The 127,974-nt window shown below is 45.9% G+C and overlaps 3 protein-coding genes and 1 long non-coding RNA gene across 4 annotated transcripts; 2 read left to right on the forward strand and 2 right to left on the reverse strand.

Annotated features, from left to right (window-relative positions):
* The first annotated feature begins 1,017 nt into the window (after positions 1–1,017).
* LOC116226828 (DEP domain-containing mTOR-interacting protein-like) lies at positions 1,018–15,252 on the forward strand. The gene is made up of 9 exons (XM_031589814.2): positions 1,018–1,246; positions 6,894–7,072; positions 9,426–9,549; positions 10,704–10,882; positions 11,451–11,636; positions 11,998–12,138; positions 12,267–12,337; positions 14,024–14,128; positions 14,988–15,252. The coding sequence occupies exons 1-9, from the start codon at positions 1,116–1,118 to the stop codon at positions 15,111–15,113; spliced, it is 1,242 nt and encodes a 413-aa protein (XP_031445674.1). The 5' UTR covers positions 1,018–1,115; the 3' UTR covers positions 15,114–15,252.
* A 1,946-nt stretch (positions 15,253–17,198) lies between these two features.
* Positions 17,199–62,081, forward strand: COL20A1 (collagen type XX alpha 1 chain). The gene is made up of 40 exons (XM_090152133.1): positions 17,199–17,571; positions 20,761–20,845; positions 23,622–23,732; positions 24,956–25,099; positions 25,552–25,710; positions 26,325–26,519; positions 27,663–27,818; positions 28,540–28,659; positions 28,814–28,978; positions 29,936–30,100; positions 31,418–31,590; positions 32,230–32,359; positions 32,815–32,960; positions 34,081–34,204; positions 34,547–34,686; positions 34,858–34,987; positions 35,459–35,601; positions 36,807–36,939; positions 40,788–40,930; positions 41,541–41,670; positions 41,954–42,010; positions 44,555–44,593; positions 46,340–46,478; positions 48,098–48,240; positions 48,617–48,726; positions 50,222–50,380; positions 52,217–52,294; positions 52,681–52,767; positions 54,737–54,790; positions 55,186–55,281; positions 55,774–55,827; positions 56,009–56,062; positions 56,402–56,455; positions 57,953–58,024; positions 58,413–58,448; positions 59,771–59,837; positions 60,058–60,246; positions 60,348–60,425; positions 61,077–61,232; positions 61,726–62,081. The coding sequence occupies exons 2-40, from the start codon at positions 20,773–20,775 to the stop codon at positions 61,737–61,739; spliced, it is 4,416 nt and encodes a 1,471-aa protein (XP_090008259.1). The 5' UTR covers positions 17,199–17,571; positions 20,761–20,772; the 3' UTR covers positions 61,740–62,081.
* Positions 62,082–67,444: 5,363 nt separating this feature from the next.
* Positions 67,445–87,605, reverse strand: CHRNA4 (cholinergic receptor nicotinic alpha 4 subunit). Its single transcript, XM_031589792.2, has 6 exons — positions 86,937–87,605; positions 85,618–85,769; positions 81,779–81,823; positions 81,579–81,688; positions 73,289–74,669; positions 67,445–68,006 (listed from the first exon to the last, which is right to left on the reverse strand). Exons 1-6 carry the CDS (start codon positions 86,995–86,997, stop codon positions 67,881–67,883), a joined length of 1,875 nt encoding a protein of 624 aa, XP_031445652.2. The 5' UTR covers positions 86,998–87,605; the 3' UTR covers positions 67,445–67,880.
* A 25,597-nt stretch (positions 87,606–113,202) lies between these two features.
* Positions 113,203–118,747, reverse strand: LOC116226805 (uncharacterized). Its single transcript, XR_004166409.2, has 2 exons — positions 118,661–118,747; positions 113,203–118,307 (listed from the first exon to the last, which is right to left on the reverse strand). It is a non-coding gene; the product is annotated as an uncharacterized LOC116226805 (long non-coding RNA).
* Positions 118,748–127,974: the final 9,227 nt, after the last annotated feature.

Consider the following 127,974-nt stretch of genomic DNA (forward strand, 5'->3'; position numbering starts at 1 on the left):
TGGACAGTGTTTGCTGCTGCTTTATTAAGCTTTGAGTTGGAATGCCCTTTGCTGATATCATTTCCTTCCCTCTTCCCCTCTCCTTTGCATTTCTGAGTTCTGCCCTCTTCCCCAGACAGCAGCTTGCACTCTGGATCTCACTAATGGAAATAGAGTTGCACATGCAACTAATGGCAGTGATAGCTGTAATTAACCACTTCCGCATCCCAGTTCCTCTGCTTATTTACTTGTTGCTATCACTGCAAGATAAGCAGAGGAAAAATCTCAGGTAATGGAAATGGCTGTGGAAGCCGAGGCAGGAATGAGTGCCTGGGACAGATGTAATGGCCAAAGCCAGGAGCATCACACAGACAAACAGCTTGGCCTTGGTACAGTCCCAGATTGCTCAGTGCCAGCTCTTCTATTCATAGAATCACAGAATGGTTGGATTGGAAGCGACCTTAAAGACTTCTCAGCCATTCCACCTTGCATTATCACTATCTGCCCGTGTAAAAAGTTGCTCTCCTCCTGCTTATAAGCTCCTTTTGAATATTGAAAGGTCACAGGCTCTTCCTGGAGCCTTCTCCCAGCTGAACACCCCTGGCTCTCAGCCTGCCTTCATAGCAGAGCTGCTGCAGCCCTCTGAGCATCCCCGTGCCCTCCTCTGGCCCTGCTCCAGCAGAAATGCATCCTTCTCGTGCTCAGGGCCCCAGGCCTGGGTTCAGGTCTCCCACCAAACCCCTATGTTGGTTGCTACAAAGAAGAAGGAGCCCAACTGCTCAGAGCCCATTTTCCATCAGGTGAGAAGAAAAAACCTAGAGAAGGGGCTGGGAGCCAGATCCCGGTGTGTGGTGTGAGTTATGCTGGGGAATGCTCCATCTGGAACCAAATAAAGGAAAGGTGCAGCTCAAAGAAAGGACTGGTGCTGATGCTCGGCTTTGTCCGTCCTGCCGCAAACCGAAGCGCGCAGCCGGCAGAGCTCCGTGCCAGCCGCACCGCGGGGCAGCAGCAAACCGGATTGCTGCAACGCTCCTCCTCCGGCTTCGGAGGGGCGGGGAGCGGGACCCGGCATCCTCCCCATATCCATCCCGGCTGCCGCACCGCGGGCACAACCCCCCCCTCCTAACCCGCACCCCATGGGCTGCGCGGTGCTCCCGGCCCGCAGCCGCCCGCAGCCCGGCATGGAGCCGCTGAGCGGAGCGCTGAAGAAGAGAGCGACGGAGCAGCACCACCGAGCGGAGGTGATGATCGCCGGAGAACAGCTGAGGTAGGGTTGAGCCCGGGCTCTGCACTAACACGGCTTCAAAGCTTGGTCCTTGAGCAAGAACTTCCTCAAGGTGCCCCAAACCCAGAGCCTGGAGCAGGGATGGGGACCGCCCTGCAGAGTTGTTCCTTGGATGCCACGTGCCTGAAGCAAGGCAACACAAAGGGTTTTTGTTTTGAAAGCTACCTTTGGGCACTTCTGCTGTTTTATGGTCCTGGTTCTCAAACTACTTCTAAGCTTTCTTCTTATGAAGGCAGAAATGCACCCTGCTGCGCAACAAAACTGGTGTGTCTGAGAACGTGTTCCTTGTGTGGATGGGGTCACAATACCAGAACTGCTTTCAAGTGCTTGCCTGAAGGCTTTTCCAGCTCTTGAGCAGTTTGCTTGTTTGTATCTCGAGCCATTCTGTTGTATTATGAAATGTGGGTGGGAACTAGAAAATACATCCTTGAGTAACATAAAGAGCCCAGAGCCCATGTTTGCTAGCACCAGATTCCCAAAGTTAGCTCTGTTCATTATGTTGTCCAGCCTCAGTGAGTCACATCAACCTCAGCTTCATTTATCTGCACCATATCAAGGACTGATAATTTCCAGCTAAACATTAAAGCTGCATATTGAATACACAGCCCATGGCCAAGGTGGCTGGAATTTAATAGTGCTGTTGTGGTCAGCCCCATCTCTGCTGTCTTTCCAAATTGTTGCTCTCCTGGCTCCAGAAATTAAATGGGTAGTGAGTGGGAGAGAGCTGCTGCCAGGGATGGGCTGCATCAGACCTTCACACCATTCACAATTCATGTTGCAAATGAGGCTTAAACATTGAGCTTAACTTTCTTACAGGGAAGAGCAGCATCAAATCTAAGGGTGGGTTGCTTTGTTTCAATAACTCAGTGCAAGAGACACAAAGTTATGGCCTTTTCCATGCCATGGGCAGGGCAGGTGTATTCACATTCATATTTTCAATGCTGTACTCATCCAGGGTGACTGAGGGTTAAAATGGGTTCTATAGCCAAAAAAGGGGGCTACATATGCAGAGAGAAAGTAAAATAACTGAGCTGTGTGTTAAAATTGCAAAGAATGAGTGTGCAATGGCAATGATGTGGCCTTCAGTGAAGAGCTGGAGCTGCACCCAGGAGCACAGTGCTGGCAAACTCGTGCTGTTTTGCAAACACAGTGCTGTGAGGAGCAGAGCTGGGCTGCCTCAGCTGCTTCATGCCCCAGAGCTGCTCTCTCCAAGCACTCCTGCTCCATGTTAAAGAGAAGCAGGTTGTCTTTATCCAGCACAGCTGCATTGCTCTTCACTTGTGCTTTGCAGGTGATAGGTGAAATGTCAGCAAAAAGTGCTGGAGTGCTCAGAGATGGAGGCATGCAATAGTTTGCTCATGGTATGGCACGAAGCAGCTGCATCCTTCTGCTTTGGGTTGGGGTGGGAGCTTATTCTCTGCACAGAGAGGCTGCAAATTGCTGCTGGGGAGGAAAGTGGAGAGCTGGATTCCGCCAAGCTTGGCTAACTGAAAGGAGAATGAGGGATGGCTGAGCACTGTGCTGAGTGCTTCAGTCCTTTGCCTGTGCTTGGGGGACTCTTCAGCCTGGCAGTTAGAGTGGAGGCAGTGATGTGAATCTTCCCAAGGTCGGTTGGGTCAGTAGTGATGGGGAAACTGAGGCAGGGAGCTGGATGACCTTGTCTGAGGGAAGGACTGAGCAGAACTAAATGCACTGTGCTTCTCTGCTTGCCCAAGGAGAAGGAATCAAGGTGCTGTGTAAGACAGCCTTGTAACCTCCCACACACACTCAGGAGGCCTTGATCAGCTCTTGCATCTACAGAAAATCTCAACCATTTGTTTTCCCTGTTCTCTGCTTCCTGCCCTGCCTCCTCCTTGCTATTGTATCCAGCCAAACAAACCTTTGCTCTGTCTTTATGGTTCTTTGGCTTGCCAGCAAGTTTGCAAATCCCTCTCGGTTTGTTTTGGCTGCAGAATGAAGTCTGTTCAGTGTCAGGACTCATTTCCCAGCCAGAAATAGCTGCGCAAGTGAGGGGTGAGGAAATGCTTCTTGCGGATGGCAAGGAAAAAACACATCCCAAAGAAATGAGTGGGAGAGGAGTTTAGGTCTCAAACCTCTCCCCAGAAAGATGGAATATTAATTTCCACGGCAGTCACTGCTGTGTTTGCAGGGCTGCTGTGTCAGGCATTCCTTGCATCTTCTGCTGTCAGTCTTTATGTTTCAGTTGTAAAATCTGGTGTGAAAGTCGCCCCAGTTTTACTGAGTTGTTGAGTGTTCCTGGGTGGCATTCTGTAAGAGGCGCCCAGGTACTCACTTCTAATTGCAACAATGTGATCTGCACAGAAGTGTTTCGGAGCAGCTACTTCTCTTTGAGAAGCTCCTCTGTAACCTGGCTTTTTCAAGTACAGACAGGTCCTTGGGTGCAGTTTGGGGATTCATTACTGTCAGGTGAACCAGATGTTCGCCACTAACTCTGCTAAGCTGCATTAATCACTCTGAGAAAGGAAATATTCTCAGTAAACTCATGTCCTGGGCAAAAAGAAGGGAGAGAAGGAAGGTTTTCTCCAACAAAGAACAGAACTGTGCTTTCAGGTGCTGTCCAGGTGAGTGCTTTTATTTGGATGCTCAGATTGTAAGGCTGTTAAGCAGGGTGTGAAGATTTTGATGCATTGGGCTTGCTTTGAGGTGCAGGGCTGAATGTGTCCTGGTTTGTACCTCTGGAATTGTGTGGTGGTCCCTGGGGAACTTCTCTGGGCTGATGTTCAGATCACACTACGTGATCAGAATGATCTTAGGAAGCCTACTGCTCCGTTGTTTAGCACTGGTGAAAGAGAAGGCTGGAATGTACAGCTGTTCTTGCTGGAACTGCTTTTTGAGATTTAAGTCCTGTTTTCCTATTTGTGCTTTTAAATAGAAAAGGAAAAATAAGACTGCATCTCACATTGCTTTGGGTGGGCTGCCTTGTGAATCCAGGGCTTTCCCCTTCCTAAGGCCTTTGTGCTCTTGTAGACATGGGAGAGCAGCGAGCTGAGTTTTGCAGCACTTGTTTTGTATCAGTGTTCATCCCCAGCAGCTATTCAGCACGGGTGCTTTTGTGACTGTTGCTTCCATTTACTGAGCACTCAGCTTTATGATTTTTCATCTTCCTCTAAAGATAGGAAAAGATCATTTGGGTGATGTACCTTCAGGGTCATTCATTTGTATTTAATCACTGTGGGAATGCAGCCTTGTGTTCACATCCTTGAGAGCTCCACCATTACGGGAAGCTCCAAGGTCCAGCTGTCCAGCTGCCATGCAGGAAACCCAGCTCCTTTTCCAAGAAGGGGAAGCTGTTGCCTTTCAGCAAGGTTAAGCAGGATGAATGAGATGAATGAAGGTGTCTTCTTAGTGACCTTGACACAGAAACAAGTTGGTTCCCCAATGCAGCCCATCCAAAGCAAGAGCATGTGCTAGCAGAGAGCCGGTGTGCCAGATGAGGAGTGTTTCACAACAGCTGATTGTTGTGTTCCAGCAAGCATTTCATCTTATTTTTTTGTCCTTTTGAATTAGCAATATGTACACGGGAAAGGTTTTGGCATGTAGGAGAGTCGTAATATTGCATTACACACTCTTCCCTACCTTTTTTCTTTATTATTTTGAAGTGTGGTTATGAAACAGTAATCATTTCTCTGGCTTTGTTGTCCCAACATGGTGATAGATTGCTTTAGACTGCCTTGTGTGATTATGGTCTGTGTCATTAAGTGTCAAGATGTGTGTGTGTGTATAAATATATACACATGTGGTCCTTGTAGACTTCTGCAAACTCTTAACAGCAATGGATGGCTCTTGCTTAAACAGCTCCTATCTCCAACAAACATTTCTCTAGAGTGGCATCCCACTTGTTGGTTCCTAAGGAAATAAAGCATATCAGAAAAGCCTGCTCATCACTTCTGGCACTGGGGGATGCTGTCTGGGTGGGGAGAAGGAGCCTCTCTGCTTGTGGTGGCTGCTGTCCACGTGTGATTGCATTGGAGGGTGCACGGTAAAATAATGGAAGGAAAAAGAGCTCAACGTTGTAAAAATAGCAGGCAACTGTCTGTGGTAGGATAAGCTGCTCTCTTCAGGTAAAATCAATATACAGAGAATCTGTTGGTTACTTGTGGAATGAATCTTCCTGGTAAGGAGAGTACAATGCTGATGCAGAGCTCAGTGTTTGAAGGAGGCCAGTCAAGGTGGAATCAGGACTGGCTCTGCATGGCACGTTGGCTTTCATCATTTGCATTGCTTTCTTTGTATCTCTGCTTTGTCACATCCTGCTGTGTTTCTTTGGGGGTTATCAGAAAGGTCTGGACCTATACCTGTTAAGAACCGTGTTGGCCTGAAGTAACCCAAGCACTAATTGCAGCCATCACTTACTACGTTTTCATTCCACAGAGGTTTTATCTTATCACTTTTGAGACCCTAATTAATCCTATATTGGAAGATAATCCATTATTATCCAATAGATGTCAGTAGGTTTATTGTTTCTTGTACGGTACCTAAAGCTATTGTCCAACAGGCAACACCACATTTGCTGTGCTGTACACAGAACTTCTTCAAAAAGAACAAAAGGAGTTGAGGAATTAAAGAAACGCTGCTGTGATTAATGCCTTTGTAAAACAAACCAGCCTGGGGCAAAACTGTGAGCTGAAATGAATAACTGAAAAGCAGAAATGTCCTGGAGTTACAGAGAAGATATTAATTTAACATCTCTCTGAGTCTGCTGTATGCACTGTGCGCTTTCCAAGGTTGGTGTTCTGGGAACAGCAAAGACTACAGGGCAGGAGTTTGTTTCCTGGTCAGGTGTCCTGCCAGGCTGCGTCGGCTTTGGCCAGGACACAGAAGTTCTCTGTGCTCTGTGGCTTCATTGGCTGTAAAAAGTCCTTTGAAAAGCCAAAGCCGTACCCACCTGAGCAGCCTTCCTTCCTATGTATCTTTCCATCAGAGCTGCAGACGAAGTCATAACATCAGGGTGCTCAGGACAGGACACTTGTAGTTCTGCCCAACTCTGCCCCAGTCTGTCCCAGTTTGAACCAGAAAATGCCAGGACTGCTGATGGATTGAAGGCAGTGCTGTGTCTGGGTGAGCTAGAACTAATGTGTGTGATTTGGATCGGTGTGCTCACGTGTGCTGTGGGTGAGTGTGTACAGGAACACAGGAGAGCTCAGATTTGCCTGGCATTTGTCCTTGTTGGAAGTGCTCTCATCCAGCCCTTGTCCTGGAGGCAGTGATGTTCCTGCTTCCACAGCCATGGGGAAGGAAAACTAGGCACAGAGCCATGCAAGATGACAGAAACATGTACAGTTATTATTTCCTGTAGTTTTGGTTAGTTGCTGTATACCTTTTAGAGGCTTATTTAGAGCACAAAGTCATGCATGGCTCAAAGTGAGTCTGGTTCAGACGATTACAAAGTGCACAAAATAGGAGTGGGAGAAGAGGAGATGCTGAAAAGAGGCTCCTGGGGATGGATTGATGCAGTTTGTAAAAGTGAAGAGGTTACACACAATTTTTAAGTCACTGGGTGCTTTCCAGGAGTCCCAACCCATCGATAGATTCTCCAGGCTGGGCTGGGCTATTGAATTGAGATGTTCACGCCATGCCAGCTGTGCTCTGTGCCCATTTCTCTCTCTAGGCTTCGCCTGCATGATGGGAAGCTCATTAAGGACAGGCGTTACCACCTCCGAACTTACCCCAACTGCTTCGTGGCGAAGGAGCTCACGGACTGGTTGATTGACCACAAGGAAGCCCCAGATCGAGAGACGGGCATCCGCCTGATGCAGAAGCTGATGGACCACTACATCATCCACCATGGTGTGTGACGTTCTCTGTGCATCCCCAGGGGATGACCGCTGGTCTAGTCACTGCTTGTGCCTAGCAGAGGCACATCCTTGCAGCTGGGCTCCATATTCAGCCTTCAGCCAAGCACTCGGGAAGATGTTCAGCCACAGCTGGGGCTGCTTCCCTCTGTCCTGTCCCTGCCTTTGGCAGTGCATCTTCTGCTTGGACAAGCAAGGGCAGAGGTGATTTAATGAAAATGCTTTCAGTTGCAGTGAAGATTTCTTCAGATACATCTTAAATAAGGTTTTCCAAAGAGATCTTAGGGCTTCGGGCCAAAATGTTTTTGGTTTTGATTTTTAGGTTTTTCTTTTGGCACCAAAAGAATAAAATAGCGTTTTTACATTGCCCTTGGTGGGCAGTTCTGGGGGCTGAGCTGCCACCCTTGGCTGCTATCTCTTGCAAACCTGAACACAGGTCTTTGGGATATGGTGACCATCTGGTTGGAGCCAAGGAGACAGAAGCAGGTGACAGTCACAGAATTCTGTCCTCTCTTCTTCTGCAGCGATCAGCACAAGCTGCCTCCAACCATTGCAGTGCGCTCTGTTGCCGTCTGCTCCTTGCTGGGTTTTATGCCCTTTGCATTAAGCTGCTCTGAATCAAAATCAGCTCTGCTGCTGTGATTTATCACAAAAGCATAGCACTGAAGTAGCGAGTTCTCTGTTAACCATTAACACTTCAGACTGATTATTTTTCCATCTCTCCAGCCAACAATTTCCAACAAGCCCATTAGTTGGTTAAGCCTGTGCGGACGTGGCTGCCAAAGCTGGTTTGATTGCTTATCATGGGCACGTCCCTCCTGCTCCTACAGAACACACAAGCAGGTTTTCCAGCTTGCTGTGGGACCATTAGTTGTTGTTGGTCCTATGGAAACGGGACTGTCTGCTAAATGCCTTGCAGTTGGCTGCCTGTACTGTTTGCCTTCCTCTCCACTGGGATCCAGAAAGACCATAATTATTCCATGCAGATGCTCTGTGCTGCCTTTAAGAGGCTGATGTGCTTTGAGCTGCTGCTCAACTACATGCTGGAAATGCATTGAAATTGGTCTCCATGTAGTAAAATGTTTTCACTCAGAGGGTGGTGAGGCACTGGAACAGGTTGCCCAAGGAGGCTGTGGGTGTCCCATGTCAAGGCCAGGCTGGATGTGGCTCTGGGCAGCCTGGTCTGGTGTTTGGTGACCCTGCACATAGCAGGGGGTTGAAATGAGATGATCATTGTCGTCTTTTTTAACCCAGGCCTTTTTAACTATGATTCTATGATTCTGTGTGATTCTTATGGGTGCTGTCTGTCAAGGCTGTGTGCTTATTTCCTAACTATCACCACATGCAGTGCTATCTGAATCACTGCTCCTTTCAGTTAAGAGGATCCAAGCTTTCTCTTCTAAAACAACCACCTCACCCTGCCTTCTGACTGGTGAGTCTCAGGCTTTGGTGCCCTGGTTTCCCACCAACACAACTGCTCAGGAGGAGTTCTGAACTCAAGATGCTCTGACAAGTTTTAGCCTTGAGCTTGTTACCAAAAGGAGAATGAAACATTGCTCAGAAGAACAAATGGTAAAGTTCTAAAAAAGAAATATCTTATGTCTTTTGAATTTTATTCAAATCATATTTGCAAGGCAAATCATATTTGAAAACTGCGCCATAATATTTTGTTTTATTTTTATTTGATTTCAGTCAGGTTGTTGTACAGTCATCTCTTCCAGCCAAGTTTATCTCAAAACAGCATCCCCAGTATTTTCCTGCTGAATGTTGCAGGTATTAATAACCATGCCTTTATAGACCACTCTCATCCCCAAGGTAAATAGCAAGCTGGGGTTCTTTATCCCAGTTGTATGCACCTAGCTGCAGGAAAAAAACTCTCTTGAGGTCTGCTTGCCATACAAGTGAATTGGCACAAAATGGTAGGGAAAAGTTTCTCTTTATGTCATTACACGTTGTAATTCACAAGTATTTTTGGCAGGGATGGAGATGATTTGGTGGAGTTTTGGAGGCAGTGATGTCGGGTTGTTTTACCTCTCCTCCAAGTTTGCTTACACATGACAAAATTCCCATTCTAATGAAGCAATTTAGCAACCGGGTCAGAGTGTAAACTTGAAGTCAAGCTGTCCCAAGGGCTTTCCCATAGGGCTGACCTCTCCCAGAAGCTGCGCAGGTCTGATATGGGAACAGAAGGCTCAGATGCTGGCTCAGCAGCATCGTCCAAGAGGCACAGAAAGGGACACAGCATGTTTCCCATAGCAGAACCTAAGGATAACGCACTGCTGAGCCTGTGTGCAGTGCTGCTGTCTGTCTGTCCCACATACACTGACCTCCTGCTCTCCTCCTTCCAGTTTGTGATGAGCACTCGGACTACAAGGACGCCAAGCTGCTGTACCGCTTCCGCAAGGACGACGGGACCTTCCCCCTCAGCAAGGATGTGAAGGTGTTCATGCGAGGACAGAGCCTTTACGAGAAGTGCGTGAGTCCCTTCCCAAGGCCTCGGGTCTGCCAGCTGTGCTCGCTGTGCTGCTTCATGGCTGGAACCACGGCAACCTCGTCTCTTTCTATTCTGTATGCTGCAGCCCTGGGAAACGCTCATTCCTGGAGAGGAGCTGGGCTCTGAACTGATGCGTGCTTTGATGCACTTTCTCCATACCTGCTCCCCTTCCAGGCCCATCTGTGGAGCACTCCCACAGACCCCCAGCAAGCTTACTAACTCAAAGTTACTCCACAAGCACAGTGTCACCTAACACTGTGCTTCAGATCAAGTGCTGATGGTTGTGGCATGTGGTGTCCTGCCTCTCCACTCTACAGCAGTGAGAAGTTGATTGGCCCGAAAACTTTGGGAACCAATTTAACATCCTTAGAGCTTTTTCTTTCCTCATAGAGTAGCAGTGGTGAGTGGGGTCATCAGCCACACGCATCAGCTCTGCTAGGACTTGTGTCCCAGCAAAACCAGCAGGTACAGGGCCAGCATGGCCTTTCTGCTCTGTGATCCCGAGCCATAGATGGCTGGGCTGAAAGGGACCCCAAAGATCATTCAGTTCCAACCCCCTGCTGTGGGCCAGCCACCAAATCGGACAGCAGCTCAGGCTGCCCAGTGCCCCATCCATCGTGGCCTTGAACACCTCCAGGGATACACAGGGATGTCCTTCGGACAGGTGTGATTTCTGTCCTTCATACAGGCATGATTTCTACTTCCCCGTGCCCTCTGCATTGCTTTCACTTTGCTTTTGCTCAGCAGTGGATGGGAGAGCATCGAGATTCTTACAGCTGAGGCTGCTGCACCCTCTCGTGGAGGCACTGCGTTCAGCTCCGCCACGCCACAGAATGAACATGGGCTTACCACAGCACACCTTCCCCATCCATCTGGACCAGCTGTTATTTGGGCACGCGTTCGGTTGCTTGCTTAGCTTTCCACTGTAGCCTTTAGCTGAGGTTGCAGCCGAACTGATTCCTCTGCATCTGCTCCCACTGCTGGGATGAAGATTTACAAACCTGTAAATGCAGCTGTGCCTTTCGCCCTCCCTTCCCACCGCTCGCAGGCAGCGATGATTTGGCTTTGCCCACTCTTCTCATCCTTGCTTCGGGCTGCGTGGCATCACGGGCGCTTGTCCCACCTCTGCCAGGCTGGTGAGCGTGGAGGGCTCCATCCTGAAGGTGAGGGAGGAGAACTCGGTGAAGTACCAGCGGGCGTTCCTGGGCAGCGAGATGGTGGAGTGGCTGGTGCAGGAGGGAGAAGCAGAGAGCCGGAGGGAAGCGGTGGAGCTGGGCCAGGCGCTGCTGGAGCACGGGATCATTCAGCACGGTGAGAGGAAGGGAAGTGAGCGATGAGCATAGCTGTCATGCCAAGAACAAATCCCCATTCACGGCATGCAACAAGTGCTGGTCAAGTGCCCACTTAGAGATAGCAACGGGGCCTTTTAGTGCTATGTTTGGAGCCGGTGACCTTTGAAGCCACAGCAATCCGCTGCCCACAGAGGCTTTGAGCTGCAATTTGAGCTGCTGCTCTGCGGTCCTTCAAAGACCTGGGCTGCAGGGCTGAGCCCCACCCTGAGTTTCCAGGGCTGGTTGTGAGCGTGCAGAGCTCAGCAGGGCTGCAGGTCACACCCACCTACTTTCCCAGCTTTCCATCTGTGATGCAGGGAGCCCTCTGAGCTCCTGGGGCTCGGTGGTGTACTGATGGGAGATGGCATCTCCTGGGGAGGTGGCCCTGCTGTTCTTCCTTCTTTGCACAAAGCATTCTCCAACAGAAAAAAAAAAGCCCTAAAATACAATGCAGAAGCATTAAAAGCAATTAATGCAGATAGCTTGGTATGTTTGCTACACATCTTTCACACTCCCTCAGCCTCTCCTTCCTTCCTTGTCCTCTCCAGTCTCCAACAGGCACCACTTCCTGGACTCTGACATTCTCTACCAGTTCTGGATCAACTTCCGACGGCGGCGGCGTCTCACCGAGCTGCTCAGTGAGAATTCCTCCCGTGCTCTGTCTGAGAGCCCCGACAGCCCCTTCTGCCTCCGCAAGCTCAACCCAGAGCCAGGCAACACCAGCTTTCTCTCTGGTAACCGTCTCTGTGTATTTGAAGGGTGCGAAACCGAGCCTTATGATGCCAGAGCATCTCAGGGCTGAGGTGTAGCTCCAGCATACCCCATAGGGTGCTCCTCCAGACATCTTATGAAGCAGCCACATGTCCTGTCTGCTGGTGGACATCATGGTGCAGTGGCAGTCTCTGTCACAGTTCCCCATTCTAGGAAACAACTCATTAGCTCTGCTCTTGGTCCTTCTGTAAGGCTAGTTTTATTCTGCCTAAACTCAAATGCTGTATTTGGTACATGCACATCCTTTACATGTGGGTCAGGCTGCTGTGGGAAGTTTATTAAACTGTTCCTTCCCTGGATAACTGTTACTTCTGGTTTTTGCAGTCCAGCCCAACAAGGAGATCAAAGTTGTCTCAGCAGTTCGGAGGAGCAGCATCACTTCCCTCGCTGGAAACTCCAACCCCTACTTCAGCATTACTCCCACTCTGGTTTTCCCTCCTGTGGCTGAGTGCAACCCCAAATCAGGTCTGGGCTCCTGCACTGTCCTTTTTCTACACAGGAAACATCTGTTCCCTTGGGCGTGAGCTGTCTTATTATGTGCTTTAGTATATGAAACCCTCAATTCTGATTTGATCTGTCACCTTCTGCCCTAGTGTTAAAGAGACCCGTCACCAATGAAGAGCTCCTGTCCCCTGGGGCCCCCTACGTCAAGAAGATGCTAACTGTAAGTGACCATCATGAGCGGTGTCACTGCTCTGATGGCACTGAGCTCTCTTTGATCACTTTCTGCTTTGATCACATTTTGCTGCTCTGACCTCTCAGCATTGAAACTTTGATTGCATGTCACCTCATCCCAGCTCCTTCATGGTGTGTCTCAGCAGGTCGATGTCTTCACGTGTCCTTGTTGCTGAAAGCAGCGGTGACCGCTGTGGCCTCTGCTTTAATTTAATATATATCAGAGGGATATCCAGGAAAGAAAATGTTTCCTGGACAGGAGAAATCCAATTTTTGTATCACCAGCTCCACACAAACTTTAGATTCAATCAGGTCTTGTGGCAGCTGGGACTTTGACACTCATCCTGTGTGTCACAGAGATGTCACCTTTGCACTGCTTTATTCAGCTTCTGATTTCCTGTTGCAGAGAAGATATATTAATATGCTCTGTCGGCTTCTGATGGAGTAGAATTGAAGAGGGAACATCCAAGGGCTGCTCTTCTTTTATTATGATGGGCTTTCTGTCATGAATAAAATAAGCCCCTTGTTTGGGGCTTTTGCTTTTCACATTATTTCTAGAGCTGTAGGACCACATTAAGGCAGCCCTGCTTGGGCTGGGGGCTGTGAATGTCACAGGACAGTTCTTGCCCTGAGGATCCTGTTGTGCTTGGCTATTTCTGACTCTCTCTTTATGCTGGTTTGACTCAGGTGGGTTTGGATCTGATCCCCAAGTTAACTGTGCTGCAGAAATTGGAGGGAAAGAATGAGGAAAAGAAAGCAGCTGGTTGGTGTGGCTGGCATGAAGATGTGCCACTCGTTCTCCTGAACGCTCTTGCCCTGCCCTTCAACTCTGCCAGCTGGGGCCTTTCATGGCTCATTGCATTCTGCTTCGCTGTGCACTTGCTGTTATTTATTTATATGGCTAATGTGCAAAGTCCTTTGAGAATTCCTTTTCTCCTTTAGTCACGTCATATGGCTGCAGTGTTAGGGCAAACTGCTTTGACAAGCTGAGATCAGAATGGGAAAGGTCAGGAGTGGCTGCTCCCATCCTGCAAATTTTGCATTAAGGCACAGTGTCCCTGTGTTTTGGAAATGCTTGGTGTGCTCTTGGTGCACACCCTGCACTGAACTTCATGTTGGCGTAAGAGAAATGAACAGCCCAGGAGGGCCAAGACCTCCATGTGCTGAGTTTTCAGGTGATACGTGTTCAAAAACCTTCCACAAACACGGAGTGTAAAAATGAAGTCAATCTTTACCCATGGCTGAGCATGAGGAGGAAATGGGGAAAACAGAAGGGATGTGTCATTGCCAAGGATACTGTGAGAGACGCTGGCACAGGTGAATGAAAAAAAACTCCAAGATTAGAGAGAGAAAGAAAGACTGCCCTTGAAACCAATATTTGCAAGAGCAATTAGTCCCCAACTGTCATGCATGGAGGTGGCAGAAGTGTTTAACTGATATGGAAAGTTTCCTGGTGCCCAAGGATGCTCTCATTTTATCCGACAGACTGAGAAAACCACAAAGCAATGACAACTATTGCTAATGCAACTGGAAACAAAGAGTGAAGGTCTCTTTGTCTTCTCTCCCACCCTAGGTGGAAATTAGGACTTCAAGCAGATCGTGCATTAGTAGGAATTGCAGCATCCCCTCTATCCAGCCCATTCCTTTGTTCTAAGTCCTCTTGTTCTGCTTGCAGATCGTGGGGGATGCTGTGGGCTGGGGCTTTGTGGTCCGAGGAGGCAGACCATGCCACATCCAGGCTGTGGACCCAGGAGGACCTGCTGCTGCTGCGGGCATGAAGGTACTCTGCTCACAGTGACACGGGGCAGGATTTGTGCCCTGTTGGAGCCTTTCAGGGTGAACACATCCCCCATGGTAATCCCACCTCCTGCAGCAGAGGTGGAATCATACAGAGCTCTGGTTGTGTTTGTCTGCTGTTAACAACATGTTCTGCACAGAGCTCTTTCCCATGTGCCTGAGATCAGAATAACTTCAGACTGATGCCTTGATTTGGCTCCCCAGGTAGTGTCCAATATTCCTGGCTCAGGTATGAGGAAGGAAGGTCTTGAACATCACTTTAGACCCACCATCTAAGCGTGAATGGGTTTTGTGTGTAGAGCTGCAAGCCTGGATTTAGGAGTGAATGAAAGAAATGGAGTTTCGGTTACACTGTAAGAAGAAGAGCAGTGAGTGAGCAATTTCCACAAGCTGACACAACCCTGCAGCCACGTGGATATTTGAAATAATGGGGTTCTTCAGAGGCGGAGTGTGACTCTTTTGCTTCAGGCAGGGTTGGAAGGAGATGTGTGAGTTCATTTCATTTGCTCCAGAGCCTAGTTTGTTTCTCCTCACCTAATCTAATTTGCTACCAAATTGCTAAATGTTATTATTGTGCCTCATTTCCATCTGTGAAATGAACCACTGCTCATAAATGAGTATCTTCTCTCTCTATTAGCTCAGTCTAAATCCCTTTGGTCTCTTTTTTATGATACAGTGATTATAGCACAGTGATTATTAGTAGAGCTTATAGAGTGGTGATGCTTTGGGCTTTGCAGGGTTTTGCAGTTATTGGCAGTGCAGCCTCTGGCTGCAGTCAGCCCTGAGCAGAAATTGCTGTGAAGGCATCAGCTGAATGTAACCAGTCCTTCCTCTCCCTGCAGGTGTGCCAATTTGTTTTCTCAGTGAATGGCATGTATGTTTTACATCTGGACTATCAGACCATCAGCAGCCTCATCATGACCGGACCACGGACTCTTGTCATGGAAATCATGGAAGCCATTGAATGAATGGAGGAGCCTTATCTCACCACTGAATGGAGGAGCAGGGCACTGCAAAGTAGGGATGGACTGTGGGCAGGGACCAAGCTCAACCTTTCACTCTGAAATGTTAGGCATTTAAACATATTTTCAAATAAACATGTTCTAATGGGCGAGTCTTGGATTTTGATGATGTTGAAATCTTTGCCTCTAGCTGACCTTGAGTTCTCACCACCTCCTTTCTAATGCTGGTGGGAGAGTTCAGTACTTGATGAAACCAAGTCTTGGATCAAGTCAGCCACCCCGCCAGGCTGCAGGACAGGTGGTGCAAGCTGCTGAGCAGCAAGAAGTTTGATACCAAGCAAGTGAGCATGTCTGAGCTCCCCTGAGCTGTCTGTGCAGTCTACCACGAGCTCAATGAGCTTCCCAGATGGCTCCATAAGCTGTGTGTGATGTATATGCTTCCTTGTAAAGAAAGCCATAGGGCCCTGATACTCTTTGGGCTGTTACTCTTCCCAGCTGGGTTTCTTGAAAGGTAAGACTTCTATGGTAGCTCTTCTTGTGCCTCCAGTTTCAAATAATGCTTAAATTAATTAACCAGTGTCATCTCTAATGTTTTCATCAATGTCTTGGATACAAGACTTGAAGGTATACTAAATAAGTTTGCAGGCAACAGGGAGGAGCTGTTGATGCCCTTGAGTGCAGAGAGGCCTTGCAGAGAGATCTTGACAAATTAGAGGGCTGGCAGCCACCAACCACATTAAGTTAAGCAACAGCAAGTGAGAGTTCTGTTGCTGGGATGGGGTAACCATGATTCCATGCACAGACTGGGGCACGAGAGTCTGGATAGCACTGGGACAGGCTCTGAGGGTCACAGTCACAGCCCTGGCTTCACTTGCAGGTAGTGTGGGACACTCATATGTAGCCTACTTTGAAAATAAGCTTGAATATAGAGAATAACAAGAATGTGGGGAGGTTTATTGCTCTCCATTTCGCAGCACACCCTGCTCATCACTTTGACCCTCTGGTCACTTTGATTTGCCTCAAAACGTTTGCTGACTTCCCTGGAAGACGTGGTGCCAAGCTGGTGTGAGGCACTGCAGTGCAGCTGGCTGCCTTATTTCTTCATGGTATGGAGAGAGATGTGCTTCTCTCATGCTGGTGCAGAGGGGTAGCACTGCTGGAGCATAGACTTCCTAGAGCACGGTCCAAGCAAGATGTTTGCACTGATAACCCACTGGGGTCTTTCCAGGCTCTAAGTGAAAGCAGACAGCCTTCTGATCTACACAAGCATAAGCACTGGAACAGGCTTTCATTATTTTTCTGTCATAAATAGAGCACGAGCTGTGGCTCTGGCTTTGAACTTCCTAGAAAGTGAATGAAGCATAGGAGATTCGTGCTCTTTCCTTTCTCACCTTGTTTTGCAGTAAACTGCTGCAAATCTGAGCAGCTGTTGAACTCCAGTGGGCACTACAGGAGAAGCAGTTTGTGGTATTGAAATGCAGGGCAGTGCCAATTCTGTCTCCCCCGGTGCACAATGCTTCATTTTAACAAGATTTAAGTGTTTTATTTTCATCTTGCTCTTTGTGTATTCCGATGCTTTAAAGCTTTTACTAGATTATAAAGAAAATCTTCAGTGAAGTACTAAATGCTTGTTTATTTTGCAAAATATTTAGAAACTTTGATTTTCTTCCTTCCAACACTTCCAAAGATGCCCATTTCCTGGAGAGTGAGCAGTGCACATTTCCTGAAGCTCACTGTTGCCATGCAAGGCCAATGCCAGCAATCACCAGAGATCTACCTGCAAATCCAGTCTGCAGCAGGGAGGAGAAACACCACCATTTGTGGCAGTGAAGACAAAAGTTTTTGGATGAAGGCTTGGCTCTTCAGGGTTGTGCAGCCAAAGGTCAGGGCTGCAGGCACTGCTTGCTCTCCAGCTCATGAATCAGCTCCTGGCCTCGCAGAGCCTCCAGATGTGCTTAATTCCCCTATCCAAACGCAGCACAATTGGCCTTCAGCACGACCGCTGGGCTCTCAGAAATACTTAATGGGATGTGAATGTGGCTGGACTGAGTTCATTCCTGGGAGCATGACAGAGGGTGGGAGGCACAGCTTCTTGCTGCGCTCTAGGAAATCAGCAGGCAGCTTCCTAGATGGAGGTTTAGCAGTGAGATAACACGAGCACTCCACGCCATTCATTGAGATTTACAGACACGGGCTCGTGCTTTCCTTGCATGCTTTATTGAGCCACGTGTCCGGGCCACCGCTCTGCTGCACGGTGCAGAAGGGAGGTGGGGGAATCTCTGTCCCTCTCCCCCCTTCCTTCCTCCCTCCCTCCCCTCCCTTAACTGCACTGACTCTGGGACTGAGCTCTCTCTGTTGAGATCTCTCCAAACACGCCGACGCGCAGCGAGGCACTGGGGCTCCTTCCCCAACGTCTGAGAATGTAGCAGGATCCAAACTGCCTCCCGGAGAGCCGCTCCAACAGGTCTGTGCTTTGCTCCTTGCTGGTGCTTGATGTGCAGGGGAGGTCGGAGGGGCTGCATTGTTCTGGGGGCATGTGTGGGTAGCAGGGAGCTCTGAGAGAGTTCCCAACCATGGGATGCTTGAGCGCTGCAGAGGGGTGGCCTCAGGTCTTGTGTTTGCTGCAGTCCAGTTGTGAATGTCACCAGGACTGCCTTATAGAGAGCAATCTTTTTTTTTTTTTTTTTTTTCAGTGATGGCTGTTGGAGATGTGGTTTGATTTTTCCTTTTCTTTTGTGGCTCACAGATTAAAACTTGCAGGGAATTTATGCCAAAGGGGGGGATGGTGCTGGCAGTGGCAGCTCAGAGTGCATTTCTTCCACCTGTAGGCATGGTGAGGGTCTGCACCCTAAGCAAGCCAAAGTTCCTAAACCTGCCTGGTCCATGCCTCACAGCAGACCTTATCCCTTACTTTTTTGAGACTGATGTGGAGAGGAACTGATGATTTTTGCTCAGTAGTGAAATAAACACAAGATTTGCAGGCAAGAACAGACAGGTTTTGATGAATACAGGTTTTCTTCATCTGTTGTCAGTTCTTTAACTAGGAAAGTGCTCAGGGAATATGGGCTCCTGCAGCAGGCAGGTGGCACCTCGGGGAGATCCCTGCCACTGCCCGTGTGCAGGGCCACGAGGTGACATCACTGCCAACAATTCTGTGCAGGGCTGGTGATGTCCTCTGGGATAACAATGGGAACATCCCCAAACTATCAGCTGGTCTGTGGGGCTGCGGAGGGCAGAAAGAATTCACACTGCTCCTACATCCTCACCAACTTAAAAATGCAGCAGGGATATTTCTACATAAAATCATAGTGGTTTTTTTTGTTTTTTTTTTTTTCTTTAATTGAAGTGGCTGTTCTTATAATTTCCTGCACAAATAAGGGGATCTCAGACAGCCTTAATCTCCAAATCCCCTCTGAGCACACAGCTGGGACAAACGGGAAGTGGTGCGTGTCCCCCTCCCATTTTCCAGACCCTGGAAATACTCACCACTTGCTCCATATGTTGTTGTCTCCAAATTCTTTCCCCAAACGAGTAATGGGAGAGAGGCACCGGCGTGCAGGCAGCTCCCTGTGCTCTGCTGGGCTGATGTCATTGTGGTCCCTTGGTCTGGAGTCTGCAGCTCAGTCTGGCCATGGTGCCACCAAAGGGGCAAAAGTGGATGCAAAGGGTGGGAAATGGATGGGAAAGGCAGAAATGGGTGGGATTTGGGGTCCAGCAAGTAACCCTATGGCACAAGGAAGTAATAGGTCCTCCAGCTTTCATCTTCCACCATTTAAAACCACTGCTTTTGTTCTTCTTGATTTATGGATGGGAAAATGAAATTTGGAAAAGAAGTGCTGATGGTTTTGCCTCTGACATAGGAAGCAGAGATGAAGTCCTTGCTTCAGCCACAGTGTTGTGACAGTGAGGATCTACACTGCTGGGACTTATGAGTGTAACCCGTGTTAATATCAAATTCTTCCTTATTGTCACATCCAGGTGAAAGCTCCTTGCTGGCTCTGATTTTGCAGCTCAGTGCAGGTTGCAGATGCCCATGTGCTTATTTCACTGGACTTTGGATCCCACATAACCCTGGTTAACGTAAATATCCTACCCAACACAGTGCTGTGCTGGTGTCCTGTTTGCCAGCAAAGCCGTAGGGAAGTGGCACAGCAATGCAGTGCCATTGCAGAATGGGACAAATAAGACCTCGAGTCAGGGAATTTTTTAATGCAAGCTCCTCTCTTCCCATTGCCACATTTACCCTTGCAGGAAGAGTAGGCTTTGCTCTTTTTGAGAACGCAGATCGCAGAGCCCACCTGTAATATGCTTCTGTTTATGAGCAATGACTTCATCTTGTTAGCTGGAAAAAGGCAAGTGTTTCTCATGGCCAGGGGCTTCAGTTACACCGCAGTTGTTCCGTATAACTTGATCTTCAATCAAAAAAAATAATCACAGACTGAGTATCATACATGAGTGTGTGTGCAGGGGGAGAATGGTTAACATCTATCTGTTATAACTTGCAGTATATTTTTCGTTCTTACAGCAATTTTGAACTGATTTTAAACCCAGGAGATCATGGCTAGGTCACTCCTGCATATCTATTTTTCCTTGAAATCACTTTAAAGCTGACATATCAGAGGAGATACAGGCATTTGCCAGGAGCCTGTAAATACCTGTCCATCAGAATGAAGGGAAGTGAAATGTCACTGCAGAGGAGGAAACTTGTGTATGGTCTGGTTCTGCCAAAAGCAATTGCGTAGCACAAAAATGACAGATGCCAATGATGCAAAAAAACATCAGCACGTTTTAAACCTGGTATACAGAGGCTGAGGCCAGGAGGAGGCTCTGCATCTATCTGTTAGGGTGGTTTTATGATGACCTGACTTTTCCGTCCCAAATGACACCTAAGTCCAGGCCAGCAAAGACAACAGAAGGTCCTCGAGGTCTGTGAGCCATAGGGTGAGTTCTGAGGGGTGGCTGTCCTTAGCTACCAGCTCTGGGGATGTTACAGTGGGTATTTCTAAATCAAATTGATCCTCTGCCTTTATAAAGCTGCATTTCAGTCTTGTTCAGGTGAGCAAGTCAAAACAAGACCATCCCAATGCACCCTGGATGTGACTGTTCAGGAACTCCACCATATATAATAAATGAAACTCTCATTCCTAAGCTGATGACGTATAAATTGAGTGGTACCTCTTCTGCTGCTTAATTGCTTTATTGTGATCATTGGAAACCCAGCCAGCTGAGAAGAGCACTGGATTGAAGCCTCCTCCCTATCAGATGTACAAATTCAGTTCTGGTCCGAGGAGCTGAGCAGCTGTATTGAAGAGACAAATAATACAAAATAATATCTAGGAATTGCAGAAAAGTTGAATGTGAGCTTCACCACCTGCCCACTTAGTGCTGTCAGTGATGGAAAGAGCTGTGTATCTCAGCTCGTGGCTCCTTTGCTGGGGGGCTGGAAAAGAAAATTAAACAGAAACAAAACAAAAAATAAAAACAATAACAAAAAACAATAATAAAGTCCATTACAGCAACAAGCTTCAGTTCCCAGCACCATCCCTGCAGAGAGCAGCAGGGCTTGCAGGGTGGCAGAACCAGCTGGTTCAGGTGGGTTTTGGTATGGCGAAAAGTAACTGGAGCTCCTTCTTCCTGGTGCTTGCTCTCACAGGTCCTGCTCACCATGCTGATTCGTACCTGCTTCTTTTTTGCCTGCCTGCCTGTGGCGAGCCACGTCTGGGGACGAGGGGGGCAAGGTAAGGAGCTCACCTGCACTGCTTTGGGGGGCTCTGGGCTGAAACCTGGGCTGAACTGCCAGCCCTTCTGGTGGGGAAGCTCCAAGCAGCGTATTCCCATATTTAAAGAGCAATAGGAGATCAGGGAGCCAGTGCTGGGAGAGCGTCTTCATCCCACCCCATTCTGCAATGCCTGTTCTCATCTCTGGCAGCAGCTCAGAGTGCCTCTCCCTTGCACTGGGGATGCATTTCAGTCTGTGTAAGCAGGAAAGGATGCTCGTGGGGTCTGCTAACAGAGCTTGAGAAACAGAAAGAAAAACTTGTTGCTTCTGTTCATTGTCATGTCTGTCCTGCACTGTGACACTGTGGAGCTGCATGGTGATGTGTGACATCTGGGTAAGACGTGCATCCTCCTGTAGCATGTAGAGCTCCTGCAGTGCCATAAATGAGCAGAAAATACCTATAGCACCTCACCATTTCCTTTCCACCTTTCTATTCCATATGAACCATCCATATGAGGGATCACCACAAGGTTTTCCTGAGAGGTGATGGCAAGTCACATTCAGGACAGACTTATCTCTGTGCTGTGCATCTTCCACACAGTGTGTCTGGGCTTTGCTCCCCATCAGCTGGAGAGCAAGGTTACAGCATCAGAGAGCACACATCCAACACAGGGCAGAGAAACAGTGGGGCTTTCATGGCACCGGGCTTCATTTGCATCCAGCACATAATGGAGCTTCAGAGGATGCTGTCCTTTCTGATCTCTCTGGGGACATTCTTGCCTTTTTAACTTCTGGGCTCCTAGAGCGATGGCCAAGGAGCTGGACCACACTTGTCCAGAAGAAGACAGCTTCATGTTTCCTCTATGAATTCCCCTCATTGTTGCATGATCTTTTATCACTTCTTTTCGGCACGATTCTGAGATTTGATTTTGCCCCTCACCCCTCTTCCCCATGTTTTCTTTCTTCTTCTTCACATTTGCATGGGGTGAGATGTGAATTTGAGCTTTGTTTCCCCAAAATAGTTGTCTGCTTGTTGGGCAGCCCACAGGAAGTCTCTGCAAGGAGAGGCTGAGGCACAGATTCTGCGTTGAGCCAAGCAAGTCCTCGCTGCCAGCTCCCACTGCTTTCCTGGGTGTGACTTCATGCAAAGATGTCGGGAGATGTCTGACACCATGCAAGACCAAAATAGGAACATGTGGAGCCCTACAGAACACAAAGTGTGCCAGTGCTGAGCATGATTTTTGACACAGAGGGTGGTGAGGCACTGTTCACAGGTTGCCCAAAGAGGCTGTGGATGCCCCATCCCTGCAGGCACTCAAGGCCAGGCTGGATGTGGCTCTGGGCAGCCTGGTCTGCTGGTTGGCGGCCCTGCACATAGCAGGGGGTTGAAACTGGATGATCACTGTGGTCCTTTTTAACCCAGGCCATTCTATGATGCTCCAGGTCACCTTAAGCTTTATTTATATATTTTTAATGAGTAGTGAGAAAAGGAAAGAATCATAGAATCTTGAAGGTTGGAAAAGAGCTCCAAGATCCCAAAGTCCAATCCCAGCCCACCCCACTGTGCCCACTGCCCACAGCTCTGGGACACCTCCAGGGACAGTGACCCCATCACACCCTGTGCAGCTGTGCCACTGCATCACTGCTCTTTCTAGGAATAAATGTTTCCTAATATCCAGCCTGACTTTCCCCTGGCACAATGTGAGGCCATTAGCAAGAGATTGGTAACAGCTGCCAACGAGGTGGGCATTTGAGGCCATATATTATTACTATGCAGACAAAGCAGGCACTTGCTCATTGCACATGAAAGAGCCTGCTGGAAAGGCAGCTGTAGGTGCAGGAGCAGGGAGGAGGGGAGACAAATCTGCTGAGTTGCCATCCTACAGCTAGTCAAGTGGGAATGTTTCATACAGTGAAATTTGTATGATAGTGTGACTGTATTTCTCTGAGGGATCTCTGATTCAAAGGCTGACACATGGCTTGAGACATTTAGCAGGGCTTTAAAAGATCTCTGAGAAATCTGGAGCTGATAAGGAAATGTGCTCTTTCTTCTTTTTACCTCCTTGTCTAATACTATTTTTTTCATCAGGATTTGTCATTTCAGTTCACTGATCCCTGCAGCAAACCAATGCAAGCTGGTGCCCGTGAGTTACAGCCCTGCCAGGAGGTGTTAGTTACACTTTATCAGGTTTTCTCTCCTTTTCTTTCTTTCTTCTTTTCTTTTTTTTTTTCCTTTCCTCTCTAAACCCAGCTGATCCCTGGAGCTTCCTCCTAAACAATCTTTCTGCATAAGGATGGCATTCATCTCCTGGGGAATTTCTGTATTTTTCAGCAGCCTGAGTTCATTGCAGAGCCTCATTGACTCCCTGTATCTATTCCCTTCCCTTCTATTTCAGCCATCTGCACCAAAACCTTTGCTGAAACCACACACATGCCACGAAGGCTCCCAGTAAAGACTTGCAGCGTGAGAGGAGCACAGAGGAACTCTGACTGCTTTGCTGTTTTCCTCATTTGCAGCAGCACACAGTGAGGGCTCACCCAGAGAAGCTGCCCCTCAGCATAGGATGGAGGGTGGATTTGCAACGATGGGTTTCCTGGTCCAGGGGCAGCAGAAGTGGCTGTGCAATGTCAGGAGATGCTGAGTATTTGTATGGGATGATGAAGGTTCCCTTTGCACTGCAGCTGTCCCCGCGTCTTTAGTAGAAGTAGCACGTGGGGGGTTTCATGCATGTGTGAGTGTGTGCAGAGGGAGGAATTGCACCCACAGCAGGATGGGCACCTCTCCTCCTCCTCAGGGTCAGGCCGGCTGAAACTCACAGTCCTTTCAGAAGACAGGCTCCAAATGAAATGGAAAGAAACCGAAGGAAACATCAGTGGCTACAAAGTGCGGGTGAAGCCCATGGCAGGTATGTGCTACCCAGCAGATTGCTCTGAGTGAGGGATGGGCTCCCAGCTTCTGTCTGGCACTGGCTATTTGCTGGATGCTCTTTCTCCTTGTCTGCACCATTGAATATTTGCCCAAAGTGGAGAGAAAGACAGAAAACAAATTCACAGAGCAGTGGTTATAACTCTGTCACTGCAGGGGTCCTGTTTGTCTCATCCTCAGGGACGGGATGTCCTTGGCCCCATACATGGGGATGTTCAGCCCGTGGCTCCCTGGCCTGGATGAGCTCCAGCTCTCCCCGACTTCTGACTCCAGACAGGCACTGCAGGAAGGGCACCACGTCCTCGTGGGGGAGCAGCATCCGGGTGCAACCTTAGCTTGTGCCCGTCTGCCTGCTTTTAGCTCAGCCCCCAGCTGTTTGCCCAGCCGGCGCTGGAAGTTTCTCATTCCTCCCCTGCCAGGGAGTGATGGGCATCCCAGGAACGTGGGGAATCCTCACGCTGAGCACGCCTAAGGCTTTCCCCATGTGTGGGCTGGGGAGCTCCATTTCCAGCCCTAAGGGTGACGAGATCAGAAATGCATCCATTCCCACATTTAAAGGCTCACACACCTTTCTTACGCAGATGATTTTAGGGAGCTGCTTTGCCTCCCTCCCTTTGCTTTGTTCTTTTGGTCCAAAGTTTCTCCATACCACCTCTTGTAACAGAGACACGGTGCAGTATTTGGCTGTGGTTTTGCAGAGCTGCCTTGCTTTATCTGCTCCTTGCTGTGCAGAGGACAGCTTCTCTTAGGGACAGATGAGGTTTGCAGAGGAAACACAGCAAGAACAACTGCATTAAGTACAATGAGTCCCAAGGGCCAGGACAGAACTCTGAAGATATCAGAGCACTTCCTCACTTTGTCACAAATGACCTCAAGGACATCACTTGGTTAGATGTTTCCATAAGTGGTGTTTGCCCAACCTTCACCCTCTGGGAACTGGCCTTTCTGTCAGCTGCTCTTTGAGAAGTCAGTGGGAGTCACACTAGTGCTAGGTGGAAACTGGTTTTCCATTTGGAGCATGTATCAGGGCTTTTTAAAAGACTTTCTCAGCTCTGAAAGCAGAGATCCACAGAATTAAAAATTAAATTAGAATTGATTGAGGTCCCCAGACAGACATTCTCTGCATTTCGGTGGTATTTCTGCTATTGTCAGCTTAAATATAAGCTCTAACAATTTCTGAACTGTGGCTTCATCCCACCTCAGGGGACTCGGAGCAAGAAGTCATGCTGAAAACAAAGACTCCCAAAGCCACAGTGGGGGGGCTGAGCCCTACCAAGGAATACACACTGCAGGTCTATGTGCTCAATGGCTCCCAGGAAGCCTTATTCGCCAAGAGGAAATTTGTGAGTAAGTAGAAAGATCTACATTTTACCATTCTGAGAGCTCTTGGAGATGTGACTCCTCAGAGCTCGTTCTCTGGCAGATAAATAGTAGAATCAAGAATTTGTTTGAATCGGGAAAGACCTTTAAAAACCATTTGGACCAACTCCCCTGCAGTGAACAGGAACACCCACAGCTCCATCAGTGCTTAAAACCCTGTCCAGCCTGACTGTGAGTGCCTCCAGAGATGGGGCATGCACCGCCTCTCTGGGCAACCTGAGCCAGTGCCTCACTACCCTTATTGTAAAAGGATATGTTTTCTTACATTCAGTGTCCCCATAGACTGTACTGAAGCCCATTACTATTTTGTTGCAAGCTTGGAGAGGGGAGATGGTGAATACCGATGGGATAAGGGGTGGACCATGACTCACAGACCCATCTGGATTGACTCCTCCTGCCTGTATTTGTGATTTCTATAGTAGAGGACCTTAAAAATGCATCCCAGACTAGAAATAACCGAAGGAACTCAGGAGCTGCACCAGGAAAGAATCTCACCTCTGCGGGCAGCTCAACAGCAGTGCAGAGCCTGGGGATGGAGACTGCTCCACCACCCCTGAGCACCGTCGTGACACATCCAGGTGGGTGCACAGAGTGTCCTGGGGCCACTGCCTTGCTGTGTGCACAGATGAGCTATGGAAATGCAATCTTCAAGGGATTTACTCTGTTTGGGACGTTCATTCAGTAGTACATGGGGCTCAGTCTTGTACCTTGCTTGTTCGTAGAATCTTAGAACGGCGTAGGCTGGAAGAAGCCTTACAGATCATCAAACTCCAATCCCTTGCCGTGGGCAGGACTGCCAACCACTAGACATACCTCTTAAATACACAGTAACCAGCCTAAAAATATTTGCCCCTCATGCCAGCCCAATGAAGCACATCCTGGGATGCCTGGGACTGGCAAATATTCAAGTTTAGCACCTACAGCCACATCTTTCAGCTGAGCACTGCTCCCTGGGGAATGAGCTGCTCCCTGAGCACCGGGGCTAAAGGTGCCATAATCTCAAAGGCTCTGTCCCCCACGGCTGTAGCTGAAGAACAGAATCTCCTCTATTTAACTACCTATTTTCATAAACCCTGTAGGATTTTTATGATCAAAACCCTCAAATATGGCTGAAATCAGCCAATGGTTGGAGGAGGTGGCAAGGCAATAACATAGGAAGAAAAAATGTATTCTTTTTCTGTTTGGAGCACAGCAAAGGACAGAGCTGAAAAGAAAAGGCACAAAGGGACTCAGCCCAAGGGCTCAGGAGAAACCATGAGGAACCAGCCCAGTGTTGGTGTGACACAAACACCATCACCAACCACAAAGTCATCCCAGCGTATCACTGCAAACGCGGAGCGAGAGTCTCTAGGAAAAGAAAAACCCACAAGGGATTCACTGAGGAGAGGTGAGAGCTGCTTCAAGCATGTCCTGCTCTCTGTCCCCCACTGTTTTCTCTAATGATTGCTAAACACAATCCTTCCAGCTGTCTCTCTGTCACCAAGGGAGCATGAGTGCTGCTGCTGCTCTTATTTGCTAGATCATGCTTTGGAGAGCTGCCAAGGATCACTGAAACAGTTTGGAGTTCTGCAAAGCATTACAGATATAAAGGAAAACTGGAGCTAAGACAAAAATTCCTTCACAAGGGGAAAGAGTTTTTTAATGAATGATTTCCCACTGTTCTCTCTCTATGCATGTTTCCACCTCTTCCTGCTTCAGACTTACCCATACAGGTTATCATTCTCCAGCACACGCTGGCATCCTGGTCTTGTCCTTCACATTTCCCAGCTAACTGATCCTTGCTGAAACTTTAGATCCTCCAACTGAACGGCTCACAGCACTTTTGAAGTCGTGGGAGGGGGATTGGCTAGAACATCCCTCTTTGGTCCCTTGATAACAGTAGAAATTCATGGCCATGAGAAGAGATAGGAGACTGACCCTTTGGCATCTCAGTCAATTTGGATGGTACCATCTGTTTCCCTCTACCAAAGATGGAAAATTCTGCATCTGAAAAATATTCAGGAAAGATGCATTCAATCATCAACATGCCCCATCTTATCCTCTGTTAAGCTGCATGTCTGGGGTAGAAAGAAAGACAATCCTTGAATATCTGTGATGAAGATTTTTGCAGAGAGACTGGATTCAATATAACACCAGGAAATAATTATAGCCCACGGGGGATCTCACAATGGAATGTTATTAAGCGATCACCTGCAATTCTTTTGGAGACTTAGGCTAGATAAAAGGGAAGCAAGGGCTGGGGCTGAGATGTAATGGAGCTGACAGCTTGCAGAGAGCAATGCTTGGCCTAGGCACGCACTTCCCAATGGGTTTAACACTTTCTTTACAGAAAGGTTGCTGCTCACTGTTCAGCTTCTTGATACTGAGATAAGTTGCCCTTCGCCATGTGCTTTTCCCAAGACGCTGGGATGTGTTGGGCTGGCAGATGGTCCAAAGCTTTACACTGCAGACTTGCTTCTCATCTTAAAACTGAAATATTTTTCCTCCTTTACAATTGCTTCTTTACATATCAAACATTGTTTCTCCACAGGTTACCAGTTCCAGTGTGACACGTCTGCCATGACCGATATCGTCCTGCTTGTGGATGGATCATGGAGCATTGGGCGCAACAATTTCAAGCTCATTAAAGAGTTCCTGAGCGCTTTAATTTCCCCATTCAATATTGCCCAAGACAAGATAAGAGTAGGTAGGACACTTTCCTGTTTCCTGACCTTGGGAAATGCCTCCAGAAGAGACCTTGGTCTCTGTTTCTGTGTTAGCGTGCTGCCCTAGGGAGTTTTACTCCTTTTGGCTGGATTCTGTGCATCGATCTTGACAACTTTCCCATCTGGTAGCAAGCTCTGGCCTCTAGCGGCTGCAGGGAAGAGCTGCACGGTGAACAAAAGCAATGTGTGGGCAGCAGCAGGCCAGGTGTTGGGGGAGCACCCGATTGATGCTGAGATATGCTTGGAGTTTGCTGTCTCCCTCTGATGGTATACTCAGCCTACAGAGTATGACACAAAGGTGGGGTGGGAATGCCACGCTGGGGTTCCTTAGGTCTCAGCTGAGAACAGAGCCACTTCCAGCTCTGAGAGATGCTGAACCCAGTTCTGAGGGATGCCGAACCCAGTGGATGGCACTGGCCAGGCTGTGTGTGAATCAGGGCAACATAAATCCTTCCTGTTCCTTGCAGCTAACAAGTTTGTTCTTGAATGACTCTGAGACCTTAAAACGCTTCAGAGCACCACTCAGAAGTTACTACCACCACAGGGAAAAATGGAGCTAGGAGCCAGGTCTGCTCGCTCCCTTTCCAATTCATTACTTTGTGTCATCCACCCATGACAAGCCCAACACCTCCTCCTCAAAACAGGTCTCCTCTTGCAGCCTGCCTTGGCTCGCACGATGTCGATAGCTCTTGCCTTCCCCAGGGCTGTCCCAGTACAGCAGCGATCCCCGCACAGAGTGGGATCTGAGCGCTTATGCTACGAGGGACCAGGTGCTGGAGGCAGTGAGGAACCTGCGCTACAAGGGTGGCAACACCTTCACAGGTAACTGCATCTCTCCGATCACAGCAAGGCTGCGCTGGGGGAAGTTGTTCCCATGGGGTAGCATCTCCCTGGGGGGACAAAGTGAATGAGGGAAGGATAAGAGTGGAGGCAGTCTGTTGGCTGTAGCCCACCATCCATCTGTTCTCCTCCCCAGGCCTGGCGCTCACCCATGTCCTGGAACAAAATCTGAAACCAGATGCTGGTGCCCGGCTGGAAGCTGAGAAATTGGTAATCCTCCTGACTGATGGAAAATCCCAGGATGATGCCAACCTGGCTGCTCAGACCTTGAAAAACATGGGCATAGAGATATTTGCTATTGGTAAGATCACAGACATCAAGCCGACCTACCTTCCCTCTTCATGCTGAACCTTATTTTCCCCACGACAAGAACATCCTGAAGCTGTAAAGCTAAGGTAGTGAGTAGGACTGCGTTGCACTGGGGCTGAGAAGAAAATTAACTCATTTATTCAGCACAGGTAGTATCTTCAAATGAGATTTTATTCGTTTAGAAAAAAAACCCACTCATTCTCAAGAGATTTTACACCTTCTGTGTATAAAGACCTTTGCCAGTCTCAGCTAACTGTGCCATGAGAGCAGTATTCTGAGCTGTGGAAATAGGCAAGAGAATTTTGTAATTGCTTTGTAATTACTTTGTAATTACTGCCTCTCAGAACTTCCAGTTTCTCTGAATAATAGCATTATCTGCTTTTTACTGTCTGGTAGCAATAATGAGACAAAAAAAAAAGGATTTCAGGCAGCTTCGTCCTTGATGACTGAACAAGTCTGCTAAAGAGTAAGGCATGGACAATAAAGTTACACAGAATGCTCTCCTAGAACTGCAACCTCCAGCACTTCAAGTGCTTATTTAAGTCGAGAACACACAAGCGAGGCTTTATTACATTCAAGTATGTACATAGTTGGCTGTCACTTGGATTTCTTTCATGGACTGAGTGTAGCTGCTGAGCCTCAGCTGTGTGCTGGACTGTGCAGCTGAAATGACTTGCAGGTCGGGTCCCACCTGAGGTTCATGCTTCCCCTTTCTTACTAAAGGAAGGTTGTTTGGTCCTAAGACTGAATTAATCCCCAAGACACCTTAGTTTCTCACCACAAGAGCAAAGGGGAAAGGACTCCTGCCTCACTTGAGCAGTGCTAGGATGGCCTAAAGGCTAGCACTGGAAAACAAAATCAGCTGTTGATCCCAAAACCAACATCCAAGCAGGAGGCAGAAGTTGTCCTCTAAAGGAGCTTCCTCAGCCCTATGCTCTGCTGTCTGTAGGGGTGAAGAACGCGGATGAGGCTGAGCTGAAGCAGGTGGCTTCAGAGCCGCTGGAGCTCACAGTGTACAACGTGCTGGACTTCCCCCTGCTCAGCTCCTTGGTTGGCAGGCTCACCCGGGTCCTCTGCAGCAGGATCAAAGAGAGGAGCAGCAAGGAGAGTGCAGGTGAGGTGAAACCTTGGTGATGACGAGCTTCCTCCTGCTTACCATCAGCTTTCCTTACCATCAAAAAATCTCCTTTCTCAACATCCTTTCTCGTACCTTTCCCTCCATGAGCTCCACCACCTCCTCAGCACCATCTGACCCTTCCTTCCTGTGCTGATCTCCTTGCTCAGTGCTATAGCTGCCTGAAAACAGTCCTTGCCACCATTTTGGCAAGCTGTGATCTTGGTGTTTACAAGACTCTCTGGATGCAGCTCTTCCACCCTCACTCCCTGCTGCTGTGAACAAGCCATGGAGGGACTTGCAGGTGTTTCCATTCTCTTGCTCTTGGTTTAGGTATCTGCTCTTATCCTTGCCAATACAGGCAACAGCCATCCTCACCAGGGCCTTGGATACCTTTTGGTGGCTGTAAAACACTTAATGGCAATAACTAGCATTGTAGGGAACAGGAAGCTTCTGTTCTACATTTTTTGTTATTCTACTGTGTGAAAAATGCATTGCAATCATTTTTTTCTCTGCATTTCTTTCAACCAACAGGAGGAATTCAACGCAAAAGAGCTAATTTGAGAATATAGTTGTAGTATGGAAGAAATCTGGAAGTAGGAAGAGGAGACAGCAAAGCATCTAAACACATTTTTTTTTCCCTCACACTTTAAGTAATCTCCGAGGCATCTTCAAATCAAAACCAAACACTCTATTTCTTTTCATTTTTTTTGCTGGAGGGCAGTTTGCATGATGTACAAGAGAGTGAAGAACGACTCCAGATGTTAGCTTAGATCCTCAGGAGAAATATCACGTACACATTTCCATCTCTCTCTTCTCTCAGACTTGCCTAGGGAGAATGGGAAAGACAAACTTTCAAGCATACATTTATTTTAATGCTCTGTGGATAGACATAGACATAATTTGATTCACTCATTAATTTGTACTTGTTTGATGTAATTGGGCATCTTTTTACAGGTACAGGTTAGCCTAAAGAAAGATGGTTGCATAGAAAAAGAAGCCAAAAGAACTTCTGGTTCATTTTGACAGATCTTCATAATTGAAAAAAAGCTGGGCTGTGTTTTGGATTCAGGCAAAAATGCATATTTCTGTTGAAAAGAATATTCTCAGCAACCAGAAGAATGCACAAATTATTCTCTATGGAGTATTTATGTTCTCTGCTTGCTCAGTTCTTAAATATTTATTTTACAGCAGTTTGGAACAGTTTCTCAGCTTTGCAATTTGATTTAAAAAAAGGCAGTTGCATTTATGAGCTAGAAAGTATATTTGGTATGAGAAGTCTGAATACAAGAAAGTGACTGCGTTTTTAATTCCCAGGTAGAGCTGTGAAAGACATCCCTACAAATACGGGTCCACAGCTGAGCCCAACAGACCTTAAAATATCAGCTGTGACTTCTAAAAGCATGCACTTGGCCTGGAGTCCTCCTCTGAGTCCACCAAAGAAATACCGGGTTGTGTACAACCCATCGAAGGGCGGCACTCCCAAGGAGGTAAGAGGTACCTGTGGGACACTGCAGTGCCTCCCAGTCAGTGGCTGGGAATTCAGAGTGATGAGGGTAGGAGTGCGATGACCACGGGATATCAGCTAAAGCCAGAAAGGAAATTGAACACTGAGCCCAAATGTGACAAGGTGATGGGATGGCGAGGCAGAAGAGGAAATTGGATAAATATTATGTTGCTAGAATTACTGCAAGCCATACCCATGCAGTTCTCTCTTGCACAGTGTTATCCCCTCCCTAAGGCACCTCAAAGAACACACACAGCTACACAAAGGTGTTCAAGGATGCTCATCTCTGACAGAATCAGAAAAGCAAATCCAAACACTTGGATTGTCCTTAATTATACACTTCAACTGTTGGTTAGCCCTGAAGTGGTAAGACAGCTGGGCTTGAGTATCACATCAGGTCCCTTCCAACTGAAACTGTCAATCATGGAATCACATTCTGTCCCATTCACTTCAGTGAGAGCATGATTGGGGTCTTGTGCTATGTGCTTGTACAGATCCAATCCTTCAAGGGCAGGAATGCTTACAACCTCCTATCTCCATGCTTGCCAGGGAAGACAGCTTCAGCTTTTCCTTTGCCGTGGCTGGCACTTCCTGGACTTGACCATCTTCCTTTGTGTTTCAGGTGCTTCTGGATGGAGCTGTCTCCTCTCTGTGGCTTTCCAACCTGACCTCGCACACAGAGTACCTGGTGTCAGTGTTTCCCATTTATGACGCAGCCGTTGGGGATGGGCTGAGAGGCGTCACCTCCACATGTATGTCGTGAGTAGAGAACATTCCTCTGATGTGTGTCTGTGGGAGGTGAACATAGCCCTGCCTTTGCAACCACCTCAGTCTGGAGCCTGGCACTGTATATTCCCCCTCCCTCTTGTTCAGATGGTTTGTCTGCAACTCTCTCCATCCCTGGAGATGTTCAGAACTTGACTGAACAAGGCCCTGAGCAACCTCCTCTAATCTGGCTCAGCAGGGTTGGACCAGAGACCCTCAAGTGTCCCATTCCACCTATGTCATTCTGCAAGTGACACCACTGTGCTGAGCTCAACCTGCCATGGGAGTAACACACCCCAAACAGAAATTTTCTACAACCCTTGTCCCTTTTCCACCCTTGGGCTGCAAATGAACTAATCCTACTCCTTGACAAGTGGCTGTGTTGGATGCAGGTTGGGTGTCCCCCAGCTGAAAGTGTCTTTCTGCCACATTTCTCTCCCAGTGCCTCTGTCTGCCCCCCGCTCCCTGCGTGTCTCTGAGCTGAGCCACAACAGCATCAGGCTGAGCTGGAAGGCAGCTCAGGGAGCCACACAGTACCTGGTGCTCTGCTCTGCAGCCCCCGATGGAGAAGAGGACTATTCGACAGAGGTACGCTCCATGAGAATGGTGGCAATACTGCTTTTCCTTTGTCTCTCCTCAGTTAAAGAGTCCAAAATGAGTGCCTGTCTCTCTGTGGGGGGTTGAGTTCTGACAGTACAATACAGAGCCGACCTGAAGCACAGAAACCTTTGGCAGCCCAGTGACTGAGTTCACACCTCTGCAGCCCCAAGAGTAACTTCTGCATCCTTGAGGCTGCACAGAAATATTTTTGCTTTGCTTGTCTTCAAATATTGATTGAAAATTTGTAAGGGCAGCTTTCACTGACCTCTAAAAAGAGAACTGTGGCACTGTATAAAAATAAAGCAATGCCAGATGAGTGGAAAATCGCTGTGCTGGGTCCCTGCAGCAAGCAGGCTGTGCAGGGAGGGCTGTGCCGTGCACTGTTAGCGGCAGGTGGCAGCAGCCCAGCTGCTATAGCCCTGCTTGCAGCAGGCAGCTGTCATGCAAGCTTCCCAGGCCATAGAGGAAAAGAGGCTCACTATCTCTCACTTAAAACCTTGCTTTCTTGAAGCCCCTTCCATCCCCTCTCGCTGTGTGACACAGGGATGCTGCACGCTGTGCACATTCTGCTCTCCCCACTGAGTGCTGCAGGAAATGGGAGAGAACTATGCAGGCTTCCTGCTCTGTTGCCTTTCTTTTGGGGGAATTTTCACCAAGAATACATATTTTTTGCATCCTACTATCAGAAATCAACCCCCAGCTTTGTATTTGCAGTAGTGGAAGCCACTCTGCTTTTTACATCCATACTCATCTTTCCATTATAATGTCTTTCCCAGGAAAATCTCCATATTTTCCTTACAAAAAATGACTTGTTTGAACTTACTTCAGGTAGCCTGATCCAACCCAGAATAATAGCATCACCTTTATGTAAGAGATACACCTCTGCAGGCCTTGGGGGAAGAAAGGGATGTGACCCCTCAATGTACTTGGTGTCCTCTGGGGAGGGAGGGAGGCAGAGAAGCTCTGGCAGTGCAAAGCCCATGTCCAAGTGGTCAGAGGGCATTAGAGGGCAGCCCAGAATGGAAGGGTGTCCTGGAACTGAAGTGTTCCCCTGGGACTGAGGGGTACCCAGAACTGAAATGTCTCCCTGAACTTCTCCCTGTGACAGATGAAGGTGGCTGAGCCCGAGGTCCTGCTGGACGGGCTGTCACCCAGCACTGAGTACTCCATTGCAGTGTATGCGTTGTATGGGGAAGATGCCAGTGATCCAGCCAGCATCCAGGAAACCACCTGTAAGTGCTGCTGCTGGTTGTTTTTAAACACTTAAGGTGGGAGAGATTAGGTAAGTTAAAGGTTTCTTGTATTGCGCCTGTGGCTTGTAAATCCTGCTTTTTCTTAATACTGGTCCCTAAGATGGTCTCTAATCACCCGGTGAGCTGTGAAGCAGTGATTCCCCCCTGGTAAAAGAGGACTCCTAAAGGGACTGTTCCTTAAGATCTTTTTGTCTGGGGAGAAAGGAGGAATTTCTTGGGCATTTCTTCACCTAAAGCACAGATAGCATTCCATGACATCCCAGAGAATGGGAATTATTTTGAGGCTTCAAACCCTGAGTGCTGTCACTCACTGTGTTGCAGTGGCCTTGAGCCCTCCCAGGTACCTGAGCTTCTCAGAGCTCAGCCACTCATCCGTGCGGGTCAGCTGGGAGCCAGCATCACTGGCAGTGAAAGGTCATCGTGTCACCTACGTGTCTAGCAGAGGGAGCAACACTGGGGAGGTGAGTCCTCAGGGGCTGCTGGAGGGAGAGCTGGGAGGTCACACACTGCCCTGTTCTCTCTGGTGCATGAAGGGAGTGTTATCTCTGAAATGGGCACTTCTGAGGGATGTGCGAAGCCCTCTGCAGCTGTCTCCATGATCTTCTCTCCCAACTCATCCCTCTCCATTGCAGATTGAGGTTCTTGGCACTGCAGTGTCCACTGTCCTGAGACCACTGTCCTCCCTCACCCAGTACTTCATCAGTGTCCGATCTATGTATGATGAGGGTGACTCCTTTCCAATCACTGGCAACGTCACCACTTGTAAGTGGAAATGCTTTCTTTCCTATTGACCAAAGTGTCCTGCATGTGCCTAAAATGAGATGTTTTCAATGCTGATCCCAGCAGCTTATGGCCAAGATCCTTGTACAAAACTGGTGGCTGTTGGAATATGCCCCATTCTGTTATGTTAATAATAGAGGTGAAGGAATAAATGAAGAAAGCAAACTACATACTGCTAACCTCTGTGTCCTTGGGAGCCTTCTCCCCTTTGCAGTATCAGAGTGATACGCACCCTCTCCACAAATGAAATAATCCTCCTTAATTAGGGTTTTGAAAACAGTGTTCTCCTCTCTGTCCTGATGGCTGTTGCCATTTGGATCGGAAGAAGTGAAAGACAGGCTGATCTCAGACAGCTGCCTGGCTGATGCTCTGCTTCCCAACCATCTGCTCCCCACCTCAGCTCTGACAAGGCGCTGTCAGGGCTTCAGCTCGTTGTCCTCCTGCATCCCTCAGTGAAGGTCCCCCCGCCGCGGGCGCTGAAGGTTTCTGAGCTCTCTGAGAACAGCCTCCGTCTGCACTGGGAAGCTGTCGCTGCCTCCGATGTGGTTGTCTATCAGATCAAGTGGAGCACAGCTGGTGGAGAGAAGCCTCAGGAGGTACGGACCCACGTACAGCCGGGTTGGGTTTGTGCCTGCTCGATGGATACTGGTTGGGTATTAGGAAAAATTTATTCTCAGAAAGAATGATCAGGACTTGGAATGGGCTGCCCAGAGTAGGTGGTGCAGTCACTGTCCCTGGAGGTATTCAAGAAAAGGGAAGATGTGGCACTGAGGGACGTGGTTTAGTTGGCTTGTTGGCAATGGGCTGTTGGTCCTACTTAATGATCTTAGTGGTCTTTCCAACTTTAATGATTCTATGGCGGCCCTGTGCTGACCTGCAAGAGTGGCAGAGTTGCAGTTCAGTTTGGGTTCATGCACTCAGGACCTTCAGCATTAAGACAGGATCTATCCCACACTGGCTCTGCTGTGTGCTGTAGTCACCTTGAATGCTGGAAGCAGGAGGGACAGCGGGGTGGCAGGTTTGGAGTCCTGCAGGCTCTGGGAAGATTGCAGAAGTGCTCTGGAAAAACTCAAGGATGAAATTCAATAGGGACAAACAAAGTATTAAGCTTAGGCAGGAATAATTAAAGACAGGTATACAGGATGTAGAACAAACAGCTAAGAAGCGATTCAGTAGAAAAGGATCTGGGGTTGCAGAGAATCACCAGCCCACAATGTCAAGTCTTTGTGGAAAAGACAAGTACAATAGTCAGGTATTTGTAGTGGTGGTAAATCCTGGCTGCTGTGGGGATAATGCTCCTCAGGAAGGATGAGGTCTTACTGATGAGAACACAGAGAAGATGGATCAGAATCAGAACTGATGCAAGTAGGAGTAGGGATGGACCAGGTGACCTCTTCTATCCCAAGCCCCTGTTTTCACAGTGAGTGCTTGAGTTCCCCCTACTGTGCTTCACATTTAGGCTGGAATAGGGGTATACTGGGGCTTCTATGCACAATGTATCTAAAAGATGGGAAGTGAGCAGAGAGATTTCATGCTCGTAGCAGGCTGACTGCCTTGTACCAGGGAAGTAGCTGTTAAGAACAACTGGCTAGCAATGCATGGGCATCTACTCTGCATTCATTAGGGCTGCAAATTTGCCTTTGCTTGGATTTGTGCAACCCACAAGAGTCGACTTTGTCCTCAAAGCCCTATGCTAACTCATTTGTGCCTGCAGGCAGTCTGTGAGCCAGACACTTGGATGGCATGAACTAGCCTAGGGAAGCCTGGGAATTCGACTGACTCATTTCTTGTCCTGCTGCAGCTCTCCATTGCTGGAAATGTGGCAACTGCCATCCTGCCTGGCTTGCAGAAGAACACAGACTACAAAATATCCATCTGGGCCTACTACAAAGATGGTGCTCAAAGTGACACAGTTTCCATTCAGCACAGAACCAGTAAGTGATCAGTGCTCGGTCTCAGCAGCCTAGTGACAACAAAGAGGGCACAGGATGCCTCAGACCCAGGCACAAGTCAGGAGCTCAGATCTGGTTGTCTGCAGCTATGAAAACCCAGACCCGGATATCTAAACGTAGCTGAAGATATTTAGGCTCCCATATTAATATTCTGAATTTCTCCTGATGAAAATATACTGGGCAAGCATGAGCTGGCTGGTACATTTCTTTCTCCTTTTGTAGCATCAATGTGCATTGGCTTTTTGTTGGGTGTTGAGCTGAAAATGTCAGTGTGCTGCCTAATGAATGTTTCCTGTTAGTAAAATATTGTCTGCTGAGGAGGGTGTGGGTTTCTCCAGCTACATCATCTCTGAGCTGTGCTTCATCTGAGGGCACTTGCAAAAATGAGAGAGAATCCTTCAGGCAGACTCTGCGTGGAGGCATTATCTAAATCTTGCTTTGTACAGGCAGGATATGAGGTTAAAAAGCGGTACTCCCAGAGGTCCTCTTAATTAATATGTAGCCTGTATAAAGCCTGTATAATGGCTTTGTTGGCAGCAAATGGAATACAATTCATTCAGCAGCAGCAATCCTCTCTTCCTTCTCACAGCTCTCAACCTCCTTTGCAGAATGAAGTCTTTCAGGCTGGTGCTGAGCTGATGAAGCTTAGAGTAAATGGCAATCCTGGAACGAGAAGCTCAGGTTTTATTAATAATGAATAATAACAACTTTTGCTTATAGAGAGCTACCTCAGGCAAGTACCTAGGAGATGCATGCCAACAAGAACAAATAAAAAATGAAAGCATCCTGCAGCTCTGTGAGAAAAATGAGAGCTGTTTAGAGGTTTCAAAAAAATGAATAGCTGTTTTAAAGCATGAAGTACAAAATGTCAAAGCCGCTCCTTCAACCCACTGCCAATGGCATGTGATGGTGTTCTTCTCAGCTTATTCAAGCAAACCAATCCTTGCTGGCATTGGCTTCTGCTTGTCAGGAACAGGGATGCATTAGGGACATCAGCCTTCACATCACTGGGATGCATGGGCATCCCTCCTCAGGGCTGTGTAACACAGGAGGGCTGACAGTGCTCTTCCATGAGTCCAGTTCCTCACTACCATTGCAATGCATGGAGCACTTCTTTTCAAGTCTTAGTCTTGACTAGAAAAAATAAGATGCTCAGGGATACTTTTTGAGCAGAACAGTTAAGCAAATCCTTCTCTGTAGACTTACCAGAAGGCACAGTAGGAGCAACAGCATGTTGGTGTATTTCCCACAGATAACTAATTTGTTACCACGTACTTACCTGCAGTTCTGATATACCTCCTCGTCTCTGATATATTTAGACTCAAGGCTTATTTGTGTCAAGAGCTCTCCTCTCATTATGTTCCTATAAACGATCTAGCGTAACGAAGTCTTTGTCTTTGACTAAAGGCTCTACGCAGTGCTCATCTGTCATATTAATAAACAAGACTTGTTGTACTTCTGATGGACACAAACCTTGCGCCCAACTAGTGGGAGTGTGGAGGATGCTCTCTGGGAGAGGGAGCTGCTGGGAAGTAGGGTGGTGCCCTTGGGAGACACTGGAAGTGGTTGCTTTTGTTCTTGCTGAGAAGCTGGTAGGGATCTCTCTGTTATAGAGAAGAAAAAGAGCTTGAACAAAATAGGTCACCTGGAGGACAAAGGGTGTGGGGGTCTCTGTGGTATCTGCTATGTAGCATTATTTAGCTGAATCTTTCTGCCCCTGGGTGAGTGCACCTCATCCTCTGCAGCACAAAGAGCAAGAGGGCAGTCAGGTGGGAGTGCTGCTAAGGCTGGGCTGAGCCTCCTGGGCTGATTCTGTGTTGAAGTTCATTACAGAGTGTTTATGTGTCCCATTCCTCCAGCAGAGCTGTGCCAGAAGTGTCTGCACATTCTTCCTCCTGCTCCTCAGAGAGCTCACACTGCAAATAAAAGGGATTGAAATATAGGGAAGAAACTTCAACCCGTGGTACCAAGGGAACAACTATAACCTGTACAATCACTGCAGACAGGTATTGTGATGGAGCAGACTCCAGAGCTGTACTTTTGCTCGGAATTTTTGTCTGTGATTCTGGCTAGACCTGAAAACAAGTAGCCCAGGATTCCCCCTGCGGAGGAACAGGAGGTAACAGAAGCACAGATGGTGCCCTGGGTGTCAGAGATGCTTCCACCCCCCATGGGCAGCTCTGGGAGGTGACCTTTCCCCTGGCTGTCACATCCATGCTGTCAGACTGTGCCCAGCCCGGGGGCTTTCCAGAACAAACTCAACTTGGAAGACTTCACTTAACTTTCCTTTTGTTCATTTAAACAGTCACCACTTACATCAGCTGAATGAAATAGCCAATGCAGACAGCAAAGATGCAGAGGTATGGCACAGCACTAAGAATAGCAATGTTGAAATGACTTTTCCTCCCACACTTGTTTTCTTCTCTTCTTTACCTTGCGGTGATGCACAGCAACAGCCTCCAGCCTGATTCAGCTCTGGGAAAACTTGGTTCAGCTTCAGTAAAAGTAGGCTTGTTTTTGTCCAGAAAATGGAAGGAGGATCAATGAAGATGCAAATAATCTTCATTCAACATGTGCTCTAAGGTCACCTCAGTCTTTGCTGGGTGGGCAGAAGAGCTTGTTTGCATTGCAGGTAAAACTGCAGAATAGAAACTTCATAGCCTGGGTGTGTGTCCTTGGCTGTCTTCGGGACTCGCCCATCATTTTTAGTGTCTTCTGAAGAAGGAAAAAAAAAAAAGCCTACTTTTCACTCTCAAGACCTCTTTGTCTTCACACCAGTGAGGATTCAAGGCCAGATATTTATACAGAGCAAGAAGCTATTTAGAAATAAGCTCTTGGAGTAGGTGACTCCATATTCCCATATGTGAATCCCGTAACGCTCCATCACAATACCCATCTGCAGTGATTAAAGAAGTCATATTTTTTTCTATCATTGCCATGGGCTGAACTTTCTTCCCTAGTTTTCAACCTCTTTTGTTTGAAAGTGGATGGATTCAGCTCCCTCTGCCTTTCTCTTAACCCCCAGCCCCTGCTCGGAGAAATCACACTGTAACTCTCTCTGTTGCCAGGTCCAGCTTGCTATACAGTGGCACCCCAGGGAAGAAATACATCTATATAATTAAGATATGCTCTGTTTTGGTCTCTGGCAAACCCTCTTCTTGCTGACTGCAGCTCAGGCCATCACCCATTTGGGATCCATCCATCCACTGTGGTGCAGGGCCAGGAACAGGAGAGCAGCTCAGGCTTTGTGCTCCATCCTTCCCTGGGGCTGTGGGTGCTGAGTGAGAAGTGTTAGACAAACTGCTGTGTGCTGGCTGCTCTGTGTGATTTTTTTCTTTAAAGGATAATTTTAAAGCAAAGTCCAAGCTGAGAAATAGTAGAAATGATGATGCATTAGCTTTGATCCGGGCTTAACCAGCAATCAAGCTTTTTCTCCAGTGTGTCTCCAGGTCTTTGATGAAATACAAGAACAATTTGGTCTTTCTGAAGGGTATCTTGTGTTTGTCCATGATGCATCCAAAGGATCTTTTTTTCCTTGTGCCTCCAGGACTCTTCTCTCCACCAAATATTCTTTTTTTCCCCCACGACCTAGGCTTTGAATTACTGAATACTTGAGTTGTACCATGTTGTCTCAGGCAGTACTCATCCTCATCCCTCCAGACTCTGTTTTCTCCTCTGCCTGGTCCCTAAGGTGGCTGCTTCTGCTCCAGGCCCTGGTTACAGCACACTAGCAAAGCATCGGGGAAGGGACATGGAAGCAAGCATTGCTGGCCCTGATTTCAGACCTCACTATCTGACTTTACTGCTATTCCCCTTTAATCCCTGCACAGCTTCTCGGAGCCCACCCACCAACCTCTTCATAGACTCTGAGAGCCCCACCAGCCTCCAGATCCATTGGAAGCCACCCGAGGGTCGCATACAACACTACAGAATCACCTACAGTCCTGTTTCTGACCCCAGCACCCAGCAAACAGTAAGTTCAGCTCCTTGGCAGGTGGGACAGAGGGACTGTTTCATGGCTAACAGAGTGCTGTTCACTCCAATAGGGTTTTCTCTATCAAGAAGTAGTTTGTGTGAGAACGAAACCAAATTTCTTCCTTTGACTTGCTGTCAAGCTGCTTTATGAAGAAGACTTCCTTCTTATTCAGGCTTCCTTCTGATTCACTTATTGTTGTCCATCAGAGCTGCAAATAACACAGCTTTCTCCTCTCCCAGGAACAGAGTGGGGAATTCCAAGAGGCAGAGTGGTAGCGGGTAACTCTACTGCCCGCCTGATTTGACAGGTTAACAATTAACATTTTGCAGTGAACATTTGCCACAGCAATCCAAACTGGTGACCATATTTTAAGAATCTTTTGACCCATCTACAAGGGGAATATTGAAGTCTTTACTTAGGGAAACACTCTTCCCCTGGACACAATAGTTCTGATGGCAATGCGTGATCAGGCTTCCATGGTTTCCTTTTATCATTCCCTAATAAATGGGGATGCTGCCCTGGAACTCACTGCTAGAAATCCTCAGAGCAGCCCCAGGATGTGGATAAAAGCCAAACTCTGAGGGTTTTTTTTTCCATCCTGCTGTAGATCATGGCTTCTGGGAAAAGCAGCAGTGTGACCTTGCAGCCGCTGCTGCCTGATCGAGCCTACAAGGTGGCAGTTTCTGCTGTCCACTACACAGGAGAGAGCGAGAGCACAACTGCAACGGGTCGGACGGGTGAGTGCATCCATCAGTACATGCATCTTCATCAGCTATCATCTATCAGGCTTGGTGTAACCTCTCCAGGGAAAGCATTGTCCTTCTTGCGCTGAGCTGTGGCTGTGGCCAAGGTTTTGCTCAGCAAATTGCAAAAAGCCTGGAAAAGGGAAAATCCTGTCCCAGTTTCTGCCCATCCCATGTATTATTGCCAATTCCAGAAGGGTTGGTGACCATACGGATCCGAACCAAGTGTCACTGTTCTGAGAAGCAGAGCTCACACACACACTGCTTTCTCTTGCAGCTCCTGTGATGTCTAAACTGCCTTCAATACGAGGATTTGTTCCATCTAAGACAGAAGGTAAATCATCTCCCATAACGTCTGGCATTTTTTTTTTCCCAGTAACAAATAGCACAGTGTGGATCCCTCAGGACAGGCAGCAGTGGGTATGACAGATGCCTCTGGGTGCTGAGAATCTGTCCAAAGAGAGCCTGGAACCACATAGCCTTAAAAGCAGACTCACTCAGTAGAGAGTCTGGTAGGATATTTAAAGGGTTTCTGCACAACTTGACCAAAATGGAGCAAAGAGAATGATGACATGTTTTAAATTAAAGTTCCTTGTAAAGTCCCTTATTAAATTTAATGAGCATATGTTCTCCTAGCTGATACAAAGCAAAATATGAAGTGGATTAAGGAGAAATGTTGAATTAGCAGGGTTATAAAAAGCTGCTAAGAAGCAAATATTAGAATACATGTATTGTGTCATTAATGCCTTTTCCTGTCTATGTGAAATGATTCCAAACAAAACCTCAGCTTTAAAGTCTGTTGAGAGAAGCCAAGGAGGGAGAACAAAGCAGATTAGATGAGTATGTTTTAGACTGTACCCAGCAAAGAAAATATCAGACTCAATTTTCTATGGCTTATTGAGGAAATGTGCAGATGTCAGATCACAGAGGAACAGTCTTGTGAACTTTCAGCTGGAAAACAATCGTCCCATAAGGCTGATGGAAAATGTAGCATTTATGGCTATGATAGCTGAAGAGACAACAGGAGAAATATTAAATTCTGTGTGTTTCATAAAATGAATTATTTGAAGGAGTGGAGATGATGTGTAATAATATTGTGAGAACTGTTGCAGTAAAAGAATCTGATTTTGATAAGCAGTCACATTGCTGAGAGAAGTGATCTGAGCTGTTGTGGGAGGGGATGTTGTACATTAACTGCATTCATCTGGGACCTGGGGAGAGAAACACAAAGCAAAGAGAACAACAAGACAGCAGGAATCCTACACTGGAAGGTCTAGGAAAAATCTTCAAAGCAAAAAGCAGACTGTCACTGATAGGGATCCTTCACCCTGACTCTGGGGTGCTCTGTGTAAGCTGAGCATTGCCAGATCAAAGAACTGTGAGCAATGAGAGTGCTGGGAGGGAGGTTTGAAGGGGCCATCCTCACCCTCCAGCAAGGAAGCTGGATACCTGGCAAACAGGCAGGACTGCAGCCTGTCAGTGTGATGTTGGAGGGAATTATGCTTTCTTCATCATACTTCAGTTCTAAGCAATGCTTTGCATTTGGAAATCTGTTCTGTTTGTGTAAGGGGAAGGCAAGGAGCAGAGGTATGGCTTGTAGACATAGGCTTCAGCAGTGGTATGACCATCATTGCTTTGGGTGCCCTTTCTTTTTGCATATATCTTGACTATGAATAATCGTGTTGAATGACTTAGGAAGCTCAGCTGCCATGCAGAGGATGACACCTCTCTGTTGTTAGAAAAGTCAGACAGTTGTAAGCCCTGCATTTCTCATGAGGAACTGACACTGATGTAAGAACAGAAATATAAAAGTTATAATGAAGCCTCAGTAAAGATCTATTGGATTCTATTTTACTGGTGACCTAGAAAATCACTTATGAAATAGCCCATCTTGTCAAGTGTCCTTGATTTTCAGGGACATGTCTCATTTTGCATCAAGCATCCCCTTTGTCCCATCTGGCAGCCATGGCCTGGGATTTAAATGGCAGTACATAATTGAAAGTAGCATTCGTGTGCTGTTTTCTAAAGCACCCCCTTACTTGAGCCATTTAAATGGAGGTGCTCATAACTGTGGTGCCTCTCATTACAGCCCGTTCTCCCCAGCACCCCCTGATGCTGCTTTCTGCCTTGTGGCATATTAAAGGATTCATCAAGTGAGTTTCTGACAAAGGACCATCAAAACGTTGCCAAAACACAATCTGTGTTTCTCAAGTGCGAAGAAGAGCAAAAAACTTGGCATTCTGTATGGAAAAATGTAACTGGAATGTTGCAGTAAGTCAAAGCCTGGTCATATGCCATACAAAAGCCACATCACTGCTCATGTGCAGCACTGCATCTTTCCTCCCTTTCTGGCTATTTAAAAAAAATAATCACGTTGATGCTTGACTTTTTGTTGTCTTTTGAGTTTTAAGTGCAATATTTAGAATGAATATATGCTTATTTATTTCTCAGCCTACTAAGGTGCATGTTTCAGTAAAAGCACCATTTAAAAAAAATAGTGTTTTGATGTCTGTTTCCAAAGAGAAGCTTGCAGAAAATGATGTTCCCTTGTATTTCATATCACAAGGTGACAGATGATTCAGTGAAAAGAAAGTGATCATGAGGATGTTTGATGATGAAAGATGGTATTTTAATTTTTTGTGATGAATAAGACAAGGAAGAACTTTTATGTTAGCATAAACATAAATTCTCTTCCTCTCTCCATTTATCTAAACAAGGCTCAGACCAGACTCTGACTTAAGCTGTATAATATTACAATATTCACCACGTTTTGCTGCGTTTTCCATTGCTCAGCCATAGGAACTGCATCAATTTTGCTTTACTAATCCCCTACTCCCTTTCTTCCCTCATTTTTTCCCCTTCTGCTCCATTCCCACAGCCTGTCCCCCCATCAGCTCTTCTGCAGGCTCCGTACGAGGTACAGTATATCACACATACTGGGAATGTGCAAAAAGTGTCTCATCTTGGTTTTTTTCAAGAAATATGCAACAGCTGAGCAAGGTGGAATTCTTTCCCTGCCCTGAGGGAAAGGGGAAAAGTCTGAGAATTAAATAGGGAAACACTCTTTAGCAGGTAAGGCCTGAGACCCTTCAAACACTGACACTGAAGACCACTTTTCAAGCTGAGGGAGAAGAAAAGAGAGAGAGCTATGGCCCCAATTTGGACTGGCTGGAGTGTATTCATACAGTATGGACAACATGGGTTCAAGGGCTGCTCAGCCAGGGCCTTGACCCTTGTCCTTGCCTGCACCCAGAGCAGTTGCTCTTCTCATCAGAGTTTGGGCTGTTATTGCGTTAGCCTATCTGTGCTGCTTGAGCAATCTGCCTTTGTGTGAATAATTGTTCACCAGGTGCAAGGCAGAGGATGAATGTGTTGCTTAGGGCACTTACTTGAGGCGTGGGACAGCCTACTTGCTTCCTTGCTCCAGTGAATATACAAAGAAAAATGCATGCAGTGGGATGGGACCAAATGGGGTAAACAGGAAAAGGTGCACTGGGAGACTGAGCTGCAGTGGGTTGTGTCTGACACACAGGTTACTGAAGAGAATAATATTGTTAGGTTACAATATGGTTATAATTGGGAATTGAGCTTTGTTGCCAGTCTTTACGCCATTGTGTTTCATGCATGTTTTAATGGAATCCCAGTGCCAGGAGCCACAAGTGGGTCATTTCTTTTGGAAAACTCCCTACTATGTTGGGCAATGAAATAAAGTGCTCTCTGGACAAACCTCTATGCAAAATAACCACTCAAGCCAAACAACTGCAGATTACAGTAAATGGTGAAGGGGTGAGGGAATCCAATCTGAAAGGACTACATTGTAGTGAAGTTGTATCCCTTCATTTACTGAAGCATGAGCTATCTCCTTCAACCCGGGCTGCTGCAAACTGAGATAAAGTGGAAAAAAAAAGAATCCAATTTCAAGATCTTGTCTTACCAAATAGAAAACTGAAACGAGAAAATGACTCAGAGCTTTAATGATGAGCCATGAAAGTGAGATGAAGCTGCATGAGCTGGACAGGCGATGTCAGAGATGTCAGGGAAGAGCCTCTCTCTGTAGATCACATAAGGCAAATCAACCTCTGAGTGTCTCATGGAAATAGAGAGAAATGGAATGCTTGCATTTTAAAGTCCCAGTATTTCTGACTCTTACACATAAGGCATTTTAGAGCAGAAACAATCCCTCCTGCCAGCAATCACTGGACAGATTCCATGTCTTTTAAAGATAATATTTTTGCATCTATTTGAAATGAACGTGGTTTTGGGTTGGTGGGTTTTTTTGGTTTTTGGGTTTTTTTTTTTTTTTTTTTTTTTTGTTTTGTTTTTTTTTAGTAATTATGGAATCACAGAATTTCTCACTTGTTTTTCATTCTGGAGATTTGAAAACAAAATTCTGGAAGTCTTCACCTTTACTATATCTCTCTCCAAGAGGCGATTGCAGCAGTGGATGATACAGATGCAAACTATTGCCCTTGGTTGCCACTTGTGGAGTATAATCCAGTTTTGTAGAGAGTCTGTACAGCCTTGCTGATACCTGTGTTCCTATGTTTTTTTCTCCTGTTGAGGTCTCCATCTAGCTAGCAGCTCATCCTACCTGCTCTGCCATCCCACTTTTTGGGGGGCAGTCTTTCCTAACCACTTATTTCTCTGCTTTTCTTTGTTCCAGGATTCGATATGATGGAAGCATTTGGCTTAGTAGAGAAGGAATATGCCTCCATTAAAGGAGTGGCTATGGAGCCATTCGTATTTAGTGGCTCCCGCACCTTCACCCTGTTCAGAGACATTCAGCTCACCCTGAGGACCAGGTGGGAGTGGAGCTGGGACCAGCATTGTGCTCATCGTGGGTCCCTGTGCTCACACTGCTCATTGATTTGTGTGAATGACAAATCCCCTCTGGCAACTTCAAAATGAAATTGTAAAGATTCAGCTAAACTGAATTGCAGGTAGACTGAGACGAATGCCAGTTTTCCTTAATATATTCAGAAATTAGGCTTGGGTTGGTTTTAAGATGTGTATAAAATACATCTCAGAAGTCAAAAGGACACAATGGAGACATTCATTATTCATTTGTGTGCTGCCAAATATTTTCATGTGGCGAGGATTTTCCATTTTGCAGAATTCCTTTTTGCAGCAGTGTTGGTTGCTGTGATGGATGTAAGAATTGTATCATGTACAGACACTGCATGATTCTTTAGGCATTCTGTCCACAGCCGCATACACTTTGGTCATGGCAGTTTGAGGTCATGTCTTCATCTTCAATCCCTCCTCCCAGCATCAGTAGTTTGGAGACAGCGCTTTGCTTTAGTAAATATTGGTCTCCTAGCTGCTCTCAGCAGTTTGGGCTTTTCTTGTTGAGAAGGAATCACCACTGAGGGCTGTGCCCTGACCCTGTTTTCTCTGTGGGTCCTGGACAGCCAGGCTGCTCCCAGGACCTCACTCATTTTTTATCATAATAAATCAGGAACGATCTGACTCTTGACATTCAGAGCTACTTTGTTTAAAGCCTAATTGCTGAGGCTCTGGCTGGGTTTAATCTTAGTTAAAGTAGTAAAGCTTCTTAGAGTACAGAGAGTGGGAGAGATTCAGAGAGTTGTTTGGTCAAATACTCCAAAAATTGTGGGCAAGTCCTTTTGTTCAGCTGGCACATATTCCTATCCAAGGACGTCACTCCACCACAAGCAGAAGGAGAAATAAGAAGCCGATATTACTTATGAATCAGTCCTGAAATGATGCTTGATGAACTGTGTACATGCCCATGCAAATGTCTCATTTCACATTACAGATGTATTCCAGGCATAACCAATTTGACTTTCCTTGTTGCCTTACCGCATCCTCCCACTGTGCTCCCAGCACTCTCTGAGGGCTTTGGCAGTGGCTGCAGAGGAAGCTGTGCTGTGCCAGGAGCTGCTGATGGGCTTTGCTGCATGCCCACGAGTTCTAGAGCTGAACTCAAATTTTGCAGCTGGGCTGTGGGGGCTTTTTGGAAGCTCCATGCTTATCCCTGAAGGGCAATTCTATTGATTTCAGCCAAGATTTACCCCAGGGTATATGACCACCATTCCCCTGCCTTTGAAAGAGGTTGCTTGGGAAGAGTTTTGGACCCTGGCAGGATGTCTAATATTTAGTGAGCTCTGTTGTGAGGAGCACGAGGGCTGCCTGTGGTGCTCCCTGGGGCAGATCTGGCAGTGATGGGCTGACACTTCCTCCACCAGGACACAGCACTCAGCTCAGGCACTAACAGCCTGAGAGGGATGCCCAACATAAGGCTGGGCTCTCTCATGACGTATCACATTCAAACCCCACAGGTGAAGCTTTTCTAGGCTCTTGTTCCCAAGAAACACAAGAGAGCCCCTTCTCTTGAATGTTATCTGCTGGCATTTGCTGCTTTAAGCCACCAATGCTTCCTTGGCTTGTCTCATTCCAGTGATGTCCACCTCTTCACCATCCCACCTGAGCACACCATCAGCATCCTCCTGCGCCTCCTGCCCGACACCCCCAAGGAGCCCTTTGCTGTGTGGCAAATAACCGACGAGGACTTCCAGCCCCTCCTTGGTGTTAACCTTGACCGTAAGGTTTCATGCTGAGTGTGTTACGTTCAGCTATCTGCTAACATTTCTGCAGGCAGCAGACCTCATTTTGGGATTCACTTGGGAAGTGTGGTGGGTTTGTGGGCTTTGTTGTGCAGCTGCAGTTTTTGGCCGACATCACATTTTGAAGGCTTCCTAGTGCAATTAAAAGCTGTATTTTCAATGGTATTCTACTTGCAGCATACTCTTTATTTTTAGCTGTTATTTTTGTTTTCCGTTGTTTAGAAATATTTGATTGCGATACATGAGATTTTTTCACAATGCTTAAGCTTATTTATTTTCTGTTGCTTAGTATGTGGTGAAATCCAACTCTCTTTGAATTCTAAAAGCTGTTATTTGTCCTATTTTCCCTGTAGCCAGTAAGAAAACCTTGACCTATTTCAATCATGACTACAAGGCTGATTTGCAGGAAGTCTCCTTTGACCAGCAGGAAGTGAAGAAGATATTCTATGGGAGCTTTCATAAGGTCTTTATGAATAAAGGGAGAAATGTAGCTCACGATTTCATCCACTCTGAGACTATTATGCCATCAATGTGTATTGTTCAAAGTGAGGAGTGATTGTAAGTGCTTTGCATCCAGATTGCTGGGGAGCCAGTGAACCTTTTTCATATGCTGAACATTTTAATTGTAGACTTTACAATTATATAGGTTCATCCCATGTGTAAGACACGTTTCCCACATATTGGTTGCTTCTTAGAATGCACTGCATGTTTATGCATTTTTAAAGTACTAATGAGGATGGGTAAATTATAGTCACACATGGTGGCCATTATTTTTACATATAATATGTGGTAGCAACATGAAATGGCATCAAAATAAAATGCACATAATGTATACTCAGTCGCTTCCTTTTACAAGGTGTGTGTTTGCCATTTCAGTAGTTGTATCACATGTTTGGATACTTGCTTTACTAAAGATACAGCCTCCCTGCACAAATTGTGTAATAACTGGATGGGAGCATTTCATGAATTACACACTCCTCCAAATCCTTCCCCTTTATTATTTCCATCCCCAGCCTGTTTATTTATGGGACTTGCCCTTCTTCCTTCCATAGTCTCCATGACACACAGTTATAGTCTGCAGAACCACCATCTGGGAACTTACTTCAAGTCACCCAAATCCTTCAAAACTGAATGAAATCTGTGGAGTGTACTTGTTTTGTGTTAAATTTGCAAGAGGAAAATATTCTTTCCCCCCTGACATCGTTACCATTATCATTATCATTGCTTCGGTCATAGTATAGTAATGCTGAGTCTGGAGAACTGCACTAGAAAGTGGTAAGAGGAAAGCCTCCAAACCCCTCAACCCTTGGGGTCTCTTCTTTTTTTCTTTCTGGGAAAAAAAAAAAAGAAAAAGGGTTGTTTTTTATTACAGTGTAATTTGGATTGGCTTCCCACAAAGCAAGATGGAGACCGTTAGGGAGTTGTTAACAGGAATGGACTGAGATGGAGAGAGTTGTAGGAGAGATCTGGCAGTTTCCTTCCCTTTCCCTGTAGGAGCTCTTATTTTCAGGTCTTGAAGAAAAGAAAGATTTTGAAACATGAAATATTTTTTATAATTTGGGATTTTGGTGACATTTTAATGCTGGAGGGAAGGAAAAGATAAAGTCTCATGAGAAATCCATCTGATCTCTTATAACTTTTTTGGGTTTTTTTAGCTGTCTGTATCCTCAGAGCAAAGGTATTCCTCCCAGATGAGCAATGAGCTCTTTCTAACAGTATTTACATTGTTCAGCTGGTTCTGAGAACTGAATTCAGAACTGGGACTCCAGAAAGGTTTTGCCCAAGGACAGCTGAGCTATAGAAGGGAACCACCAAGGAAGAGCATAGTGCTGCTCACTGTGCATTATTTGCTCACAAAATCCACAACGTGGATACCAGCACCAATCTGGGAACTGGGCAGAAGGTGTTTAAAAGCTCCCTGCCCATTGCAGAGATCCAACCTTGTTCTTCCCACCCAGGTACACCTTGCAGTGAGCCTTTTCAAGATCAAGCTCTATCTGGACTGTAAGAAAATAGCAGAGAGACCCATCAACACCATTGGCAGCATCTCTACCGCTGGCTTCATCATGCTGGGAAAGGTGACACGAACCAGAGGGCCCAGGAGTGGATCAGTGTCGGTGAGTGCCCAGACGTGCCTGCTTTGGAAACTGGGGGGTTAAATGTGAAGCTAGTTGGGCAGATGGAGGGTTGTGCCATCCTCACTGTCCTCACTCTGACAGCCTCCAACAGCAGCTGTGACGCAGGGCTGCGTGCTGATCCCACTGATCTCTGCGGGTTAATGAGCTTTCCTGGTGTAGGGATTCTCCTCCTCGCCTCCTACCTGTGTTTGAGATCTGGGCTCAGGGCCCAGTACTGAATGCTGGAAGCACAGATTTGGCCCTAACAGGCAGCAGGTATAGGGAACTGCTTTGGAAGAGAAGGTTGTGCCATCAGCCCCCAGTGAGTGGCACTGGGAAATGCTGGGTCTGGAGGTGCCTCAATCTCCTGTGTGCTTGGGCTTGGCAAATGGTGGCCAAATACTCTTCAGTACAGAGGCTCCTTGTCAGCTGCTGTGTAAATTAAAGCAGCCCAACGCTCACTGCCAGCCTGCAGGTATGTCCCTGCTGCACTGCACTGCATCCTGTGAGAGGACAGGGCAAGGGAAGTGTGGGCTCTGCACTGTGCCCTGCAACAGCCCCATGCATCACCCAAATGGCAAAACCACCCCTGCATGGCATTGCCCAGGAGCCTGCTGTGTTTCCTCCACAAATCAGGAGTGTTAAATACATGCAGAATGAGGAGGAATTGCTCAGTGAGACTGTAGCAAATCATTCATGACTGTGAAGCTTTTACTCCTGGGTTCTGATTTTAGGTCTGAAGATCTAGGGGGAAACAGCCCAACCACTGATTTGCAGCTTCCCTTGCCTCAAAGAAGTGCAGTAAGAACGGTTTGTCCTATCCCCAACTGCCTGGTCCTGCAAAGAGCAATGCAAAGCTCTGGGGTGCATCAGGGAAACGTGGGCATTGGAATCACCTGTGAGCAGTGGTGACATGTGACAAACCAGGGCACAATGGGATTCAAGCTGTATTTTCTAAATAAGTGCTGTGGCAGTTTAGATGGATCACAAGCCTGTCAGAAAAGAGCCTGAGCTCTCCCTCTCCCTCCCAAACTCTCCTTGCTCACAGCTCAGCCAGACAGATGCAGCTGCCTAATGAGCAGCTTTGTGCTGCCTCTGCTCCTATTGCTTTTCAAGCCCAGCATAAGGTTCATGTCATCCACAGCTTCTGCTGCCCTTCAGAAGATGGAACGTCTCATTATTGCTTATCATGGAATCTCATTTAATTTGAGAAATCTTAAATGCTGCTTGATCAAGGGGGCTCACCTGAATCTGTGATGCGCTCCTCAGCTGTGCAGCTTGAATGCACGGAGCAGAATTAAAAACAAAGGAGAAATGTTGCTAAGGAAAGCAAAAAAAAAAAAGAAATCCTCTCTGCCTCACCTTCTGTTTTTGGTTTGCTTTGAGCAGTGTGTGCTCCTGCGCTCATCACAGAGGTGGCGGCTGGGAGGGATGTGGTGTAGGCAGGAAGGGTTCCTGAGATGGAACACAGCTCTCCTGGGAGCTGCTGCCGCTTTTCCTCTTAGGTACATTCCTCTGAAGGGGGAAATGCAGACAGCAAAGTTTGTTTTCACATTTTGGTAGTGCTGAAACCCAATTACCTGAGGACCTGCCTACTGCTGTGGGATGGTGTGAAAAATCAGAGAGGCAGCTTTTGCAGGGTGCAGGGTGCCTTAGCAGGACACAGAGCTGTGGTTGCTACGTGTGTCATGGCTTTTTGGTGCAATTACAGTTGGGACCATGCATGGAGTCTGTCAAACCACCACTAAACATTATTTTTAGCACGTGGTGAACTTTAGTGGTGCAGCCTGTGTACCAGTGCCACCTTCTCATCAAACCCTCTTCACCTCCCCACAGTTCCAGCTGCAGTCATTGCAGGTTGTGTGCAACAGCTTAGGCGCAGAGGAGGACCGATGTTGTGATCTTCCTGCACTGGTAAGATGGTGTGAGATTCTCTTCTGGGTGGGATGAAGCTGTGCATGATGGCACAGGAGTGACACCGCACTTCTTTTTCATAGACAAGAAGGAAACCACTCTTTTTCTCATTTTTTGGGAATGTCAACTGGGTATATCTTGGTGAAGGGAACCAAAGAGCATGTCTTGTCCCACCGTGTCTGCTTCAAAAGGCAAACTCTCAACACAGCACATATCCCCCCTGCCCTGAGCTTACCCTGGCAGCCCCATGGCTCCACTGCCACCTCCCAGCCTCAGGGCACAATCTCTGTTTTTTTTTTTTCCCCAAAACTGAATTCTGAAGCCCTGCCATCACTACCTGTCACCCATCCCACTCTTGCTGCTCACATGTCTTGCTGTCTTTTCAGAGGGATGAGGAGAGCTGCCCCAGCATAGCTCCTGCCTGCTCCTGCACTTCTGGCCGCCCAGGCTTGCCAGGTCCTCCAGGCCCCCCTGTAAGTTCACCCTTTTTGCATATTGCATGTCTTATTTCATGCTGTTTGCACACCTCAGCTCCGTGGGGCTCTGTGACCTATCTCCTGCCTGCATCCCAGGCTAAAGCAGTTCCTCCTTGCCCAGCACAGACCCCAGAGCTTTGTTTCTCTATGCATGTTGTGACATTTTGGGAGTGCAACAGCTGCAGCTGGGAGCAGGCTGAGCGTGTCTGAGTGCTGCATTAATCCTCTTAGGAGGGGAGGACAGGCCACCTCGGTGTGTGTGCAGAGATTCCATGGATCAGTGGCTCCAAAACTCTTTGTAAATAACAGAAAAAAAAAACCCTCAAAACATAATACAAAATCTGGATTCTCTATTAAACAGGAGGGCCAATAAGTGTCTGCACAAGTGGGTGATGTATAGAGAAAGGGGAGATTTGGGGAAGTGGTAACAGCCAGTAAGAGTGTGGTATGCTCCAGGCAGTGTTCCAGATAGATACTGTGAAGTGGTTATCAAGAAAAACCTCACATTTTAGAAATGTTGAGAAGAAAGTGTTATGTGCACCCAACAGCCAAATCTGACATCCTGTCCAATTTGGCCACTCCTGGTGCTTTACTCCTGGAAATCATAGAATCACAGAATGGTTTGTGTTGGAAGGGACCCTTAAAGCCCATCTGGTCCAACCCCCCTGCAGTGAGCAGGGACATCACAGCTCCATCAGTGCTCAGAGCTCCTCTAGCCTGACCTTGGGTGCCTCCATCACTGGAGCATCCACCACCTATGTGGGCAACCTGTGCCAGTATCTCACTGCCCTCATTGTAAAAACCTTTTTTCCTTATATCCAAATTAAATTCCTTCTATTTTGGAACCATTTCTCCTTGTCCTGTCACACACACCCTGCTCAAGAGCCTGTCTGCTCCTTTCTTACAGCCCCACTGTAGATACTGAACTGTGGAACATTCGGGTCTCCTTGCTCAAGTGAGGAGGCTTCAGCTAACTGCTCACATTGCTGTGGTTTCACTGTGACTTCAGTGCCACGATTTGCAAGCTCCTCATTGCAGAGTAATTACGTGCTCATTCCGGTGGAAGTTTAATTACACAGTGCACTCCGCTATCGCAGTGTGCTTCAATATCCTAAGTGCATAATTAGCAGCTTGCATTGCCCTGTGGTTTAAACATCTCTCCAGTACTACTATTTAAAAAGCAGGATTCTTTCAAGCATTAGAGAAAATACAGCTCTGACACAACCGTATCCTCACGCCATCAAACCCTTGCTAATTTGCTGCCCCTACAATAGCACTCACTGCTGCTTGTTAAAGTCCTTTTACTGAAGGCTGGCAAGGTCACTGTCCTTAATGGGTGTTTTTGACCAGATTCAAATGAAATGAGCTTCTGGGTGCTTCTGGAAGAACCTTTTCTAAAGCTCCCTGTAATTCTTAATCCAAATCCATTGTTTGTTTGTTTGTTTTACCATCAAGAATAGAAACTTTCAGGTTAAGTTCACGTGGTATTTTAAGTTCACAACTTCACACGGCATTGGTTTGTGCCAGAAGATCATTTCTCTCTCTGATCCAGCAGTTCTGCAGGTGCAGAGCTGAGCTGGACCTCCTCAGCACTGCTTGCTGGCCCTGATCTCAGAGCTCGTCCCTTCTCTTGGGTATTGCAAACACCAGATTTGTCCCAAAGGACAGCAGGCAGGAGCTCCTCCTTAGTTCTTCTCTGTTCATATGTGATCCCTTCCCCACTGGCTGCCCCAGCATGGATTTGCTGGGAAGTTAGAGATGTTGAACTTCATCTCTCCTTGCTGGAGGTGATGTGGTTTCATTTAGGGGCAATTTATTTTCTCCTTGCCCCTATTTCCTGCTCGTTTTCTGGAGTGGCATTTTCCATCGTGTGTATAGCTAAATGCACCAGTGTCCTTTTGGTGGCTGTTTGCACTGCTGTAAGGATTATGATGTTAATAACAGCAGTTCTGTGTCTTGCTGGCAGGGCAGCCCTGGGAGGAGAGGACCACAAGGCGAGCAGGGGGAGCCAGGCCCCAAGGTGAGTCCTGGTGCTCCTTGGGAGGTGATGCATTGAGGAGGATGGGATCACGTTATTAATTAAATGCTCAATAGGGCTCTGGAAATTAAGGCGATGGGCTTGATGAAGCTGAATTAATGCAAATTTTGTGGTCAGCAATGTTCTTGGAAGCAGCCTTGATGGAAAACAGTTGGTCTTTGTGCTGTGCTTGGTGCTGCCTTGTCATTTTCTCCTATTGAAGATGCATCTAAACCTTACACCTAAAAGGCTGCTGAGGTTGCTGGAGATCCTCTACTGTCTTGACTTCATCTTGCATCCCATATACAGCTCATGCTGACCCGGGCCATGCAGTACAGCCCTCGTGGAGGGCAGGCTCTAATTGCTTTCTTTCTTTGATTTCATATCTTTTGTTTTAGGGTGAACCAGGCCCACCTGGAAAAGTGGGACCAGCAGGTCCGAGTGGCCAGCAAGGCTCCCCAGGTTCCCAAGGAATCACAATTCAGGGCCCTGTGGTATGTCATCTCTTTCATTGCCTTTCTACGTCTCATGCTCTTTGCAATTGGAACACATCTCACAAATCAGTGTCTCAACAAAACCCCTAAACCTGGTCTGTGTATTGACATCATCCTCATTAACAGCTAGCCAGCTGCACTAGAGAGATGATAATATTTGTTTCATGGTGATGAGTGCTTACATTCAGTCATTCTGGCAAAGGACTGCTTTTGTCCAGACAGTCCCTTGTGTGCTTCTAATGAAAACAAGCCCAAGTGCAGTCTTCAGGCATGTCTCTTTACAGTGATCATCATTACTTGGCAAGGAGGTGGAGGCTGCTGCATGTGTGTCTGGGATGACAGAATCCCCACGAACGTGATGTTGCTGCAAAGCTCCCTGCATAGCATCACAGAGGGCAGCAGCAGTGCGGGGTGTGGGTGTGCAGCAGCAGGACTCTCTTTCCTTTAAAAGATGCTGCAGTGTTTGACTGTGTGCTTCTGTTTCAATCTAAGGGGCCACCAGGTATTAAAGGAGAGAAAGGAGACACTGGAAGTCCTGGCATGCAGGTAAGGGTAGACACCTTCCTTTTAACTGTATCAAAGATTTGTCCATTTCTCCCAGTAATTAATTAAAGCAAGACTGAAAAGCCATAGTGTTGTCCCACTTGCCTTCTCATTTCCCTTGCTACAAGATGAAGTAGGACAATGATAAGCAGATGCCAACTTTATCAGCAATTCTGATTTGCAGGGCATTCCTGGTGTGCAGGGAGCTCCAGGCAGAGATGGTCTTCAAGGTGCAAAGGTAAAATGCATCAGTCACCCCCCAGTTTTCACACAGTGCTGCCTAAAATCCAAATTGGATCCAAACATCCAGCTCTCCTAATGCACTCAGTGCAAAAGTGAAAGATATTTTCACAAATCTGGAAGAAATGGAAGAAAAAAAAGCAACTATTGGATCGTCTCATGTTTGGCCAAATCTGCATGGCTGACCAGGTGCCAACCTTCTCGCCTGTTTGGCAGATATATTTTTACCCATTTCTGGCAAGCTCCCATTAAAAACAGCACAGGGAGAAACCACCTCACTGCTTACTGTGTCTCTTTGAGTCCCTTTGTTAATACTGGACTGGATTTGGTTTTGCAGGGGGTGAGGGGACTGGAAGGCACAGCTGGGCCCCCAGGACCTCCTGGACCAAGGGTGAGTACAGGAACAGTGTGGATCTGTTTGAAATCCCTTCCTCAGGAGGAGATTGGGGTTACTGCTGGCCTGCTATCGTCCAGAGGTATCTGGGCAAACCCTCTTCTTGGGTTTTCACAAGGGAATATCCTCACACGCATTGCAGAAATCCACTTTCTCTGTCACTTTCTCTCGGTTTCTTATGAAATAAACAGAAAAGCCTTCAGCTTACCTATTGGAGGCAACTTCTGCTTTGACCCAGGTAGTGTTTTACTACCCTTGCTTTTCTACAGCTAGAATTTTTCAAATATTGTGTGGGTTTGGGGTGTATGGGCTCATCAGAATGAAGTCACTTGGAGCCAGAGGATGCAGGCAGATATGAAAGATCTCCCCACACACTGGTTCCTGTATGTGCTACCAGGGCCATAAGCTGGGTGCATTTGCACTCTCTCGTGCCCAGGACATCACAAACAGAACTTTACGATGTGTTGATGTCATGGTAAACCAAAAAACATAAAACCATGGCAGGTGGTTTACATCCAGCCACTTTAAAGGCATAGCCTTACCAGTTCTGTGTAACCATGGAATTTGGCTTTAGATGATGGAAGAAGACCTGATAGTTGCTGGTTCTCATTGCTGAGTTATATGCAATCCTAAATTAGTGTAAAATGGAAACTGTTTACTGCTGCATTTGTGTTAAGTCCCATAGCAGCTGTGGTGAGGTATCTATGGTGAGGGCCACATTCAGCTCCTGACTTGGTCTTGCTTATCCTGGCAAGACATGGAGCCAGCAGTGAACCTCAGCTTTTTAAACACGAGGAAAGCACTGCAGTCGTTGGACCAGGCTCTGAAAGATGGCCTGGTGCTGCCTTAAAGTCTTCTTTCTTTCGTTTTCCACTGATCAAAAGGCTTGTTAATCTCCATTGAGCTTAAACATAACAGCTGAAAAAAACTACAAAAGAAAGTATTTCTAGTGGTTTTTTGCCTTATTTTTTTCTTCCCTTTATGGCTCCAAAAGGGCACAGAAACTTCTCAAAGAAGAGATAACCAAAGAAGGCACTTTCTACTCCCTAATTTACAGCTTCTACTGTAAAAACTTAGCAGCGAAACACAGGTCTTTAAGGGAAAACAGAAGAGCAGTGGCATGGTACTAGCAGGCTGAAGAAAAGGGTTGTGCTCTCGGCTGTGCCTAAATCTGAACGTGTAAGGAAGGATCTAAAGCCACATCTAAAAATCACACTGCAGTTTGTTGGCAAAACTCAGCTTTGCTGGCTTGACAGTAGCTGAGACAGTAATAGGAAATGATGTGAAGATGACTCATACGTGATGCACTTTTAACATTGTGCTCATGGCTGGATGGGGTTCTGACATAAGCCTTAAGGCTGCAGTGCTCTTGCTGGAGTCCTCCAAGCTCAAACTGCTGGTGCCCCTGGAGCTGCAAGGAGATGTCAAACAGAAAAAGAACAACAGTGGGAAGTATCCAGACTTTCATCTGTGTCTTGTAATTGATGTCTGCAGGGTTTCCAAGGAGTGACAGGCTCCCGGGGCAGCAGTGGAGAGAAGGGACCTCCAGGTGACGTTGGGCCAACAGTAAGTGACTGAGCATGGCTCTCAGAGAAGGCCAAGGCATGAAATCATTGCATGTAAGCAAGCTGCTCCCATGGAAATTCTTTCTCAGCATCTGAAGAAGAGTTTAAATTCATGCTCAACCCTTCATATGGATGTGCAAATCCTGAGCTTGTATCTGTGGAATATCTGCATCCTTGTTGATGGTGTTCCAGCACCTTAAGCACGAACAGAAGATATTCCTATGAGCTCATGATACTTTTAGCCATTTTCATAAGGTCAAGGGAAGTACAAGTGTGTGGGAAACAAGCCTTGGGCTCCACGTCCCGCTGATGTAACCTGCATCCCCACTGACCTTCTGCTTTCTCCTCCTCTCCCTAGACCATGACTTTTCCTTTTGCTTTCCTCACAGGGACTACCAGGTCCAAAAGGAGAAAGAGGAGAGAAAGTGAGTTTTCCTGGTACTGTACATCAAGCACTTGAAAGATTGGATGTGGTAATCTGCTTGGCAAGCTATGCTGACATGTGAAGACATTTTCAGAACAGAATAACATAATGTACCGAGGGCTCGTTGCTTTCCGTTCACCTGCACTGGCTGTTCTGATGGGTCTGAATAATGAGCTGCTTAGTACCAGTTGTAGTAGCAAAGGAGAAAAGCCAATTGAAAATCCATTCTTTGCTGAGAAGTCAAAACCAAAACCATTCAGCTTCACTGAGGATTTGCTTTGTTTTGTTTTAAATGTGCGGCACAAGGCTGGGGCTCACTTCTAACAAACCTGTGCCACGCTCAGGTACAGAGCTTCTGAGGTCAGGAGGGCAACGCTGTCTGTGAAGGCTATTTTATTGTCAGAGGAGGTTTTGTTCATCTTGACTTACCGTCAAAAAGAAATCCTATGTTTTTCTAGGAGTCCAAATCTGCTTGCCAAGATTGAGTTAAGTGAATTAAGCTTCAGACAGGCTCAAGCTGCTTCTCACAGACTGCTTTTCTTCTTTTGTTTCAAGTGAATACCCCAGCATTATAATTTTTAACACTGTCCTCCTTCCATTTCCAACAGTTTTTCCTTTTCTATACTTTTTTTTTTTTTTTCAGTGGAACTTTCCTTTTTCCCTCCCTTGGATGTTGTGCCAAGCTTTTGTTAAAGCTTGGTAATCTGCATGGTGGTCCACACAGAGACGTACAGCTTAGAAATGGTTCTGGAAACATCCAGGGTCTTAGCTATGAATTTTCATGAAGGGACTCAGCCTTCATTTTTTAAGCAGCTTTTTGCATTTTTGTCCCTATGTTACCAAAACTTTCTAAAGAAAAACCTCAGACGTCATTTATTTAGAGTTTAATAAGGATAAGAATCAGTATTCATAAAAGATTGAGACAAAGATAGGATATTGTAATATCTGGTCGTGTTAAATGTTTTACATATCACAGAATATTAAGTTATACACTGCCTATCTGTTTTGATGAAATTTGAGAGGGAAATTTACTCTCCTTTTTTTGGAAGCTTCAGCAATTATATCAATTCAGTCTAGCCTTTTTGATGTGTGGGAGAAAAGCAATTATTGATGCTTCCCAATTACAATTTTATGGCTTTGGAGCTTTGTAATAAATAAATCAAGAAAATGCATTTCATAGCAATTAATGTCTCAGTAACACAAGCTGACACAAAGAAAGGGCAGAAAGCTGTCCTGCGTTGTGATATTGATCCTTTCTAAAAGATATCAATAAAGACGTGAATACTTCCTTTTCTAAAAAAGAATTGTAATGCTTCACTTTAGGGGGAACCACAGTCCTTGGCCACAATTTACCAGCTGGTTAGCCAGGCTTGTGAGCGGATGATCCAGAGTGAGTATAATCACCCCAAGCTTCTTTTGATGCTTCTCCAGCAGCGGTGGACAAAAGCACAGGGGAGGATGGCATGAAGCTGTAGTGAGCCAGGGATCCCTCTCTGTGCAATGCCAAGCATGGTCCCACCACGTTGTCCTATCCATTGGTTTCATTGGGTGATTTTAGCACAAAGACTTTCGTGACCTTGCAAAGCTTCTTTTCTGTCTTGCCTTCTCAGGTCATGTGTTGAAATTTGATTCATTCATTCATGAACATGCAAGGAAGCCGGTGCCTGTTTGGGAAGAAAGACTGAAGCCAGGAGAGCCAGGATCACCAGGTCCTCCAGGTCCTCCTGGGAGCAATGGAGAAAGAGGAGAAAATGGCATCCCTGGTCAGACAGGAAAAGATGGGTATCCTGGAGAAAGAGGTACGGGCAGATGTACTTATAAACATGTTCACCTCGTCACCTAGGAAGAGCCTGGTGGGGAGGCTGCAGCGAAGAGCCACTTGTCTGTGTTCTGTGATCAGGTGCCCCAGGACCCAAGGGAGAAAAAGGAATGGCTGGAGTCAATGAGGAAGGGATCCAAGGACCCAGAGGCAGAACAGGTAAATACTGTCTCTCTGTATTGACCGTGTGGGGCTGCCAGATTCAAAGCTTCTTCAGCTTTAGGACCACTGTGCTGGGACTGACTGACCTCCCCATCACAGCACTTTGGATAGTTCCTCTCTGCTCAGATATGAGACCATTCCTCTCTTCTTTGGTACCCGTTCTTAGGTAATGATGAATTTTAAAGACTTGAGGTACATCCAGAGAGTTTTACTGCATTTTTGCATGCAAGACCAGATGCTCAGGAGATAGAAACTCTTCAAAAATTCAGCTCACGGAACACAAAAGTTGTTGAGTAATCGTTAGGATTTGGTGTGCTCCTCCATCCTGATCCTTTTAACTTGAAGTCAAGGGGGAGTTTACTACTGACTGTGAAGTCACAAAAACAGTGACTCCGAGGTGGATCCCAGAGTTAAGGTGATTTTCTATATTGACACATAGGTGGGCTTTCTTGTAACCAGCTAGGGAAGCTAGGAACCTTTAAGGCCAAATAGAAGACCTCTAGTTACCAAGATTCAGAAGAATTCCAATTCTTTCCCCCAAAATAAAGAAACAATACTCAGAAAATGAATTGCCATGTTGGATGGGAAAAGTATAGAAGTGTTATATTGAAGCTGCAGATGTGCTGTGGCTTACAGCCTCTTCTTTAGGCCCACCAGGAGAAGTTGTGCTGGGAAAACCAGGCCCAAAGGGCTACCCTGGGAACACCGGTCCTCAAGGTTTTCCTGGTGTCAGAGGACAGCCTGGGCAGCCCGGATACTCAGGGGGCTGTGATGTCTCTGGATGTTATGGGCCAGGTAGAAGAGGTAAGTCCTGGTAATTTAAATGCAAAAGTTATGATTTGAGAGCTCTTTGCTCTGGTGAGTTCCCTTAAACTAGGCAGGGACCTTTGTTCATCCTTCAGGCACTGTCAGTGTTGCAAGAGCCTCCTTTGCAAAGCAATCAGGATGATTCATCTGCAATTAGCCTATTAATGTGGATAACAGCCAGCTCAATTGGCTACTCCTCAGCCATCCATCATAGATTAACACATAATTGCAGTAGTAGGGGAGCAGGTGGAGTGATATTGGTTATCTTCAGTCCTTAATGCCCCTGACAATGTTTCCATAGTGGATAGAGAGGAATATCTCAGTTCCCACATATGTCTTCTGTGGAGGCTCGAGAAATCCTGGAAAATGAACTTGCTGACACTGGACAAAAGATTTAAAGGGGAAAGAATTCATTCTGCACTGCTTCTCAGTACTGCTTTACTCTGGTTTATTCTCTTGCTCAGTGGCCTCACCTCATTTCCATGCACAGATTTCATCCCTTGATGGCCGATGTGGAGGCAGCTGAGGACAGTTCTTTGCCCTGAAAGTCGCTGGGTAAAAGCTCCAAGAGAAGCAGCAACCTGAACATCAAATGTGTTTGTGCTTTTCTTATTTCCCACTATTTCTATACGGACATATCAATCAAATGAAGCCAATATCAAACTCACCAAACCAGCCTGATGAGTCTCAGCCATCCGCTGTTTTTCAGTGCCGGACACCTGCAGTATTCAAACTCACACTGTGTGTCCCACAGCAAGGCACACAGCCAGAGCCACAGGCTGACAGACTCGTAAGAAAAAGAAATAATGTATGGAAATGCTCAGAAATAACAGATTTTTGCCCATTTGTCTGCTTGTGGTTTATTTTTGTCACTTGTTATTCTGCATCCCCAGCACAGAGAAAAACAGCACCTCATGCCCAAAGATGCGAAAATCCGCTGGAGCAAAATAGCGTTTTCTGTTGGTTGACAAGGTAACAAAACCTAGCACCATTTGGGCTGTTTCTACTTTTGGCAAATGGCTGATGGCTTTCTTGCAGTGGTGCTCTGTGCAGAAGCACTGCAGTCAGTGCAATCATCTTCCCGTGATGTGACAAAGCCCACCTGCAGCCTCGCTTTCTGGGGTCTGATAAGCGCCCTATGTCAGGCAGGGCACAGCCATGCACTGCTAGGAGCTGGACATCAACCCACTGGGCTTTCCCACCTTTACCTCCTGCAATCTGATCGGCCACTTTGCATTTTATCAGGTAGAATATTGAATTGCTCCAAGTCTCACTTATCCACCTGACACGGACGTAATTGTGATGTTATGCTCTTTTCCTTTCGTGAGCCATGGTCTGATGTGGATCCAAACTGTGCAGATACTGATAAAAAGTACCTCCAGCTTCACAGTTGGTACTTTGGGCCGCCTTTCTACTTCTATCCCCCACTCCTTCCATTACAATCAATTATCCCTTAGCTTAATGCATTATGTGGCATGCATTAATTTGCATGCGGGGAGCTTCTGCATTCTCAGCTGGCTGTCAAACCTAATACCTGTGGTCACTGGCAGATGCAAAGCAATGGGCAGGAAAAGCAAGGAGACCCAAGGGGTACCCTGCACAGTAGAACCTAGAATCAACCCCATCAAAAACACCCACTAATGGAGAAAGCAAGTAGTTCAAAGTGCAACGTCTGCACTTTGCAGGTAATTCAGCAAATGTAAATCAGGGCAGCCAAATTCCCAGCTCTGAGCTTGCAGTTCTGTCTGTTCAAACCCAGTGGCTGCGGGTGGTTTGGCACAGAGCTCCTTTGTTTTTCTCTATCGATTAGTTTTGAAAGTGACTAACATCTTCTCACTGCTCACACCGGGGTTTAATCCATGCAGTAGAATTTCGAGTGGCATTTGCTTTTTCTGATTATTTCAGATACAGCAGGAAAGGACGGGTTTTAACAAAAGCAGTGCCTGGGAGGGCTATTGATTAGGAGAAAGAAAACTTGCACAAACAACTTGTTCATTAACGATCCTAAACTTTGTCCCACGAGTGGTTTAATTCACTTGAAATCACGGGGATTTTGCCCACTCACATCACAGACTGTTCGTGCCATTGCTTTGCCACTCAGTTCCTTCAGAGAATGACTTAGGTTGGAAGGGACCTTCAAGAACACCTAGTTCCAACCCCCTGCCATGGGCTGGTTCCCTTCACCAGGCTGCTCAGAGCCCATCCAGCCTGGTCTTGAATGCCTGCATGGATGGGGCATCCACAACTGGATCCTTGAAGCCCAGTTCCTTGAAACCACTCTCTGTGGGTATTAATATCCTGCAGTCTTTGCTGGGTGCAACCTGTTGTTTCCCCTGTTGTGTTTTTCTAGCCCCATTTATCACCTTTAATGCAAGCTGTAGTTAAAAGCAGTGGCATGTATTAGTAATGCAGGTTTTTTTTCCTAGTAAGGGCTTTGTTCTCAAAGCATTTATCTCTACAAATAAAAGTTTGGATATTAGTTTTCCTGGATTTAATCCTGTTTTTTTTTTTTTTTTTAGATAATTCTGAATTAATCTCAGTGCACAAATTTAGCATGTCCCTGTGAAATCCCACCAGTTCCTATTCTTTCCCCACTTTGCAAAGGAATGCCTGTTTACTTCCCCCTCTGCTCAGTCCTTAAGGAAAATCTGCCTTGATTTTCTCATTATCACTTCTGCCCTAAGCAATCATTAGAGACTTTTTTTTTCCACACAGTGTGTAACGTGATGTCGTATTTTCAAACTTTCTTACAGCTTTAGATGTTTGTAAATTACGATAAAATTGGGTTTCTATCCCTGCTGCAGAGGTTGGCCCACCTGGTGCAGCCACATGCTGGCAGAGGCTGAGGACCTTTCAGAGACAGGTTTTTTTGGCTACAAGCATCATTAAATCAGCCTCAGGGGTAAGATACAAGACGCGTGAAGGACTAACTAGCAATATTGCTAACAAGCAGCTCTGAGAAGGCTCTCTCCAGGGCTCAGCAGCTTGGTTTTCCCAAATATAAAGGTCTGGAGACCAAAAAGAGATTTTGGGTGGGGACGGGAGATTTTATAAAAATGCATCACTGCAGTGAGGCAGAGCCCAGAGGGGCTATGAAGGTAAGTGGGGCTGTTACAAGAGGTGATCCTTAGCTCCATGTGTGTCTGTCATCTCACATACATCCTTCTGCCTGCCTGCCCCTATGCAAGTGAATTTATTTGAGTCTAGTTTCTAGGTAAGTGTTTAGAGAGAAACTTAAGCAAAAAGGAGATGATATAGGTTATGTGGATTAGCTCAGTGAAGATGAAGATGGTATTATGCACAATAGCCCTGAAAACAGCTGGGGAAATATATAGCTCATCCTACCAACCAGCTGCAGATGAAATACCCCCCCAGCGTTGTATGGCTGGGGGGATGACTTAGGCAAAGTGAGTGCACATATGAGACTCCAGAAAATGTATATCTTAAAATCTCTCTTTGCTTTACGTGAGATTGGAACAGCAGAATTATTCATTTTTCCACAGTTATAGTCTGGTTCACATCTCAGTTTTATTCCAGTTTCTGATCATTGAATTCTATGGAGGGATACCATCCTCTTTAGCAATCTCCAGAGTGGAGTAATCCATCCAAGACAGAGTGATGGGGCATGATTCCTGTTTTCTACCCTTGGATTTTACCAGAAGGCACATCAGAAGCAGAAAGCAAGACATTATTTGAACTTTAAACTGGGGAAATATTAATGCCATGTGAGAAGAAATGGAGCTGCCACTACATGAGAAATGTTATGATGTTAGCAACACCAGAGGAAACCAATGACCTGCATCATCCGAGCTTCTTCCAAATGCCACTAACATCTCTGTAGCCGGTTTCAGCTGTCACTTCTCATCTTGCTCTGCCAAACCCTGTGATCCCACAGTGTCACTGAGTCTTTAGGGACACAGCCACATCCTCTGCAATCCCCGTCACACCTGGCATTTCGACGTGCTGATGGAGCAGATGTGTGTGGGCAGCCCAGAGCGGCAGGGCAGCTCTGCCAGGGCTGGATTGCATTGCTGTGCCCTTGCCAGGCTCCTGTGCTGTCACAGTGCAATGCTCCCCTGGAGATGCTACTGCATGCACTGATAATCACTTTTTGCAGTGAAGGTGGTGCTCTGAGGTGGCACATTTGCTGTGAGCAAAGTGGAAGCTACACTTGCCTCTGCAGAATCATACAAGAAGCCTTTTAGCTCTTGAATCTGTCCTTAAACATTTCCTAATCCTACTGCTGCACTTGAATCATTCCCCTGTGTTAGGCAGGGGTCTGTCAGTGGCAGGTCGGCCAGCTGGGATGGTTATATGGCTGCGGATGCACGCAGCCAAACCCACACCTGCTCCACTGCCCTGATGTTCATGGGCTCCTAAGTTGCAGACTGAGCTCTGAGCAGCCCCTGGGCACTGCCCAGGAGCCAGCAATACCCCGGGGTCAGAATTTCTCTCACCTTCATGTATTTTGCACTGAAAATGGGAGCCCAGCTTGTCTGCAGCGCAGCCCATAACCTCCACGCAGGCTGCAGCTGCGTTGGTGCAATTATGCACTAGACCTTGAAGATGTTTCGCTGTTTGTTTTCTTTTCGTTGCCATAAGCAAGCTCGCTGACTGTGAAAAAGGATAAATTAGCATCTCTAAAGAGTGAGTCTCTATTCTGAAAACAAGCAAAGAGCCATCAACTCCCTGGCTGCAGCACCATGCTAGGACTGTGTTTCTGCCAGCTGCATGGATGGAGGGCACGTGGCCAAGGCTGTGACAGGTGGGATTGATGGAATTGGCCAACCAGGGTGATCACTGCTTTGATTTTATCTTGTCCTCGAATTTTGATGTACTGTTTTTGAAATGGTTCAACTCCAGTCCTTCCAAGATAGATAAAATGTGAAAATTCTTTGTTTTCAGTCTTTAGACTCTATACTGTGTCTGCCAACAGTTATTGCAATTCTTGCAATTATAAGTAGAATGAAAATATTTCACTCTAGTATAACTAATGTCCATATATTAGGATGCATGGTGCACAGAATATCGGAGCCTTCACCCTTTTTTATAAAACAGTACAAAGAACAAATTATAATTAGTAGGCATTATGAACTGGATCTGGTATCATAGCATCATAGAATGGCCTGGGTTGAAAAGGACCATAGTGATCATCTCGTTTCAACCCCCCTGCCTTGGGCAGGGTCACCAACCACTAGACCAGGCTGCTCAGAACCACATCCATCCTGGCCTTGATTGCATCCAGGGATGTATAGGTTTACAAGATTTACTGTCCTTCTTGAACTGAGTGCAGTATCACTGAACCATGGAACAGCTGGGTTGAAAGGGACCCTAAAGGCCACCATGTTCCAACCCCTGCTTTGGGCTGATTGCCACCCACCAGGTCAGGTCCCCAGCCCAATATTGCTGTCATGAGCAACTCCTAGCACTCTAGATGTGAGTAAGCCTCTCATGCTCATACAGCTCTGGGTGTGAGCTGTGCATCCACCAAAGCTGGGGCTGCAAGAGATGCTGAGAAGCAAATTCCCTGCACCTAAAGGGTTCATTTGCACTGACTGCAGTGTGGGTTGCAGAGGGATGCCTGGGTTCTGAGTCACACAGCCATGCAAGTCCCATGTGAAGGCTGTGTTTTTAGGCTGTATCTGCTGTTCCTCGTGCAGTTTGGTAAGCTGTTTGTAAGCCCTTCTGCCTGTGGAAGCAAACAGGGAGATGTGGCACTGAGTGCTGTTTCCAGCTGGCAGCCAGCAGTGGAGATGGGAGCTGTGCATTTCTAAGTGCCAAACAGAGGGGATGCTGAGCTGAATGGGCTATGAGAAGGCTGAGAAAAACAAGCCTGCTGAAGAACCAGTGAACAAGGTGATCTATTTGTGTAAGTTCAGCACCTGATGCTCATTAAGTAACTTCTTCCAGCCAATCAGGGAAATGGCAGGCAGGGAAGGGAAACCTGCTGCATGGGAAAGAGCTGCAGAGGAGGATGCAAATCCTCCCTTGCTTTGTCTGAGCCTCACTGAGAGACGATGTCCCTCATCCCCATGACTTCTGAAGGGTCTTGGCCAAAGAGACCTCTGTCAAATGAACACTGCAACCACTGTGTTTTGGTGGGCTAACATTTCCTGCTGTTCCTACAGGGACTGAGCTGCCCTGAGCAATTCCTTCAGCCCCTCCCATATGGCACAGACACATCCAGCACGGGTATCCCAAAGCTGGAACTTTATTTATAAAATGACTCATACAGGGACAAGCAACCCCAGTCCACTTCAGCTGGACAGGGCAAGGTTACACAGGCACACGGAGACCTCTGAAGACGAGCGGAGCAAATTTGCTGGTTTGTATACGCAAAGCCTCTGCATGTGCTGCTTTAGGGGGCAAGCTCATGGCCTTACACTGCTGAGTATATGCCAGTGAATGGCACCATGCTATGTACAAACTTTAATGAGAACTTTTCCCCTAAAATAGATGGAGAACATGAAAATGGCTTGGCAAAATGACATGACTTCAGAATGCGTTCCCAGTGTGCTGTGGAACAACTCATGCGCGGACACGCAGTGAATAATTCAAAGGGCCAGCTCCATTTCTCTGCTCATCTCCTTCCAGGTGAAATAAGACCCACAGGGCAGGATGTATTTCCTCATTCTGTGGCTGTGCTTAGATCATTCCTGCCAGCCACGGTGGGAGGAACAGCCCAACGGTCCCCAGCAAACACACAATGATGAACATCCAGAGGAAGATGCGGTCAATGACCATCGCTACGTACTTCCAGTCTTCCTTCACCTGGCAACACAGAGATGAAAGGCCAGTTATTAATGCTTAATTGAGATTAAAATCTATGAAGACTATTCGTGCTTTATTCTAAATACAGTATTTTAAGTCTTTGAGTAGGGAGAAAGGTCTTGCTTACGAACAGTGGTGGAATATGATGGCAATTTTTACTCTTACCACTTGCATGGGAGACATCCCCAATCACAAACCATGTTACAGCTCCCCAGGGATGATATGTCTGTGGATAACTAAGTGTGTATGCACACTCATGATCCCAGTTTCCACAAGCAACAGCTGTAACAGGGTGTGTAAATGAGACTGAGATTCAAGTTGAAGTGGGAAAGAAATTGCTTGTTTCTTTGTGCTGGTAAACAGATTTCTTTACAGATTAATGAAGCCGAATGCATTCTGTGAAGGGAATTACAGCTTTGGCTGAGTGAGCAGTGAAAACGAACCAGCAAATAAAAGAAGTGGTTTGCCTCATCCTGCTTTTTCTCCACTTTTGTCTTGCTGTGGGATGATTTTCCAGCAATTCCTCTCTGGGGAAGTCTAGTTCTTATTAGCACCATCAGGCAAGACCTGTTGTAAATGGCTATTTCATCAAGAAAGAAACCACATACATATGAAAACCTCTTTTATTACATTGCTGTTATTAATTTCTTTCCCAGGAAGAGGACTGATCAGATGGTGAAGCTTTATTTGATACGGCTGCACCCATTATAATTCTCCACAATATACCACTTGATGATTAATAGCCCTGATGTCGCCTTGCGCTTCGGGCTGAAATCTGGCAGGCTGCCCTGATTCCTTAGGGAAAACATCTCAGCAGGAGCTTGTTTCTGCCTCTTCTCTGCTTGTGACTGCAGCAAATCAGGAGTGTGGTGCATGGAGTAGGAGGCAGCAAAGCTGAAGGGCTGAAGGTGTGCTTTGCTGTGGCTGCTTTCCCGCACCTACCAGTGGGTGCAAACAGAGGATTTTATTATTCAACAGCCAGGTTAAAAAAATAAAATTAAATATTGGCTTGTGCTGAAGCTGCTTACTTTCTTGGAGGAAATGATCGATCTATCACTGGTGAGTAAAAGAAATAATAACCCTTGAAATCAAACACTGTCCTTTCGTATCAAGGGTGAAGTCGCTGTGGATGGCCCCCTTTTGCCATGCAGGTTTTCTGATCTATTCATCATTTGCTGAGAGTTGGAGCGAGTCTCCGAAGCTTAGAATTCCTGGTGAGGCCACTTGCGAGCTCAGGATGACTGTATTTAGAGGTTTAGCATCTCATGAAGAGGCAATGTGTAAAGAAAAACTGAAATTCTCCATCTGATGTCAATCTGGAAAGGTTGATTGAGATAAATGCTTCCCCATTATGGCAATATAAGGTTTTTTTGAGTCTTTATGCTTAGGAGAAGTGAGTGGTAAACCACTTGAATGCAAGACATGAATGAGAAAAGAAAGGGGGAATGGGAAAAGAGGAACAGCTTGAGAAGTTCAGCTGAAATTTCCTTCCAGACAAAATGGATTATACATAAGCAGTCGGCCCAACTTGAAAATGATGGCTGGGAGCACATTGGATGTTTGCAAAATCAATATCCAGCTTCAGAGCAAGAGCACAGAATGGTGAAAGTAGAAAATATTGAGAGAGGAGAGGGAAAAAAAGGGGCGGAGGAGGAGGCAAAGCAAATGGCTTGGGGTTCTGTTTTGTTTTCTGACTAATCTGTAGCATTTCCCCATGATTGAAACTTTCCAGCATCTCACGTAGAGCATGATCCACAGAGGCCTGTCTGACAGCATCCTTGCAGCTGTCAGCATCTGTGCCCCAACTCCTGAGCTGTGTCCTGATTAGTTTGTAAGATGCTCACTCAAAACTCTTTTCGGGAAAGGATCAGGGGCTGCAACCAGCTGATTTGTCCACCCCCAAATTCCTGCACGGTTAGGGGCTCTCTGGCTCTTCCTTGGTCCATCCCAGCAGCAGAACAGGGCATCAGCCCCACGGCGGGGGTTGGAGGTGCCTTGGGGACCTCCAAGTGCCATCTGATGCTCAGGAGCCAGAGCCTGCCACACAGATTAGAGGAGTCCTGAGTGGTTTTATTGTACTTTGTTAAAAATAAACCAGTGAGATTATCCCGTGTTCCCTCCCCCTCAGCTATTTTCTCTCTCCCATTTTATTTTTTAAGCTGTCTTCATGGGCTTCTTATTAAAGTAGCCTTCAGATGCACACAGTCACAAGGACAGTGAGGCTTTGCAGACAGTGCTGTCGGTTTCTGGTTATTTTGACTGGTGTGTGACATGCAGCTCGTTTTACTTCTCAGCCTGTAATTAATTTCTGTAATGGCATTCCTATCACACACTGGGACAATTCAGTCTTGCATTTTCCCCAGTGTCTTGTTGTGCTGGTTTGGTCGCAGATAAGTTTCTGTAGCAAACAACTGCCCTCTTGCATTTCCCATTTTCTCTTTGCTGAAGCACTTAATTAGATGAACTATTTACTTTTAATTTAGAAACACTGCCCCTGTGGCAATGGTGCTTTAAGAGAAAAAAAAAAAAAAAAAAAAAAAGGAAGTTTAAAAGAAGCTTTGTTCCCATCCTGCAAAGGTCCGTGGCTCAGAAAATATGACCTGAGAGGCAATAAGCTGTGTGCCAAGGGCTGCTGCTGCACAGAGCTGATGGGTTTGGGAGAGGCTTCCATCCCTGGTAGAAATACCACAATTTGATTTTAAGATGAAAGCAAATTTCTGAGTACTGATAACTTTTTAGTAAATTTAGTAAATTTAGAATTTACTAAATTCTCATTGTATTAGATCAGCTCTGTTCCTTACAGTAATTTTCAATACCAGGGAGCTTGGTGCACCGACGGTCTCCACTCACTGCTGGATGTGCACGTGGTGCCTTTGCTCACTACAGAGGGCTGTTTAGAGCCCAAAGAATTCTTCCTTTTCTTCTGCTTTTGATGTTTAGTGTTCTAAATATATTCCTCCTTGGGATAATTGTTTCTTTTCAAGAGGGAAACAGGGAGAGGGAGGAGTAGCAGAGAGTGGAAGAAGAAAGTTCATTTTGAATCATAGAATGGCCTGGGTTGAAAAGGACCACAGTGCTCATCTCATTTCAAACCCCCTGCTACGTGCAGGGTCACCAAGCACCAGACCAGGCTGCCCAGAGCCACATCCAGCCTGGCCTTGAATGCCTGCAGGGATGGGGCATCCACAGCCTCTCCTTGGGCAACCTGTTCCAGTGTTCTTTCTTGAAGAAAGAAACAGTGATGGATTAAGAGGAAACAACAGGTATCCATCGACTCAGTTCTTGTTGACATCAACAAGCTTAGCAGGGAGAGAATCAATTGAAATGAGAAGTATTATGGATGTCATATTTTTTTCATTTGCACCACGGGGAAATATGTGAGTTAAAATCAATTGACTGCCATGGGCTTATTCATGATTATTACTAGCTGGAGAGAGCAGAGTTTAATTCCCACAGTCTTAATGTGATGGTGAAATGTTTTAGCCCAGGAAAGAGAGCTGAGCTGTCAGCTAATGAAGGTGGGGGTTCACAGCCTTCTTTGTCACAGATTTGTTCCGCGACCTTGTACAGGTCAGCTCATCTCTGTGCTTTGGCTGTCATTCCTCAAAATGAGGAATAAACAGCTGCTTCCTCAAAGGGATGTTGTGAAGTGAAATACATTAAAGAACAGAGGCCTCTAAAACTGTGGTACCAAAGAGCACATAAATGGACAGTAGCACTTAATCCTTTGTTGCTGCTGCTAAGTGCTCTGTGCTATGAAAAATGCAAATATAAAGATACTCTTCAAGCCCAGGAAGTCTTGCCTAAAAGCACTGTGACTTCCTTTGACTGTAAATCTGGTGACAATCGAACTGTAAGAACTGTCAGAAAGGTATCTTTGCTGACTGATACTTCTAAGAAAAACCAGATCCCGTTTTCTTTAGCAAGAAGCTTGTGTCTGTGACCATAATTAGCTGGCGTACTGTAACCATAGTATTGTAAGGGAAGAGCTATGAGATATAAAAGGATGTGGCATTCGTATGTGCATCACCATCTCCATTAAAAAAAAAAAAAACACCTTTCAGCCTCTACTTTCTCCCTCTATTTGTAGCCATATTTACCCCTTCAGAGTAAGCACGAAGTCTGTCTGTCCACCCACCTTCCCGCAGACTGAGCCAGTTGGTGCTCCACTGGAAGTCCACTAATGAGGAATGGCGTCACACGTGGCTAAACATACCCTGCAGCATCCCCACGCTACGGCACGCTTCCCACAGCCACAGCCTATTTCAGGAATTTGCCTTCCCAGGCTCAGTAACCACAGTCAGTGCTGAAGAGAAATCACAGTGCAAATTCCCTGTCTGTCAGAGGCTTCGCTATAAAAAATTCTGCTGTGTTCCCACAAAGATGACTGCTTTTCTATTTTCTTTCACAATCTTAGCCCAGGAAGGGTCAAGATGCTTCCTGGCAGGACTCTGTTTCTGTGCTCATTATAAAACAGTTTGGGGCTTTTATCTGCAGAAAACTGAAGGCACAATTCAGAGTCACGATGTGATCCTTTGTGCAAAGAGCAGTGCTGTGAACTGCTGAACTACCAAAGCAGGGATGTTAGGGCAATGCTGGGGCAACCAACGTCAAAGTGCACTTGCTGATACTGTTCTCAGGAATGGGACAACAACAAATCGTGCTGGCTCCTTCTCTGGTTGTTTCCTATAGCAGGCAAAGGCAGAATCGCTACTGCGAGGTGCCCTCTAACCTCAATTAAAATCACATCCTTAGCCGCAATTAAAGGTGTTTTGAAATGGTTCAGTTTTGAAATACCAAAGAATTTCTCTTTTTTTTCTAGCTATATTTTGATCCCCTAAGAAGCAAAGTAAATTAAATAGCCTTATGCCTACCCCAAAATTTGAAAAGAGTTCAGGGGAAGATGACTGTTCTCTTCTACAGCTGGTCCTACTTGACCAACAACTCCACTTCTCTGCTGTAGAACCCTATTGTTTGAGAGCAGTCCTGAACATACCCTGGTTGTGCCAGACCCTTGGCCTGAAAAGACCCCAGGGATAAGCTCTCTAGCTGTATCCAGGGTCATGGCACCGTGGGCATAGTGGGGACAGGTTGATGGTTGGATCAAATGATCCCAGTGAGCTTTTCCAATCTTAATGATTCTATAATTCTGTGATTCTATCTATAGTGCCAACGTGTCCAGGACCCACAATGATGAATACACTCTGATAGCCCTCACGTTTGGTGAGGTTTCCTTCAGATTATTTTCAGCTTACCCAAGGAGGCCAAGTTCACATACTTACTGAGAAATCTGCATCTTCTGCTCGCAGGTGGTCTGCAATATAGTGGACCCCTTCCACTGCCAGCTTCAGGGCTGGGGACATCAGCACGAGGTGTTCTCCTTTGTTGCTGTGACTCTTGCTTCCTTGAGTCGGTGTGCCAGCTGCCTCTCCCTTTTTGCACTTACACTTGCACTGGTGGGGCTTGTGCTGGGGTTGCTCTTCATTGAGGTGGCAGCGCTGCGATGCTGGAGAGGCACTGGAGTGGCCATTGGTCTGGGAAGAGTCCTCCTGCAGGTAACAGTACTGGATGCTTCGGGACCTACAGCGGATGTTCCCTTCCTCTGTCTTATTGGGGCTGTACATCTGCTGAACACTGAGCGATCTGCCTTTTGAGATGGATGTGGTCTGGCTGTCACTCAGGGGGTGGCAGGAGGACTGCGGGGAGGAGCACGTCACCTGTGGGGGCTCAGGGTGCAGCATGGAGTACTGTCCAGAAGGGGATTTGCACATAGGCTGGGGCTTGACTGGCTCCTCAAGGTGGGCACAGAAGGAAGATGTGGGTGAAGGTTCATTACTCTGGGGGCTGGGGGAGGATGAGGTAGTGAAGTTGGGCTCCATGTCGGCCTCGGACCAAAGCCTTGGTGAGTTGGTTATTTTGTGCATAGATTCGATAAGCTTCTTGCAATTGTCTTTCACTGTGGAGGGCCGCTTCATGAAGAGGAGACGTGGGACTATGTCAAGGAAGACCCTCCTCACCCAGTCAGGCATCGTGTGGGTACGCGGGGAACGGTGGTGCACGTTGAGCACAAAGACAGTGATGATGATAGACAAGGTGACAAATATCATGGTGAAAAGCAGATACTCTCCTATCAGAGGGATGACCAGGGAGGTAGAAGGGATGATCTCTGTGATGAGCAGCAGGAACACCGTGAGGGACAGCAGCACAGAGATGCACAAGGTTATCTTCTCTCCACACTCAGAGGGTAGGTAGAAGACCAGGACGGTCAGGCAGGAGATAAGCAGGCAGGGAATGATCAGATTGATTGTGTAGAACAGTGGCAGCCTCCGGATAATGAAGGAGTAAGTTATATCAGGGTAGATCTCTGTGCAGCATTCATATTTCTTGCTGTTGTAATTGCCCACAGCATTAATGATGACCCACTCCCCGCTTTCCCAGTAGTCCAGTTGGTCCACGTGGCTGTGCATGCTCACCAAGTCTATCTTAGCTTTGTCATACGTCCAAGAGCCAAATTTCATTTTACAGTTTTGCTGATCAAAGGGGAAGAAGGTAACATCGATACTGCAGGAGCTTTTATAAATGGCAGGTGGCATCCATTTAATTCTCCCATCATAGAAGAGGTGGGCTTTGGTCAGGTGGGTGACTGCAAAGTCACCATCAGCACTAGGGAGAAAAAGAAGATAAAAGAGACTGAAGATCTTTGAAACTTCTCTAATTACTAAAGAAATAGGATATTTACTGCTTGGCTTCCAAAGATGCACTCAGGGCACCTCGGAGATGCAAGATGTTTACCATGCACTCTACCCAGATTCTGAACTCTATTGGCTTATGCAAGCACTGGATTTGAATGCAAATGTCAAACCTTGATACGTATGAGCCATGCCCTGGAGCTAAATGCACACAAGTTTCCCTCGAAGAGGAAAATGCCCTGGAAAGGGTTAATTTTGCTCTGCTTTAGAGAGGTAGGAAGAACCAGCCAGTGTGGCCGTGGGCTCTACAGAGTTGTGACAGCCACTGTAAGTGAACACTGTTGGGTAATCAGTCAGTCTCTTACACAGAAAACAGTTAGAACATCCTATTAATAGGAGTAATAACAGTTAGAGTCTTAATTTCCCAGTATGGGAATCATTTACAGTGTCTTTTACAGGGACTCTCAGCTGGGGGCTGTGTGCTGACATCAGATACTTAAATAACAACCCAGGATTTTCAATCAGAAAGCCTTATAAAGCTAGTGTTTTTGGAAAGCCACAACCTGACACCCAATAATTATTCTGTGGTGGTGAACTGGGCTTTGTAGCTAAATTCTTCCTTCAATAATGAAAAGTCTTTATATTTTGCGGCAAGTTTTGGTAAAGCTAAAGTTTTTTTTCTAAGACAAGAAAGCTAAAAATACATACAAACCCAGACTGCTGTCCCCAAGGGATCAAGGCAGAAACACCCGTACCTTTCTAACACAAATGAACATTGTACCGTGCATTTCCTTTCTTGACTTTTCTTTTTCATGTCTAATTTACACTCATGAACTTCTTTCTCTGGATGAAAATCATCTAGTTTTCTCCTGGGTTCTGTCTGCCCTGTGAAGCCGGATTGAGACATGAAACATGCAGAGCAAGTGACGCTCCAGCATTTGCTCTTCTTGGTGGTTTTCTTTCTAAATCTCAATAAGAACTTGGAATCCAATTCTGCATTTAATGAGACCTTAGAGGCCTGATTAAATTGTTCATTAATGGAATAATATGTTTATAATTGGACTGGTATTGCAGCAAAGAGATAATGAACATCCACCAGTGTTTCCTTTCTCAGGTAGAATGATGTGTAATTGGCTGGGCAAACAACACAGCTGTGTGGTTTTTGCTATTTAATGCTGCTGCTGAAGGGCATGAAACTCTTGCACTAAGGGACAACAATTCTCATAGGTATTATTTTCACAGACACTGTGTTTCTTTCTCAAAACTGTCCTGTCTGGCAGTTTTGTAACTTTCTATGCTCCCTGCATACCTCTCTTCTGTAAGCATAGATGCAACTAGAGTGATGCTGCATGCCTTGCACATCAATTATTTCAGGAACTGATCTGTTTCTTTGATTAGAAAGACATTTGAATTGCATGCCCAACAAGCCCAGCCTCAGCCCCGATCCTCTCCAGCTCACACACTTACAGATTGCTGCAGCTTTATCTTCCCAGGCAGATGTTGATGCAGCGCCATGGCAGGCATGAATCCAAAGGCAGAGTTGTTTCTTGCACCTGGGGGTTATCTAACGACTCTGAGGAGCCTTAAAACATCCTGGCATCTTCCTGCTTTTCCCTTAGCAGCCTAACAAGGCTATAAAGTAATTCTCGAGTTTGGATGGGTTTTACAGCGTGTGTTTGAACTTCTCACTGCAATTTAGCATAGAGATATCTGAGCAATTTTTAAGCAGGCTAAATTAACCTCAATACTGTGCGCAGATGGAATCCAAGCCAGTTACGTTGTGCAAAGATAGTGTTAGCTGTTGCCTTAGCCCATTGTACATATATATATATATATATATATATATATATGTGTGTGTGTGTGTGTGTGTGTATATGTATATATATATATATATATTTGCCTATTTTCCCAGGCTTCCCACCCACACTGGACCCTCAAGTATATGCTCACTGACTTGGAAACCAGGCTTGCTGGCATGCTGCCGATACAGGGTGAAGCTGGAGAAAGGCTTTCATTCTGGGTAAGGCTTTCGTTCTGCTCATCTTGACATGAGAAAAGAAGCAAAAAAGATCACCAGGCTGTTGACAGTCTTCAAAAAAGCCTTTCTCCTGTCTTCTCCAAGGTGTCAAGCTGAGAAGACTGTCTGTAAATGAAGTCTGAAGTGATGAGATTGGGGAAACCTTTTCTCACGGAAAGCTTTCCTATAGGAGAATCCATTCTTGGTCAAGTTGTGCCAACATTCACTACGTAACATGAAGGATGCCTTAGGCAGGCAGGGGGGAAATCAGCAGGGAAAATCTGCAGTCATTGCCTCACAGTGGTAGCGCAATTTCATCTCATTGAGTCCCAACCACTGTGTTGTGACAGTTGTGTTGAAAAACCATTCGGAAGCAGGAGCAAGTGGAAGGTAAATATCACAACAAGAAGTTGAGAATTAAGATAGATGGGCTCTCCTGATTGCTCCAACCTGACAGCTCTAAGAAATCTGTCAGTAATAAAGTGCCAGAGCTTTTATATTTTCACATCAAACACAACTGTGCACACTAATAAAGACAGAAGACAGCCTCTCATTCCTTTTCTGATGGAAATAGTTCTGCAGCCTTTGATTCCTCAGTTCTAGGATGCAGGCAGCTCTTCTAAAATCTTATACATTCCTAAGGGTTAGGAGGGTGGCATTGTTTCGCTGGCAGCCATCAACTGTGTTTCACTAAAAAGCTCTGCTGATGGAGAATTTTTTGCCCGTTTCTGTTTTGCCTGCAGTTGGAGATGGATCATCTCACAGAATTGAATGTTTTCAGGATGCATGTAAATGAGGCGCACGCTTATTTTAATTTCTGATGATACCATTTAAATCCAAACAGAGCTTTAAAAGCTTGAAAATTAGCTATACACGTGTATGGATGTAGTTAGAATGCCCTCATTTAAAGCATTTGTCACCCAGCAACAGGAACCAAGGCAAAATGGGGTTTGAGGACTCCATTAAACAACCCACCCTGTGCCCTTTTGGTAGATATTAAAAAGATGCATCTGTATTGTTCAGATTAAAGCACTCTCCAAGGGCAAATCAAGTCCTCTTTTGTTCAGTAATTACTTCGTATTACTGAAATGATCACCAGGAATTCATAGGTTGAAAAGGACCTCTGGAGATGATCTAGTGCAAATTCCCTGCTCAAAGCAGTCGGCTACAAGAGGGCAGTCAGGACCTTGTCCTGCTGGGTTTGGAGTACCTACAGGTTATTGGCAACTTGGGTACAAAACAGTTACATCTATGTAGGTTTGGGCATTGATCTCAGGTTCCATCCCAGCATTTGCTTGCTTCAGATGTTGAGAAATCATGGATAACAAATCTCAGTAAAAGAAGCATCTGGCTCAGGTGTGGCTGTGCTGCACTGATGAAATAAGCACAACCTTCTCAGAAGGCTGTCTCAGTACTGAGAATTTGAGCATTTTACTTTCACTCTTTGCTTGGCCAAGAATCCTCATCAGCACTACGGAGGTAAACTCTGTCCTGATGTTATGAAAAGGCCTCAAATGCTAACTCAGCTACAGCCCAGGAGAGAGTTCCCTCTTAGAGGTTTCCATCAGTTCTTGTAAGACTCAAAGGCATCTGAAAAGACAATTCCTTTCTCAAAATATACTGAATTCCCAGAAGAATCAGGAAAGTTTAGATGTGAAGCAGCAGTTACAACTTAAAACTACAGTCTGGTGCAAAATGACAAGATCTGAGTATGCACACAAACAAAGAAAAACGTCAGGAATGTTTCCCACATTTTTAAGGTTAGACTAAGGCATCTTTTGGCATTTCTCTTCCAAACAGGTTTGGAATGGCTCAGAAAACCAGTGTTATTCTGTAAGCTTCACTGGTTGCAAACATCATCATACAGTTCAAAAGAACAAGCCATTGGAGTATAGTTCAAAGAACTCTGCTTCCTCAAGATTTTCAAAAGCTGCCTGCCAGATGAACCTCTGATCCAGTCCAACAATCCTTTGTGTCCAAATTATCACTGGGTGAATTTCCTCAAGATATGTCCTCCTCCTAATTACCGAAATTGTATTATTTGAATTCCCCTCATGCATGAGGAATCTTTTATTCACTTTTTGTTACTATGGATGATAAGGCAGGGGTTTTCTTTTGGAAGAGCCAACTCTAGAAAGCATTGAGAAAAAGTAAATTATGAAGTCGGAATGTTTCCAAGCCTTTCCCCAGGTTTTACACTCAGCAGGGATGAGAAATGCTGCCATGCTATCTCAAACATCTAATTGAAAGTTAGCCAGCAAAGTGCACATTTCAAGTTCCCCACCCAACCATTAGGCTCAAGGTTCTTGCATTCCTTTTTAGCAACTGGACCAACTGGCTGCAAATTTGCTGATCCGAAGTCCCATGGAGTTTCGGTGATGCACTGGATCCAAACCACACACCACAGTGGTGGAGCAGTAAAAACATTAAAATGCAGTCCTAAGGGCTTATTCCTTGATTAGATTGACACTAATATTTTTTTTTTCCACTTTAAATACACAAAGGAAAACTAAAATGTGCATAAAGTCCATTCATGAACGGGAAAATAAGTCAATGCAGAGAATTAGATAATTCACTTACAAATGATTTGGTGGCATCTGAAGAGCCTTTAGAGACTCAGATACAGAACAGCTGGCCTTCTTGGCAGAGAAGAGAGGCTTTGACAGTTCCCTATTAACTCATATTCCTCTGTTATACATATGTTTTGTCACGTCTAGCAGAAACTATTTACAGAGTCCTAGAATTTATCTCATCGAGCCTGAAAACCCAACAGCATATTCATTTCCCTGTAGGATATTAATTTACTTTTAGATTCCCTGTGAATGTTGACAACTACATAGATTCTGAAGCCAAACCATCCAAGTTTACTCATTTAATTTGGGTCTATAGAGTGGATAAATGGAAGTTTTGGACAATAATGAGGTTAGGTATGAGAACAACTCACAACAAAGTGTTATGTTTCCTTAAATTGATTTCAAGTTTACATCATTAAGTGTTACCATTTCTATACATCCCTCAGGATGGAAACAGGAAAAGCCCTGTGTAATCTGCTGTCCTGAAAGTCTCTTTTCCAAAGGATATCATCCCAAACAGAAACACCATAATTCTACCAGAGCATGTGCTAACCATTGAACAACTCACATTAAAAAGCTCAAACAGTGCCAATACGGCCACTCACCCTCTTCCATTAATCCTCTTGGTGTTAGAAACCCTGAGTTATCAGTATGTGCTTTAAGTTCCCCCTAAACAATATGTATAAAATATGAGAGGGAATCCTTATTTATAGTCACTATCGTTTCAAAACTTTCCTGAAACATTCCTAGCTGGAATGAGAACAGGCTCAAGAAAAGAAACATGGTGGAATTAAGCAGTTGTTGAACTGTTGGGGAGAGACTCCTGCTGACGTCCCCTCATGCTGCATATTTTGCCTTGCCTTGTCCTGCAATCCCTATAAATATCATGAAACTTCGTGTCAGAGTAGTGCAACTAAGACAATGAGTGCAGCTGCAGATGGATTTAGTAAGAAATCAGATAGACAAGTGCAGCCAGGACAGACAGCAGCCTACACAAGACATGTCTGACACTATATGAAACAGCATAGACAAGTATAGAAATAAAGAGAGAAAATTAAAGGAAAGCCACTGCTGACTGGCTAATGGTTGGCGCCTACAGGCATGTTTAATTCATGGCTAAAGTAACCAATTAAAAATGCATGATGGACTCATGACAACCATCAGGAGAACACATGATTATAAACTATGAGTAAAAGGAGAGCTGTAGGGTTTGGTGGCTGGGTCAGACCTCGCTGAGCCAAGCACTAAGGCAGGAAAAGCCCAAAGTGTTGCAGCCCAGAAGGGGACAGGAAGGACATTTTGGAATAGCTGCTGTTATCAGACTGGGGTTGCTGAGGAGACACTGGTGTGACAGCAACACTCCATGCCACTGAGGATCAGGGACAAGCTAACAGGAAAGGTGACAATTTCAATAGTCTACAAAGCTCACAATCCTCCACAAATTTTTCCATCAGTCGTGTCTTTGAAAAACAAAATAAAATTATATCAAACTAGAACCAGGCAACTCTTCTTTAGAAATGAACCTGGCTTCTATTTGATGTGTTTTCTCTGAGTGCAAGCCACAAAGATAGATTTGTTTGATGCTTGCAGAAGTATTTTCTCCAGAGTCCATGTGGGGAGGGAGCCTAGAATACCCTGCATCCAAAGAAACCACAGAGCTCTGCTACGATAAGCAAAGGGGAAAGCAGCCTTGGCACTAGGGAACTCTTCCTATGAGTATCAACAGCCTCTGAAGAAAAGAAAGAAAACTACCACCTACTCCCTGCAAGGTGTGCAAATGAGAGAAAGATTGCAAGCCTTGGACATCAGGAACAAATACCTATTCAGGAATAATTCTAGAATTGTATTGGGCTGGCCTGAAGCCTGTATTTGCAGCAAGTCTGACACTTTTTTGGTTTATCTGCCTTATTTAAACCCACTCTTGGTAATGAGCTTCTCCAGTTGATGGTGGTGAATGAGAAAGGAGAGCTCCTTGGGAAAATGATGCTGACAAGGGCTGAAAGATCCAGTTCAGATTAATTCTCTCTCCAACACGCGGCATCCCCCACATTACTCACTGCTAGAGAGCAATCACTAGGACAAAAAAAACAACCTGTGATGAGTGTTAGTCATGTCATTTAAGGCACGTCTGGAACAGATGCTGTGAGAATCTAGGACAGATATTATAAGAATTACAGACCTCAAGGAAAGAGAACAAAATAAGGAGGGACAATTGCAAGAAGCTCCTCGATGCTGTAGGAAGGGAAAGTTGGCAAGGATGCGTTTGCCTTCCGGACTCAGCGCTCACACTCACTTGTTGTAGAGGACAATGTCTGGCCTCCAGATGAGCTCTGAGGGGATTCGGATGGATGTGACATTTTCATACTCCTGGGGGTCCCAGCGTAGCTTATAGTCGTGCCATTCCTGCCAAAAAGTAGGTGGTTACAGAACTGGAAGAGTTCATTTGCAAAACTGAAACGCAACAGGGAGAAGCCCATCTTTTGGTGCACCCACCTGCTTCACCCACACGTTCGTGGTCATCATCTGGTTCTTCTCATCCTGAAATGCAAGATCAGATGTTGGTTGCAGGAGCACATGAAGTGGCCCAAGGAGTAAATTAAATTAAATGTAACTTCACTGCACTTGATTTCTGTAATTACAGACCAATTCCGCAATAAATAAAAGTTTAATCTCGGAAATAAAAAGCAGATGTTTCCTTCATTCAGCATGGGACGGGGCACAGCTGTCTGATACCACACAACAGCTGAGCCTACACTGAAGCAATCCTGCCAGCAGACTGGCTTGAATTTACTAGGATTTTCCTGGTTTCAGCCTCAGATGATGGGGACAAGTGGAAGGAAGCACTCCTCAGCTCAGCTTTGTCCTGAGCACCGAGGGAAGGAACTGCTGTATGTATATGCTCAGCCACATGTGTGCATGGCTTGCAGTGCTCAGCTCTACAGCACACAGTATTTAGTATTTCCATGCAACATTATCAGTGAGCACAGTTTTGGAAACATGAAGCTCAGTGGTATTTCCCTTCCTATAAAATATATGAACTTTGAGCACCATGGAGTGACTTACTTGGAAAAACCAAGCTATTCTGATGATATGCAACCTTTAGGTCTAGTGCATACCCATGATGTTGACTGGCAGGCTTTCTCCCACCTCCAATTAGAGATAGCATGAGACAGCAGAACTACACACATAGCTTCAAATACTGCTGAATTAATAGCATAGTAGTATTACTAGTGGAATTAATTACTATTCGCCACTTGCCTTGCATGCAAGTTACCAGCCCTGTGCAAATCACCAGGATGAATTACGGAGAGCTCAGAGCATATTGGCCTGCTTGTTTCTTTTCTCTCTCTTTGGTCTGGCATCAAACCCTGCTTGGATGACAGGGCTCGTTTGGAAACAAACTGCTCATCATTAACTTTGCACTCGTGCCAGTTCAGGATTAATTCTGAGCGTTAAAAGCCAGAAGGCTTCACATGGCTGTGCCTCCCCACTCCCATGGCACCAAGTGTAGCACCTGAGTAGGGAGACCTTCATCCAGGAGATGGGCACCAGAAGTATGTGGAGGAAGGAGGAACACAAAGAACATTCAAATGAGTGACGAAGGAAAGACAAAATCCAGCTTTCTCCTGGGGTGCAGGTGGGACACCAGCATCGCCACTGGTGGGGCGATGGACTGGACCTCTCTGCTTCTTTATACTGGGGGTTGCAGTCTCACAGGTGCCACCATCTTCCCATGGAAATTCCTGCCTACTTTCTCCCTCCACGCTGTACCTGAGGGCTCTGCTATCCTCCTGGCTGAAGTGAAGAACAGCTCTTATCCAACAGGTTCCTCATGGTGGCAATGCGATGCTGCCTGGCTCACTGCTTCCACGCAGAGCACAGTGGGGGATTCTGCAGCTACGGTGCAGCTGTTCTGCCTGGTCTCTTTTCTCAAGGTGAACGCAGCACCATGCAGAGACATGGGTTTAGACTCCAAGCATGCCTCTCAGGGGCTGTTCCCAGACACATGCCTGATCCCCTGCCCTTCTTCTGGGCTCTGAAACAGCCGGGTGAGCTGAGGATACGTGGCGATGTCAAGCTCCCCATTGATTTTTCTTTCCCTCCCAGCTTTTGTCAGCAGGAGCCAGGATTTGAATACAGCTCTGATTTCTCTTTCAGACTTCTTGTCGTTGGAAGCTGAACAGCCACACAGGGGGCTGCACAAGGAATGCCACTGCTGGGGAGAGGCAGTCAAAGTAGTGCAGCAGTGGCAGAGGTGACACCCACATCCCCTGACCCCAGCAGTGTGGGAAGGGATGAGACCCCTCCTCTTGCCTTCCCCAGCACATGGAAGCCAGCCAGTTGCACTTCTGACCACTAACACAACCTTAAAAAGATTAATTCTTCTTCAGGAACTTGGAAAGAGCTCTACAAGGCAGTTGTATTGATTCCACCCCTCCGTGGTTCTGCAGCTGCATAATGGAAATCTCTATCATGTCTCCACAGTCACTAATGTCTCATCTTTACTCTTATCAATTATTTAGATGAAAACTGAACAACTTCATCATGAGCAACTGTGAACAGCTCTGGATTGCTCAGGCTGACATAAAGAGAGAAGAAGAAAGGAGGATTGCAGTTGTGCTGCAGAGCTGATGCCTCATGCAACCCTTCTGCAACTGATGTCTTCCACTTCATCCTCTCACCTCACCTTGGCTTCACTTCCCTTGCACCTAAGGTCTGAATCTCTGCAATCAGGGCTTGTTGTATTTCCCATCCATTTCTCACCCTTGCACTTGGGTGCCTGTTGTGTTTGGGCTGGTTCTCACAGCAGTGTAGCAGCTTCCAGTGTTCTTCTTTCCCTTGTAAAAATCTATTTTTCTTCGTGAAGCCACAACACTGTGAGGCTCTATGAACCAATGGAAACATTCAACCTGAATACTTAGGGATTCATTGAGGATGAAGGTCATAATGGTACCCCACATCAGTAGGAGCCCAGGTGGAGTCCAAGAGGCCTTGGGAGATCAGATTGGTTATTAGGAAAAATTTCTTCTCAGGATGTATGGTGATGCAGTGGCACAGCTGCCCAGGGGGTGCCAGGATCATCATCCCTGGAGGCGTTCAGAGCCGTGGCACTGAGGGATGTGGGCAGTGGGCATGGTGCTGTGGGTTGGAGTTGGACCTGGAGATCTTTGAAGAATTTTTTGAACCTTGATGACTCCACAGTCATTTGGAAAGAGACTTTGATCACCTCAGCAGGGGTCCAAGAGGAGGAGATGGGCAGGCTCCAGCAGTACCGCCTATAGCAAGGGCGCGGAGGATGCTTCCAGATTGCTGCTTATAGCCTCTGCTATTTCAGTTATTCACAGATGAGATCTTGATAATAAGAAATCTCAGCTTCTTTAAGAGAAGTTCTAAAAGTTCTTTTCCCTCCAATTTTATAACCCTTATCTCAAAATATAAGATGAAGAGAGTCGCCTGCTATGATCGTCCTATACTAGCAATGTCTGCAATTTCCACTGTACTCTGAATTATCATCCCCCCTTTTCTTTGCCACAGAAAACAGCAAAAATTGATGGAAGGGGCTTCTGAAAGCGTGGCCAGAGCTTGTTCAAGAGATGTGCCTTGACATCAACAGTGTCCTGGGCAGCACCGTGTGCAAATGGACAGAAAGAAGCACACAGGAGCAAGGTGTGCACAAGCTAGAATGTGTGTGTGTATATATATGCTTTCCATCACCCTATGGGTATCACCTGTGTTTGTGACTGTAGGAAGCACACTGCAAGAGGATAGACCTTTCAATTCCAATTCAATGTGTATCAGCCCAGAGTGCAAATCACTCTGTTCCATCCAGGTAGTTTGAACATGTAAGTTCTATCTGAGTGAACATGCAGGAATAATTTTCTCCTTAGTATCAGTCTGCACAGCTAACATCTCTCAAAACTTTAATTTGCAGGGAGCTCCTTCGGCCAGCCACCTGCCAGAGATATACAAACCACCAGTCTGATCAGCTCACACAAATCAGTACTAACAATTATGGTTTAAATTATAATCAGTTGCTTGTTTTTCCCTTAGCCAGGATCCTTTGGCACTCAAACCAGTTACTCCACTGCTCTGCTGTAATCATCCCCATTGGCTTTTGGTAAGGAATTTGGGATTCTGGCTATAGTCAGTGAAGAATAAAGGGTATGGTTTGGGGACCAGCTACTCATACAAGTCACAGCAGAGCTGTGTGGTGACTCCTTCCTACTCAGAGCAAAGGCTTCCTGACCCTGAATCAGCCTGCAAACCCCCCCACACTCACCAGGAGCATCCCCCCCCAACCCGGTTAGTCTGCATGGGCAGGGTGCACTTACAACATCGATGAGCTGGGCTATGGACAAACCGAAGCGGACCAGGACCACATCTGAAATGTTGGCGACGGGACGGGACCACTTGTTATAACCGGAGAAGAGTTTCTTCAGGAGACGTTCCTCCGCATGAGCTCGCGTTTCCACGTGGCCGAAAGCTGCGGGCAGGGCAGGATGAATTCGCTTTGCTGTGCACTGCAACCCTGAGCCATAGGGGGGAGCAGAAGCCTTCCTGGGGGGACCCCTGGGATGATCCCGAGCATGGACACAGCGGGGCAATGCCACCGTGGTGACATTCCTCCCTGCTACCCCAGGCACTGATTGCTGTGTATTTCTTGCTCAGTTCACCTGTAGAGAAACCGTAGGGTTTCTACTGAAGAACAGGATCGGTGTGCGGAAATTGGGAGCATCACTAAAACCATTTTGAAACTACTGCACAGGCCATTTTCACCCGAATCTTTAGTTTTTATGGCCACTTCGTGGCAAGCTTCTAGCATAGAAGCCTGTGGGCAGGGAAGGGGGATGCTAGGCAAAAAGAAAAGCTGCATTTTTAATCAAAAAAAAAACCACAGGGTTGTGGGTTGGATTTGCACAGGAAAATGGCATCAAATGCATCAGTTAAAAAATAAAAACAGACAAATTCAGCTCTTCAAACGAAGCTTCACAGCAGCCCCTCCTCAAAAACGACGGCAGAAGGAAGAGAAAGGGGGAGAGCTCAGACTGGATAACACGAGTGAGGTTTCTCCCAACAACGACTTCAGAAGTTGAATGCTGCAGAGAACAGCCCCGACCCTGACGGAGCTGTCAGCGGTTTAATTAAAAACTAAATCCTCCGTTCTCTGGAGATTACCTTGGGGCTGCATCCCATCTCCCAGCAAGGGCAGTGGGAAGAGGCAGCGGGGGGCTCTCCCCGCGTCCCTCGTGGAATATGGCTCCTACTTAGCCGCAGCCTGCCCTGGATTATACAAAGGGAAGCATTAGCAGAGCGCTGTCTGCGCTCTCCCCAGCCACAGCCATCGCCCGGAGACACATTAACACACTTCACCCAGGGAGAAAAACCCAGCAAGAGGCTGAGCTCTGTGTGCGTTCACTCCCCATCTCCCCTTCCCTGCTGTGCTTTAACCCTTTCCTCAGTTTGTTCGGGCAAGGAGAAGAAAATAGGAGCAAAGCACTGAGCGATTTATTTAGGGGACCTGTAACAACGGGGCAGGAGGGTGTGGGAGCGGGGGAAATTTCTTGCAGAAAGGGACTGGTGTTCTCAGCAAGGCTAAGGGAGAAAAGAGAGAAAGAGCCGAACAGGGGGAGAAGAGCCTTCTCAAACTTACCGGGGAAGATGCTGGCACACAGCAGGAGGAGGAAGTTTCCCTTAGACACGAGAAATCCCATCGTGGAGCAGAAATCGGGCTTCAGTACGCAGCGTCTCCCGTCGGGGCAACTTTTCCTCTCCGAGTCTCCAGATCCTCCGGCTTCATTCCCCTCAGCTCCTTTCTCTCCCTCTTCTCAGGAGGGTATTTGACGATTTATATTCTTCCCATTCTTTCCCTGCTTCTCAGCTCTCCCCGCTAGGAAGATGCTCTTCCCCGGGGTACGGATGGATACTTGCGCTCGCTCACGAGAGATACAGGAGAGCTGCAGAGCGCTCCGGTAAGGATGCACAGAACACCCAGCCTTCCCTGCTCGCTCCTCTCTCTGCTCCGGGGCGCTTTGGCTGCTCGGTTCGTTCGCTGCTGCTGCTGCCGCCCTTCCCCCAGCCCTTTGGGCAGCCTTCGCTGAGCTTCCTGCTGCTGGTGACCACCGACGCCGAGGAGCAGCGCTTGGTGAAGCAGAGGGGGAGCACGGAGTGTTTGGGTATTTGCTGTAGACCTGCCCACCTCCAGCTGAGGAGGAGGAAGAGGAGGGAATCAGTGCTCTCCAGCAAACAGGCTGCAGGCGAGGAAAACTTTGAGCTTGAGCGATAAAAGGGGAGGTCCAGAACCTGGCTGCATGCACCCACAAGTGGCGAGGCTGGGGCCATCTGGGATTTTTATATAGCACCTGTACCCCAAATAGTTTTTAATTAACAGTAGCTGCTCGTTTAATCTTGCCCGAGTGCTTTTCAAAATTGTTCCTGTAGACTAACGAGGTAATTAGCCTGATAGGTATTTCTGGTCCAGGCATGTAACTCTGCTGTCAAAGGTTAATGAAGTCAATGAACCTGCCATGAGAACAGGGCTCAGCTGTGCTTGTGCTGTACCAGTGCATGGCAAAAACACAAATGTTAGGCTGCTCAGAGGCAACATGCAAATCAAAGGTGAGGCAAAGGCAGGAGCTTACCTGAACTTATCTATATCTGTGAATGCACCTTAACTACACCACAAATAACCCTGCTGAAGACTGGACAACTGTCTGTGAAGGAAAACTGTCAGCAACAAATTAGTGCTCAGCCCTTCATTGCACAGCCCTGATTACTTGCACCTGAGGCACGGAGCAGAGCCCTCTCCATTTCATTCTAAAACCAGCTTTGATATTAACACAATTACTTCCATATGGGTAGTAAATGGATTCCGTTTTCAGGCAGGGGTAATTTTGTCAGCTGCAAAATTAATCAAAGTCTGTTCTAATAATACTAGCTACATATTTAATGCATAATAATTTCCTTACTCCTCAAGCATCTCAACTATCTTCCAATATAATGGATTGCTAGCAGAAAGTGGGAAGGATTAAAGCAATGAGAGCCTTTAAGGACTACAAAACCCCACCTTTTTTTTTTTTTTTTTCCTGCTGGATGCATGGAATCCTGTACAGTTTGCTTTCCTTCCTTTTGGTGACCCGAGCACCTCTTTGTCACATCCAGAAGAGGGGCAGCAGATGGGCACCCACTCCTCACTGGGATAAGGACAGCACTGCCATATGCTGCATGCTGCCTGCAGCATGGCGTGTCAGCACAGCGGGATTGCCAGGTGGCTGCAGGAGCTCCCCAGGGCTACAGATGGAATGAACCAGAGGGGTTAGTGTGCAGATTCCCAAATGCCTACACAGAGAGAAGGAAAACCCGTTCCCTTAAATCCTCTATGAAATCTCTTAAATGCTCTACGAAATCTGGAGGGAAAGGGGATGTCATCTGAGCTTCCACGCTCTGCTCCTCACTGGGTCAAGCACCATGCAGATTGTGTATTAACAGTATTAAATGGTGAAATCAATGATAGAATAGTAGAACCATCCAAGTGGAAGAGACATCCAAGATCATCAAACTCAACCAGCAACAGGGCCTACCCAGCCTCGTCACTAAACAGTATCTCGTATCCTCATCTTCAGCCCCAAACAAAGCACCAGAAATGACAAATCTTAACAATACCCGAAGAGGTGCAGTGAGAAGTAAGACTCACAAAGGCCATTTTTCAAGCTGCTGCTAAGGTCACGCATTGGACAACCAAGCCCAAGGGATCCAAGATCAGTTATTCCCTTTTGAAAATCTTGGCCATAAATAACACAGGTATCCTTGACTACAGACCCTCCTGCACAGAGCTGATTCAAATCCCATGGACATACCCCATCCATCTTCTCCTTGCCTTATTTTCTGTGCTGGTGAACAAGGGAACTGGCCAGCAAATACTGCCTTTGGATTAACTCTATAAATAATTTTGATTAAAAAACGATTTTCTTCATTTGGAAATTAATAATAAATCATCATTTCTGATTAATGAAAGGGTTTATCCCTCACCTCTTTGGCTCTTCTTTTATATGCTGTGGGCAGTGAGCATATTTTACAGGGGTTTCTGTGCCTTGAAGTGACCTTGTTAAATCTCACTGCCGGTTTCTTTCTGCATCACTGGGCCATGACAAAATTTCCATCAGCTCTGTATGTAGTTGGAGGACGATGTTTTTCACTGGTACATGTGCAAGGGACTCAGGCTGACTGGGACAAAAGGTACCATTTAAGGGTTTTAATGATTTTTTTATTGTGGGAGAAAGCCGCAACTCCGGTCTGATTCCCAGGCACCCGGCTCTGAGCCTCCTCATTATTATCATCTGCCTTTGTTTGGAAAAGAGATGGGTAATTTGGGCAATCCAGATGTTCATAAAAAACTGCGTGCAAACATCCCAGCCACTGAAGATTGCAGATTTCACTAAACGTAATGAAGGCAGTGCTTCCCCAAAGGTTCCCAATGTAATCTCAGACTTGTCCTTGGAATAAGGACAAGGCAGTAATGCACACTCCAGCTCAAGTGTTTGGGGTCATTCAGTAGAATTCCATGAATTTGCAAAGAGCTGCTAACTCCTGAATCCACTGCCTTGCAATCCACACTCCTGCACATATCTGCCTCCTTTTAGCCTTTTCTGAAGTCTATTTTTATCCCATTAAATGGGGGCTGAGATTCCCTGTGAGTTGGGAACCTGATGATAAACTGCACCTGAGACCCCTCTGCCACCATCACTGCTTTAATATGGAACAAATTCAACTGGCCAAAGAACAGAGGCATGAACAAGGAATCCTAGGGCCAGATGCTTGCTTTGAATTTGCCCTCTTCATGATTTTGCCTTAGATGTCACTGTCTGTCCCCAGGGCAAAACCTCAGCCTCTGTCTCCTTTGGAAAATGTCATCTGCATGTATGAATGTTAAGAAGTGGGATATGTTATTGTGCCTCCTTACTCCTTCCCTCTTTGGGCTTCACACAGGGGGCACAGCTAGTTAATTGCATGCTCGAGAAACAGCACCTTAGCATTCAAAGCTGTTACACATTTTTTTTCTCATCTCCATTCCTGCAATAAAGATTTCTCTCTCCTTTCCTTAACTTGTTTGTCATCAAACAGAGACTTCAGGTGGAGCAAAAGGAGCGTAAGAAAACCAACACTAAGAGGGTGAGAGATCTTTTTTACAGCAAAATGCACACTGAAATGAGCAGAGCAGAGAGACGTGCAAGGCTGCTTCTCAGAAGAACAGGCTCAGTCTGCCTCTGGGGAAATCTGCCAGGTACTGCTGGTCTCACAAGAGTGACTCTGATTTATTCAGATTTATTTCAGATTCCCTATGAAGTGCCAGAAGACTTTGAAAGACATTTTGGACTAAATCAAACATGTTTACTGCGTAGGAGACTTTTGGCCATGGGGGAAGCTGAGGCACCTGCATAAGAGTAACAACAACAGAGGAAAAGCAAGTGTAGTAATGATCACTTCCAAAGCAGTAAATACAGTTATGAAACCCAGTCTTCCCCCAGGTTTCTTCCTTTCTTGGAAGCTGGTTGTGGAGTGGATTGGTTTTCACCCATGTGGTGCTACCACTGCCTCCCGTTTTCAGCAGCATCCTTATGGCAGTGCTCAGACTGTAGGGACAAAGGAAGCATCAGTGCTGTATGACAGCACTCAGCAAGAAAGCACCTTTCACTGGTGATAAGCAATGCATCGACATGAGACGCTCCAAAGCTGCACGACCCACGTGATTCCTTTCTAGCCTCATTTCTAGGACAAAGTGCATGCAGTCAGCAAACCAAACTGGTCTCTCCTTGCCTCAGAGCCCAGCCCTGGGGGCCACAGCAGGCTCTGGTCCTCCCACTTTGGCATCGAGGGCAGCAGCCGGGCTGCCAGCTGTGCAGGATGCTTGGACGTGGAGAAGATAATACACAAACTTCATAACAGGGCATGGTTTTAATGCAAGCTGTTGCCTTGAAATCTTGATGCATTCCTGAGGTGGGAGTTACAGCAGCTCAGTGCTTTGTATGATTAGCTCCATAAGGAAGCTCTGGGCAGCCTCCAGTTGAATTTACCTCTAGACCTCAGGAAGCATGCAGTTGGATTTACCCTTTGCAGGCAGTGCCATGGAGAGCAGGGGGAATTCTGCCACCACATTTAATCTCCTGGCTGCTCCCCACTTCCCTTTCCTCCACAGTTGCATATCCTGCTGATATCTTTAATCAATGAGTAACACTGACGACATATCTGAGCAAAGCTCACTGTTACTAAAGCAATAAAGGGATTTGTGATTCTGTCTCTGCTAAAACAAATCAACAAGTAAAGTGAGCCAACCACTGGTAATGAAAAGGCAGCAAAGCATCAGATCATGGCCTCATTATTGTTTGCAGTGCAACAGCTACTACAGAACTCCCTTTACAAACCAGATGAACCTCAACATCTTATTTGTAAATGCGACATTTCAATGTAAAGAGCCTATAAAGAGCAAGAAAGCTCTTTAGCTTCTCTTGAGATCTAAGAAGATGGATTTTTAAATTAGAGAACAGAAGCATGTTTCTCCAGACAAGTTTGTTATCCAAGGATAGCTTTGGTTTCACTGCTCAGCTTTGTAGATCTAAATTAAGCTCTTGTCCTTCCTCACCAAAGGGCAAAAGCTGACCAACTTATTCACTAAAGAAATCTGGAGTTGACTGATTGGCAAATTATTTCCCTTTTCTGCCCATAATCATTGCTAGATACAGATCAGTTTCATGCCCACATCAGTGTGGATGTGATCTGGGTTCTCTGTGCAAAAATCAGCACTAAAAAATGCTAAAAACTTGGTCATAAATATTGTGCTTGGCACCATGCTTCGGCCATAAATATTTCCTTGGTTAACCAATAGGAAATGACAGCTCTTAAATCTCAATTATAGTTGAGTAGCAACTGGCTCACACTCATTGGCACTGGGGTCTGCCTTGCTTGCTTGGGAAATAAGAGAGCTTTCCTGCATCTTCTCTGCCTCTCAGAAGCAACCCTGAAACACTGATTTCTGGTGATTCTTGAAGTTCAACAGCATTTTGTCCTTTTTGTGCTTGGGTGGGATAGGATGAAATATTTATATGAATATATTTCAGCATCTTTTTATAGCTGCCAGATGAGCTGCAGCCATGCACTGCACACAGACACCAGGTACGGGAGCTGCGGTCCAAGAGCTCATTGCTCAGAAAAAGAGGCCACAATGGGCATCTTCCTTCCATAGAACATCCCTTTTTGAGCAACAGATAAGGAAGTATTTCAATAAGCACAGAGGACACCTGGTTCATTTGTGTCCATCTGCCACATTACTGGTTCCTTCAGGCCCACATCTTTTTCCTGTTAGTTAAAACACAGGCTTGTATTACTCTCCTGCTGATTGGCCTACATGAAAAGAAACATCAGCCATCTGTTACTCTCCCATTTTTGGGGGGATCGCAAGGATTTTGCTGATTAAGGAAGAAGTTGTTTTTTCTTTTTTTTAAGGCACCCGGCACCCACTGATTTCCAAAGCTATACTCCCTTTCCTTAAATGACAGCTTCTTTTCTCCTGTTCAAAGCTTAAAGCCCACATATGAATAAATAACACACAGGCCTTTACTTGGGCCCAGATTCATGTAGGACTTATCCTGCCACTCACTGCCATTCACCAAATATAGGTGAATTTATACCTGTGCTGCTTCTGATTTTACCAACAGAGCTGTTGAGGCTGGAAAGGCTACAGTAAGTCCCCTCCCATCATCTTGACTGTACAGCTTGGAAATAGCCTAAAGATACTCTGATGTATTTCATTCCCAATTCAATTCTTCTTCATTTGGCGTGGACTAACATCCCATATGGCCTATTGTTGGACCCTGAACCAGCTGAAGGGAAAGCATGTTTGATTGACACTTGAAAATACCAAGTTGTGTTTTTGGGTTGGCTCAGACTGAAAATGCTCTTGGCAAATGGAAATAGGCATGTCATTTTTATCCCACTGTTCAACAGGAAGGAGACATTTTCTACACTGAGCAACGGACATAAAAGTTTGTTCTCTAAGGGGATAAAATAGTCCTCTTTTGATCTGCTCTAGTACACTTCCAACTGGAAAAAGGTTTCAAAGCAGCCATTCATCTCTGAACAGATCTTAGGGGAATGGAAATCCATTCTTACCGCTGGCCTCCAGAGGTAAAAGTCAAATGGCTCCTTTACCAGTTGGAAGCCCTCACATGGAATACCCACAACCGAAGTACACAACATCTATTTCCTTCTCTCATCATAAGTGATGGAAATTCAACCAAACTGTGCTGGTAATAGAGGTTTGGAGGAAAGGACACTGGCATATTCTTTTTTTTTTTTTCAGTACCATCTGAAAAGTCACAGTGACATCTCCCTACTGACTTTCTTTGACATCCTTGGTGCTATACAGACAATCAGGAGCAAAACTTCATCTATTCTTTCAAATTTGTCATTCTCAACAAAGAGAAAAAATGGAAAAGGACTCCTCAACTTTTTCCACACACACAAAAAAATGTGAATAAACAAGCTGTAAATAGCAGCCTTGTTAGTTGCAAGGCTTATGCTAACTTATTCTTTTCCTGTAATCCTCATGAAGGCATTTCAGTGCAGTCAGAGTAGCTGACTCATTTATGGCCTACATTAAGAAGTACCATTTGTGTAAAGGAAGAGAAGATGAGCATGGGCAAGTTACCCTCACTGCCTGTCCAGAAAGTGCACTCAACAAAGAATTTACAATCCTTGGATCTTCTTGTTCTTATTGGCAGGGGAACAAAATCAAGCACTTGGATGAAAATTTTGGTGGATGTAGAGTTGCTCCCATGTGGGAATAGTTGAGTTGGCTCCTACAGGCTGTATATATATAACACACACAAGGTTCATGAGCAGCACAAAGCTTTCAAGTGGAAAGTGGACAGACATCTCCGTGCAGCACAGAGTGAAAAATCAATCATCTATAATAGGAAATAAAAAATAAAAGGCCATGCTGCCATGAGTGAGAGCCACGAATCCAGACATCTCCAGCAGAAGAAGAGGTTTCTGCCATGCCTTCTCTCTGCCACACCAACATTTCTCATCTTTGTCCATCATGAAACCTCAAATCATTGAGCCAGGCTTTGCTTTCCACAAAGAAGAACATCCTGACCGCTGACACGGAAATCAAAGCGCTACAAACATGAGTCAACCTCCAGAAAGCAGGAGGAAAAGATGCCAGATGCTTCTTTGACTCCACTCCGGGGTCTGGCAATGCTTACTGTGATGTGTTTGTCCTGCCTGCTCACCAGACTGCAGGGTCTTTCCAGGGGAGAAGTTTAGAAAGCCAAATTGCACATCTTATTGCAGCTTGTTCCAGCCTGAAGAATGTTGCTTGCTGGAACAGAGGAAATCTTTCTAGATTGCAGAGCTCACAAAGTGTTGTGTTGCTGGGGTTTGCAGTGCAGAAGCTTTGCAATTTATGCAACTGTTTCATCGAGGGATGTTTGCTTGAAAGGGCCATCTCTGCAAGCAGACCCAGCCCTTGTTTGCTCCTTTATTCACAGAAGGCAAAAACAAATGTATAAATTATGCAGGCAAAAAATCAATGAGGTTTCTAAGGCGGGGGGGGGGAGGGGGTATTCACTGCATGTGGCTTGAAGGCAGAGAGCTGCTCAGCTCTGCTACAGCCAGTGAATCACACACAGCTATCACACCAGCCCTGCAGTTTATTAAAAATCAAGTCAGTCACATGCAGAACTGATGTTATTTCAACACCACAATCATTGCTGCAAGGTGCAAATTGCGAGGTTGCAAAGAATGGTGTTGCCTGAAGCCATCAGTTTGCAGAGGGGATGGGAGATCACGTTTTGGAGAGATGGCAGGAAAGCAGGTGAGGGGCTGGCGGTGTGAGCACTGCCACCGGGAGCTGCCTGTTCCACGTGGAGCTTCGCTCAAACACAATCATTGCTAGGATACAGGAAAACCTGTCCACAGCCATAGCAACAACTTATTAGGAGCAATTCCCCAAACGTTGCAGGAGATGTTCACTCCAGATCAGCACCTTAACTCCTCGGTATTTACCCAAGAAGTAAATATCTCTGCTCAAACAATCCAGCTGGCAGCCCTGAAATCAATTAACTGGGCAAGCATGTGCCTGCATAAATGGTCCTGTGAAGTTTAAGTGAGATTCAAACAGGGGCTGTAACCAAGATGTCCATTTGGCTTCCAGGATTGATAGCCCATAAATGCCGATACCTTGGTGCAGTGAAGATACAGCAGAGGCAGAGCCAGAAGAAATCAATTGCAGAAAAAGACTTCTTAGAAAACCTTCCCTTTTGCCACCTGAAGAGATGCAGACAAGTCTTACAGACAGCTGCTGGGGAAGAAGGGTGGGAAGAAGCAGCTTTCCTAGTGTTGGCACTTGTCCCCCACCTTCACAGGACAGCTCCTGTCCCTTGGGTCCCCATTTCCATTTCCCTCCTCCCTCTCTGGATCTGATCTGGTGGAAGATGCTGTGTGTGAACGCAGAGCGCAGAGCTGGCCTTGAGGGGGGCAAAAATACATCAGCCAGAAAAGTCTGAGTTGGATAAGTGGCACAAGGGAGGCTTAGTAAGCCTCATTAGTGGTCATCAGAAAGCCTCTAAAGCCATCCACCAAAGCCCTGCTAATACTAATTGTGTATCATGGGGTGTCCACAGGTATTCCCCAAGTCAAAGGGAAGACAGTGATATATATATCAAAGCAATTCTCTTCCTGACCTGTAGCATGTTATGGCACTTCTATGATGTTCTAATTTCATTCTTTTTTTTCTTTCCCCCATGAGCAAAGACACTGCCATTCCTTGGGCTGTGGTGTAATGACACTCAAATGTTTGGGATATGGGCCGTGAAACTGTTAGAAGAGAGAGGGCCAGGCTGAGTTGCTGGCATTCAGTCTGGGTTACCAAGGCCAAATTGTTTTGGTTTGGTTTGGTTTTTGGTTTTTGTTTTTGTTTTTTTTTGGAAGGTCTTCAGTGATAATTGCATGGGGAAAAAAAAAAAAAAATGGGGAGATTGAGATTGGATATAAGAACAAAATGTTTTTACAGTAAGGGAGGCGAGGCAGTGGCACAGGCTGCCCAGAGAGCTGGTGGGTGCCCTGTTCCTGCAGACGTGGTCGGGCTGGAGGGGCTCTGAGCACCTGCAGGAGCTGTGGGTGTCTCTGTTCATTGCAGCAGCATTGGAGCAGATGGCCTTTAAAAGTCTCTTCCGATTCAAAGGATTCTACGTTTCTGAGAAAATACTAAATTAGTGCATAAAATTTCCCAAACTCAATATCAGATTCTCTCGTCATGAGACTTGCTTGTGAATTCCTTTTTCTTTAAAATTACAGGTTGTGAAGCCAGAAAAATGCCCCATTCTTATTATTTTTTTGTAGTAGATTTGTGAACCTGCAGAGAAAATCCTGCAGCAACAGGCAAAAGAAACAGAGAAGAAATCAAGTATGAAAACATATCTGAGCATTTTAGGCTTTTTTCAGGATTTTGGAGAAGCCAACACATGGGTGATAAGGCATGAAGCACACAGGTCATTATTCATCCCTCTGCTACATTTCTCCCAGTGCGGGTGGCATCTGCATCAGCTGCCCTGGGAACCCACTTTGTTAGTGAACAACAAACCTGGGCAAGAAGGAGAGGGAGGCAAGAAAAAAGCCACCAGCACGAAATCCAGGCAAGAATAAGAGTTGCTGCAGGGCATGCACTACGCAGAGAGGTGGGGTGGGATTTCAGTAGCTTTTGTACTTTATTTTCAACATAATGGACGTGATTTGGAAGTAAAGAACATTTACCCAAGTTGTTTTTCGTGGTCTCGATCCGAAGAGCAGCAGAGCTGACAGATGAGGCTGTCTGCACGTGCAGCAGCTCTGCTCCTGTCACTTCAGCACTGAAAGCATTTGACACATCTCACGGTGCGACCACAGCTAGAATTATGAGACTCACCCCTCCAAAACCATGTGGGGATTTTGGATATCCAGACTTCATGCAGAGAAACCCACTGCACAGCAGCTGGCCTTGCATGGAAAAAGCTCCCGCACACCTGTGCAAGCACAGCCTGCAAACCAAACCTCCCCTCTGCACGCATCTCCAGGAGACACACGAGATAAATATAGAGAAGGCAGTATCTCCGCTAATTAAGCTCCTGCAAAGGTGAACGGCTGGAAGTTTAATCAGCTGAAGCACAGCTCCCTGATGTTCCTCCTGCAAGGGTGTTTAAATGAGAGCCAGCTTCATCTGGATTCAATTTGCAATGCACAGGAATCTGAAGGGGTGACTGCGTTTCACCTTTTCTTGGAAATTGCAAAGCACTGCAAGCACGGGGAAGATGTAACAACAACATCAGGTTTCCTTGAGGCAAGGAGTTACATTTTTCTGTAGAAATTATTCACCTGTTCTTTAGCTCAACGTTGCAGATATTTTACTGAGGATGTTCAGCTCAGAAATCCTATTGCTTGGTTCACTTCGAGTTTCGGTGTTGGTTTGCCAGAAAAATGTTTGTGGAGGAGCAGAACAGGGCATGGGAGACTCTTTGGTGGTGGATCAGAACACCGTGTTGGACCCAACTGAAGAATGCCCAAGCTCCTGATTTGCTTCCAGGCCTCAGCTGAGGATTTGCCAGTGATGAACGTAAATGGAAAGGAAAAAAAAACAAGCAAAGTTTCCCTCAAACAACCAGCAAACCACATTCTTCACTTGCTGTGTCAAAGGTTTCTCAACAGCTAAACTGTTGGGATGGGAACACAGCTGGGATGTTCCCCTCGTGGCGTCACACTGCTCATCCCAATGGCAATGGGAGGCTCAGAGGGAGCACGCAAGGAGGAAGGAAGGTCAGAGACCATCACTGCTCTTCTTCAGCCAGAAGCTGCTAAGCTGGGCATCTCCTGCTTAAACATCAGCTTAAACATTATTTCCACGGGCAGAAAAGCAGCACTTTGTTATTTCTCTATCAGCCAACAAAGTCCTTATCTGGGCAGACAGTGGCTGTAAGGGTGAGCAAAAAGCAGCAAGGAGCAGTAAAAAAGAAAAGAAGCTCCCTTCCTTCTTAGGCTTGACATCCAAAAGTTATCTTAATTCTGTCCCTCCCTGTCTGAACACATCAGCTGTTCTTGTTTACCCATATGCAAATTCTCATTCCACGTTAACTGAGAGTTGATTGAAAATGGTTTTAAATCATCCGTGGCAAAATATTTTTTCCCAAAGCAAACCTTGTGAGTCTGAGATTATCCTGGGTTTCAGTAATTGTAATAACGTTTCTTCCCCTCTAATTTCATATCTTACCCACAGCCCTTTGATTTGATAAGAGCATCTTCCCACCAGGACTGAGAAATCAAATATTTCTCCTGAGATTTTCTTATGGTTGTTTTACTTTAAAATAAGTAAAGGATTCTAAGAAGAAAAAAAAAAGAAAAAGAAAAAGAAAAAGAGAGAGAGATGAACAGAATATGCTGGTTGAGGGGAATTGCACAATGCCTGGAAGAGAATAAATTAATATCCTCCATGAAGCTGACCAAGAAGCGCCAAAACTCAGTCCCTTCGTATCCTAACAGGATTTTCCTTTGTAAAGCAAATGTAAATCAGTGATGGACGCTTCTCCTTGGGGAGTACGAGCAGAAGAGTGACATCTGACAGATGGCAGAGAAGTGACATTACGCTCTGCAGAGATGCTCAAATCATTTGTTGACGAGGAGAGTTTAAAAAGCTTGAATAAAATGAAATGTTTCTGCTCCTGCATTTTGGCAGCCAGTGCCTGAGTGCTGTGGTGATGAAGGCAGAAAAATGCTGTTTAAAGTTTATGAAGATTTAAAGAAAGGAACACAGACGATCGTTTTTTTTAAAGTCCAAGTTGTGAAAAAATGATAACGCATTGGCATAACATTTTCTGAGGATAAGACTTGAAAGCCAGCAAAGTAAATAGGTTAAATAAACAGAACTTTGCTGTCATAGGAAATTATAGGTATCCATTTTCCCTAAAAGGTTTTTTTGGGTGTTATTTCATTTTATTTTCAAAGCACGCAGTAGAAACTCTTTAAGTCTCATCTACAGCAAGAAGTTTCCCCAGGATTCATTCAGTTTCAGGGGACACTCATGAAAAATCCAGGCTGCCATTTCCTTAACGGGGAAAAAATCCAATTGCTGTGTTCTCTTAGTTATCCAGAAAGAAAAAAAATGACAATTCAATTGCTGCCCTATGGCAGAGAAACCCATGGGCCCTATGGAGCCAGGTGAACCCAATCCTACAGAGCTGTGCTGGGCCCTGAGCATCTGCAGGAAGGCACTTATCAAGCACATGTGGATGGAGCCTGGCAGCAGTGCAAGGGAAAGGCAGCTACCAGGGAAAACTGTCTTTATATCAAGAATGAATGCTGACTGAGAAATCTTTCATAGACTCATTCTTTTTTTACTTAATACATTAAGAATCAGGAGGGTCAAGCTGAGCTTCCTGCTATGTCTAGATTTATTATCTTTATATACATATATGCATGTATGTATTTATGTATTAAGGAAAGAGGAGGGAAACAAAAAAAAAAAAAAAAAGGAAGGGCAAGACTGGAAAACAAAAATTCCATGGGGAACAACAGCACTAAGAGCAAGAAGTAAAGACAGGAAAAATCTAGAGAGATGAAGTCTGATTTGGAGTTGGACTCAGTGATCCTTATGGGTCCCTTCCAGCTCGGGATGTTCTATAATTAATGCTGTAGAGCTTTTCTGTCCCTTTCTGAATACTCATTGATGTTCCCTGCTCAGAAGGCTCTGTCTTTTCTTTTCTGCAAAATTCTCTCCCCAGAATCTCTCTTCCCAAGTATTTTCCCTCTGTTACAAATGGAAGAAGAGGAGCTGATTCATGGAGAGTCTCAGGTGTCTCCTATCTGGTGTGCTTGGTGGCAGCATGGAGCTCCGTGGAAGAGTAAAGGAACCTCGGGATGAGGAAATCCCTTCTGTTATCCCCTCTGCTCAGTGTGATGAAAGCTGGGGGGAAAGGGGAAAGGGGCTGGGGGTGGAGGGGGGACCAAGCAGAGACCACCAGAGGCACCAAGGAGAGAGCACTTAGTTTCTAGCAAAGTGCTGCTCTGAGGAAAATAGGTCAGAGTCGAAAGCAATGGGTGAATTTATAGCAGCAAAGAGCAGACCCTCAGTCCCTGTGCTCTTGGCTCAGCATGAAGTTGCAATGGGGGTTGCTAACATCGATGGAAAATTACCATCGTTTTCACTGCATCTCATCAAGGCGACAAACATCAGCTTGCTTCTAAGCAGACCCATCAAAGGAAAGAAGTTGGGAGCCTTTCCTGGCCCCGGCAGCCTGCTGTATGTTCTGCCTGTGTTTGCTGCAGGGATAATGACTCCTTGTCAGGACTCATGCTGTACACACAGTGACAGCCATTTAGGGGCCGAGTGGTGTCATTAGATGTGGCTTGCACTCTCTCCAAGCCTCTTTTGCTTTCAATTTATGCCATGTTGGCTTTCGAGATGGGCAGGAGAGGATGGGAGCTGAGGGGGAAAAGGAGGGAGTGCATGGGTTATCTATTCCCAAACCCTTACAACAGTGTTTGGGCAGTAGATGCACATGTGAAAGCATGGAGAAGACAAGCATGCACACAAAAAGTGAGAAAGCAACCCAAACGATGCTCTTCGCTACAGAGCTCCCAAAATGTCTCCAATTTCCCAGAGCCTCGCAGCACCACTTTGGAGGCATGCAGTTTGCTTGCACATATAACGGAGTTTCTTTCTGTGCTGTTTTAGGCTCTAAAGGCATTGCTTGCCTTAGAGAGTGGCATCCAGGTGGGCCTGCCTTGCAATGCAACAGAACCCCATGGAATTGCCTGGCCACTCTCGCAAGGATTGCTGAGAAATCTTTTTGCCACGTAGCACAGCGAGGTCTCATAAGAGGAACCATGCTGTGGTTTACTCAGAGGAATGCCAGAGGGGCATTGGGAAGCCCATCTCAAACACAGTTTTTGACTGGCAGCTTAAAAAAAAAAAGGATCTTCCCAAGTAAATTGCCCCCAATCAAGTGTTCTTATCATCATTCACCTCATAAAACAAGTCTGTGCTAGTTCTTAGGTATCCGTACCTCAATGATTGGAAGGAGTTTTTCTTAAAAATATGTTGACTTTGATCAAGAGCAGATAAAATGAAGAAGCAGAGCAAGCTGGAAAAGCTGGAAATGCAGCTCCAATTTTAATTTTCTGGGCCCAGTTTCTGGCTTTTGCTCCGAAGCAGCATATCAGCACAGCGTTGGCTGGAATAAGAGCCTTCCTGTGTCATCTGGACTGGCACAAGTTTGCACATGTCATCTTGTCAACAGGATAACAAGGTTTGCTTTGCTCTTCCTTCAGGCAGAAAGAAACCAAATTAATGGAAGAAGTGGAAGTGGTAAAGCCCAACCTCCCGCTGAGGGGCTGCGGAGGACTCTTGACTTTGTTCCAAGCAGGTCAGCATTGCCATCAAAAAATCCACTTGGTCTCAGCAGTTGGAGAGCTGGCCGTGTGCTGGCCACAGGTGTCAGGCAGTGTTAATGCCCAGCTGAGTCTTTGCCATCCACTGATTTGTTCCAACAGCAATTGAAGATGTTTCTTTCTCTTCTCCCCCGGTTAGCCAGTACTTAATTTTTTGGTTTTTTTTCCCCCCCCAACTGTCATACTGAAATGTGACTAAAATGGGATGACTGAGCTGATGTGGGGAAGTGGTTAATCATATTTAATTGTATAACATGTTTAAGCCTTGATGTAGCAGTATGGTCTTATGAATCACATTCCGCAAAGGGACTGCATCAGTTTTATATAGCAACATGCATTTGGGTAGTAAATCCCCCACTTTTTCTTTACCTGGCTGGCTCTGAAATACTTGTGAACACTGTATATGCTGATCATTTATTTACTTACTTGGATATTTGGATTCGTTTGCATGTAGTATGGCTGGTGTCAACGGGAGCTATTCTTAGCAGAGGGCAGACAGGCTGGTATTTTAAATAAATACACATTTGTCAGACAGGATTCATGTCGATCACATGCCTTGGCTGTAGTCTTGGCAAAAACAACAGACAGCAGCAGACTGTGATTTTTTCCCCATTGTCAGATGAAAGGTGAAGTTGTACTGAAGGTAAGAAGTGGAAGAGAGACTCTGGGCTGTCTGAGCAGCCCCAGGTTTTTCCTCAGCAGTAATAATTCATGGTGCTGACAGAAACCCGAGGGCGAGTCTGCCCTGCGAGGGGAAGGACACATCCGAGGGGCATGAAATGTGAGGTCTGCAACACTGCGAGTGCTGACATGTGTGATGGATGGGCCAGAGGTTCAGGTAAGTGCAATGACGGATTATGAAAGCCGACTCCGCTGTGGGAAGAAGAATTGCCCAGGTGCTGAAAGGAGAAGCATGCAGGGTGCAGTGAGGAATGAAACCCTTTATTGGCGCCGCTGGAGCCATCCCAAAAGGCTGTGCTTAGGATCGACGTGTCAGAGAGGCTCTGCGTTGTCCAATTTCTTCTCTGTCTCCTGGCTGGTGATTGATTTACTGACCTTGAGCCTAAATCCTCGCCTCGTGAGCGCCGCACATCCCTCCTCGTTCCCTTCCTCTTAGCGAATGTTCCTCCCTTTAAGGTCTCTTTTCATGCATAAACCAGGAATTTCATTTTTATTCAGTACAAAATAACAGTTTTATGGCACTGCATAATGCAAGAGGGACTGAGGCAGGTGGTAAGTCTGTTGTTGAGTACTGGGGAACATGCAGGCAGGGGAAAAGCACCTCTATTCATTTACTTATGTCTCAAGAGCTGAAAGAAAAGGCATCGTGGTCCTAGGTACTCTGGGAACTCAGATGGAGAGGTCTCTGGTGTCAAACAAGCCTGCAGCACCTCACTGTACTTGTGCTTAAGGCAGAGGTGGCTTTGGGTGACAAAGGGGCCCGAAATTTCCCTAGGGAAAGGGGAAGCAGTGGAAATTAAGCTCTGGTCCCACATCCCCACACAGATGGTCAGAAAATGGCTGTTGCCCTGGCTCTACCTATGAGAGCCCATCCCCATCCCCATTCCCCAGGCTCTGCAGAAGGGCTGCCTGCTCTCATCCCCAGACACAGCCTTTCTCCTTGCTGCTCTGAATTGCTCTGCAATTTCACCTTCCTTTGCCTGCCCTCCCCCCTCCTCCCTCCCTTTTCCTTTTTTTTCTGTCTTCCCCCCACTTTCCCTCCTCTCTATGCCCCCCCTTCCTCTCCTCATCTCCAATTGCCCTTCCTTTCATTTCCCAGTCTCCCAAAATTCTTTCTGATGTCTGAGCTTTTGTTCTTCTCCCTCCTCACCCCTGCTGGGATTGATGCTGCCTTTTCTGTTTACACGCATGTCTATACAAATTCTGTGTCTGACAAAGCGTAGAAAAGTGCCCCTCCGAGACCTGTTTTCCTTTTGCAGAACAGACTGTCCTTTATGGCAAAATAATGAGTCAGCACTGCTGGGGGAGTGGGGCTGTATTTACTCCTCAGCGAAGGAGAGATGCAGATTTGGGCTGGATCAGTGCCTAGGAAACGGCCTGGTGCGAGCAAGCAGAACCAGCAGTGAGTCAGAGAGAGGAGCAGGAGGAGGACAAGTGAGGAAGCGATGCAAAATGAACTTTTTGCTTTGCTTTCCTCTGCCTGGATGTACACAGGTTCTGGATGGCACAGTCTCTCCATTGCTCTGCCCACAGCATACAGGCACAGAGGTTCCCAGGGGTTGGTCCATACCCCAGCATTTTGAGCTTTCATTCTAGTGTTCTTGCATGGTCAGTCATCAACTGGACTCCAGCACATTTAGTCAGGCACTTTAACCCATGGCACTTTACCTTGAAGAAAGCCATGGCTGCATCTTTTAGTATTACCCACTTGAACTTGCTGCCAATTTCCCTCTGACTCACAGCCTTTTTATTTTAGGCAAACGCAGTCATGAAATATGTATCTTTCTTTTTTTTTTTTAAATTTTAATTAGGAATCCAGAACTCGAAACTAAACAGTAACGTGTTCACATTTCTTATCCAAATCTTTGAATTTCGCCCTTCTCCTCCCTGAGATGAGAGAGCTCAGGAGTGACCAGCAGTGGTAGATGCAGCCTCATTTATAGAATCACAGAGTCGTTAAGGTTGGAAAAGTCCCCAAGATCCCCAAGTCCGATCCCAGCCCAACATGCCCACTTATCATACTCCTCAGTGCCACATCTCCATGGCTCTGCAACACCTCCAGGGGCAGCAAACCCACCACCTCACTGTGGCCACTTCCCAGACATTGGGATTTCTACATGTGAGAAGAGAGACAGTTATCCCCTAATGATGTCCTGGTGACACGGAGGCCCTCTTACCCTCTTTCTGTCCCCAAACATTCACCCTGGCTCTGCTGTTGTTCCCTAACACCACCTGGGAACTGGGAATCGCACACTTGCTCAATGGATTTCTTCTCTTATACTAAAAAGTAGCAAACACCCTGTTGTTCTGGACTTGGAAAGCATAAAGCCATCCACTCATCATCTCCACAACTTTTGAGCTCCTGGCCTTCTTTATAGATGGATTGCCCTAATCTGCCACCAGTAGGAAAAGCCCTATGTGAGTTTCTTGGTAGCCCTAGATGGATATTCTGGGAACAAGCTGATTTTTACCCACACATGATAATAATAAGCCCGTGGGAGGAGGCGATTAGTGGAACAGATTCACAGGGCGCCCTGCTGATCTAAGCTGGCCATTGTCATTCTGCTGCTGTTGGCCCGAGCAGCCGGGCAGCGAGCTATCGGAGAATGGCCGTATTTGGTGAGGTTTATGTCAATCTTTTTCATTTTAATAGATTTTATTTTATATATTTATTTATTTATTTATTTAATGCATGGTGTTGGGCCCGGCTTGGGCTGTGGATAATCTCCGCTTAGGGCTTTTTTTGATCCATTTTCCAAAAAGATTATTTTAATCTCGTCCTCCCTTCCCCCAGCACGTCTCGCCACAACGCGGGATAATTATTTATTCCCTAGGCTCACCTCACTAACACGAGGCCACTGTCTAATACCAGCCAGATGCTAGAAGCAAAGGAGTCAGGGTCAGTTTTTGCACAAGAGACGCAGTATGGCGCAGTAGAGATGATTTGAGACAGCTGGGCAGAAGGACGAGGGCTATACTTTTAAATGAACCATCCCAAACCCCAGTTTTCTTCCTTTTCTGCACCCCAGGAACTGTTTAAAACCATTCCCAAGGCTGCTCTGGTTTACTGTGACAAATTGTTCTGCCAGCAGGCAAGCAAGCATTCAGCCAGGTTGGCAGCACCCAGCATTGCTGCTGCGCCCTAAAGGCTGACTGCAAAAAGAGGCAGCAGCAAAGATCTGCCCCTTCAGCTGCTCAGTCCTCACAGCACCCAGTTTGCTCTAGAAGAAGATCATATTCCTGCACAAAACTGCCTTCATAGGAAAGTCAATGCTATTTCTTTTCAAGTCTGCTCTAGTGCCACATACTGGAAATCACTGGTTTGGGTGTTCAGGCTAAAATTTAGGGTGAATATCACCAATTTCAGGCCAAGTAGAGCTATAAAGTTTGTACAGATGGTACAAGTGAACTGGAAATTTCCCACCAGAAATATCCCTCAGAATATTTTCTTTTCCCTTTTCCTCCTCTTGCTTTCATCTTCAGTGATCTCCCTCGTCCTTCTCATCCGGAGTGCAATTTGTCTCTTGGTGGCCTGTGGAGGCTACTTGAAAAGCTTCAATTAGCAAAGAAAGGTTCTTGCCCTGTATTTGCAGCACTTCTATTGCTTGCTTCTGCTGAACCTCGCTCTCCATGCAGATTACACACTAATCTTAATTAGGAAGTGGAAGAGGAAAAGAGGGGCTTTTTAGCTTGCATTATTCAACTTTGATGTGACTCATTCCCTTTCACTGTGGGAGAAAAACTTTTCAAAGACTTCCAGCATCCATAGTCTGATGGCATTGACCAGAGGCACTGTCACTCTTGCTGGAGAAGAGAAAACGCATGGTTATATTGACAGTTTCTTAAATAGGGTAATAATGGCCTGCTTAGCATTTCACTCTGATGAGACATATTTTTTAATTTAACATCATATGCTTTTTCCTAGGTGGTTCTCGTTTAAGATTCTGTAATACATCTCATCCTATATTTTAGCCAATAGAAGAGAAAGATTTCTGGTCTCTTAAATTATATTTCAAAAGCAGTTATTAAGCACTAAAATACACTGAATATTTTTGATAAATCTCAGGCATTTTATCCTCGGAAAGGAGCAGAGACTCTGCATCCAGACTTCCTTCTATTTATCATAGCATTGATGTGTTGAGTGGATGTATTGGTGAGATGAGCTGCATGGTCTCAGCCTGCTCACTGATACCTGCAAACACAACCAGACTGAAGAGAAAGGATTGGTTTGTTGTTTTGTTTTTTTCCATCTGTTCTGGTGACTGACGTTTCTGTTAGATAAGTCCTAGTAATGCATTGCTTGGTACTCCTGGAAAGGAAATAATGCATGTAATCATCACATCTGTATCAAGTTGTGCCAGGTACCTTCACTGCCTCTGTAATTATTTTGTTTCTAGGTGTAAGAGGTACAAAGGAAACTTACTGGTGGATGTCTGTGATGCTCTGTGATGCTCACTTCCATGCCTTGCAGCTTTATTTGTCATCCTGTGTCCTCCCCTCCAAGCTGGGTACAGCTTTCAGCAATAATGCATTATTTATATCCTCTTTCTGGGCATCAGCAATCAAACATTAATAGTCTCATACAAAGTGTTTCAGTTCACATTACTCCTTCCTTCCTCCTTTTTCTTTTTTCATTTCCTTTGTTTTGTTGTTAAGGGTTGTCAGTATAAAGCACGCACTGGTGAAATCTCAGTCTGCTCACTCCAATTTAATATATCTGGTTGATGCAATATGGAGGTTGAATAACAAAAACATACAACTCCATCCCAAAATCTGCTCTCTTTTGTCATGCTCTTCCTGTTGGACAGTTCCTCACTCAGATTTCCCATCACTTTTATTTAAGAGAATAATAAGAATGGATGGGACTTCAAGCAACCTGGTCTAAAGGGGGGTGTCCCTGCCTACAGCAGGGGGGTTGGAACTAGATGATCCCTTCCAGCCCCAACCATTCTATGATTCTATGATTCTATGAAAGGAAAGTGCATAGAATTTTCAAAAGTGAGCAACCCTGCCAAGCAGAACTGCCCTTCAGTGCTAACAATCCCTCTCCATTTCATCAGAGGAAGCCCTGGGGTGGCTGTAAGTGTGCATGAAGCCTTCACTCTGTCTTCAAGGAAGTAAAAAGCTTCACAGGGATCTGAACTTCCCCTCACTCCTGCTGTTATCTTCCCCCTTGCACAGGAGATTCCCAGAAGTCTCATTCCCTCAGTCTCTAAAGAGCTGTTCAGTTTTTTGAAAAACAACCCAAAACATCTGCCATTATAAAGGGCTGTGGGAAATCAGATAGGAGAACGGAAGCTGCTTTGCCACCTAGCTGTCCTTAATTTCAAGCAGTCCAAGATTCTAAATATGTAACACATGTACATACGTGATGAGCAAATTAGTGAGGCAGCCAGTTTTCTGCACTGTCCAAAATGTGCAAGATTTCATAGCTCTCACCCTAAAATTTCTATCCGTGCAGAACAGCTCCACATCACTCTTCAGGGACTCTCTACAACCTGATCTGGAGCTGCTCAGGCAGAGTTACAGAGGCTGGGAAGGAGGCCAGGATCAGCTGTCTGAAGGGTCAGCCTAGGATCCTATATATAGGAATGACAAGTGAAACATGAAGACCTGGAGCTGGGGCTGAGGGCAGAGCCCACGTGCAGATGTCTGAGCCCTCCAGGATGCTGTCAGAGGGACCCTAAGCAGTGCCACGTCTTGCGCCTTCAGCACACACTCAGCAATGCCATATTATCAGTGCTGTATTTGCATATGAATAAAAATATCATATCAATACACTCATTCCACCTGTAGAGGCAGATCTGATTTGTCTGACATCCCGAGAAACCATTAAGCTGTGTATAATGAAGAATTTCTGCTGGTGCTTCAAAGGACCTGGGTTACATGAATCCATTATCTCTTTTGAAAGTACCCTGAGATCTGACATCCATGCCTCTTGTTATTTCAAGGCTACCCAGCAAAAGGAGAGATAGTCAGTGTCCTCAGATTGTGCTGAATTTCTGTAAAAGAGGAAAATAAACTGCATTTCTAACTATAGGAGGACAGATTTTCTATTTAGGAAAGGGCAGCAATAAGTTATTCTCAGCGTAGCCTGTCTGAAGGTGGACAATCTGGCAATAAAAGGATTTCCAAGTTGCAATGAGGAGGAAATAATTGGTGCCAGAAAGTGAGCTGCCACCCAAAGGTACTGCGGGGTGGAGGAGAAAGGGCAACCCATTATGAAAAAAGAGGCCAGATCATCAAAGGGACACAAATCAGCATCTCTGTAGTGAAAATGAGGAAATCCAGCTGCTTTTTGACAACCTGTGGATGTAACCAAGAGATCTTGCTTGAGCTGAAGTAGGTTTTGACACACCTCAGGTTGTGCATGTCAGGGTGACTCTGAGCCCAGCAGGGCTGGAATAATGCCTGGGTGCAAATAACTTTTTACTCTGTTTTGTTTGTTTAAGATGAAGGAATGACCTTAAACCTTTCCAAGATTTTCCCCCTTGCATTATAACTCCTCTTTTCATAATGAATTTTATTCCATGGTGTCCATAGGGGTATCCTTTGCTATAAAAATTTAATCCAAAGGATTCTGTTCAGTTGTTTCATGCAGACCCGTGTGGCCCAGATGAGTCAATCAACTGATTGCTTTTTTTCTTCCCTTTTGCTTTTCCTTATCATGGGGCTGTCAGTACTTAGGGGCAGTGTTTATAAGCTAATAGCTGATTAGGACTCTAATCACGTGCCATCTGGAATGAAAGGAAAATGCCAGGGAGAAGCAAAATGCAGATTTAATATTCCTAAAGGAGGGAGCTGTGCTGTGCTTGCAGTGCAGAGCTGGGATGGGGACAGGAAGGGAGTAGGGATGGGGACAAGGCAATTTGCTTCCCCTCCCAAAGTGCTCCTACCATCCTGCTGCATGTGCAGGAAAGGCAGAGCAAGTTCTGCTGCATGAAATCGCTGCCTCTTGCCTTTGAAGTACTCAGTGTATATAATCTTGTTTTTCCAGACTCTTATCTACCTTATATAAACTAAGAACTGGCAAACATTTCAACCCTGTTCGGGAAAGTGTGAGAAGATTAATATATTTGTCTTTCAGCCCTAAGATGGGTCCTGTCTTTTCTGAGATGGGGTTTGGCTCTTGGTGCTACAAAATGCTCTCTGATTCCAGGAGTGGCTGCAATCCGTGGGCACCTGGAGGTTGGGCTGCCCAGCTCCCACAGGCTCCCTTTGGGCCTGAGGGATCGATCAGGACCCAAGTGCTGCTCCTTGAATGCAGGAATCACACCGCACTCCTCTTTCCCTTTGGCTGGGGAGACCCACGTTGGGAACCATCGCTGATGGGAGCCATTGGTGATAGGGGTTTGGTCAGGGAGATCAGCATCGTTCCCTCCAAACAGAGGAAGAAACAGGCACGTAAACTAAAAGAGCTGTGAGCTGCTCTGATCTGCCTTCTTGCAACAGATAACTGCTGTGCTAAGTTGTTCTGCATGGCCAGAGGTGGCTTAAGGGATAAATGCAGAGGCTTTTATTCAGGTACGCACATTCAGAAACAGAGAAAGTAGGGATCTCAGCTGCTGGCATTGCCACAAATGCAGGCAGGTTTTCCTTTCTGTAAAGTTGCGTTGTCACGGGTGAAGGAGGGAATCTGTCCTTTAAGTGGGATTTTTGTACTTTCCACTAAAGTTCCTGGTATTTGGAGAGCTTATCCAAGCAACTCTGCTGACTGCTCCTCTTCTATTCTCCCACCCAGCTTTCAGCATCTTGCAGCCTTTTGAGTGGACGGAGAAAAATTGCCATTTTTATTTCACACAGAACCGAGGAACATAGAAATAAAGCAAATGATAAAAATTAATTTGTAGCAAAGAAGATTCCCCTGGTCTCCAATCCCAAATCCTACCTTGTAGGTTATTTTTGCTCTCTATGCTTGCAATAAGAACGGATTTGTACGTAGGAATCAGGCTGCATTCATGCTCAACACAGCATGAAATCCTCCAGTACACACTACGTCTCTAGAGATTTGGGTTACTTGTATGCAAGATCTGGCTTTCAGTTCTGGCTCCTGATTTTAATTTCCTATCTTATACAGGTGCTTGGCTTGGGAGCCTGCATTGCTGCTGGTCCTGAATGCTAATTCCCACCAAACCATATGAAACAGCTATTGTAAATGTGATAAGGAAGCACTGGGAGCTGGTGTCACAGTCTCAGCTGATTGTAAACTGATATTGCTCCCTTGCTTAAGTGGAAAATTAGCTGAAAAAAAAAAATCATTAAAATATGGTAGACATTTTCCTCAGGCTGTTCTGAGGGCTGCAGTTCCGCGATGCATTCAAATAAGTTCTGTACTCCCTGTGCCCTTGTAATGCAGAGGAACCGTCCATCAAGAAGTACAGGACTATCTATCTATTCACTGATCTACTGTAATTAAGGCACCTGGAATGTTTATGGGATTTGGGTCCCTGCATCTGAAGAATTTTGGATTTGTGCCTCCATTTTAATCAAGTGTGAGACCGGTTATTATTAACACAGGATTTGGATGCACCTGCCTGCTCAAAGAGCTAATGAAGATAGATTCCTTTCACAGAATAAATTACAAGCCAGGTCATGCAACCTCTGTTTCTGAGGTATTTCTGGTGAATAAGGGACTGAAAAGACAGCATGGATGGATGAACAGATGAATGTTCCAGAAAGTTCACGAAGGACAATCTCATAGATAGAGCCAGACATGACAGACTCCTCTTTAAATTTAAAGATTAAGTATAGGATTCTAAAGAGTTAACAGAAAAGGTCATAACGTGTTTTGGACCAAGAAACCAGAGTTGAAGGCACCTGAGAGCTATTCGGACTGCTTTGGACAGCTCTGAAGTCCTGTGGATTGTGCCCATCTCAGGAGCCAGTGCCTGCAGAGCTGAAATTTCAGCCTTCTGAGGCTGGATACTATCAACATTATATTTTCATTTTGTCAAAAGAATTTATTTGCTACCCACAGGCTGAAGATTTTGACTTTTGACTCAGTTCCTTGGGGTTCCCACTGAGACCAGATATCTCAGCCATAATGCTGCAAGAAGGTTTCACTGCAATCACTCTTGGTGTGACAAAATAGCTGCATGCTGATTATCATAGCCTGAAATCACACCGTATTGTGGTTCCTGAGACAGCAAAGTATCTCCTTCTCCTAGCTGTCTGGCTGAATTATATTATTTGTGTCCAGATTCTATCGTACTGGGCTGCTATCTCTTGCAAAAAGCAGTAAATTAAAGCTCCCAAATAACCGCTCGCTGCCCACAGGCTATCTCCTACTGCCATATTTGGTGCTTATCACCCTTTCAAAGTGAATAGCACTGACTTTTCCCATGATCCTGACACCTGACAAAACAGCATTCTTTTTTTTTTTTTTTTTTTTTGCATTTTATGTCTTGTTTCGTTATGCATAGAGAGGAAAAGGGAAGGACAGAGGGGACAGTGCTGATTTGTTTCCATAATCCTACCCGTCACATCAGTATAGACAGTTACAGGGTGCCAGCTGACACGATCACATTAGATTGACTTAATGAGAGAAGCTTAAACAAACACATTTCACCATCCACGTATCAGGTTTTCTGCCGTGCCTCATCTGGCGAGCTTAACTTCGTCATGACATAATTTGATTTTAGTTGATTATGCCCTTATGTGATTTGGCAGAAAAAAAAAAGCCAAAAGGAAGAGTATGACACTTCCATATGTGTCTATGCAATTTAGATAACCGAGCGCTGTCTGTTTGATGAGCACTGCCACCACTGGGTTATCCACAGAGCCAACTTCGTGTCTACCCTTCTGCCATTCAGAATGCCTCCAACCCTGCAGGCATTCATGGATTGACTTCTGAGATCAGAATGGGGTCTGAGGTCACAGCCAGCCTTTCTCTGGGAAAAGGATGAGCCGGGGGGCTCTGGGAGGTTCCCCAGCCCTCTGCCTGTGGCACCCAGAGGAAGTGAGCTGCATTTCCTCCTGGAAATCACTCATTTCAGCACTTGGGTGGTCACACAAACAGTTCCCGTGTAAATTACAACATCAGAAAAAGTTAACAAAGCATAACATTCCATCTCCAGCTCGAGTACATTGGAATCGATTCATTTTCATGAGAAACGTGCTCATGCTTGGCACTAAATCCTTTCACTTTGCTTCCAACCAGCACTGCACACCCACATGCAGATGCTGTTTTTTTTTTTTTCTTCCTACAAGGAAGGTGAGGCATCAACGTGAGTTTCTCTACAGGCTTGTAGGAACAGAGGGACTGGTAGCAAAATGAGAAGTTATTGCAGCTAATGCCTTTACAAAAGAAAGTGATGAAATACACTGTTTATTGTGCTAGCAAATGCTAGGACATATAGGTCTATGTAAGCCATCCCTTGGAAGACCTCTCCACTGAACTGTGTGCAGTGACCCTTTTCTGTATAATTTATAGTAGCTGGTAGAAGCACCCTATAGATCCTACCATGCCATTAATTTATTTAGATTTTTGTTGTTGTTGTTTTTATATTTGAAGATCGTGTTATGAAGAAGAGCCAGTACACCACCTTCCATTTCTGCTTTATCCTTGTGGTGTTCTTCTTCCAAGCAAAGGAGACCACATCTTTTTCATCAGCCATCTGATTCTTACTCCAGGACATAGTCCACAAAGGAAGCTTACTCATGCTGAATGACCCGCTGTTCTTACGCACCGTTGAGAAGACCAAATGATTTGATTACACAAAATGTAGGAAGGTGAAAGAAAGAGATTAGGAATACAAAGTGTGCCAGAGATGATGCCATTCCCAGCTACTGCTTTGTCAGAATGGGGCTTTTCTTGGTGTGATGAATCTTGGCACTGATGGGGAAGGCAGCTTTATCCTTTTACTGAGCTGCTTCCAGAACTGCACATCCCGAGACCCAAGTAAACCTCCCAGTGACAACTTGGTGTCTTGCACATTCCTGTGCAAGTCTATATAGATACAGAGGAGGTGGCAAAAGAGTTAAGGAGATGCAAACTGATTTCAAATGCAAATACCAAGGCAACAGTTTGCATTAAAAATTAGCAGCTCTGAATGTCAGGGAAAGAGTTTCATAGGCGTCATCTGCCACCTTCCAGGCAAGGTATCCAAACGTGGGCAGGCCACTACTTCCAGAGAGCTGGGCTGGAAAGGGAGGAGATTTTGGGAAGGGTCTCCACTAGGTTCTGCAGGAGCAGTGACCAGGGGATCTCTGATTAGGGATCTCCCCCCTCTCCCTCCCACAGGACCCTCCAGGCACCTGGTTTGGGGGTGATGGGGTTCCCATGAAGGATTGCAATGGCAGATGTGGTCAGAGAGCCTTCTGGAGTCAGTAAGAGGGTGATTTGAAGGCTGCAGATTTGATGAGCAACAGGAAGAATGCTGGAAGGCTGCAGCTTGAAAAGCAGCAGGACAAACACACACCGGAGATGGGCCAGGATTCACATTGCTTTTGAAGGGGAAGGTCCCAGGGTCTTCTCTCAGACTCTGTCCTGATCATTTTCCCTCTTGTGCTTTCAAATCTCTTCTGCTCTCTATTTCCTTTTTTTCTTTTCTTTTTTTTTTTTTTTGGCCACAGAAATTCAGGTTATATAGAAAAAATAAACACAGCTTTCAAATGAAACTGAAGCCCGTGTTATCTCAACAGTTTCAGCCATCACTTGCCGAGTTCTGCAGGTCCCTTCCATCTGGTGTGCATTGCCAGCTCTCTAAATTGAAGTTCTAAACACACGATTCATTTTCTGTAACAGAAAACTTTATGAGCTGTTTCTAGCAGCTCCCTCTGACTGCCCTGTTCTTCTTAGCTGGGCAGGAGATAACAGAGCTGCTCCTGCCAGCTCAGGCCACCAGCAAGGCTGCTGATTGCTACAGGAGGCCCCTGGGTGCCACTGCACAATCCAACCCCAGCTGGAGTAACACCTGCAGGATGCTTTGCTTCCTTCTTGCTTCCTTTCAAAATTGTTACTCAGTTTTTGATTCCTTCAGTTTAGAACCTTGGCCACATCTGCAATCAGTAATAGTTGCAGCTGCTGTTGTTGCACACTGCATTAGCCATGCAGTTGTCTTTACAGAGAGGCAGACTTTCATGGAACTCTTTATAAAAAAAAGAATTTTCCTACTGAAGGAAGCCTGGAGGCACTGGATAACATTTTCTTCAAATTGTCCAATTAAAAACAAAGTGTCCAAGAGCTTATAACCAAAGCAGCTGTTAGCTCAAAATCTAAACCAATTATTTCTAAAATCTGCTCCTGATTGACTTATGCTAATGCACTATTTTATTATCATGAAGAACAGTAGCTTGCCCTGTGGTTTACCAGGCTAATAGGGTAGATAACATTTGTTTTGCATGTCCATGATAAGCACAGAGTTTTAATTGACTCAGCACATCATAGCATGGCAGCAACTGGGCAGGGCTCTGTGTCTGCAGCTCTACAGAGGGCACAGAACTTCTGCAGAAGCTATTAGGGCTTGTGCATGTCTTGTCTGCATGGGTAATTAATGAAATATCACAAGAAAAACACTTCTTTCTGTTCTAGCATCAAGTGCCCCATGTAAATCCTAAGGAAAGATTGCTTGGCTGCAGCTGGTGGTACTGGAGCTAATAGGAATTTAGGGCATCTACTCCTTCTCTATGCCCACCCTACTTCTCCAGAAGGCAGTACAGTGGAGATGTTTTTTATTCAGAGGTGAAGAGCAGACCTGCACGTTTGTCCCACTGACTTCTGCACATGCAGCTCATTAAAGGCTTTACAGAGACCCCTGCAAAGGAAGCAGCTTCTTACAACAGCCCCAGACAAGTGGAAGGTCTCCGTGCTGGGGAGGGCACACAGCAGCTTGAAGATTTCTTCCCAAGTCCTCTGGCTGTCTGCCCACCCATCCATGGGAAACAAAGCTTGTACTTTTCCTCCTATTTTGCCAACGTTACTGTAGATATTTTAGCCAAAGGCAAGAGAAAAGAACTGCTTTCTTCTTCTGTAGAAATTTATCTCCCCCCCCCTCCCCCCTTCTGCTTAGCACCAAGAGTACCTCACACAAAAACAATAACTGGAACTCAAGGACTTACCAGAACAAGAGTTTCCAATAATCTGTTGTCAGTGTTTTCAGACACCACATCTGTGAGCCGCCTAGACATTTCTTTGACCACACTTTACTACAACCTCCAGACTTTCTCCAAAAAGGAATTTGTCCATCTTCAGCAGATTCTGGCTGTATCAGACCCTGAGTTGTAGGATCTCCCAAGCGCACACACGCTCAGTGATGCTCACGAGATCAGCAGTCCATGCACACACCTCATGATGTACCTTGATGTACCACTGACTGTGAAGGAAGTGCCTGGTGTGGCTTTGCAGTGTCTCTTGCAAACCCCAGCTGTGTGGCTCTTGAGAAGGATGCTGGGTGTCCTACATGGCATGGATGAAGGGAGAAGATCTGGATGGGGATAGCATCAACCTCATATAGAGGCTGCTGGCCAATTGGTGCACTGAGAACATCAGTAAGAGAAAACCAGTGATCGCAGCTCCAGGTCCCAAAAACCTGAATAGGATAAAGAAATCACTCCAGAATACATCTCTTCACATTACAGAAGCAATTTCTGTTGCCTGCATTGCACTCCTGCCTACATCAGCAGCTCTGCTGTTCTGCCACAGAGCAACTGGAGAAAATTGCCAGGTTATAATCAAGATATTTTTCATGCGACTCCAATCACTAAATAGATCTGAAGGTCATGGGGTTGTTTTCCCCCCTCCTCCTCTTTGTAAAATCCATTTTGATACAGATCAATATCTGTGAAGATTGAAGGAGAAAACAAGCTTTGGGAAGCAGCCCCCACTCTTCAGAAGCAGTGCAAGAATGCTCCTCCCCAGCAGTGTGTTATTAGGAAACAAAGTTATCATTGCAGGCCAGAGCTGACTTCCCTTCTAAAGACATCTCTTCCCTTTCAGCAACTCATTTCTTCTCACTACAGCAAGAGGGTGAGCGGTGAATAAAGCTCAGCACCTGGCACATCCAATTCATACATTCCAAAGGGATTTTCCCCTTGCACAGTGCAGGACTGAGCTTCCACCCCTCCCCAGCTGGATTAGGCTGCCTTCTGATAATTGGAAATCTTGAAAGTGAAAGGAATGGGAAAAGTTCTTGCTTTCTTTTTTTCCTTCATCAAGTCTCCTGTCTTACAGTGAAGAGCCTGTTTAAGATTTACTCTTCGAAAGCCATCACACAGCAGATGAGATTCCCAGACTCTGCTCACAGTTCAGCTCTTTTTATCTCCCTTCTTTGTACTGGGCAGTGCTCAGAGCCTCCCCACATCCCTGTGCTTTTCCCAGGCCCCAGCACAAGCTCGTGGAAAGCTCTGCAGCTGGAGGAGAGCCTAAGCACTACACAGGAGTAGGAAAACATGTTTGGTGAAGGTGTCCTTTTTCTCTTGGCAAGCCCCCAGCCTGTCATAGCTGCTGCTTTGATATTTCAGAGAAAGCAACTTTGTACCCTCTTGGTACCTTAGAAGCATGCAGAAAATTGATCCATAAAAACTGCTTCAGTTCTTTTCTAAGCTGTCCCATTCCTATCTCAAACACTGTATCGATACCCATCGCACAGCATCTCTCTCAAAGACCATCTCCAGCCATTCCAACCTCACTTCATTAGGAAGAAAGGAAGTAAATAAGCTCTCAGGCAGCCCCAGCAGCTCCTGCCCTGCAGTGAGAGATGAATTGCATCTTTGCCTTTTATGACTAATGCAGAGTAATCACACGAAGACTTTACAAAGTGCCATACATCTTCAAACAGCTTCACGTCCATTAGCTAAATAGCACTGCTCAGTGCAAGCAAGCAATCATGCAAGAGGGGATAACAGTGCAGATCAGGGGGAGGGAAACAGATAACTGAAGCTATGAGGGAGTTTCATTCCCTTTTCCCAGCACTGTGTCAAATCTTTGTGTACATATAAAACGAGAACAGCCGCCGTTCTTTGCAGCAGCACAAGTGGGAGCAGACAGGACCAGTTCACCACCAGCACAGCGAGAAATGAGCGCAGCCACGAGCTACGGGCTCTGGAAACGAAGCTCCTGCACCCTCTGCTGGGAGCGGCCCGTGGGCGCACAGGCTGCCCAGACGCTGGAAGTTCGTGGAAAAGCACTTATTATATACCACGACAATACACCAACTTGCCACGGAATTCACATCTGTGAGGCTGAAGGCAGCGGTTTGCCGCAGCAAAACCAAGCGTGGCGTTCACCTGGGGGTGAGGATACAGGACTGCAGCTGCCTGCTGCCTTCCCTGAAAAGCACTGAGAAGGGAGCTTTGAATAACACTTCCAATACTACCAATTAATGACAGGATGAAACAGAAGTGCTATTCTTCTCCAGCTTTCACTCTCAGTTTGAAGAGCAAGAGGCCAGAGGATGCTAGTAGCCAAGTCTTGGGTGGCTTCCCACTCCTTCAGTTACAAGAAAACATTTTGCCCCGTGTAGGAAACCACTCTCTATGCATGTTTTTAATATATGCCCGGAATGCTGTTACAGCTCTGCAAAACAACAGAGAAGCTGGGAGACCTTTTAGATCTGAGCCCAGACTTTCCCCACACAGAAATGGAAGGGACAAAGCAGCGCAGCTTCAAGTCGTGTGCTGCTAAAAGGTTCTTCCCCGGGAATCCCTGCCAACTCCACTGCGTTTGTCCAGTTAGCACTTAATTACCATTACTGAGCAGTGGTCAGCGGATCTTAGGATCCTGAGGGACCCAGAAGCTCAGCGGGAAAAACCAGCAAATTAGTCCGCTCCCAATTAGGCGAAGAGCTCCGCTGCTTAATCCGAACAACCCGGAGGGATTCCCCGAGGAAATCCACGCTGCCCGCTCACCGCAGAGCACTAATGTAATTTTTTCCGGCTGTTAAAATAAACAAGCAAAGAGGCTCATTAGCGACACTTCATCACGTTGTCAGCCCCTGGAAGCAGAGAGGCTCCGCTCCAGCAGCAGAGCGCTGCAGTGGGCTCGTTCTGCCATCTAGGGTCCACACAGGGCATGGAAACTGCAGCCTAGAGCACACAACGAACGCGTGCGATAAATGCAACGTGCACAGTACACGCATGCATGCGGCAGCGCAACGCTCAGAGATGAGTTAATGCAGGTGGGCTTCGAGCTGTGCTGCTGCTTGACCTGCTGGCACCATCGGTTCCATCGGTACAGGAGCTATTTCATCTATAGCAGCTTTTTATCTGTTATCTCAAAGAACAACTTACCTCCGTGTGCTTGCTCTGACAAAGCCCCATTTGTGCATGGCACGGAGCTGGGGCTGCTCCACCGAGCCTTGGTGGATGTTGTTAATTGTTTAACGGCTTTTAATTAAAGCTGCTCTAATTGATTTATATTCACTGACTCCTTCGTGCTCTGATTTTAGTACGAGCTTCAGCTGAGTCAGAAAAAAAAAAAAAAATCACCACTCAGTGCATTTAACATTCGACTTCTAAAGAAGAAATCAAGACTTGAGATGTAGGATCTGTGCTGGTGCCTCAGCAGGGACAGCCAGCCCACAAAACATTGCCTTTGTGATGAAAAATGCAATCGAAGAGATACCTGAGAATATGAAACAAGTGCTGGGCCAACAGGAGACTCTCAGCACTGCTGTGGGAGAGGGGCACAAAGGAAGTGGAAGTATTCCTTCTCAGCTGTGGCACTGAATAGTCAGGGCGATGAAGTGTGTCAGTGCAGCCAAGGCTTTTATTCACTGCAACATCAGGAAAGGTGCCATTAAGGGCCTGCACCCAGCCTTCTGTGCAGAATGGGGCTGACTCAGCTGACAGATCCAAAGGGGGAAGGGATGGGGCGTCTGCTTGTTTTCTTTAACATCTAAATTTGTGGATTTGAAATACAACCTTGCTGTTTTTCAGTTGCAGCCTCCCATTTGGAGTCTATCAAGGGCAAGGAGAGAAAAAATCACTCGTGTTTTGTGTGAAAAATCACATGTTCTGCTATCCCCCGAATCCCTTATTCATGCCAAGTTACATTATCCTTTTAAATGTGTCCCTTGTGCTCTTCCTAATGCTCTGGTGTCTGTCTTTCTGTTTAGCTATGCATTATTAACTTGCTTATAGTACAGTGCAGGTAAAAGAAAACAGCAACTGCCTTTGCTCAGAAGGTTTCTGTTTCCGGAGAGACACTTTATCTCCAAAACCACCATTATGTTATTATTGATGGCAAAGGAGATTGCTGCCAAGAAGTCAATAGAGGGAAGTTGTGCTCCAGAGCAGCAGTGGAGCAGCATTAAAGGGATGAGAGACTTCATTCATGGCTCTGCTGCTGAGTTACTGCACAGTTTTGGAGAGGAAAATGGAGTCTATTAGTAGTACTACTGTTTCTGCCTGGGCTGGAAATTGAAGTGCTGGACTCAGGTGTGTTAGTGGGATCAGAGCCTGGAGCTTCTCCTCGGGCAGAGAAACTGCAGGTGTCTTCAGCTGCCTGCCCAGAATTAGAACTGACATCTTACATTGAGTGCTTGTGAAGACTTGTGCTTACCCAGCGAGCAAGGAGGTAAATCTGTCTTTAATTGTCAAGGACAGCGTATGGTTTAATTAGTCAGTGAATGAGGCACTGAGATACCGGCATTGGGATCCTGTTAGGAACAGAGCTTAAACTTTGCTGGAGTTTATGGCGGTGAGCTCATCCTGCAGAGGTTCACACCCTGTCACTACATATACATCTCCAACCACAAATAATCATGCTTCATTAGGAAAACAGCTTTTACTTAACTTCTTAAAACAGCTGCTTTTGGAGTCAGTGGGCTGTAAACACACGTAGGTGTGCTGCTGGGCTACCTCAATGCCTTTGTGTTTTTGGAGCTGTGAGAAGACCATGCACGTGTGTTCATACAACTGCCAGAATGATTGCAGTCCTAAGGATGGGAGCACACACCACAGGCAGGCTTCTGCCCAGTGCATGTGATGCTATGGGTCCTCCTTGGTAATTTAAAGGGAATACACAGCCCATTGGCACTTGTAATTTGTGCAAGCATGCAATAAGCATGTTGCATTTGCATCACAAAGGGCTTTTATTTACTGCATTAGCAAAAAGCCTGGCATTAAGCCTATTCGGATGGCAGGGGAATGTGATCTAGGAGGCTGGGAATTTTCCTGTTTATCTCACCAGCAAAAAGCATAACGAGATAAAATATAACGATGTTATTTAAGTACACCTTAATTTGCCACATCCATCTGGGAAAGGCTCACACCTGGGCTCCTGTAATAGCTTCTGGGAGGATGGGCAGTGCTGGAGGCTCACAGCCAAGTCATCTGCTGTGCCCAAAAGGAGCCACTCCTCCTGCTGAGCTCATGTCACAGCCTTGTCCCATGACGCTTACTAAAATCCAAGGACTCAATTCTCACTGTTTATCTCTTTGGAAAAACCATCCATGTGGAGGGATGGGTTTTGCTTTTCTCTTTATTCTTGCAACATGAAACTGCTGTTTCATCGCTCAGCCTTGCTACGGAAAATAGCATCAGTCCATTCACTTTAATCCTCGAGAGTGCTCTCCAAAATCCAGCATGTGCTTTCTTAATTTAGGACTGACGCCTGGTAAGCAAGATAATGCGTGGGACAGATAAAGGTGCAGTTCCTTGGCTCTGAGCCTGCTTTGATGACACCAGCCTCTATGTGAGCACGGTGATAAGAAGCTGGCATGGGGGCAAACAGCTGCAGGAACCATCCTTTATCTGTCAGGACGTGGCTGATGCCAGACTATAAGAAAATCAATATATTCCAAGGACTCCAAATGGATGCTGTCCTTGCAACTAAGGGCTCTTGAGATTTCTGAGCTTGAGTTGAGACGTCAGAAAGAAGTTAGAAACCAGAGGAGGAGGTGTGAAGGTTTGATGCCAGGCCCCTCAGCCACCATCTCACACCTCCTCAGCACATCCCATATTAAGCACGTCCCCAGAGCACTAAGAAATGATCAGAAACAAAGAAACAAAGTACACACAAGAAGTGCAAAGAAAAATAAATGTGTATTTCATCTCATGAAGGTTAAATCTCTGGTAATTTTACTGAATGCAAATTTTCCATTCTGATGCTTCGAGGCTTAAATTAATGAGTGTGATTATTTAATTTTCCTCTATTTTCCTTCTGATTGCAACCATCGCTGCTGATTCTAATATCACACATAGACAGTTTTGCAGCTGTCACAGTCATTCATGTGAAGGTACACCCTGTGTCATGCTCAATGCTAAAAGCCTGGGCTACGTTGCTCTTCTGCAGTGCTAATGTGAAACCATCTGTGTCTGTGTCACTCTGCTCCTTAGAAAACTACAGGTCGTTCCCTTGGCATCTGTCCCTAGAAAATGTACATTGCACAAAGTCATGGTGGAAATGTACAGTGGAAATTACACATTCACCAAAAAAAAAAAAAAAAAAAAAAAAGTCCCATTGCTATATTACAAGAGAAAGTGTGTACCATTCAATTACATACAAAACGTTCGAAAGTTGTACAGAAGTACCAAAGGCATTATGAGAGATTCTTTGGAGATGAAACGAAAGTGCAAAAAAGCCAAGGCAACAGAGCAAATGAAAGGAAGCAAAGCAGCAGCTGCCTTTGCTTTCTAAAGGACAACCAAACTTCAGTGCTCAACGGAGCCTGAGATTTTGATGAGCTGCTGAGGTGAGTGCGTGCAGCACCTTCTCTCTGCATTGTGAGAGCAGCCCAGCACAACATCCACCTCTCTGCTCATCCTCAGGACAAGTGCACAAACCATTTCTGGCCCTGTTAAGGCCAAAGGAGCCAGATCCTGCTGTAAACTGTGATAGCTTCAAGGTATCTCAGGGAAATGGTGACATGTTCCAGCAGTGAGCGTACCTTTGGTGTGGGACCTTTAAATGGTTCTTACAGCTGATAATTTTGGAACTAGAGGTAAATTTCAGGCTCAAATAAAAATTTAGTTTTTTCATCCAGCAACGTTTAGCTGGAAAGGTTAGCTCTTCATGCTACATTGAACACTGAAGAATAAGTTCTATCCAATCTCTTATCTGTGAAAATATGGGCAAAATTAAATCCTATAGGGGAAATCGTTTAAGGTCATTGAAATCTCAGTATAGGGACAATTGGAGACTTAATTTTTGATAGGAATGCTATCAAAATAATCTCTTATTTTGGTTTTACCTACTTTCCTGCCACTAAAGAATTTCTTTTTCTCCCATGCATCTTAGATGCAGATGTTTCTGCCTTAAAGCTTCTACGTGCATGTGTCTGCATACACACAGTACAGCAAGACGTGCATGTGTGCAAACAACACACACCAGCTGCAGCCAAAGTCGTGTTGTCCTTTTATCTCGCAGGTCATGACAGACTGTGAACCTCATTCAATCTGTACAGAATTTACAGTTCAGGTGAACAGCAGTGAAGAGTACCTAGAAATACAGCAGTGAAGTGTTCTAGAGCTGTTTGGTTTCGTTCTGCTGTCTTTAAGTAACATTGCAGAAAAAAATCTCCCTTCGTTTGGTTTCCTGGTAAAATCTGGTTAAAGAAGCATTTGAATGCACTGTATTTTCTAACAAAACAGGATCTTTGTTTTCCCCTTGTCCCACTTCTGTTGAGACACACCACTAACCAGACAGGTAACACTCTGATCTATTATGTGTAAGGACAGCTATCAGCCAAGTGCATGTGATGTGCAATCTGTGTGCAGTACATGTGGGTACTGTGCCAAATTGACACGAAGCAAGATAAATTTCATACATACAATGGCTATACTGGAGAAGGAGTACAGTTTTAGTTTATGGGGCATTGCTGTGGAAGAGCAGTAGCACCCACCTATACAAATTACTGATAAAAGAATAAAACATTTATGAGAATAATTTATTGAATCTCCTAAAGCATTTGATATACCACGCAGCAACTGCAATTATGCTTAAAATCTGCTCTTGATTGAAAATAACAAAATCCCTGTAATTATCAGCTGTACCTTGTTTTGCCCCCGGCATCCTGAAAGTCTCAGGTTTTCTACACAGGTGTCACTTTTTGGGGAGAAAAAAAAAAAATCTTAATTTGAATTTTGGGATTTGGAGTCAGGTAGTGGGGAAGAGTAACCAACACAGAATGGTCCATGTCCCACCCACAAACAGGAGCAGCTTCAGCTCTAGGGGAGATGCTGGACCAGCATGGATCATCAGGCAGGACAGAAGAGATCTGTCACCAGCACTGATGAGTTTTCCATCAGCAAGAACTGAACTCAATGTCTATAAAGATGCTAGAGGAACGAGCCCTCTCTACTCACATCTGTAATAAATCCCTTTCAGGAGCATCACTGCACGTGTGAAATACTGGGTGATGCTCACTGTGACGGTCAGATTCAAGAGGTTACAGTGAAACGCCGCTCCTGCCTTAATGGGAGGTGTTCACAGCACGCTGAAATACAGCAGCATTGTCTCATCTTGGCTTGCAAGGTTTGTGCCAAGCTTTCCTTGTGCAAAGTGGGAAGGAGGGAGTGATTCCTCAGGTCTGCACTCAGCAGTATCACATGGAGCTGAAATCCCAGGGCAGGCTTCACCGGCAGCATGACATTCAGCCTTGGTTTTGGGCCAGAACCATCCCAACTGGAGAGCTTAGCATGGCTTCTACCTGAAATCACTAACCCTGCCCTAGAATTATAGGCATAGCTGCAGGTGAAATCTAGCCCGAGCTTGGCACTGAGTTTTGGAAAACTTTGTAGCTGCAGTTAACTCAAGTTTCTCAGGAATAGGCAAACAGATGCTGCTTGAACAATTCATCCGAGGCTGTATTTGCAGAAACGAGGAGAGAGGAAGAAGCTTCAAGCTTCCCCAGCAGCTTTGGAAATAGCACAGCTTGGACTAGCTGCTTTCAGAGTCTCCCTGTTACCAAGCTGGAAGCTGGCATGCAAAGCCACATATGCACACTGCTGAAGGGGGCTGGGGAAAGCAGTTCTTGCTTCAGGGAGCAAAAGCATCAACAATTGTTGAAGTCTGTGAGCTCTTCTCTGAGACCTTCCATTTGGTACAAAAACCAGACCTCAACCCCCATCCCTATTTCCCCGCAGTCAGCTCTAAACAAGGGGACAAACCCTCACAGGGTGCTGCACGAATGGGCAAAGCAGACCCCGTCCATCCATCCCTGCACTGGAGGCTCCAGTAGAACAAACCACGGGTGTGCAGAGGCCATGGAAGCTCAACAAGGAAGCAAATAAATGACCAAGAAAAAGCAAAACAGTCGTGCTAACAGGACATAAAGGCTCTCTGGGGCATCTAGAGATGCCAGGCCAAAAGAAAGTCTCAGAGCAGAGTTCTGGCACTGCACATTCACTTGTATGTGGTCTGGACAAGGAATGCAAAGACACAATGGCAAACTTGATAGCAGCAGCATCACAAGAGATATATGAGACTTCAAACACCAGCAATGTGGGCAAATCCTGAAGGCCTTGTGAGTCTGCTATCATGGCAGGTGATAGCAGTGGCAAAACTTTTATGGTGATATGAAGGCAGCTCAGTGCCCCTCCAAAAGGAGAGTAAGAAATGCTTATGTGAAATATCAATATGGCACAGCTGCAGGGTTCCCAGGATCCCCAAGTGCTGCCAATGAAATCTCCAAAGAGGTTTTCCAAAGTGTGGGAGTTGTATTCCCCTCTGCCCCTTGGGCTTGGCTGCAGGCACAACACACTGTACGCCAGAGAGCCTTATAGGAATGAGAAATATGGCAAGTCCCACACATGTGGGATCAAATGGCATCTCTTAAATGAAGGTCAGGACTCTGCCCTTGGCAATGCCTGCCCTGCTCTGCCTGCTCCTCCACGCTCTCAGGAAGAGCTATCTGGGATGCTCTTCTTCAGAGGCATTTGGGTGGAAAGGAGCTTGTTATGCCCAGCCAATAAAATTCACATATTTTTCCTTATTTTCTCCCCATATACACATTTCAATGGCCCACAGGTTACAAACGTGTGTTTTTTACCCCTTATTAACAAGTAGAAGAAGTGGTGTTTGTGCATGCCGTATCGGAGGGATGAGGCAATGATCAGTCGCAGCATGAAAGACACTTGGTATATCAGTGTTACCTACAGAAGCACCGCAGCACCCTACATGATGGGTCTCTGGGAGGATGGCCTCTCCCCAGAAAGACACTTTTAGCTACGTCACCCTCCTCCAGGTACTACAGCAATCTGGGAGTGCAGATACAGCTGGAGCGTATTGCTGTCTACTCATCTCAGGCTGCATGCAGTAGCAGGCAAAATTGAGACTACAGTCAGTGAGATAGGCTGGAAAGCACATTCATACATTAAAAAGGACCCGGCTGCTCCTCCTGCAGCTGCCGTTCCTTGGGGCTGCCTAAATTACAAGCGTGATTAATACGGTATCAAAACGTGTGTAGTCCCTCTCCCTCTAGACACTAATATAAGGCAAGCAGTATTGTGTCACTGGGGCATCAAACACTAAAGGTATACTAAAGAAGATTCCTATGTATTACTATTATCATATTATTATTTAAAAAAACCCTATTGTTATTGTTAAAAAAAAAAAAAAAAGACACCAACCAACCAACCCACAGCCCTTGCCCTAAGCAGCTTTTGCGCTGTGAGACAGAAAGGTTTGTGTGCTGAAAGCAAAACTTTGCTTTTACACCCCAGGGCCACATCCTTCCACATCGCAGCCTCAATGTTACATGCAGGTGAAGGAGCTTTTGTATCTGATTTCCTTGTTCCTCATACATGGAAAGGAAGCTGATCAAAACAGAAAGGGACAAGGGTGTGCAGTTGTGGCTCGGAGCACTGCTGGCACAGGAGCAGTGCCTGGGGAGGAAGGGATGGGGGGCTTGGTGGCTCTCCCAACCTGAAGTCTTGCATGAGTGTGGATGGAGAAACAGAAAGACTTACTCTATTCCTGGGCTTTTTAACATTCCCAATGTAATTCTCAGTGCTACGGGCCTTTGTATGGGATAACTCGTATATATTCCTTAGGAATTTCTTATAAGGGGAGTCCTGAGGCAAGCCAGTATCATCTTCTGGTCTTCTATAAGATGAATTTTTCACAAGGCCATAGCAGCTGCTATTCAGGCAAGAGGAAGACCTTCTGGTTGAGAAACAAGAAAACCCCACCTCAGTGCTACCATCCGAGTGCCCACCAGCGAGGTGTCTGAACCTCACCCCACGCTTCCTCCCCTGGCCTTGGCAGGACTGAAACTTCAGTTTCTCTTTTAACGCTTTCATTTTGTGTAATAATGTTGTTGTGACCACAATGGTCTGAGGACATAAAGGAAATGAGGCTTGCAGTAGCTCCCTCCTGAGAAAAGAAGGAAGAAATACGTCTTTCCTTTCTCTTGGGTAACAGTAAGGAAGGGGAGCACTTGTACCTGCAGCAATGCTCTGGCTTTTCAGGTAGATTATACAAACTTGTTCTAAAAATTCAATTTAAAATCTTAAAAATCAATTAAAAATGTAAAAATATACCTATTTATCTGTAAAGAGCAATGGCCCCGCAGAATTTGTTTGGATCTATTAAGCAGCATTTGAAACAAAATACATTTTTAGAAAACCTGATCTATCGCATAGTCTGACTAAAGAACTGTAATGGCTTTCTGAGCTGAACAGGATTTGTTTTATTTTTTCAGTGAGTTCCTTGATATTCTTGTTCTAAAAATTATTAATAAGAAAATGAGTCAACAAGGAAATTCACATACAAAATCTGCACTGGAGTAACATTAAAGTCTCTTCCCAAATGTTGGGAAATGCAACTTATGGCTAGTGCTCTGTTCTTATGTCTCAGGGTCACGTTAGGAAAGGCCACCTGCATGGAGCTTGCAGCATCTCCGGCCACATCTCTTGTCACAGATATCTCAGGCAACCTGACCTCCCTCTTGGCAGGGACTGTGTCAGGAATTACCCCATCCCACAGCTGGAGTCATCTGTAGAATTTGCATCCACGTGGGCACGGGTAGCTCTGGAGCAGTTCAAGATAGCCTGCTGGAAATTGGGCCTTCAAGTGCTCCTAAGCTCTCCTGTGTTCACACTTGGCACAGCCTGAAGCTTCTTTCAGTCCTTTGGGGTCTGACAAAAAATAAGAAACCAAACACAGGAGGAACGGGGGAGCAAAGACAGCCCAAGAGAGGCTCAGCAAAAGGACAAAGTTGGCCTGCACATCTTTGTAAGAGTCTTTATCACTGGGACTGCCTTATGAGCAAAGTAAAACCAATTCATTTCTTTTAACCTGGTGGTTAAGACTTCTGGGGAGAGATTATCACTAGGAGTGTGTGATACGAGCATGGGGAAATCGAGGGACTGAAAGTGAAGGCTTTGCAAGGAGCTTTGCTGATAAAGAACGAAGCCTTTAGTTAGAGCAGGCTCTGTTCCCATTCACACAGCCATGAATCATTTCTTTGAAATAAGAGCATTATTTGGAATCAATTCTGGCATAAGTTAACCCAAAAATCCAGGTCAAGCCTTTTTGGCGGGATGAACAAGAAGTGCTGATTTATGGGATGGCTGTGGTCAAAGGGGTCAGAAGTTCTTTGAAATGATGCTATGGATCAGAATGCAACATTGCTTATCTTTTCCAAACAATTCTTGAC

The sequence above is a fragment of the Phasianus colchicus genome, chromosome 17, assembly GCF_987193195.1.
Source record: "Phasianus colchicus chromosome 17, bPhaCol1.hap1.1, whole genome shotgun sequence".
NCBI lineage: Eukaryota > Metazoa > Chordata > Aves > Galliformes > Phasianidae > Phasianus > Phasianus colchicus.

Coding starts and splice junctions, on each gene's coding strand:
- LOC116226828 (XM_031589814.2), top strand. CDS start 1,116: ATGGGCTGCGCGGTGCTCCCGGCCCGCAGCCGCCCGCAGCCCGGCATG. Junction 10,883..11,450: donor GCACGGGATCATTCAGCACG/GTGAGAGGAAGG, acceptor TGTCCTCTCCAG/TCTCCAACAGGCACCACTTC. Junction 12,338..14,023: donor ACGTCAAGAAGATGCTAACT/GTAAGTGACCAT, acceptor TTCTGCTTGCAG/ATCGTGGGGGATGCTGTGGG.
- COL20A1 (XM_090152133.1), top strand. CDS start 20,773: ATGCTGATTCGTACCTGCTTCTTTTTTGCCTGCCTGCCTGTGGCGAGC. Junction 28,660..28,813: donor GGGTGGCAACACCTTCACAG/GTAACTGCATCT, acceptor TCTCCTCCCCAG/GCCTGGCGCTCACCCATGTC. Junction 44,594..46,339: donor TTCTGCAGGCTCCGTACGAG/GTACAGTATATC, acceptor TCTTTGTTCCAG/GATTCGATATGATGGAAGCA.
- CHRNA4 (XM_031589792.2), bottom strand. CDS start 86,997: ATGGGATTTCTCGTGTCTAAGGGAAACTTCCTCCTCCTGCTGTGTGCC. Junction 85,770..86,936: donor GTGTGCCAGCATCTTCCCCG/GTAAGTTTGAGA, acceptor CCCTGCCCGCAG/CTTTCGGCCACGTGGAAACG. Junction 68,007..73,288: donor CAGAAGATGCAGATTTCTCA/GTAAGTATGTGA, acceptor CTGTGTTGCCAG/GTGAAGGAAGACTGGAAGTA.